We start from the raw sequence: 118,584 nt of genomic DNA, 5'->3' as shown, positions 1-118,584 counted from the left end.
AATTCCTATAAAGGGAGGTAATAAGATAAATCTATATATCTTAGAAGAGAAATAAAATATCATTGCTATCTATTGATTTACATGCATGCATTTGTAAGAATTGATTAAGATTACTATGGATACTGATATCTAGTGAAAACGGTACATGAATTGAATCTGTTCTTTCTCAAAATCTATCACATGGATTCACAAGAATTTCAGACTGGTAATTTTCAGAAAGTAATTTGAAATGTCAAGTGAGTTCCACATGTACTAAAAACTGTTCCTCTATTCTACCAATCAAACTGATAAATTTTATAACAAGAATTGGTAACAGCAAATATTGTATGTGGTCAGTCTGTATGAAGTTTTTCTTATGATAATGTGTTTGCCAAACAAATGATGATATAATACACCCCAACTGCTTCACATTCAGGGAGATCAAAACTCAGGAAGAGATCAAGCAATAAACACAGTATAAATGGTGATTAAATGAAATCATTACCATTCATCAACATCTTTTTCATGCAAGAATTGTATTCTCCTGAAATTTTATTTTCATGGGAAAATCTTCATTCACAGCTATTTGATCTACAATCTTTTGCAATTAAAGGTTATTTTTTGCTATAATTTCCAACCTCCAAGACAGTGTCACCTTCCTAAATTTTCTGAATAAAAATGTGCTTTCACTATTAATTTTTTATTTTTGGGGGTAATGAAAGGAATTTTTTCCTACAATAATACATACAGGGTCAGCTGAGGCTTACATAAACATATCCCCTAAATCACTGATCTTTTCATTTTTAACAAAATCTGTTGAAGGGTTTATATTTTATACATGTATCTTTATTTTGAAAATGGTAAAGTGTGACCTTTCACCCTAAAACCTTAACCAATGAAGTCGAAAATCTAGTCATGTAGAACCTCATGGTGTGATGCTATTGTAAATATATGGACTGCTTCTATATAAAAGTTCATGAGATATCTTGTAACAAGCTTTTATTTCAACAGTGGTGAAGTGAAGTGAATTTTGATACTGATTATAACTACCAAATCAGGTAGAGAAAATGATGGGTGTGATGCTAGGTGTGCATACAAGAAAGATCTGTTGTAGGGTTCAAAATATATCCAGGACACAAGCTTTACACAATTATAACAATAATATACCCCCTTAACAGAATGGAGGTATACAAATGTTATCATAAGCTTTCTTGTAATACTTATCTTTTGTTGGTTTGAATTTCTACAAGACAAAGTTTCACCGAATCCTTTGCTTCTATTTTATTTTTGGATGAACGAAGTGACCATAAAGCAAAACTACAAAACTGTGAGTAAAACAGGTATCCATTTAAGTTTCAGTCATTTCATTTAAAAACAAAAACCAGTCCTTAAATACGATTTACCTCCCTTTGATTTGAATGGGTGCCATAATTAATATATCCAGCAGTGATGAATGGAAGTGAAAGTGAAAGTATTAAGTAGACCTCAATTCGCCAACTTCATGGTTAAAGCCACAAACAGATGTCTTCCTGAGAAATGTTTACAAACAGAAAAAAAAAAAAAAAAATAAAAAAAATGGAGATTAAATAAATAAGTTTACATACCTAGGTATGGAAATGAAATATTTACCCATAAAACAATTAAATTATCAACTACATTTCTTAATAAATTCAAGCAAATATCTTCTTAAAAATCCTGAAATCATCAATTCAGGAAAGGTTATGTGAGTGGATTACAGGTTACAGTCTTGAGAAATCAATTTCCAGGTAAAAACGATATTAAATTTAGTAGTAAAGTCAGTGTCTCTGTTTTGGTAATATTATTTACATTTTTTTTACAATATCAAATCCAGGAACGATTAATGGCGTTATTATGTAATAAATGATAAATTTTGTCCTGAAATGATAAAAATAAAAGTTAACTTGCAAAGAATTTACACCGATAAAAAAAATGTACTTGTACTCTCCAACAAACCACAAAGGCATTCAGTACCAGTACAAAAATCAGTTCATGATGAAAAAATTAATTAGAAGAGTGGAATGCCCAGGCAAGCCTAAACATCAAAATCTTTTATTTTACTTAGCTTCATCATACCTCATATTACTAAAAATTTGTGTATGTAAAACCTTTCCTAATAAATCATTGTGCTACTCACATCAACCAGAATAACACATCCACACACACCAAAGGATACAACACTCTGTCGCTTATCTAACTACAGAAAGTTGTAGTTAGAGATAGATTACATAAAACTTATAACAAGAAATAATTATCACATTTTTCAAGATTTTTACAATGTCAGATAACAACATAATCCTAACCTAGACATTGATGCACCACAAGGAAACAATGTTATCCATGGCCTGCTAACCTTGTTATAACTCAGCGTACAAGGAAACACAAATGTCCAATGACAAGCTGTGCTGCTCATATGTCAAGGTCCTGTCACTCAGGTGTTGTTGCTATGCTGAACATCTTTATCACTTTTAAATAGTATTGGAACTACTGAATCCGCATCACTTTTCCAAGATACCCTTGATGTAGACATCACTGTTCAGAAATCTGTCCACATCCAATTTGGTTAAATCTATAGGCTTGTTGCTCTGAAAACCAAGAAAATAAGATTTTTTCTGATTTGTGGCAAATTAAAAAGCTTTATTAAATATCTATTCTATGAAAGAACAGGAAAAGACACATTCCTGCCAAGAGCCCTGACAGCAATGGAACCTTTGGCATGATAATCCACTGCTCTACCAAGTTAAATGCATGTTCCAACAGCTAGCTGACAGAAGCCATATTTCATTCAAACACAAATCTAACATGAACACAGCAAAATTTTATCAAACTGTTGACATATGGAAGGATGTAACTGGTATTTTATATGATGTCCATCAAAATTTGACAAGTATATAAAATCTCAAATGTTTCCACTCAAAATATTCAATCTTGATTACCCATTCTTGTGTTTGTTAGGCACTATTGAATATCAGAAATCTGGACTTACCTTTTTGGTACGTTTTGATTTGACCTGAAATTAAACCATTTGTGATTGATTTACAGGCATGCTTACATTTCAAATATAGTAGAGGTCAAATATAAAGCACATCATATTGATAACAAGTATTCTGAAGACTCAATAAATTCTAAAATTAAAAAGACAATTACTGTGACATTCTACCAACCCTTATCAATACTGATTACATAAGCTTGAGCTAGCTCACCATAATTCTTGTGTAAAGCACAGTTTCAAATGAAATGGTATCATTAATGTTATGTAATCATTCAGATTTTGTGTAAACTGACCATGCTATTTTAAGTATTCATCACTTGAACAAAATGAGTAAAACATAACAATTCTGTTTAAAAGTACATTATAAGGAGATTTTATGAAATGGCACTGTGAATGTATTAAAATTGATATAGCCATTAATATCTTCAAACAGTGCAGGATTCAAATAAACCCATAACTTAATTGCTGTCAGAGAACCTGTATGTCCCTTTTGAGAGACCATCAATATAACTTACCTCCCCGACTGGGCAGCTGCTCTCTCTACGTTTGTGACCTCGTTTTGGAGATGGTTGACTTTGGGTCATGTCTGTAGCAGGTGTCCTACAAAACGCTGATGAAGAATTAGATCGCTCTAGAGAGGAACTTGTGCGGTCTCTCTCCATACTTTTCTCATAATCTACACATTCATGAGCAGTCTTTTCTTTACTTTTCCCAAGTCTTTCTTTATCCACACTGGTTTCAAAAACTTTCCGTCTAATACCTGGACTAGCATTAACTCTCTCCAGATTTTGACTACTATATCTTGAAGGACTTTCTGTGCTCTTGATAAAATTAGTTCTATGGGGAGATGGACTTGGTGATGACCTTTCCTTTGTTTTGTGATGAGATGGGCTCTGTGACATCCTATCTGAAGTTTTATGACGAGAATGGCTTTGCGATGTCTTCTGTGAAGATTTTCTGTGAGAATGACTTTGTAATGTCTTCTCTGAAGATTTTCTATGAGGACTTTGCGATGTCCTTTCTGAAGTGTTGTGATTATAAGGAGCACGAGTCAGACTTTCATCTGGTCTATGAAGGCTAGTTGAAGTTTTGTGAATAACATCCAAGTCTTTTCTTGGGATCATAGTTGATTTTCTATTTCTTCGTGGACTTGGTTCTGAATGTGATGTCTTAGCACTAAAATTGTGACGGTCTTTCTCATGTGAATGTTTATCAGTTGATAGACTGCCTTGTGTTTCAGACACAAAGTATAGTCCATCTCCACTTTTAAGTGATGCTGTGAACCTCTTTTTGGGTGGTGTGACATAGTGTTGGTGTGACGACACATCTTTCTCCACAGAATGTTCACCACCTGAACCCATATCTTTTCCAACTAAATGTTTCACATGGCTACTAAGTTTGCTACTTGTATGTGATATTTTCCTTGGGGTAAATTCTTGAGGATGTTTGAATGGTCCTCGAGCACTCTGCAGAGCATTTTGAGAGTCTTTACTGCCCTTGGAGACTTCTTTACTTAAGGTTATTACTTGTACTCGTCGTGGAGCTTTCTCTTTTTGATTGCCAACTCCAGGCCTGTTCTCTGGCGACACAGTGACAGAGGTTTCAGAGTTTTTGGTTATTTTTTGAGTAGTAGTTTGTGTCTTTAAAGAAACTTTTTCTGCACATTCGGCACTTTTCTTTTCCAAATTCTGTCTTGTACTTTTCTGCTCTAGAATTTTCCTGATGAAAGCTGAAGTGGTTGAAGAAGGTTTTGTGGCAAAGCCAGCTTGCCAGGCTGACTTTTTAGATGGACTGTTAGAATCACTTGACAAAGGAGTACTTTCATGGCTGATCGTGTGTTCTGTAACCATAACTCTCTCTCCTGCTGACAAATCATGGTCCCAGTCCCCTAATATATCTATGTCTTCATCACTGTCACTCTGCTGGAAGTCTTTATTCACGGTAACAACTTTTGTAGAATCATCAGGATCATTCTGTAAATCTGCAGTGTTTGTACTACTTGGACAAGTATCTTCTGTAGAGGATGGATCACATACAGGAGTGTCATTACTATTGCTCAGTGCAGAAAAGTACCTCGGACTGTGTCTGTCTTTACTGTAGTGAGGTGATGTGTTCTCTGACTGTGTTACAACTTGGTTGTGTCCATCCATGGTATCAAAAAGGGAAGGAATCTTGGCAATATCGTGGGAGACCTCTGTGATGGTGGGCAGTTTTGATGGTCCTGGAGTAGGTTCAGCCACTTCATCATCAGTTGTCTCTGTAAAGATATCTTGGTCAGACTGACACTGCCCATGGGGCGATTGATCTACTTCTGGCCGTTGAATAACATCACCATTGTCTACAGCAGAACTAGTACCTGGACAAGGCATAAGGGAGGTGGTAGTGACAGCTCTCTCTTGCTGCACAACTAAACCTTTCTCACAAGACATCTGAGCCAGCACATTTGGTGTTACGTAGATTGTGCCAGATCGATCAGGAATGAAGTCTGCAGGCTCCATTTGAGGTGTGGGAGCTCTCGAGGGAACTTTGTGTTGAGCAGGAGAACACACACTTTTGTATGGGGCAGTAGACATCACTGCAGCAGGTGAGTGGACTATTTGTGGAGTAGCAGGGGAATGGACTATCAATGGTGTCGCTGGGGACTTCACCATCAAAGGAGTGACAGGTGAATTCAGAACAAATTGGGACTGACTGAGGATTGGTGCAGGTGAATTGACTATCACTGGATAAGTCGGAGATGTAACTATGAATGTTGCTGGTGTCATGACGGGAGCAGGTGATTTAACAAAGTGAGTTGACACTGAAGCTGCTGAGTGAACTATCGGAGTTGAGGCAACTATGGGCAACCTTGTTTGGACAGGAGCTGGAGAATAAACAATTAATGCATTCTGACTAACTGCAGGTGTTGTAGAACTGAGCACTTGGGGAGTTGGCCCTTTACAAGATGCAGGCTGTCTATTTGCAGGTGAGCTAATCACGAACTGTGTTCCTTGGGTACCAGGCACAACAGGTGCTGGACTGAAAACAGTCTGCTGTGAATCTGGAGTAGAAAACACCTGCTTCAAAGCATCTTCTAATATATTAGTTGAACTTCCTTTTGAATGTGAAACACTTTCAACATTTTGGTAGTCTTGTGATTGGTCAATGTCTTGTGATTGATTTATAACATGGCCATGTGATTGGTTGACATCCTGATGGTCTAGTTGGTTTGAAACATCTGCTGCTTGATGTGTGTTTATTGTATTGTATGTGTTGAGATTAGAATTAGTTACTTTCTGAATACTGATACCTGACTGGCGATCACAGATTGCGTCTTTTGAAACTGACTCCTCATTCTTGTCCTTGACCTCAGTTTGGGACTGTAATTGCTGATTATCAGTGTTAGATTGATGGTCAGTCTGTGACTGGGGTTGCTGATTATCAGTGTTAGATTGATGGTCAGTCTGTGACTGGGGTTGCTGATTATCAGTGTTAGAATGATGGTCAGTCAGCGAGTGTGATTGCTGATTATAAGCGTCAGATTGATGGTCAGTCAGCGACTGTGATCGTTGATTATAAGCGTCAGATTGATGGTCAATCTGGGTCTGTAATTGTCGATTATCATTGTTAGATTGATGGCCTCCAGAATCTTCTTCATGAGTGACTTGTGAAGGGGTGTACTCAGGGATTGATGAACTTGGTTTGATGACTGGGACTATCGTATCTCTATTTTCCATTGTGTTACTAATTTCTCTAGAAGTGACAGTATCTTGGATTGAAAACACAGCACTACTGATCTCTGATTCTGCTACTTCCTGTGCACTACCCAAGACTGATTGAGAATTTTGAATTTTCTCTTGAATTTCTTTAGCCACATTTTCACAATGGTCTTTAAGTTCCGAGATATTCTCATTTGACCCAGTTGGTGGATTATGGCTGTTTTGCTCAGAATTAAATAATAAAGGGACTTGGTGAGATGAAACACAGTCTTGATTTACCATATCATCATAATAAGACGGCGATTTTCCAACTTCCTGCAGACTTAACGCACCCACATTTCCTAGAGTTAAAATTTGTCGTTGAGATGACTCTCCCTGTGTTGCTGTTTCCTCTGAGCGAGTTGGGGTACAGATTGTTAGCTGACTGGGTGTACCTGCTGGACTATAGTCAATGTCTTGAAAGGGTGTGAATTCTGGCTCATTGCAAAGATCCCTGGCTCGACATGGTGTTACCGTCAGGGTATTTTTGGCTTGGCATGATGGAGTGTTGGAAGATTTTCCCTTTAATGTCTTACTCTGTAGCGGAGAGTCAAATTTTTGTTGTGATGAAGGATCTTCTGTCAACTCTGGGCAGGAGTCAAACTGATCGTTGGAAATACTTGTTTTAGTTGGAGTCATTACATTCTGTGGTGAAGGTGGTTTTATTTCTCTTGATGCTGTTGGAGAATTGTTGATGTTCTCACCAGTAGTTAACTTTCCACGTGTTGATCTTCTCTCTGGAGGCCTACCAATTACCTTCTTGCTTCTGGCTGGTGTTTTCTTACCGCGACCAAAAGATGGCTGTCTGATTGGAGGAGAAACCTCTGTCAGACTTACGTTAGGTATTGCTGAACCAAAGTCAAGTGGTCGAACATGTATATCTTTTTGTGTTAACTTGTCAATAGGAATTCCACAATAACGATTGAGATCCTCATTAAGTGACTTCATGCCTGTCTCCATTCCATGATCAGCAGACCCATCACCACTACAACCAGCAGCATCAGGGTTGGGGGACTCCAGAAAGTCACGATCTGCAGAGTACGCATCGTTGAGGACAGAAGCATGATCTAGTTGGGTGTCTTTAGAGTTGTCACAGGTATTAGCTGGTACAGGTAGAGAAGGCTGACCACCACATATGTCTGGCATACTAGGAAATTCTGTGTGAATGGTTGTAGTTGGGGGAGTCTGAGGGGCATCTGTCTGTACAAATGGTAAACATGATGATGTAACTATCACAGGGGATGAAGACATGTTACTCTGGGACGTCACTGAATTTTGTGTTATTGCCGTGGTTACATGTGATGAAGACAGCACAGGTAAATGAGTTGGAACAAGATCTCCCATGGGAACTAAATCCTTAGCATCAGGGACCTCACTGAGGGAGTTAACCTCCAGAACAGGTACATGGTGCACAGAGCTACCACTTGGTGACAAAACTGCCATCAATGTTTCATTTGCTTTCTTTGTTTTAGTTTTCCTGGGCCTTGTCTGTAGAACTGTCTGATCACTGTTCACATCTGTTGTCTTTATGCTACTTGACCTTGTAACACATGACCTTTTTATGATTGACCTCTGTGTGACCTGTGATGAGGATTTTTCAGGAGATGCAATCTTCACTAAAGCTGACAATTCTACAAGAGAAAACAAGTGCATGAGGTCAATTTTGATAAAGAATCTGAAACTTCACCCACATAATACTGTGTTAAGTGATATTCTTTCTGATTCTCCTGAAATGCTTTTAAATAAAAAATGTCATTTTAAAAGTCACACATCAATGTCACCAGGTCATTAGGTAACTACCAGTTCAGATGTTCACATAATGATTTAAAGTCAATATACTATCCATATGATACTTTTTACTTACCTGATGACCAACTGCCTCCACCTGAAGGACTTAACGGTTTAGGCTGGACACGTTTTGGGGAAGACTTTTTTGGCAGAGGATTTTTCTTCCTACCTCGACATTTGGTGCTTGGTTTAGGTGCTGGGTTAGGCTGTAGGTCTATCTCTACTATCTGTAATAAAGAGATAAGTGTACTTCAGTAAAATATATAGACAATCCTGTTCCTTGATTTCTTACATTTCTTTTATGTACAGCTTGTACTAATTCCCTCATTATGATGAGAGATTTTCTGTTATCAGTACATAAAACTGACCATCTTCAAAGGATATGAATTGTGGATTGTTTTTGTGTGACTACACATTTGCAGAAACATACCAATATACTGCCCTGATTGTACTATAAAAATTCTTTCAGAACATCAAATTTTGACTTGCATATTTTCATCTTCACAAATCAAAATGTTACCCTATCCAGAGATGAGAAAATTGAAAAATGTATATGTTTTGTACAAAGAATTAAAATCGTACAACCAATTAATGTTTAAAAATTATAACATGTCATGCAAATTTTGTTCTCTAAAGTAAAATAATTCTACATCTACAAATAAGAAATTATGTCTTGGTGACATACTGAGAACAGAAACTCATATCCACTACATACCTCTCCTTTGGCTTTAGCTTCCAGTTTGTCCATAAGGCTACGAATGTTGATGGTTGGCAAAGATCTTGGAGATATAGACTGAACAGAGGAATTGGGCCTGGAAAACACCATTTGGGAAGTAGTTTGAGCAATGGAAGAAAGTTTGGTGAAGTCTACACTAGTGGCAATGCTAGTCATACATGGCAGAGCAAGAGTATTGGACCTGACAGTGGTGGGAGTACTGCTGTGTTGTCCTCCATTCATGCCACTCACAAACAATGAGTAAGAGGCCGATGAAACACTACTTGTTCCTTCACTGGTGTGACACTGACTCGACACACATGGCTTGACTGGAGATTGTATAGTAAATGATGATAACGGATCAGGCAGGTCATCATCACAGACAGAGCTCCTGAGAGACAGCACAGGAAAACCGTGAGGGGAGGTTACTGTTGATTCAACTCTTCCTTCACTAATATCAGATGAGAAAGATGAGGTAATTGGCTTTACAGATGTCACTGCTGTTGTGAACGGCTGGGACGAAGGTCTAGATGTGATTGGTTGATGGGATGTGACAACACTTGCCAATGGCTGAGCTGTCACACACATAGTCACACTTTGTACAGCTGAGGTAGCAAATTGCTGAGAAGCAATGTCATTAGCAGTCACTTGGGCTGCAACACCAAGATCAGTCAGAGATTGCTGCTGTAAGGATGAGGAATTTATACTGCTTGTATCTGGAAACTGCACTGCATTAGTAGTACATTGAGTAAGGTTGTGAAAAGACTCCACATTACTTGTTGAAGTATTAGCAAAATTTGGTTCAGCAGGAAGTTTAAACAGGTTGCTTTCAGGGTCTTCTGATATTGGCATAAAACTTGGAGAGTGTGTAAATGGTATATTTTCTGATGTCACTCCACCAAAGGACATACCGGCTTCTGGAGCTGAATCTTCATTACAGCCTTAAATGTAAGAAAGCACATTTTCAATGACACTTAGGTAAATTTTACAAAAACAAATTAATTTTGCATATTATATTTGAATGTTTATTTTTAAAATTTGTTCTAATGACAACATGTCAAATTGTGGAAACTTGTCAACATCCTTGATGAAAGCTGATCAAACCAGCCAGATGTTGTCTTTGGCATCTTTACCTATCAAAAACACATGCAGTAACAGGAGATCCCCAGGGGATCTTGTAACCAATGTTTGTTTAATCTATACTGGTTATATGCAAGTGTGATCTCTTCTTTTCTTTCCATTTATTTGCTCTTTAATCATTTGGTGCAATGACAGAAGGCAACATCATTACACAAAGGAAATTGACAAATAAAATTGGAAAATGAGAGATGCCTTTTTACACTATCCCTAAAATCAGCAATGAACGGTGACAACTTCATGACTGAAGGGAATCTACATATGAAATTTAAAAGTAATCCATCCAGCACTTATCAAGAAACCACTGTAACAAAATATTGAATTGTCAACATCAAAGATGGCCAACTGTCAACCATTTCAGTTTTTTGATCTATCTAAAAAAATAGACATGTGACAATGGTGTGCTAAATAGGCATTTGATCTATAATGATTGCAACGTATCTCTACCTAGAAGATCAGTGTATATGATAATGCCCAGCACATGGTACATAAGATACAGTTCTCACAAGTTGTGATAATACAAACACACAAAAGTCTTAACAGGACATTCTACACAAGAGGGCAAATCACTATCTGTTTTGTACCTTTTGAGAATTCATAGGACTTTTTAAACTACTGTTGGCATTAAAATACCTTTCCTGAGGTCATTTTAGACATGCTAAAGTAGCAAAAATACCTCCTGCCAATATAGAATTAGATCGTCTAAATATAGCACATAGGCCGATCAGGAATTCAGTCACTGACCGGATCATAGATTTATGCCAGGTATTGGGTAAATACACATCATTTATGATTTCTGCTGGGATCAGAATTCTAAAGCTTTGTTTGGCCTATTTCTTGTCCATCTAAAAATACACAAAGACATTTCCCAGTGTTTGGCTAATAAACCTCAATCATGGTCAAGTTGATGTTTGTGAATCAGCTTAGCTAGATCTTCATAGAATTTTCATAAATCAAACATCTTAATTTGATTATATGTTAAAATGAGGCATAAAATTTGTTTGATTGCAAGTGAATTTTTTCATAAACACATTACATAAAATGGTAACTTGTGCTGAATATCCATCTGACAAAGTAGAAAAGTTACTATACCCGAGGAACCAGATTGTATTGGTTTTGTATTATTTCTGGTTGAAGTCTGAAGTGCATTACTACGATTCTTGTTGTCTGTAAAATCACGGTCATGAGTAGCCTCATCAACTGAAAAGAGAAACACAAAATTTATTAAAAGGAACAAAAAAAAAAAAAAAATCATTCTGAAAACATGTAACTCCTTACATATTATTATAACTTTTTGACATGGGTGATCAATCTCATCTGGTGGTATTGTACACGTAATTTAAACAATTTAACTATGACAAGACTGACTCTCCTGTATCAAAAAGGTGTTATGAGAAATCTATAGATCTATTTTTTTTCAAACATATATCTATAGACTGGAAAATATGATTTTGAATCATTTAGAAGCCCTACTCCCTCAATAGTCCGTAAAATAAACAGTTCCATGGTCAAAATCTTTTGATACACGATTCAAAGAAAGCGAGCGTGTTAAAACTGTTATTTTAGACATACTAAACTTAATCTGTCAAAAAAAATAATCACTTTATTTAAACGGAGTTTCTTTTGTAATTTCAACCCCACGAACAAATAATTCATTAATGGTTATTAGCAGTGGCAAATCACAGAAAGAACAGTTTACCATAGAGAGCGAAAGGCCTCCTCTTTAACTTTGATTTAGAACTTAGAAATGGCTGCAGTGTGAGTAATAAATATTGAACTATTATCAAGAAACAAACTTTAAAGGTTATTATAACTGTGTAGTATTTTATTTTGATTAAGCATTCCACTAGAATCTACATTATGTTATACATGTAGGTACACTGGGCACTAATACATTTGTACTTCATTTCGTTGTGATTTATATTTGCACTGAACAATGTCTGGATGAACATACAACACCCAATTATGTTATTTTCTAGTAACATACATTTGTGACGTGGCTGGCACTATAAATTTACTCTTGTCATAACTACTTGAATAAAGCAAGTCTATGATCTTCTACTAATTATGGTAATTGTAGGTAATTTTGTTGTATTGGACCTGTAAGGAAATGTGCCTTTTGACATATTGCTAGTGGTGGGCCAATGATGGAAAGTAAAAGAAAAAAAAAGGAATCATCAATGATTTTTTGAAAATGTCATTAATCGAAGTGTTTAATAAATTTTTGACTTTGCATCATCAAACTTTCGTACTTTGTAATTAAACCTACCCAAGAAGTAATCTTATTGATCCGTTGTTTGACCTACATATTAATAGTTAGTTTAAGATGGACTGAGGATATAAGATTGCTAATAACCAATTCATTCTTGTATGTGTTCAGTATGTGTTTGAAAATCCAGTCACAAATATACAAAATACAGACAACTCAAAATGGCAGATGGTAAACCTGACAATGCTACTCTCTATGTACTTTTATTTCCTACGAAAGAGCAAGGATGTACTAAATTCAGAAAATAGATTTTCATTACTAAATATAGTCACATCTTATCAATTATTTTCATAATGGAATGGAGAAATTAATCATGTATTTGAGCATAATTGTAAATCAAACGCTAAAGAGTGTAAAATCATTGACAATTGATTCATAAATAATCACAAAATGTGCAATTGAAAAATTTCTGTTGCAAAGTTTTTTTTATACAAGACTAGTTCAATAAAAGTAATTACATAAATGAAACTTGTTTCAGATAAGTTTAAAAATGTCTATTTCGATAATAGCATGTCTGAATGAAAGCTAAATTCACAAAATAGTGTTTCTTTCTCCCTGCAGATGACCCAAATATTTGCTTACGATAGCTGACGCCTGCAGAGAACAGCCACTCAAAATTGGGATCTTTTTCTGTCAGCTCAATAATTCCATTGATGGAAGATGCTGGCATTTGTGTTTCCTACAAAAAGAGAATAAAAATCAGGTGATATCTGATCCTTTAACCTTGACAAATGACAACCAATCTTTTTCAGACACTGTGGTATAAATTACTTTAAAAAAAGGCACTTCTTATAAGCATGTACAATTTGTTTCATCGCTTTACAACGGAAATCAGGTAAACAAGAAAGCTGATGTGATCTCATCTTGATCAGTTAAATCCATGGACTGAAAGCTCTCATTCTGTGCTACAATAAAAGTTCCATTGATCAGCTTTTCGAGGCTATCATACTGCTATTTGTTGGTATTGTTGGGTTTTTAACCACTTTGAATTTCCACATATAAAACCATAAAGCACTTACTATTAACTAGATCTGTTTGGAAGGTCACTAGATATTGTGTTAACATGCTTCTCATTTTGAAATGTTTGTCTATTTGATGGATATATCACCCTGTGAACCATTAACTTAACCATATATTACTTGAATTTTCGTTAGTATTCCAATACTGATAGACTAAGGGTAAAAATTAGTAAATTTGTTGTGGTGTTCATGAAATATCATATACATACGCTTTTAGCTTAAAATGAGGTCAAGTGTAACCTATAGCCCTTTAACTTTGACTGATAACTACCAAAGTCCTATCAGGTGTAGAAATAGATATTCTGGGATCAGGATATAACTACAAACTATTCTGATTAGGAGCTCATGACATCCAATGTATCTAGTATATAAACATTTTATTTCCAGAGTAGTCGAGAGTGACTGACCCTTTCACCTTGGCAGATGTCTACTTAAATCTAATCAAGTGTAAAATGTTCCAATACCACAACTTAAATATGTGCACGGGTTTATAAGACATTGCATGCAGTACAATAGGATGTTATACAGTTGAAAATGTTGATATTTTCTGACACGAAAACGACTCTTCAAGACAAATCGATATATAAAAGTCTGAAATCTATAGGTGTAACAGAAGCAGACATATGCTGCAGAAAACTGCTATCAGTTCTTCTTTATACCTAAGTGTATTTACCACTTTTTGTATTTCTTTCTGGAAGTATAATAATCTTTATATAGGACTAGAGAAAGCGAGTATGGCTCTAACTACAGTCCATCACGGCTGTGATACCTGTTGGTCCAGTATGTCCTCTAGGGAGCGACCCATGAAGGGACTCTCAGGAACCACGTCCACAGGAGGCAGGGCAGCTGGAGTACCAGGGTCTGGGATCACCTCTGGGTGTAAACTTTTGTTGATATTCTCTGCCAGTTTGTGAGGAAGCAATGGGTCATTCATGATGTGCTCTAGTATTTGCTGTGAAATAAAAGATCTGTATTACTAGTATTCACTTCAGCTAAGTTTTCAAATGTGCTCACATAATATCAGGTAATTCTATCTGTATGAAAAAAATCTGTCATTTTCATTCCTTTTCATTTTTGATAACATGAGCTAGCACATCTTCATTACAAGGAGCATGGAGAAGGTATTAATTACAACACACTATATATTTTATGTAATCCTTTCCTGCAAGGTTAAAAGGTAAAAGAGTTGTCACAATGACATGACACTTACAGAGAACCAGTTTTCAGTTAAATACGAAACATGTAAAAGCGGTTTTAGATGGACATAAAACTTACAGGGAAGGAGTTTTCCAGAGCTGACCCATCTGTGCTATTACTACTTTCATTTTGGCTACTAACACCTTGTGTAGCACTGGTGTCAGATTTATTTTGTCTACGGTGATCACCCTGTGGTTTCCTCTTAGGTGGTCTGATTAAAAAAGAAACAAAGGTTAATGCTGTTCATAACCTAGATCTTCAAATAAATCATTGGTAGGTATTACATTACTGACATGTACTTCAGTGGTCCTTCAGTTGTTTCTGATAAAAAAGTGGACGACAATTAATAAGATTGTAAGAATGCAGCACATTCCTGTATTAAACAGGGAATTATCTTTTTAGCAAGAACTGGAGAGATGAGCCTGATAATGATGTCAGTTCTATCTTACATATATCAAGGGTAACTGTTGTGCTGTATTATACATGTCTGATCTACCTCTTCCTTCTTGGTGACTTCTCCATCGCAGGCTCCAGAGTGGTATTATGTTTGACTGGGGTTTTAAGGGATGGCACAATGCCAATGGAAGCTGCTGGGGAGCCTGGAATATCAGTAATTTCCCTTCCTACACTTGCAGCTTCTGTTGTACATGCCATCATGGCTGGGGATGTTAATACCACAGGAGTATCTGTAGCAGTTGATTCTGTGGATCCAGAAGTCATGTAAAAATATCACACAAATCTGTATCCCCTATGTACTCAAAGTATCAATAGGTCTAGACAACCTTTGAATAACATTGCTTTTGAATAAAGACTTTCGTAACTGTTTAAAACATTCCACATCATCTATCATGTACTTAGAAATTAACCTGTTGCAAAGGAAGTGATCATGATACTTCCAGATTAATGAGCAGGAAATTTAAGTTTCTAACAGCACAGCATAGTTTTGGAAAAAAACTCACAAAAACAAAATATTGTAAAAAAAAACTATTGAAAACAATTCCTCCATTTTTTTCCTGTCACAAAGTTGTAATCAGTTTTTACATAACCTACTTTTTCAAAATCAGTTACAAACCTGTTATAGTATTGATTGTTGAGCATTCTGATGGATTGTTCTTATCAACTGAATTCTGATTAGCTGGTCTGGGACTTAGTAAAGCACTATTATGGTTGCAGTCACTTGGAATTCCTGTAGCTGATTGTGAGGTAGGTATTTCTGTTTTTTCAGTTCCACTAGTTTCATCCACTGACATTTCATACACATCAGAATCATTACCATCACCACCTTCTCCAACGTCTGATGGTGAAGCTGATTGTGACATGCTGTAATCTGATTCATCTTTGTCCACAGGGTTTTTCTGTGTAATCACCAATGGTGTGACAGTTGTTCTAGAGTTGTGGGGCTGAATAACATCAGGATCAACATTGATCACGGAGGTTTTGATCTGATTACGCCGTCTTTGTGCCATCTGCATTCTTGTCCTTGACCCTTGTTTCTCATTTCCTTTGTATGCCAAATTTGAATTAGAAGCCACACGCTTTTTTATATTGTCCACAACTGAATCAAACTGGCACCACAGAGAATTTAGAGCTGGGTTAGGAGTCAACTTTCTGGTAGATTCTGAAATATATAATTTTGAAATAATAGAGCTAGTTTTTCAGTGATGATAGTATACTGATTGAACAATGCTGTCAAGTAATAATCTCTATAAATTTTGTCTGACAAACACCATTAAATGATATTTGGCCAGATAAAAATTTCAAACTGGCAGACTCTGAAATGTCATTTGTAATTATATACATGAATAATAAACAATCAACAAACACACTCACATACACGAACAGACCTTTTAACATTAAATGTATAGTCTTCGCGAAAGGGATGAAAAATTGCCAGTCATCCAGACTGCCAGACCAGAAACAAATCTGCCAGACCGAAAAAGAAACACCAATACTCTCCAAAAAAACAAGCATATTTAACTTTATTCAAGCAACACAATCATACAAAGATACATTTCTGCTTGCATAGTGATATTGCATATTTCAGTAGATCCCCATTTCCTTAGACATGTCATAATAGTCTCAAAGTTCATTGTTTCATCTTGAAAGTCTAGACATTCAGAGTCATCATTATTATTATTAATTTAATGACAATATGTCAATACATTACATGACATTCAAAAGCTAAAATGTATTGAAAAAGTTTCCAATAATTGAAATTTTCTTCCTGTTTTCGTCCGGGAACTTTGCTAACAGCATTTACAAATCAGCTATGATACAAGCAAATCAATTGGATAGGCTGGTATTGCTTAACCAATCAAAAAAGTTGATACATTACGAATTTATTATACCAGAAACTCGACTCTTTCGTATGAAAAACGCCTGCGAAAATAGATACTTGTGCCCAGAAAACCGGAATGACGACTTGACAAAAGTGCCGGACCGAAGGGAATTTTGCCAGACATGACTGACAGTCCAGCGCCTTCTACGAAGACTGAATGTATGTTAATATGTAATTGGAAGGAGTACTAAGAAACACACTTCCCCTACTGGGGTTTGCACTAGCAACCTCCTGATCTCTAACCAGACATCCTACTGCTTGAATAAATGGAAATTTTCATTAGCTGGTCAGGCTCTAAAGGTGACCTGTACTCTAAAGTTTATATACAACTCCCTCATTCACAAGTCTTAATCCCCGAATACACCCACAACCAAATTGCAAGTTCTTAATAAATATCCAAAGAAGTATCTCAGTCTCCTAGAGCTTGTACCCTTGAAGTGACTGGTCAAAAGATAAAATTGATGACCTCTAAGTCTGAAAGCAGATGTACACTTTACTACTAGACTAAATGAAAACTGCCACCAACAGGTGCTAGTAAGGTGACCCGTACTTTCTACATCTACAAGTGGAAATGATATGGAAAAACAAAACAAAAAAACTATAATAGAATTTATTGATCTAATGACTTGTGAAAGGTCACTAAGGTTCCTGCACAGTTTGTTGAATGAAAAGTCCTACTTATATCATACAAAAAAATATATCTATATCTGTTAGCTGTATTTGTTATTATTAATTTTAAATTTGATGTAAATACTAGGGACCAAGGGGAGCCTTCATATGAAATTTGAGAGAGATCCATCCACTGCTTTTCAAGAAAATACTTATTACAGATTTTCACTGTAAAAACTTAAGACGGCTTCCTGTCAGCCATTTTGACTTTCTGATCAGCCTCCAAGTCAAACAGGCACAACAAGGTACCAAGGGGAACCAACATATAAAAAAATTGAGAAAGATCCATCCAGAAATTCTCAAGAAAAAGGGATAACAAAATTTTGTTTATGGACGGACCATCTGATGATAGTTGGCTAAAAACTGATACTAATCAAACTAATCGCACAAAAACAGAGTTTCCGTGATATAAGCTGTTAATAATGGATCTTTGTTTTGTTTCATGTCTTTCAAATTTTTAATAACTTAAATCAACATTTTTTAACATTGATATGTTAACATCATTTTTTTTATTTATTTCACTTATTTAACGGGTTTTACGTTTACTATTACGGCCATTTCGTCCAAAGTTTTTGCATGTACCTGCCACTCTTAGAGAACCGTATTCTTCCAGGATCTGTAGAAGAGCCAAGCCATTGATTGTCAATGGGTAATACTGGCCCTTTTTCATGAAACTGACGTATTCGCTTAGATGAGGACATTCTTTTATAAAGTTCTTGTACGTTTTGCTGTAGCCTTCCGCTTGTAGATATCCTGAAAACAAAACAAAAAAGATAAATATGAAAATCAACATGAAAGGAATCGTACATGCGACAATAGAAGACAACTTCAGTATGGACAACAAATTAGCATCCCCATCCACAGAATCGTATTGTCAACATCGAACTTCGGTGGATGGAAAAATGGTAATGTGCTTCATAAAAGGCAATAGTTCAACACAAACCTAAAACCAGACGGGCAATTTCAGAAGGCAGGAAGTATAAACTGTCACATGCCATATCATATGAGATCTTAAACTATGGCATGGAAGTCTTGTATATTTCACAACATCGTCTGAAGTAAACACGAATAATGGCGGGCACGATTCAGTATTTGCTTTCCGGTTGTCGTAAAGACAGAAAAAAAAATCACATCTAAATAACTCATTATTGTTTTTAAAATTAAATGAGAATGTGTGCCGTGGTTGCTATTTTTACTCCTTTACAAATAAATATGTAGCTATTACAAAATACTAATATCAATTATTAATTAATGACGTAATTAACACTGTTCCCATTTTTGACAGATAATGGGGGTTAAAGGTCAATTTGACATGAAAACGGGACGAAGCTGTCTGCTAGGCTTACTCGATATTGGGGCAACATGTGAATGTAACTCAAACTATGAAAGTATCTTTTCAAACAAAATCTCGACATGGCTACTCTGTTGAATTCTCACCTTATTACCCACAGCGTCTAGCATGTGCTACATCTCAATATTACGGTCTAGCAGGTAAAATGTTGTATAGAATGATACAAGTCCCAAGTTTGAAAACTAATGTTGTACTTGCAGACGTTTACATTTGCTTTTTATATTATCGATTGATTTTTGTGATCCAATGTCTGGTGGCATCTGCTGAATTAACTTATCTGTAAGTTATGATCTGTCATAAAAACAGGCCTTTGCAATTACCGCAAGACATTTTTTCCAAGTGCCCAATGGTCTTTCTGTATCTCCTCATATTAATACTGAGCCAGATAATTGATAACTGACCATTTCCCACCAACATTATGACCATAGCTTGAATTGACCCTTAGAGATGATAGTTCATCAATGTTAGCACATGATCCTTCACTATAAGCAAAAGGAGCAGGCCAGTGAGACCTGAGTCTCCACATGTATATGGGCACCAGTGTTGCAGAAGTCATTATCTATTCCAAAGCCATGCACTTCTTGACACTCAACTGATTGAACTAAAGAGAAATTTCCTCCATTCAGTCAATACATTGAGGCTTTACACTAATGTAGAATGAAATGACACGTATCATAATTATGCATATACTTCTTCTTTACATCATTCTATCTTTGATTTTCTGTTTTTCTATTCAAATTCAGGATGTGGGACACTGTTTGTTCTTGATACAACTCCAAATGGCCTTGTCCCTTTGCGGATATACCAGTGGAATGATGGTTTGTTTGAGGTTACCTGGTCAGAAGACAATGACAATGTGTTGGTGACAGCAGCTGGTGATGGCAGTGTCTTATTGTGGGATGTGTCCCATCCTCAGGTGATGATGGATATGAACACAGAGAGATAAAACTGAAAATTGACAATTAAGTTCTACCTGTCTTGTACCCCCCACCAAAGGAAAAAAAATATAAGAAAGAGTAATATTGTAAGCAAGTGAATTTCCCATACTATTTATATTGTAGTATTTTCAGTAAGTCTGTAGCATTGAAATGAAGTGTTGATGGAATTACATGAATTGTCTGTGTGGCAGTTAACATGTAGGCACAAATTTTATCCTGAAGTATATGAATTCTGGTGATGTATTTGTCAGATTGATAAGTATCATGATAACTGTTTTTATTTAGGGTCCTCTAAAGGCATTAAAAGAACACACCAAAGAGGTATGTAAAAATAGTTTTAGTGTAACTAATTGAAGGATTACTGTAGAAATGTTGCTATATAACAGTTGATGTTACTTCATGATGATAATGAAGTAAAGGGCCCATGTGTTTTGTTTCTTCTGCCCTACCATGAAATTCCAGTGGTATTTACAAATATGACCATATCCCTAGCTGTCAATTCTTCATTCTGTTATACAGTTCTGTTTAGGTTTTTGTTTTAGAAGGAGATACATGTATTTGTACTGAGATGGTGTTGAGTAATGAAGATACAGGGCATGATAATATTTTATTCCAATCAACAACTTATTTTTTTTAAAGTCATGGTCCATAGATTCAAGAAACTCTCAGTTTATCCTTAATTTCTGAGAGTTGGATGGGGATATGTAACTGATATTTGATATGTACAGTAGTTGTATTGTTTGCAGCAAGTGATCTGTTAATTATGTTCAGGTATCAGCCTAGGTCAATTGGTACTTCACACAAATTAGCCAGTACCATGAAAATAATCAATACTTCTCTGAAGAATATTCATGTTCCACAGACACATCTAGTTTTGTACTTTATATACTGCCAAAAACTGTAAAATTCCTCTTATTAAAAGTAGAAATATTTTCCATGCTGTTTTTTCCCAAAATGAAGCAGGCACAGGGTGCTCTATATTCTATACCAAGTGATTGTGTAGAGCTTATAAGTTTTTGATATGTTGTGAGCTATTGAGACTAAGAGACTATAACATGTATTCCAGGCCTATTCTGTGCATTGGAGTCAGACAAGGAGTGAGAAGTTTGTGATCAGTGGGTCCTGGGACAGTCTGATCAAACTGGTTTGTAATAAAGCTTCTTTTTTACACCACCAGCAATAAAAGTTATCAAACATGATGGCCATTCTTTTGGGATCATTGAACAGATTTTGTCTTCTATGAATTCAATTTCTAATGGAAATCAGTAGTATGAACACTTATTTTCAGAATATGCTATACTTTGAGATATTTCATGAGACTTCACATTTAAGCCATTTCTGTTGTTTAAACAAGGATTAATCTTATTGTGTTATGGTGACAAAGTAGATCTAGAATCTTTTGTTTCATCCAAATACATAACTCTTGGTAGTGTAGTTAACTTGTGTCTATATTTATTACAGTAAGATATTTCTTGGCAAATTTTATGCTTAAAAATTGATTGATATTAATAACAATAGGACAATTCTCAGTAAATGCACTGTTACAATTGGACATCTTGCAGCAAGTTCTTTCTTTTATATAAATAGGGAAGCATTTATTACAGTAGGACTTCTCTCAGCAAATTCTCTGTTTTATAGATAAATTAATATTTATTATGCTTCTCGAAGGGAGAGCATATAGTTGCTATCCATTCATCCATTCATTCGTCTGTTTGTCATAATTTTGTCTGGTGCATAGCACAAAAACTATAAGAGGCGTTAACATAAAACTTTACAGGTAGACAGATCTTGATGAGGAGAAGTGCAGTGTACAAGAACCATAACTCTATTATGTATAATATAGGAGTTTTGCCTTTTTTTATTTTTCATACTTACTATTTGTCTGTGGCATTTGGGGAGCCTAACCCATCTCTGACTGCCCTTGGTACAGTAGGATTTCTCTCAGAAAATTCTGTGTTTTGTAAATAGATCAGTATTTATTACAATAGGACATATTTCAATGGATTATGTGTTTTATATTTATTACAGTGGGACATCTCGCAGCCAAATTCTCTAACCACCTTCAGTGGTCATAGGTCAATGGTCTACTCTGTGAGATGGTCACCACACATCCCAGGGTGCTTTGTTTCAGCATCAGGTAAGTGAATATAAATACTAATTGTATACAATGGTTTTTTGTTTGGAGTCATGCTTTTTATTTTCCATTTTTGCATTACACATAATATATGTTGTTTTGAACAGTTCTCTGCCTCTTTCATTCTCACCACTTTTTTATCAGAACAATGGTAACGTTTGGAATGTTATCAAAGTCATCATTAAAGTATTTCCACTTCGAATCTTAACCAACATTTTGGAATTATATATCGTGTCATGTGACCAACTCTGAGGCTGTGATAGTTCAGTTTAAAGAGCATTACACAAACACAACCTCAGGCAAACCATTACACAGTCTTATAAAAGATTCATTAAGTACATTTACATTTTCAAAGCATAGGCAAATCAACTTCATCAACAGTTGAGATGTTAACAAATTTACCTGTTCTTAATAGAATGTTCTTACCATCTTACACACTATCTCTCTACTTAAAGAAATGCTTAAGGAGACAGGTCCTGGGATTTCATTATCATCTCTTACACTGTACCACAATGCAAATATACTTTACATCGTTCATTTGTCTGATGAAGGTGACAGTGTAGTCATTGAAACATCACTCAATTTCAATTGGTTGTGTTAAATTGATATGATAACATCTATTCTGTTAACATTACCAAACCCCAAAAAATGTTCCAAGATATCTTTACTGTTGAACAGAAAAATTATGCATTATTTAGTTAATTCACACTCCTAATGGAAGTTGTATCATTTTCTGAACAGAAAAATCAAGTGTTGATAAAACGATATTGACAATATCACAATAATGGTCACATGATCAAATGGTGTTACTGCCTCACAACATGTAATGCATTCTCTATATGTTCATTGATGAAGAACAAAATGGTAATGTTGTGTAATAGTTTGGTCTCTTGTATAGTAAGAGTTGTCTCCTCTATTCCAATTTTGAAAGGTGATCAGACACTGTGTGTATGGGATGTCAGGAAACCCCAGTTTGCTCAGACAGTCATTCCTGCTCATGAAGCAGAGGTACTCAGCTGTGATTGGTGTAAATATGATCAGGTATGTGAAAATATTAGAGACTATTTAAGGGTGAATATACATTGTATGTATACTGACTTACAGATCATTGAAGGTTATCATCATATAGCTGCAGCTTTTGTATTAATCTGCTAGTAACTGAAAGTGAGTGTTATATTTCAACAAAAGAGAAGATTAATGGAATTTTTCATTCACTTTAGGGTGAGATTGTGGGATAACCCGATAGGGAAGATAATTAAGCCTTGTGTTTGACAGCTTAATAATTTTCCCCAAAGGTTAAGATCCCCTTATCTTACCCTAAAGGGGGTGAATTGATTTTCATCTCTTTTTGTGTTTTCCTCGTCCAAATGCAAGACAAAGTGTTTTGTACGTTAACAAAATATGTGGATGGCCTATGCATAGTGACAGGGCCTGTGTCTCAAATGCTTCACACATTGATTTAATCTGACTCTTGATATTTCACATATATATTTTGATAATAACTTGTCGATTAAGATGATTTTTAATCTAATCTTGATGATAACACAGGATTTTCAGTTTTGAGGATAACACAAGATTTCAGAAGCAGACTAACTAGTGTATGTGTGTGAACTCATAAAGGTAGTTCCACTTCTGGGTCACATCAGTGACGCCACTTAAATTGTTTTCAGAACATGTAAAAAGCACATGTAGCTTGTTTTAACCCTAGGGCAAGACAAGGTAATCTTACTATGGGAAAAAGCACAGACTTTCCTGTTGTGGGTAAGACAGAATGGAAATCATACTTAGTTAAAAAGAACTAGAATATTCCAACCCAAAGTAGGAAGATTTTGGAAATATTTCACACGACCCCAGGCTGGCCACTAGCTCATTACTTTGACATAAGAATCATTCCATAAGATAGAGGCTGTCAGCTGACTCATAAGATAAATATATTGGGTAGCTAGATTTTTCTGGAACTGTGTGTAGAATTTTTATACTCATTTACTCATTTATATTACAGAATATGGTGTTCAGTGGAGCTGTGGATGGTACCATACGTGTGTGGGACATGAGAAATCCTCATACTCCAGTCAACCAACTCCAGGGACATCAGTTGGCTGTGAGGAGAGTCAAGGTATATTCATATGTGATAGGATCTATTTAAGTTAGAGGAAATCAGATTTGTAAGTTGTTCGTCAAGCAAATTGATTGAACAAGAGAATACCTTATAAAGCTGGAGCTTTTACATAAGTAAATCCTTTTGATGTTTTAACCGTTACCATAAAATGATTATACATACATTTGTAATTGTTTTCAGTATTGTCCAGGACTTTCATCGAAGGATTTAATATGTACTTCAAAATATCATTATTAACCTTTAAAATGTAGTTATGTCACAAGATACAGTTTTCGATTTTCTTACAGAATACAACTTTGCAGAATATTTGGGGTTTACAGTTTTGCAATATGATTTGCTTGCTGAGAAATATTACAAGGAATTATGTTTGTGATGCTGCACATGAAAAAGTTGTTGATAAATAGAAGGAATCAAATTATAACTTCTGATTTGATCGGTTTACATGATAAACAGTAAGTGATATCATTATGATTTACATTTGTAGGCTTCTCCTCATGCTGGAAACATCCTGGCTTCCTGCTCTTATGATTTCACAACCAGGTTAGTTTCTTGTGCTGCTGATAATAGAATTGAAACTTAGCAGTCAGCTGTAAGATTGGAAATTTTATAAAATCCTAAGTATACTATACCAGTAGACACATAATTGTAGTTGGGGTGCTTGTCAAAGTCACTGGATGATAAATATACTTTTGTTACTATACTAGAAGACTCACTTAGGAAAAGAATTCTAAACAATATCTTGACCAGATACATATCTGCTTACAGATGTTCACATTTCTTACCAAAAGCACCTATAATTTTGACTGTCAAAGTGAGAGAAGTGTAGGAGTATTGTTAATTTGCTTGTTTTTTTTCTAAATGAGGGTCTTACTTAATCTCTATACTGCACATCGTTTATTCAGGATTTGGGACATGACTGCCCCTACTGCCCTGGAGGTGATAGAACACCATACAGAATTTGTTTATGGCCTAGACTTCAATCTCCATATTCCTGGACAGATTGCTGACTGTGGCTGGGATGAGCTGGTGCATGTTTTCTCTCCTCGCATACTACAACCATAAGTCATCCACTACTTAACAAACTGGATCACAGATGAATGTTTTCTGATCCTCAGATTCAGCACTCAGTAGCCTTAACCTTCATATTCCTAATTACCGGTAGATATAACTGACCATGGATAAGCTGGTTCATGTCTTCCTATCCAAACCACGGTCAGTTTTAACCAGGCTCATCAAGCGACTAGGAACGAAGTCTTCACCTATCATTAAGTAATTTAAGTTTCTCTATCAGTGTGTTGCAGCCTGTAACCACAACATCTGTTAATTCACTGATTGTGTCTGGTGGGAGGTGGTGTACATCTTTCCACACAAGTTCACTCTTTCAGTTGTGATTGATTAAAAAACTAATTATGTTTTCAGAACTTGAAACATGGATTGAATATGTATATGTTTTGAATGGTGAATGAAATGGTTTAACAGTTTATATTAATTCAAGATTCAAGAGATGCATCATGTTTTCTCATCAAAAAGTTGCTTTTGCATAATGTTGATATGTTTTGTAAACCTTGCAGACAAATACTTAAGGAATTACCAGAATAATAATGGACTACATGTTTTCATCTTCATTTACACTGTATAATCACTGTCTCACCAAGATAACCTGTCATATTCACCTTTAATTATTATATTGATTACTAGCAAGTCAGTTTTAAAACTTGGAGCACAGGCAAACCACAATATACAACCCTTACAGATGTGATCGCCCAGTTTCAGGTAAAGTTCAAGTTGATATGTCATTTCAGTCAAGCTGTATCATAGACAGCACCAACATTTGTCACTTTACTATAAATTGAAATATATTTAAATCTCTGATGAATTTTCATTAGGTTTAAGTTTTCGTACCTAAATATTCATATAACTTATGAAGTATTGACAATTCTTTTATGTGGATGTCAGTTTCTTGAGAAATGTCATATCTTGAGAATACCTCAGAGTAATGTCACAAAGATCTACACCTGATCAGATGCAGGTTTGCCATTTTTACCTTACATATATTTTCTAATTTTTAACTGAGAATAAGAAATGACAAGAATTGATCTCTTTCTGATTTATAGTCATAATCAACAGTTAACCTTCTTTAAAGTGTAACCTGTTTGTGGGGGAGAAAGGTATAGTATGAGGCTGGTGATGAGGATGTGTTAATTCATAACACATGGTACAAAAGAGGATGTATGAAATACAAGCTAATATGTGACACTGATATGTATCATTTAATCAGGGTCTTGTTTCTTTGATTTAATGTGATTTATACATTTTTATATAAGTTTTTTATTGTATCATAATCATGATTACATATTAGATAAATATTTGATAACAAATGTTGTTTTCCTTGTTGTTGACAATATACATGTACAATAAAAAACAATAGTGATTAATCTCAGGTGAAGATACAATTTTGTATGTGTGAGCTGCAAAAATAGTGAGAGTTTGAAAATTCTTTGTGCAATATTCCAAGGAACTACGGAGATATCAAAAGGTACAGAAAGAGAAAAAAAGGAGCTGAAGAGACCCTGAAACTGTAGGATGTCAACAAGCATGACGTGAGAAGACATTAAATAAAAATGGAAGGTCAAACACAAGAACTAAGGAGTCCTCAGAAATGATAGAAAAACAGTATGAATTAAGTTGATACTAAGCCTAATAAAGTGAATGACAAGAACCAGGGAAACCAAAAAAACCGACAGGTGAGACATCAAGGGTATCCAAGATGGACAACTTCAAATGACAATCTGCAAATATGTATTTGTTTTATTGATGAGCAAGACTGAAGATCAAATGACGTTTTGATAGTCAGGTCAAATAGATGTAACTCCTAAAGTAACATAATTTTAGCTGTACACCCTAGATTGATTTCAGAAACCAAAAAAGGGTGAGAACACATGCAAGTTCAGATTTAGAAAATCAGTTTCCAGAACATGAACAGTTATATATAGAACCATATGCCATTAGGGCATAATGTCACGAGGTATGTATAACTCCTTATCAGCTATAACTTCCACAGGGTTTAAAGATGTTCTGCCCAGGAAATATGCTAATTACTTCAAAATGAGGGACATGTAATATGTATTTGGTTGAAAGAGTCGCCGACAATCTGAAAAACCCACCCAAATGACCTTACAGATCATAGAAGCCAGAGCTTAAAGATAAAAAAGAGTGTACGAAAGACACACAAGTGAATAGCACCTTTTGATAATTTAGAGTTAGGTACAGTAGAGCCAAGCAATGAATTAAACTGCATCTCACAGCTGTTTCGTCCTTCTAGGACTCGTCAGTGATGCTAAGGACCTAGATTTTGATGTCTAGGTGGCAACTAAAGCAATTCAAAGTGATCGAAAGAAAACTCGAAAGTTAGACGGGTAGGCGCAGCAGCCCCATACTTGAATAAATTCATAATTTTCACACATAGATACATTTAGAACAGCGACAAGTACTATTCTCATGAATTAATACGTTGCATGCAGGTAATGGCAAATCTTGAGGACTTATAAGTCTATCATTTTACCTTTCTCTTAAAATATTGCAAAGTTAGTGTTATAAAAATCGGTTAATGTGCAGAAGAAATCTACATGCACTTTGAAGATTTTTGTTACTTCCGAAAAAAAGCTATAATATCTGTGTGCTAAAGGTCAGCAATCAAGCAAGCAATTGAAGATTAAAAACCTACAAATTAATAGCTCATTATGATTTAGAATTCTATACAGGAGAGCCAGACAATAATGTCTTATCTGCAGGTACAATGACGTGTCTGTTCTATATAATCGTAAAATAAGGATTTCACACCAGGATCAAGGAATACAGACTTATGGTTTTGTCTTCAGGGCTAACCAAATCGCTCTTTGTCCATCGCCCGTCTGTTGATCGTCTGTCCTTAAACAATTCTTGTTATCGCTATTTCAAATTTCGTACGTTAGTTTTCCTTGTTCCCTAGTTGTGTATAGACAAATTTGGAACATATTGGAAAAGCAGGATGATCGACAGGCGGCCGTCTTTGCTTTTGGCAATAATAGATTGTTATCGCTATTTTTTGCTGAATTGATAATTCTCAAATTTCGTATTTACATGTATATTCCCCTTTGTCACTAGCTGTGCATTGCCTCATTTTGGGATTGATACGACAAAGAAAATGGTTGATAGGCGACCATCTTGAAGTTTTACTGTAAGAAGATCGTTATCGCTATTTCTGTAGAAGATTTATATTGGGTCTGATGCGAAAAGTAAAATGGTTGACAGGCGACCTTATTGGATTTTGACCGTCATAGCTTGTTATCAGTTTTTGTAAGGAAAGACGTGAAGGATAATTTTCGTCTGGCGGCCATGTTGGATGTTGGAGACTTTTGGCCCTTCGTGGAAAGGTCATATGCTAACTTACTTGTCTTTGAAGGTCATCTCAACATAATTTTATACGAACATTTTTATTTCTTCACTTGATGGTCAGTGGCTTGGTCTTTAACTTTATCGTTCAGGAACGGACAACCATTCCGACTTAAACTCTCATACAACATGACACGACAAGAAGTCTTACAACGGAGGCTGTCTATTAAACTCTCATACAACATGACATGACAAGAAGTCTTGCAATGGAGGCTGTCTATTTCACAAGATCACCTTACTTATTCTTGGCCTTTCAATCATTTTTGATGAAGATGTGAAAAATTGTTATACATAGAAAAGTTATCAGTCTCTCAGTCTCTCATAATTTTGTCCGGAGCGTAACACTAATAAAACTTCAGATGTAGATAAATATCTCAACAAGGGGAGGTGCAGTGTACCCGATCATTACTCTCGTTTGCATTATTTAGGAGTTGTTGCCTTTTGTTAGTTTTCATACTTTAATTTTGCCCGGACCATTTCACTAAAACTGTAAGAGATATGAACATGAAACTTCCTGGGTAGGTAGATCTTGACAAGTAGGAGAGCAGTGTACAAGATCTATAACTCCCTTATTGCCTTTGTTATTTTCCATACATTAATTTTGTCCTACTTGGAAAGCATAACCCGTTTCTGATAGCCCTAGTTTAATCATTCACTACGTAATGTTTATGTGTTGGATTCGAACAATTGGGTGTAAACAATAGTAGGCAAACCATTAGGTGTAAACAATAGTAGACAAACCATTAGGTGTAAGCAATATTAAACAAACCATTAGGTGTAAACAATAGTAGAAAAAAATAGGTGTTAACAATAGCAGATAAACCATTAGGTGTAAACAATAGTAGACAAATCATTAGGTGTAAACAATAGTAGACAAAGCATTAGGTGTAAACAATAGTAGGCAAACCATTAGGTGTAAACAATAGTAGACAAACCATTAGGTGAAAACAATAGTAGACAAACCATTAGGTGCAAACAATAGTAGACAAACCATTAGGTGTAAGCAATATTAAACATACCATTAGGTGTAAACAATAGTAGAAAAAATAGGTGTAAGCAATATTAAACAAAGCATTAGGTGTAAACAATAGTAGACAAACCATTTGGTGTAAACAATAGTAGATAAACCACTAGGTGTTAACAATAGCAGATAAACCATTAGGTGAAAACAATAGTAGACAAACCATTAGGTGTAAACAATAGTAGAAAAAAATAGGTGTAAGCAATATTAAACAAAGCATTAGGTGTAAACAATAGTAGACAAAGCATTAGGTGTAAACAATAGTAGATAAACCACTAGGTGTAAACAATAGAAGACAAACCATTAGGTGTAAACAATAGTAGATAATCATGAGGTGTAAACAATAGTAGATAAACCACTAGGTGTAAACAATAGAAGACAAACCATTAGGTGTAAACAATAGTAGATAAATCATTAGGTGTAAACACTAGTACACAAACCATTAGGTGTAAACAACAGTAGATAAACCACTAGGTGTAAACAATAGTAGACAAACCATTTGGTGTAAACAATAGTAGATAAACCACTAGGTGTTAACAATAGCAGATAAACCATTAGTTGTAAACAATAGTAGACAAACCATTAGTTGTAAACAATAGTAGACAAACCATTTGGTGTAAACAATAGCAGATAAACCATTATGTGTAAACAATAGTAGACAAACCATTAGTTGTAAACAATAGTAGACAAACCATTTGGTGTAAACAATAGTAGATAAACCACTAGGTGTTAACAATAGCAGATAAACCATTAGGTGTAAACAATAGTAGACAAATCATTAGGTGTAAACAACAGTAGACAAACCATTAGGTGTAAACAATAGTAGACAAACCATTAGGTGTAAACAACAGTAGATAAACCACTAGGTGTTAACAATAGCAGATAAACCATTAGGTGTAAACAATAGTAGACAAATCATTAGGTGTAAACAACAGTAGACAAACCATTAGGTGTAAACAATAGAAGACAAACCATTAGGTGTAAACAATAGAAGACAAACCATTAGGTGTAAACAATAGTAGACAAACCATTAGGTGTAAACAATAGTAGACAAACCATTAGGTGTAAACAATAGTAGACAAACCATTAGGTGTAAACAATAGTAGACAAACCATTAGGTGTAAACAATAGTAGACAAAAAATTAGAAAACCAATAGACAATATTGACAACTTGTTTTGAACAAGCACAGCTGGATAAGTAAGGTTTTAAATTTCATTTAAGCTTATTTAAAGTTGAATTTGTTTCGTTAAATGTGTAATAACTACACTCTGATTTACTATAACTAGATGTATTTCTTCAATGATTCCTTTGTTCATTCCAATCTTGTATCCTTGCTCCAGAGGGTTTAGTCTGGTTCATAATATTATTATTCATTTTTTTTCTAGTTCTGAATGTTACATAATAGACGACTGCGTTCTAAGTTGAAGCCGTGATATTATTACACATTTATCTCGTTTTGAATATTTCATAAACTATCAGAATAGACGACTGCGTTCTAAGTTGAAGCCGTTATATCATTTCATTTTTTCTAGTTTTGAATATTTTATATCCTGTCAGAATAGACGACTGCTTCTAAGTTTAAACCGTTATATCATTACATTTTTAGTTATACCGAACACTCTGTCAATTACTTATCAGAACCATCACGGATTTGTAACCTGTTCAGTGTCGAAATGTGAGTGTATTTTAACTCACTATTGGAAATGTATATACATGTGGTAGGTACATGTAGTTCAGGTTAATTTAACCAGCATTACACGGCAGTATAGCTTGAACGTCAATGATCAAAAGAACTTTATTCAATAAACTAGTTAACTGATTTCGATATTAGAAATCACAATCAAGTCAACTACTGAAATATATATTCACCATTGAAAACTAGCCAACATTGGGTTAGGGCGACAATCCATGGTAAGCTCCACTGCCTTCTCAGGTGGAGCTGGAGTGCGCATGTCGATAGAAACAAACACAGCTGATATATCACATTGGTATACCTACATTATAATAGGGACGTCTGGTGGACTGTCGGTACGACCGTACCTATTGTCCTCCTATAAACATGGATGGCTGGAAATACCTGTTGCTGATGCTGGCATTGGCAGCAATAGTTTCGATATCAACTGGACATAGGTATGTTTGTTTGTTTACTACATCTGTTATAATGTCAAGTATATGCACACAAGAAGCAGTGTGACATAAATTTCGAAAATTGTCACTAGATATTGATTGAACCTGCTGTAGCAGCATTACTTCTTACGAATTTTGTCACCAGGTATATATCTAGCAGTATTACTTTTGTCGAACTTTCACACTAGGTATATAGATAACAGTATTTCTTTTGTCAAACTTTGCCACCAGGTACATATCTAGTAGTTTTACTTTTATCGAACTTTGTCGCCAGGTATATATCTAACAGTATTACTTTTGTCGAACTTTGTCACCAGGTATATATATAACTGTATTATTTATGTCGAACTTTGTCACCAGGTACATATCTAGTAGTATTACTTATGTCGAACTTTGTCACCAGGTACATATCTAGTAGTATTACTTATGTCGAACTTTGTCACCAGGTATATATTTAGTAGTAGTACTTTTGTCGAACTTTGTCACCAGGTACATATATAACTGTATTACTTTTGTCGAACTTTGTCACCTGGTATATATATAGCAGTGTTACTTTTGTCGAACTTTGTCACCAGGTATATATCTAGCAGAATTACTTTTGTCGAACTTTGTCACCAGGCACATATATAACTGTATTACTTTTGTCGAACTTTGTCACCAGGTATATATATAGCAGTGTTACTTTTGTCGAACTTTGTCACCAGGTTTATAACTAGCAGAATTACTTTTGTCGAACTTTGTCACCAGGTATATATTTCGTAGAATTACTTTTGTCGAACTTTGTCACCAGGTATATATCTAGCAGAATTACTTTTGTCACCAGGTATATATCTAGCAGAATTACTTTTGTCGAACTTTGTCACCAGGCACATATATAACTGTATTACTTTTGTCGAACTTTGTCACCAGGTTTATAACTAGCAGAATTACTTTTGTCGAACTTTGTCACCAGGTATATATTTCGTAGAATTACTTTTGTCGAACTTTGTCACCAGGTATATATATAGCAGTGTTACTTTTGTCGAACTTTGTCACCAGGTATATATTTCGTAGAATAACTTTTGTCGAACTTTGTCACCAGGTATATATTTAGTAGTATTACTTTTGTCGAACTTTGTCACCAGGTATATATTTCGTAGTATTACTTATGTCGAACTTTGTCACCAGGTATATAACTAGCAAAATTATTTTTATCGAACTTTGTCACCAGGTATATATTTCGTAGAATAACCTTTGTCGAACTTTGTCACCAGGTATATATCTAGCAGAATTACTTTTGTCGAACTTTGTCACCAGGCACATATATAACTGTATTACTTTTGTCGAACTTTGCCACCAGGTACATATCTAGTAGTTTTACTTTTATCGAACTTTGTCACCAGGTATATATTTCGTAGAATTACTTTTGTCGAACTTTGTCACCAGGTATATATATAGCAGTGTTACTTATGTCGAACTTTGTCACCAGGTACATATCTAGTAGTATTACTTATGTCGAACTTTGTCACCAGGTACATATCTAGTAGTATTACTTATGTCGAACTTTGTCACCAGGTACATATCTAGTAGTATTACTTATGTCGAACTTTGTCACCAGGTATATATTTAGTAGTAGTACTTTTGTCGAACTTTGTCACCAGGTATATATCTAGCAGAATTACTTTTGTCACCAGGTATATATCTAGCAGAATTACTTTTGTCGAACTTTGTCACCAGGTATATATTTCGTAGAATTACTTTTGTCGAACTTTGTCACCTGGTATATATATAGCAGAATTACTTTTGTCGAACTTTGTCACCAGGTATATATTTCGTAGAATTACTTTTGTCGAACTTTGTCACCAGGTATATATATAGCAGTGTTACTTTTGTCGAACTTTGTCACCAGGTTTATAACTAGCAGAATTACTTTTGTCGAACTTTGTCACCAGGTATATATTTCGTAGAATTACTTTTATCGAACTTTGTCACCAGGTTTATAACTAGTAAAATTATTTTTATCGAACTTTGTCACCAGGTATATATTTCGTAGAATAACCTTTGTCGAACTTTGTCACCAGGTATATTTCTAGTAGTATTACTTTTATCGAACTTTGTCACCAGGTATATATCTAGTATTATTACTTATGTCGAAATTTGTCTCTAGGACACTATTTTTGTTGTTATGTACACCATAACTTCTGTAAACTATCCTGCACGTATTACACGGGATGTTTCTCATTTGTTGCATTATTCAAAATAAGACAAAGAACCGTCCTTCACTTCAATTTACTTTCAGGTTAAGTTAGAATACATTCCTTTAACTTGTATACTTTGAGTTACGGTATTACACCACGACCACCGTCATAGAAGTATAATTTAGATACGACCGATACTTTTAAGAAGGACATCACTCCATTAAACATAAAGGTTTTCCTGTCTTTTCATCTTTGTCTTTCCATCCTTTTGACACTCGAGAATCGAAGACAACATCTATACTTTCGACTCGCGTCTGACTTTGGGGATATTTCTCTCACTATTCCAGCGATGTTTAACAGGGGAAAGTAAAACATCATCTAGAAACTGGTGGATCAATCCATGTTTTCTCTTCTACAGTCAGAACTAGTGAAAAAATGAAGTGCAATATGAAATATTATAACATATGATAGTTCATGTAGTTATCACTCAAAACGAGCATGAAAATATTAGAACGGCTTGGTCTGGTTCACTATGTTGGTCCTGTTCTCTGTGTTAATGTAAAAGCTGTACGACACTGATCAGCAATCAGATCCCTTTAGGAAATACCGTGTATAATGATATACTGATTTCGGTTTTCGCTCACGTCGTTGTCACCCTACATTTATTTTCATTTCAGTAAAATTACTCGGGAAGTCGAGATTACCTGAGAAATAGCTGATTATATTAAGAGTTAGGGTTAATCTACTGTGCGGTGTTTTTGTTTATATTTTTTTTTTTTCGTTTAGTGAGATCGAAATGAAAACGTAAATAAAACAGTTTGAGCCGGATCAGTACAACAGAACAAGTTATTCCAAGTAGCAAAAGACGTATCACGAAACATAAAGTGTGTTTCAGAGTATAGAGCTGATGGATACCTTTAGAATTAGTATCTTATATTGTTACAGGTAAGATAAAGCTTTATACTGAGTAGCAGTAATATAATCTGTCCATTCATCAGCAGGTACTCGTTAAAATGTGGTGACAATACAGGATCGAGTGTATATGTCGTGGTCCGTAGACTTACTGCATTGTGTTCAAGCTCAAATCATGACGTTTAAATCTTAATATAGAAAAGACGTCAACCATCTTAGCAAAATGCCTGATTTCGTTATAAAGATATTGCGACCACAATGAGCCATGAATATTCAAATCAGATTATAATCTGAGAAGTGTTATATCTGAACACTCTAGCAGCCTAAGCCTTCAAACCTTTACGTTTATATTACATCGTTACATTACACGCGGGGATGTCTTGAGGTCGTACAATTCGAGTTAGTACAGCTGAAAGGGGGCGTGTTCCAGCATACGTTACTCTTTCCTTTTGGAATTGAGTTGACGTCATTAAAAGATTTAAATTATATTATAAGCGATTGCCTCTAGTGAGAGATGATACACAATGTACATGTGAAAATGTCTGTCAAGGCACAGGTATATGTTATTCATCAATTATTTATTAAGGTGAGAAAACCGGATCTGTATTGATTTATTGTCGTGTAACTGTCGGGATAGAGTCCGTAATCACAGGTTCTACTGTTGTAAAATATACAATACATACCCAGTGTTACTAATACATAGGTCAGTCATTGAACGGTACTACAACCAAAATCCACATAGCTATTGACGTTACCAAAATACATGCATGAATTTTATGACGGGGCGTTTGTATGTTCCTATTACTGGTAATTAGTTATTGACATTAGCAATTCGCGGCTTTTGACAATTATACTTACTTTCTGTTATTACACAAAAGCATCGAACACGAATCCATTTAACCGAAATACAGTGGTCAGTTCTGTCATAAAACGAAAGAACAACGATTATTTAAACATTGGTCAATCTTGATGAAGCCGCAGTGGCCAAGTGGTAAATCAATCTGTGTATTTAACGGGTTTTAAGTTCATCATTACGGCCTTTTGGTCTTTCAGCGGACGAGGAAAGTTAGGAAAATGAGTAGATAGGCAAAAAAAGGAAGCTATAGGGAGGGGCTGCCTTTACTATCTAACCTGTTCTTAAACTATAATTTTGAAGATGACCCCTTGACCTGTCAATAGCCCTAGCTATACACTAAGCACGTCGCAGCAAATGGTTAAGGCCTCTGAGGGTCTTTATCACAATAGCCCTCCATCTCTTGGTCGCGGGTTCGAGGCCTACATGGGGCATTCACCAGGTACTGGCCGCATGCACGCCCTTAAATTACCATGACTGTTAATTAGACGTTAATAACAATCAAACTAAAACCAAACCAACCCCTATATGCGTTTGTCAATGTGATACATGACAAGCAAACATTATATTGCGACATGATGTTTGTCTTCTTAGCTATGTCATTAATAAGCTTATGAATGCCATTACAAGGCAGTCCAATAATTACATTTAAATTTCCTTATGTTTAATATTTTTGGTATACATTCTGATAGTATCAAACTGATACAAGTTGTCGATTACCGACTTCAAGATTCTGTGGAAGGAACACTGTTTTTGACGCTGTTTCGTCTCTACGGCTATAAATATGACGTCATGATATGCTAGTAATGCTAGTGAGTAACGGTTTGACAAAATCCCCTTCTGTCTGGCAGGCAAATGTTAAAGAAATGTCACAAAAATGTAAAATGTTACATGAAAACTTCAAAACAAAGGTTTAGAAAATCTGTGTGTATTTCATTCCTATCATTTTTACATTGATGTTTCATTAAAAATTTTCGTTATTGTTATAAGTTCGGATGTCTTTGTTGTGTTAACCAGGTATGTCCGCTTCTGTAGCTGTATACTATCTCGTCTTTTAATCTACAAACAGCTTTGTATCTGTGATAACACAGCACTAGGACTGTCTAATCCTTTTATTTGTTTCTTTCATTATATTTAAAGTATTCAAGCACATCTATACTTATAACATTGTTTGATAAATAAGGCTTTCATCCTCAGTAGTGTACTATATAGAGGAAGTGTTGTCCGCCATGTTGATTTATTTCGTGTCTGAAATTCTGGATCAGTAAACATCCTGGTTACATATTACACTAACGAACTTCGAACTTCGGTTAAACCACAATAAGTGTCAGGATGATGACGTAAAGATTTACTTTGGCACTTTGTTATTAGATGGTGTAGTGGTGTAAACTGGTCCTTCAAGTCCGACTCGTGTTTTAGTGTTGTAACTAGAGTGTGACGAAGTTCTTGTATCACGATTTACCCCAGTGAGAGCATGAAGGTACAAATGACTTAACTAAACACAATATACCTAAGGGTACAATTTCTATAATTAGATAAGTATATAAAAATGGTATAATAGTATGTTCTGTTTTATATCCCTGAGATTAAGTCCTTTGTAGAGACCAATAAAATCGTTTTCAGTAGATGTTACTATAAATATCAGAGAGTATAGTGTAAATTATAGAAAAGTAAATGTTTGAATAGGTAATTGCTGTTTGCTTTGTGCTGACGACCTATGTCACGTTTTGTTTTAATATATTTACAACAGCTCTGCTTATCATAACAATAAAAATGTAAAAGTAATTTTATCCTACAATTGAATTATCTGTACACACTTTTTTTTCTGAAAACCCTTTTCTATCTTTATTTTAATCTGTTTTTTTCCTTGTTTAAAGCAACACTGTTTAAGCGTGATTCGTTGTGTTCTACAGCAGTCTGTTTTAGTACGAATGGCCGCTCAATGGTCTCCCACCATCCCTGGTATCTGTTTTAGCATGAACGGTCGTTCAATGGTCTCCCACCATCCTTGGTATCTGTTTTAGTATGAACGGTCGCTCAATGGTCTCCCACCATCCCTGGTATCTGTTTTAGTATGAAGGGTCGTTCAATGGTCTCCCACCATTCCTGGTATCTGTTTTAGTAAGAACGGTCGTTCAATGGTCTCCCACCATCCCTGGTATCTGGTTTAGTATGAAGGGTCGTTCAATGGTCTCCCACCATTCCTGGTATCTGGTTTAGTACGAATGGTCGCTCAATGGTCTCCCACCATTCCTGGTATCTGTTTTAGTACGAACGGTCGTTCAATGGTCTCCCACCATCCCTGGTATCTGGTTTAGTATGAAGGGTCGTTCAATGGTCTCCCACCATCCCTGGTATCTGTTTTAGTATGAACGGTCGTTCAATGGTCTCCCACCATTCCTGGTATCTGTTTTAGTACGAATGGTCGCTCAATGGTCTCCCACCATTCCTGGTATCTGGTTTAGTACGAATGGTCGCTCAATGGTCTCCCACCATCCTTGGTATCTGTTTTAGTATGAATGGTCGCTCAATGGTCTCCCACCATCCCTGGTATCTGTTTTAGTATGAAGGGTCGTTCAATGGTCTCCCACCATCCCTGGTATCTGTTTTAGTATGAACGGTCGTTCAATGGTCTCCCACCATTCCTGGTATCTGTTTTAGTACGAATGGTCGCTCAATGGTCTCCCACCATTCCTGGTATCTGGTTTAGTACGAATGGTCGCTCAATGGTCTCCCACCATTCCTGGTATCTGTTTTAGTATGAATGGTCGCTCAATGGTCTCCCACCATTCCTGGTATCTGTTTTAGTATGAATGGTCGCTCAATGGTCTCCCACCATCCCTGGTATCTGTTTTAGTATGAATGGTCGCTCAATGGTCTCCCACCATTCCTGGTATCTGTTTTAGTATGAATGGTCGTTCAATGGTCTCCCACCATCCCTGGTATCTGTTTTAGTATGAATGGTCGTTCAATGGTTTCCTTGTATCTGTTATTCTGATAAATCATCTTTTGTCATTAAATATTAAAAAAGTGTGCTTCCATTTTCTGGTTTCGTATATGCCGCTTCTATTGTATGATATAATAACTGATAATATGACATTATGGCTTCACAAAAACCTGATAATCAGGATAAAACTGTTGTAAATCGATCGTTACTCGGGGTACAGTGTACAGCTCTGAAATTAGTGTCATCTGTTCCTTTGATTCATGCGACATATTATTTCACATCAAACTTTCACGAACTTGTCGACGGTCGTGGATTGAGTCAGCTATGAAATAGAGTGTGTATGGAGCTTCCTGATTGATGCTTGTCATGCTCTTTTGGCAATAGTCCAATTTACACTATTTCGTAAGGTGTTTACAGCTGTAATTTCTTGTTGGTTTAAAGAAACGTGACAAACCTGTTCGGGTAGATAGACATTGAACTTGTGACCATTGCGTCAAGGTCTGCTTCACACGCAAACAACAATGAAACTAACGTGTTTTATATATCGTTCATGACTAAACTTATATAAGATGATTATAAAATAACTTAAACTATCTTAAAACTTGCTACTTGGATTTGTATATCAAAAAGCATATGTATAGATACAAAATACTGCTTAAACTGTAAATAAAGCTGACATTCTGGTTCAATAAGACGCAAAGCAAAAACAGTCGCGTTGTAACGCTGTTGTTAAAAGTAGCGTCAGATCAGGCAATACCACGAACAATCTTTACAACACCATGGCCACAAGCCTCTGACCAGGAAGTTTGTGCATTAAGGGTAACAACATCAAGGTATTTACAGATTCTCAGAAAATAAATCGGTTCACTTCTAAATTAAGGAGCACATGAATCATTTAAAGTGTATAATGGCATATTTGAATTTCCCTTATATAAATAGTGTTAAATAAATAAGAGTACCTACTCGATATTTGTGAGAATATGTCTACTGACATAAAAGAAATATCAGGTGCTAGAAGCGAAAACAAATCAAGTCTTTGTAATGATACACAACGAGACCAAAAGGTCCACCACTGCACACTAGACGCTGGTCTAGTTACGGTGTACCCAGCGGCCCATTATACACTCTTTTCTCACGGTGTACAACTAGACCAGCGGCCCATTATACACTCTTTTCTCACGGTGTACAACTAGACCAGCGGCCCATTATACACTCTTTTCTCACGGTGTACAACTAGACCAGCGGCCCATTATACACTCTTTTCTCACGGTGTACAACTAGACCAGCGGCCCATTATACACTCTTTTCTCACGGTGTACAACTAGACCAGCGGCCCATTATACACTCTTTTCTCACGGTGTACAACTAGACCAGCGGCCCATTATACACTCTTTTCTCACGGTGTACAACTAGACCAGCGGCCCATTATACACTCTTTTCTCACGGTGTACAACTAGACCAGCGGCCCATTATACACTCTTTTCTCACGGTGTACAACTAGACCAGCGGCCCATTATACACTCTTTGTACAACTAGACCAGCGGCCCATTATACACTCTTTTCTCACGGTGTACAACTAGACCAGCGGCCCATTATACACTCTTTTCTCACGGTGTACAACTAGACCAGCGGCCCATTATACACTCTTTTCTCACGGTGTACAACTCCAGCGGCCCATTATACACTCTTTTCTCACGGTGTACAACTAGACCAGCGGCCCATTATACACTCTTTATACACTCTTTTCTCACGGTGTACAACTAGACCAGCGGCACATTATACACTCTTTTCTCACGGTGTACAACTAGACCAGCGGCCCATTATACACTCTTTTCTCACGGTGTACAACTAGACCAGCGGCCCATTATACACTCTTTTCTCACGGTGTACAACTAGACCAGCGGCCCATTATACACTCTTTTCTCACGGTGTACAACTAGACCAGCGGCCCATTATACACTCTTTTCTCACGCGGTGTACAACTAGACCAGCGGCCCATTATCCACTCTTTTCTCACGGAGTACCACTAGACCAGCGGCCCATTATACACTCTTTTCTCACGGTGTACAACTAGACCAGCGGCCCATTATACACTCTTTTCTCACGGTGTACAACTAGACCAGCGGCCCATTATACACTCTTTTCTCACGGTGTACAACTAGACCAGCGGCCCATTATACACTCTTTTCTCACGGTGTACAACTAGACCAGCGGCCCATTATACACTCTTTTCTCACGGTGTACAACTAGACCAGCGGCCCATTATACACTCTTTTCTCACGGTGTACAACTAGACCAGCGGCCCATTATACAATCTTTTCTCACGGCGTACAACTAGACCAGCGGCCCATTATACACTCTTTTCTCACGGTGTACAACTAGACCAGCGGCCCATTATACACTCTTTTCTCACGGTGTACAACTAGACCAGCGGCCCATTATACACTCTTTTCTCACGGTGTACAACTAGACCAGCGGCCCATTATACACTCTTTTCTCACGGTGTACAACTAGACCAGCGGCCCATTATACACTCTTTTCTCACGGTGTACAACTAGACCAGCAACTAGGCGGCTCTTTTCTCACGGTGTACAACTAGACCAGCGGCCCATTATACACTCTTTTCTCACGGTGTACAACTAGACCAGCGGCCCATTATACACTCTTTTCTCACGGTGTACAACTAGACCAGCGGCCCTCTTTTCTCACGGTGTACAACTAGACCAGCGGCCCATTATACACTCTTTTCTCACGGTGTACAACTAGACCAGCGGCCCATTATACACTCTTTTCTCGCGGTGTACAACTAGACCAGCGGCCCATTATACACTCTTTTCTCGCGGTGTACAACTAGACCAGCGGTACATTATACACTCTTTTCTCACGGTGTACAACTAGACCAGCGGCCCATTATACACTCTTTTCTCACGGTGTACAACTAGACCAGCGGCCCATTATACACTCTTTTCTCACGGTGTACAACTAGACCAGCGGTACATTATAGACTCTTTTCTCACGGTGTACAACTAGACCAGCGGCCCATTATACAATCTTTTCTCACGGTGTACAACTAAACCAGCGGCCCTTTATTCACTCTTTTCTCACTGTGTACAACTAGACCTGCCTTCACAATACCAGTTTTTCTCACGGTGAACAACTAGACTAATTATACACAAGCACATTTGCTCCACTTCCTGATTATCATTAAACATTACCTTTTTTACTAACTGAAATTATTTTCATCCAGATACCATTGTAAATTACATACTATTCCTTTTAAAGACGGGGGTTAGGCGAAACGAACACCAGTGTGATATAAACACTGGACCAGGTATATAATTAAACAATGATTTTGATTGAAATGTGTGCATCTTGAATGGTTTAACCCACTACTTAAAGATTATAAAGTTTAAAAATTTACATTTTTTCATAAATGACAGGTGCAGATGGCGAAATATAATATATGTATATAGCAATGTCCACATTTTAAACACACTGTAAATATACACTAGACACAATATCGCCTTAAAGTTAATGTCAATAATGAAAACTTTCCGTATTTAGATAACGAGTCTATTTCCAACGGAGACACTAAATTAGATAATACCAGGTTAACAATAGCGTAATCTCCTACCTCGCTGGTTACATACATATTGGATTACACTGTTGATGTATTTTCTTTAACTCAATGTTTGTTTCCTTATTGGCTTCGATAAAGTTAATCTTTCCTTTAACTTAACGGTATATAACATTGTTTGTATGATCTACAGTACAGAGTGACAAAAATAGAAGAGGAGGTAGTGGACATACCATTGTATGGTTCAGAGGAAAGTGATACAGCGATACAATCGAACCGCGGACGTCTAGGGGAAAGGATAGTTCGTTACCAGTACGTCACCTGACCGGGTACATATGTTACGATGATAGCCTTTAACCTGACTAAGGGTACTTAAAGGTTTCTAGTATGGTATATCCTATGTATTGTTTTTTTTTTCTCTTACCAGTACAACACCGGAATAATTCTATCAAAAATAGCAGCACATTTTACACAGTAAATGGTAAATTCAAAGACAATTTTCCTGACTGGAAATTATATCACCTGCAGACAATTGAAACACAGGATATCAAAACTCAATATATGAAACAATTTAATAGATAACACATGTGTACAATTTTATTTCTACTCTAAACTTATGGAAGTCTGAGACCGTAGACTGAGATCACCTCACAAGATTATTCTTCACTCATTTTCTTTGTTTTCAAGTTTTACACGTGTCGTTAACAGAATATCACGTGGTTTCAGCTGATTTGTATTCGTTATGAAAGGCAGAACATTGACTTTTTCGATGATATGGTACACCGTTTAAATAGCACCTTAGTGCAACCAGGAAGTAGAAATGTTGTGTGGTGTACACTATGAGACGGCTCCTCTGTGACATCACTACTCTTCATAAAGCTATGACAGCTTTTATTACATTATATATGCATATTGAAACCGCAGGTGTAATAAGGTTTTGAAATAGTGTCATTAATACTGAAATTAACATCAAAAATATTTTTTGTATTTATAGGTAGATGGTGTAACTATTTTGCTGAAAAAGATAATTATAAAACACCAAAGGAGTCAATTGTTACTGATTGTCTTATTTATCTGGAAATTGGAGGTATATGGGATTATCGAAGGACCATAAATTTGGATCAATACATTCTACGACATATTTGATAATACTCGAGGCATTTACACCCTAGGAGAGATGGAAACGTAATACTAGATAACCTACCAGATATTTACATTCCTAGGACAGACAGTGACGTAATTCTAGATAACTTACCAGATATTTACATTCCTAGGACAGACAGTGACATAATTCTAGATAACTTACCAGATATTTACATTCCTAGGACAGACAGTGACGTAATTCTAGATAACCTACCAGATATTTACATTCCTAGGACAGACAGTGACATAATTCTAGATAACTTACCAGATATTTACATTCCTAGGACAGACATTGACGTAATTCTAGATAACCTACCAGATATTTACATTCCTAGGACAGACAGTGACGTAATTCTAGATAACCTACCAGATATTTACATTCCTAGGACAGGCAGTGACATAATTCTAGATAACTTACCAGACATTTACATTCCTAGGACAGACAGTGACATAATTCTAGATAACTTACCAGACATTTACATTCCTAGGACAGACAGTGACATAATTCTAGATTACTTACCAGATATTTACATTCCTAGGGCAGACAGTGACGTAATTCTAGATAACTTACCAGATATTTACATTCCTAGGACAGACAGTGACGTAATTCTAGATAACCTACCAGATATTTACATTCCTAGGACAGACAGTGACGTAATTCTAGATAACCTACCAGATATTTACATTCCTAGGACAGGCAGTGACGTAATTCTAGATAACCTACCAGATATTTACATTCCAGGGAATCACAGTGTTGTAATTCTAGATAAATTTTCAGATATCTACATTCCAGGACAGTTAGTGACGTCATATTAGCTAATACACTAGATATCTACATTCTGACGATGACGTAATACTTGGTAACACATCAGACACAAGTTGCTTAAAACTCAGTTATAGTTAATAGGGGTTGGTGAAAAAAAGCATTCCAACCAGTACAGAACAGATAGTGACGTAATACTTGTAAGCATACCAGATAATCTTACTGAAAAAAAAATGCCAGATAATGTTATTATATAACAGATGAATGACGGTACTAGCCTTTCCCTTGGGCAATAAATGTAAGATAATCGAGACAAGATATTTGTAAGATAGGAGACAAATGGATATGAATCATCAAAGTAATATGAATAATTGAATGGCGGTTTAATCTTCCATCATACGGTGCTAATTTATAATGTATAGGGAATGTATTACAGTATACGATAAACTGATGATATCGTGGTAAATCATGGTGTTGTGTAGGTCACACGGACATTGGCGTATAATGTGTAGGTCACACGGACATTGGCGTATAATGTGTAGGTCACACGGACATTGGCGTATAATGTGTAGGCTTCGTATATAGGATAGGGAAAATCATATCCATTTTCTCATAGAGATGCATGTACCCCCCCCCCCCTCCCCGCCCCAGCCCAACTAGAGAACACCGACTTTAGACAGAGGAAACATATATATCGAACTGAATATCAATAGAACATTTAAGGTATTAAGTTGCAAGCGATTTATTTGGTAATGGTAGGGATCGGTTATAAAACTCGCGAGACATTTTCTGTCACTAAAAAATTCAATTACTAGATCCTACTTTTCGTCCTACTTTTCGAAATACTTTCGAAGATGAACTATATTGAGGAAAAAGTCTCGTGAATGTTTAAATCTTTGATTGAAAAAAAAAACATTCGTTTAATTTGGTGGCATACTGTGAAGTAAAAGTGCCCTCTCTTGTCCGGCTTGCTTTTATTTCCTTACCAGACTCAACTTAAAGAAAAGCTCATCTTAACAAATAAGAACAAACTTGTCTTCCATTTGACTTTTCTGTATATTGATGATGTTTTTAGATAACTAATGATGTTGTCTATCACATATAACCCCCAGTCCTGGATCGCACTCGCTCATTTGCGTAGTTCACTTACCTTGATCTTGTCTTCAACACTACCAACAAGGACAGCTTTTCACTAAGCTGTATGATAAGAATTTCCATGTTGCTCTTTGTCTATCTGATAATTTGGCTGGATTATGTCGTAATTGTTTATACTTCCCAATAGTAAATTTCCTTCTTCCCAAACCAACAGAATTAATGGCGTTGCAGTTGTTCCCAATACAAGTAAACTATGTCGAAAACTCACAGGTAAATTAACAAATACGGAGTTTCGAGAGATGCAGATTGATGAAGATTATTGACAAAATATGGTCGTTACCATCATCTCATTTGGCAATGTTCTTTTCCCTTCTATGGTATGAAGTTAAATGTTTTCGGTGCCTGTTATTTGTATTTACCAAGGTTTACATGGTGTGTGTCGTCGAAAAAGCAGAAAATGCTTTGTTGGTCCAATTTTTCATTCAATTTGTTTTTCAATTTGCGTAGACTTGGCCTAAAGCTTGATGCATTTTGAAAAAAAAACGAACTAGTTCGAGCTTGTCCCAAAATTAATGCGATTTGATTTTTGTTTTTGCGTTTTTTCCAAATGCGAAAGACGTTTGTTTTATTCTCCTTATACATTTCACAGATCTTCATGGAAATCATTCATTTTATATTATGTCTAAGATTCAGAATTTTTACTGAGAATAAATATTTCATCAAATCTTGGAATTTTCTTGTCGTTTTCATTTAATTTTCAGGTGGCACCTTTAGTTGTGGCAGTATGAGAAATTCTGTCTTGTTTATTTAGTTCGGAAAAAGCTGTGGTTCGATGATGAAATAGCTGTGAAATAATGATAATATTTCTGTTGGTATTTGTGGTTTAGGGGAGGAAACCATGGTGCTGAACGCAGTGACGAAAGCGACAGAGACGATGACGATTGGGAAGATGACGATATAGATGATGACGACAGAGATGATGACGACAGATATGATGGCTGCCGAAATAATAATGTGTGCTGCAACTACGTGAACCACATGATCAACGTGACCCAATGGGTAGAACATCCCTGTAATGGATCCGAGGATGGCCGGACTGAAAGGAGCTATCGGGAAGAACCGATGTAAGAACACCATCACGATAACGTTGTATCAAGTAAAAAAAGAAGATTTAAGGTCCAAAGTTTTGATAACGCTAAAGAACAGCTGCGCCACTCTAAATTGCTAAAAGCGATATTCCAACATAGTTGAAAACAGCATTTCATTTATATGGGGCGCTTATGCAGAACAGAGACTCGAATTGTCTGTTGTTTAATTTCATTAGACAAGAAATATTGGCCATCACATTGTAGTGTTATCCGTGTGACTTTTCATAGTGATTTCTATCTTATTCAACAGATGTTACAAAAAGATGGAGTACATTGTGAATATCACAGTGTGTTATAAGGTCTGCTGTGAGGGGTGGGTGAGGGATGAATATGGCCTCTGTACAGTTCGTGAGTATTATTTCATATCTGTTATGCTTTGTTAGAGTTGATTTTGCAGGGAAATAACAACTGATAAAGCTGGACAGTTTCCATGTACTATGTTCTTATTTTGTTCATTTCTAAAAGTGTCAAACAATTAGGCCAATAAATCGTTTTTCAGCCTATGTTACTGATGAAGGCAGTGCATTGCTAGTTGGAAAGTATTGAATTCTATAAAATCGTGTCCTAAACCCTTTGACGTTACAATGTGAGGATTATTTTATCTATATGATTTTGCCCTTTAAACATATTTTGATCTTGACTGAATATCCTGTTGTCCTTTCGTAATTGCGTCGAGTTGTGATATAAACATTTTGCTATGTTATATATACGTTTGTCACTTAATCCGCCTGTTATCCAGGGAATTCCCCCATTCGATATTTTTTCATATGTTACAACTGTAATTTATCCTAAATCGTCTTTTATTGGTTGTGACAATCAGTAATCGATTGTGATGTCAGGATATGGTTAATGGCGTTATATAATAGATTGAATATGGCACAACAAAATGGCTGCCTCCGGATAACTTTGTCGTCCACATTTTGACTTAAAACCCCAAGGCTCTCAAAAGTAAAAACTTGAGACGCGTTTCATGAAATATTACTTAAAATGATAATTTATTCATACTATCGCTCGTGTTTGATTGATCCGTTGTTTTATCTACAATTCAGTATAATGTGTTTTTATATTCTGCTTTAAATATAACAGGTCTTTGTCCGTTTGAATAAGGAGAAATAGAAGTAATTAGATTAAACGTTGATTCATGCGTTATTTTGAAAACATCCACACGTGGAGATTGTGTGATATATTAAGTAAGCGTACAAGTAAACTCATATGTGCACGATCTGCGAGCACACAAGTGCCCTCCGTACAGATTTTCTCCATGGGATTCTTACCGAGTTTGGCCCTGATGTGCATAATTTTTGTAGACCAGAGAATAATATTACTATTACCCATACTTTGTTTAGTGAAATCTCGGGTTTCCATTTCCAGGATGGCTCCTTATTGAAACTTTGTTTAATGAAGGCAGTGCGGTACGTTGTCAGCCCCACGCGCTCTCTTTCTGATGTCCGTTTAGAGTACTGAAGCTCAATGCATGTACAGACCCTTCGCGTGCACGATATAAAACATTTGTAATGTCGTCTTAACTGTTTGTCGATTTCTTTTGTAATGTAATATCTCCTTTAAGAGGAAATAAAATTTGATGATGATGATGATAATGATGATGATGATGGTGTGATATATTAAGTAAACGTATAACAAAATAAGCTTCACCTATGCTATCAACGTATTAACATCAGACTATTTGAAGAGTTTACTACATACAGCTAAACATCTCTGGTTAGGACATGTTCTATGTTTTTTCAAAATTCTTTACTTTCAGCTTCACCTCCTGAGATACAGTGTGAAAATGGCGGTACCCCGGACCCTACAGGCAGTGCCCACTGTCTGTGTTCTAATGACTTCACGGGCAGACAGTGCGAAACAGGTACAGTCACATGAAAACAAACCTGATTTAACTATCAGGGTAGTAATATACCTACTGTGTTATATATTGGAGAATGTTTGAAATACGGATACTGTAATTTATGTTGAAATATTACACTTAAGTGTGATATTACTTCCCCGTTTGGTGTTTACCTATGTGTAGTCCCCATTTCTGTTTCAGCCGTGTGTAGTTCCCGTTTCTGTTTCAGCCGTGTGTAGTCCCCATTTCTGTTTCAGCCGTGTGTAGTTCCCGTTTCTGTTTCAGCCGTGTGTAGTCCCCATTTCTGTTTCAGCCGTGTGTAGTTCCCGTTTCTGTTTCAGCCGTGTGTAGTTCCCGTTTCTGTTTCAGCCGTGTGTAGTTCCCGTTTCTGTTTCAGCCGTGTGTAGTACCCGTTTCTGTTTCAGCCGTGTGTAGTTCCCGTTTCTGTTTCAGCCGTGTGTAGTACCCGTTTCTGTTTCAGCCGTGTGTAGTTCCCGTTTCTGTTTCAGCCGTGTGTAGTTCCCGTTTCTGTTTCAGCCGTGTGTAGTCCCCATTTCTGTTTCAGCCGTGTGTAGTTCCCGTTTCTGTTTCAGCCGTGTGTAGTTCCCGTTTCTGTTTCAGCCGTGTGTAGTACCCGTTTCTGTTTCAGCAGAAGGTCGTCCCATTTCTGTTTAAGCCGTATATAGTCCCCTTTTCTGTTTAAGCCATGTGTAGTCCTCGTTTCTGTTTAAGCCATGTGTAGTCCTAGTTTCTGTTTAAGCCGTATATAGTCCCCTTTTCTGTTTAAGCCGTGTGTAGTCCTCGTTTCTGTTTAAGCCGTATATAGTCCCCTTTTCTGTTTAAGCCATGTGTAGTCCTAGTTTCTGTTTAAGCCGTATATAGTCCCCTTTTCTGTTTAAGCCGTGTGTCGTTCGCGTTTCTATTTAAGCCGTGTGTAGTCCTCGTTTCTGTTTCAGCCGTGTGTAGTCCCCGTTTCTGTTTAAGCCGTGTGTAGTCTTCGTTTGTGTTTCAATCGTGTGTAATCCTCGTTTCTGTTTCAATCGTGTGTAATCCTCGTTTCTGTTTCAATCGTGTGTAGTCCCTCATAACTGTTCCAGCCGAACGTAGTCCCCGTTCCTGTTTCAGAAGTGTGTAGCCCCCTTTGGTTGTTTAACTACTTCCCATTTCTGTTTCAGCCGTGTGTCATCCCCCATGTGACAATGGCGGGGAGTGTATCCCAGAGAATGGACATTCTATTTGTCTCTGTTCAGAAGGATTCATTGGCACACAATGTGAACAGCGTGAGTACCGACCATCCGATATTATCCACTAACGCAGTCAGAAATGGCGTGTCCTTCCCTTGTTTACTGAGTTTGTCTAGTCGTGTCGGTAGGTTAACTTTGTCAATGGCTGTAAAAATAAAGCTAATGATGTCAAATATAAAATTTGTCTGAATTAGTTTGTCAGAAAAAGCAAAAGCCTTTTGTTGGTTACTTAACCTATGATGATGCTAGATTACGACCCAGGTTTGACAAAGTTAGGTATTGTGATTCAATTGCTTTTTTGCATGTCTTAATAACTTTCATTAACTTCCATCACATTGTTATTAATTAGCGTTTCTTTGCATTGTTAAATACTATTTTGACTTATCTGTTGTAGCTCTTTGTCCCGAGAGGTGTCAAAATGGAGGTTCCTGTGTATCCATGGGGTACTATGCTGCTTGTCAGTGTCCTCCGGGCTTCTCAGGCATGGCGTGTGAACACAGTAAGAAACATCTTATTGCTGTAGCTATTCATAACACAGCCCTATACGTTCTGGAAAATTGTCGTGTAATGGTATGGGTGTATAAAGAGACTGATATCAACTGTAGAGTGATCGGTTAGACACGGTACATACTGTAGAGTGATCGGTTAGACATGATACACACTGTATAGTGATCGGTTAGACACGGTACATACTGTATAGTGATCGGTTAGACACGGTACATACTGTATAGTGATCGGTTAGACATGATATACACTGTAGAGTGATCGGTTAGACATGATATACACTCTAGAGTGATCGGTTAGACATGATATACACTGTAGAGTGATCGGTTAGACATGATACACACTGTATAGTGATCGGTTAGACACGGTACATACTGTAGAGTGATCGGTTAGACACGGTACATACTGTATAGTGATCGGTTAGACACGGTACATACTGTATAGTGATCGGTTAGACACGGTACATACTGTAGAGTGATCGGTTAGACACGGTACATACTGTATAGTGATCGGTTAGACACGGTACATACTGTATAGTGATCGGTTTGACACGGTACATACTGTAGAGTGATCGGTTAGACATGATATACACTGTATAGTGATCGGTTAGACATGATATACACTGTAGAGTGATCGGTTAGACATGATATACACTGTAGAGTGATCGGTTAGAGTGATCGGTTAGACATGATATACACTGTAGAGTGATCGGTTAGACATGATATACACTGTAGAGTGATCGGTTAGACACGGTACATACTGTATAGTGATCGGTTAGACATGATATACACTGTAGAGTGATCGGTTAGACATGATATACACTGTAGAGTGACCGGTTAGACACGGTACATACTGTATAGTGATCGGTTAGACATGATATACACTGTAGAGTGATCGGTTAGACGTGATACACACTGTAGAGTGATCGGTTAGACATGATACACACTGTAGAGTGATCGGTTAGACATGATACACACTGTAGAGTGATCGGTTAGACATGATATACACTGTAGAGTGATCGGTTAGACATGATATACACTGTAGAGTGATCGGTTAGACATGATATACACTGTAGAGTGATCGGTTAGACATAATATACACTGTAGAGTGATCGGGTAGATATGGTGTACACTTTAGAGTGATCGGTTAGACATGATATACACTGTAGAGTGATCGGTTAGACATGATATACACTGTAGAGTGATCGGTTAGACATGATATACACTGTAGAGTGATCGGTTAGACATGATACACACTGTAGAGTGATCGGTTAGACATGATATACACTGTAGAGTGATCGGTTAGACATGATATACACTGTAGAGTGATCGGTTAGACATGATACACACTGTAGAGTGATCGGTTAGATATGATACACACTGTAGAGTGATCGGTTAGACATGATATACAATGTAGAGTGATCGGTTAGATATGATACACACTGTAGAGTGATCGGTACGATATGATAGACACTGTAGAGTGATCGGTTAGATATGATACACACTGTAGAGTGATCGGTTAGATATGATACACACTGTAGAGTGATCGGTTAGACATGATATACAATGTAGAGTGATCGGTTAGATATGATACACACTGTAGAATGATCGGTTAGATATGGTACACACTGTAGAGTGATCGGTTAGATATGATACACACTGTAGAGTGATCGGTTAGATATGATACACACTGTAGAGTGATCGGTTAGACATGATATACAATGTAGAGTGATCGGTTAGATATGATACACACTGTAGAGTGATCGGTTAGATATGATACACACTGTAGAGTGATCGGTTAGATATGATACACACTGTAGAGTGATCGGTTAGATATGATACACACTGTAGAGTGATCGGTTAGACATGATACACACTGTAGAGTGATCGGTTAGACATGATATACACTGTAGAGTGATCGGTTAGACATGATATACAATGTAGAGTGATCGGTTAGATATGATACACACTGTAGAGTGATCGGTTAGACATGATATACACTGTAGAGTGATCGGTTAGACATGATACACACTGTAGAGTGATCGGTTAGACATGATATACAATGTACAGTGATCGGTTAGATATGATACACACTGTAGAGTGATCGGTTAGACATGATATACACTGTAGAGTGATCGGTTAGACATGATACACACTGTAGAGTGATCGGTTAGACATGATATACAATGTAGAGTGATCGGTTAGACATGATATACAATGTAGAGTGATCGGTTAGACATGATATACAATGTAGAGTGATCGGTTAGACATGATATACACTGTAGAGTGATCGGTTAGACATGATACACACTGTAGAGTGATCGGTTAGACATGATATACACTGTAGAGTGATCGGTTAGATATGGTGTACACTTTAGAGTTAGACATTGTCCATAATTGGAGCTTAGTAGTACAGTACGGGTTAGTTTTGATATGAACACATTTCAAAAATCTGTAAATTGTAAATTTGTAAATCTTGAGTTCATTAATATTGTAAATTACCTATTATTCCTGTGATTCAGCCTTGCTCGGAATTTGTAGGTAAGCCTATTGGTTCGGTGTTTTTATCACGGTTCTCCTATTGAGGGGTTGCATTACTTGGATTGACTTAGAATTACATTGCGACTCTTGTTGATAAAGTAGAAGATGTTATACTAAAACAGCTGGTAAGAAAGAAGCCTAACTTGGTAAACTCCGCAAAACTTTGCTTCAGAGTGGGTTTCCCTTCTTTGAAGTTTCCCTGGTTCAATTATATTTGATAAACTAGGCCACTTTTTGTTAGCATGTAAGGGTTGAAACAATTGGCAAAAAAGTAATCAGCATTAATTTGCCAATTAAGGTTGATGTATAGATCCCAAATGCCTTTGTCTTTTTTCCAGTATCTTATTATTTTTTCCTTTATGGTCAACGGGTGCCACTAAAACACTCGCTATTGATCTCTTGCGATACCTCTAGACCTTAATTCGTACCCGTGTGTTTAAACCGAACAGGGGTGCGACCTGGAACGTGCCCGTCCATTCGGGACATGGGAGATCTCCGATCAACACATAGGGGCTGTACTTTTGATGACCATTGTCCAAACAGCGACAAATGTTGCCCTTCAAGATACGGCAAGTTTTGTGTGACCCCTGGCACACCGACTTGTCTTCATGACGGTCAGCACTACAAAGCGGGCGAGGAAGTCAGCAGAGGTGTTTGTGAGAAGTGTACGTGTATCCGACCGTCCATCCTCCACCAGAACGATGATGAATTTGCCTGCTACACTATTGACTGTCCACCTCTCAGCTGTACAGATTATATCTATCACAAAGACAAGTGCTGTCCCGTGTGTAATGGTAAGACATATCATACAAAGTATAGAAGTATTGTGTTTTATTACAATCTAACGCCTTCATCTTACAAATATTCATTGAAAACTTTAGGCTCTTTGAAATATACACATTAAACTCTATCTTTCAGTCCTATGGAGAATGAAATAGTCTTGCCTAGCAGATCAATCAATGTATGATAATTTTTATGCAATACTTAATTGTCCTTATTGATATTTCACTTTCAAAAAAGTTTTCCGTCAATAACCCTGTCAGAAGTTTCATGAACACTTATTTTTATGTATTATTTGTTCACAGTTAAACTCCCGCGTGGTAAGTATACTCACGTTGATTTACACCCGATACAACATCGATTATTTAGTTATAAAGTCGTTATATTCACTTTCTATCGATTTACTGATCTGTTTATGACTAGGAGCTCACGCCCCTTCACACTGCTACTTGTGTGAGGAGATTAAAAGTCTAAGACATCAAAGATAGTTGCACTCATACTTTAGTCAAATATCAATTATTTGACTTATCAACGTTATTGGAAAATCACTTTGATCATCCTTGAATGGTACTTGTTTCACAGAAATGGTATGATACGCCAGTTAGTATACATACCCTAATTTGTTGTCATTTAGCTTAAGAGAAGGATATTTGGTTAATCAAGAAAAAAACAGAATGCCGACATTTTAAAAGATTTGTATTTTTTCCACAGAACCACAAATTTCTGACTGTCCAACTAAAACTATAGAGTTAGCAGTTCAAGCAGATAAGAACATGATCAACGTCGCAGAGAGGTTTAAGAGTATCCACGCTCTTGACCACAAAATGAATGTTTTGAAGGTGACCTTCTCCCATGTTTACTTGAGATCATGTGCCTGTAACTACACCGAACTTGACATTCAACAGATATCCGTCGTATCAGAACCGGACACTTACGGCAGAGTGGCCTACTGCTCATTCACTGTCAAGGTCATTGGTGCGTAAGACATGCAAAGTACCTAAAGGGCCAAAATCATTATATGTTGCAATCAATTAAATCTATTCACTCTTTCGTTCCTTTTTCATTAGACCTCTTTTTTCTTTTCTCAATTCCGTCTGCCGTTTTCCCTTTTTGTTTTGATATGTTGATTTTCTTTTTGTTTCGAATCTTTTCGTTTTATGTCTTCTTTTCTTTTTTATTCAATCTTTTCCAGTTCCCTCTGTTTTATCTTTGTTTTATTTTTTATATTTCACTATGTCTCAGTGCTTTTTCAGCAGTTTTTGGTGTTACTTTGTCTTTGTTCTTGCCTGTATTGTTTACAGCAGTCTTTGGTGTTGCCTTGTCATTGTTTTTCGTTTTCGCAGTGTTTGATGTTGCTTAATTCTTGTTTTTTGTCTGTCGTTTGTATTTTCAGCAGTCTTTGGTGTTGCTTTGTCCTTGTTTTTGTCTGTCCTTTTTTCGCAGCCGGAGATGTTGCCTTGTCCTTGTTTTTCGTTTTCGCAGTGTTTGATGTTGCTTAATTCTTGTTTTTTGTCTGTCGTTTTTGTTTCCAGCAGTCTTTGATGTTGCTTTATACTTGTTTAGATGTTGCCTTGTCCTTGTTTTTTGTCTGTCGTTTTTGTTTCCAGCAGTCTTTGATGTTGCTTTATACTTGTTTTTTGTCTATCGTTTGTATTTTCAGCAGTCTTTGGTGTTGCTTTGTCCTTGTTTTTGTCTGCCTTTTTTTCGCAGCCATATATGTTGCCTTTCCTTGTTTTTTGTTTTCAGTCTATGGTGTAACTGTGTCCTGGTATTTCCTGTCCTTTTTGTTTTCGCTCTTTTAGCTGATCATGGCCTTGTTTTCGTCAGTCATTTTTGTTTTCGCAGTCTGGATTTTCTCTCCGGTGTAAATTTTATATTGATACAATAAGTCTTATCTCCATTACAGACGTGCACTCTCCCAGATTTAGTCACTGTCCTTCTATGATCAGCGCTTTCACTGACGAGAAAATAATATGGCGATCTCCTGCAGTCTCTGACAACGTCGGAGTCCGGGAGATGAATTTCAGGGCTAAATATGCCAACAACACCATGTTTCCGGAAGGAAAACATTATGTTGAGTACTACGCGAAGGACTTTCATAAGAACGTCGCTATCTGTCGTATCCCCGTCTCAGTCTATACCAGAGGTACGTTATATATGTCTTAAGTTTCCCTTGACTATGGAATCCGGTCCTAGACATCAACAGAAATGACTGATAAGTTGGACACCGACAGTTAAACCAGAGGCAGGTTATTTGTATGTTTACTGGTATGTGCCGATGATAAACTGTCGAAGCGATGAGTAGATCATTTGATGATCCATCATAAATATCAAAGTAATAGTATGAGTTCCTGTCTAGTTCTATAGAAGAGGTAGGGTAGATATTTAGAGACCGAAACGTTCGTCAAAACACATAGGTACAACCTTGTTGAAATATATACACGTTCAAGTTAACGTATAAACCTTTATTGAAGTATATGTACGTCCATGTCCATAGATAGGCCATTGTTGGATTATATTTACTCGCAAGCACATATAATATTCAAGTCCATAGATGGACCTTTGTTTTGTATTTTTAGAGATAGGCCTTAGTTTAAATACTTATACTTTCAAGTCAATAGAGAGACCTTCGCTTAAGTATGTATACTTCCAAGTCCATAGATGAACTTTTATTAAGTAAGTGTCCGTCCACGCCCATAGATATACCTTATATATATTTACATAGATATGTTCAAGTCCATATATATATATACCTTTGTTAAATTATACTCCATTTGACTAAATTGGACTATTTTTGTGATTTTATTTGACTTTTCCACGTTTGAGTTTAAGATGTCTGTGCAGACATACAATCAGTATTGTAAACGTTTAGCTTTGAAGTGGTCACTGTTACTAAACACACGTTTTTGTTTTGAATGTATCAGGTACTACCGATCCTTCACTACCGGTCGGCATGAGAATGTCGTCGACCGACAGGAGCAAGCACAACTTGTACATAGGTTTGTATGTCATGTCAAATTAGCTTCAGTTTTTTGGTTAATTATCTTTATGAAGAACATTTGATAACATTCACTATTTGATAGAGGATGTATTTCTTATCAACCTTTCTGTGTGGAATACAGGTTGATTAATCGTTTTGAAAGTATTCTTATTAGATTTTTTCAAGGCACCTTGTAATTCTTTCTTTCGTTCACATTTTGCTCTCATCTCGTCATTTTGGGTTTTAATTAAAATAAAATGTAAGTGTTTTTGTTATTGCATGTTAGCTTGTTCCTTTTTTCACTTTCTTGTTATCTCCCTTTTTAATCAAGGTGTAGGTGTAGGAGCTGCTGTACTGTTGTTACTGCTATTACTGGGGATGCTATACTGCAGAAGTCTCCGCAAATCTTCACCTCCTCAACAGGCTCCCGTCACAAAGGACAAAACGGCGAACGCTTTCGACAATGGAATCTACTCTGAGGGTGTGCGTCCACCACCTTATGACAACATCGCTTTCGAGGGAGAGAAGGGCGGACCTCCCTCGTATAAACCTGGAACTCCACCTCCCGTCTATCGGGCCAATAGCACGGCGCCAGACTACGAAAGTATCGCAGTGTCGTCTGTGACTAGCGGTGTTGAAAACCAGTTATACATGGATGAAAGTATGTACCATTCTATCCCAGCCGCTTCCGTCCTCTCAAACAAAGAGGGCGAGGGAGAAAACAGTCCTCCGCCTTCCTTCAGTGGCGTCCCCACCAGTCCCGACCACTATGAACAGTTAGACGTGCAATCTGTGGCCAGCAAAGTCGTCTACGATGAGCCGAATCAGGGGAAAACGACGTAGAAAATTATGTAGTTTGTTCATATAATCAATTACGGAGTAGTCATTTTTATTTACGTGTACAATTGTAACCATTTTCTTTTTTCAATCTATTTAACCAGTAAAGATTGTTTATATCATACACAGGGGATCGCTGTACTGACAAACGATTACATCCAGTTCAAATAAAATATTTAACACGTTGTTGATGCAGTCATTTAGACATTTGATATTTAATCTCTCTTTGTAAAATAATATGAACACACTGTTTCATCATAAGATACAAAATTCACATGCGAGTAAGCGGAAAACCATACATTGACACTTATCATGCTATTGATATGAAAGAACAGCCTGGCAATTCCATACCACTAATCAGAAAGACCTTGTTCTAGAAGGGACTGGCATAATTTGCCTCTGGCTGGTATGGATTAGCACCAGAAGGAGAGATTAACAATAAATTAACATTGATCAGCACGGAGCTGCGCTTGGAGGAGGCATTGACCATTTCCCGTACCAATCTCCAGCATATGGTAGAATTTGCAATCGAGAGTGGGAATGACCATACTTCGCAACCACTTGCCACATTTAAAAGAGGGACTAACTATACCCCGCTAACACTGACCAGCAGGGAATTCCATTAGAAATATGGACTGACCATATGTCTCCGGAACATTGATGACGTCCATCTAATACGCGAATTGACATATATTTGTTATCCCCTTTTCTCCTTTCGTTACCATGTTTATAGCAGTGTTTATGATTTATAATCAAGATGCAGTGACTTGATATTAAAATTACAAAATTATAAGTGACAAAATTTTGATTGTGATCTTTTTAGCTTAAAACGTAATTATTTTTGTAGCTGTGTGATGCTTGTAGTTTGTTACTTCATAGCATAACGTTAACTTTTTAATCAGTAGTAAAATAGAGTTGCATGGCTTAACCAAAAAGTGGAAAGAAACCTTAATAAGGAACAAAGATATCCTTCTTTGTGAAAGAAGATGAAATTTCAAATTGTGAAAATAAAAGATGTTTGCTTCCTTTACGATGTTCAGGTTCTTTTTATTTGTACAGCTGTCGTAATGCTTAAACTTAAACATTATTGACAGTACATCAAAGTTGAGTATACTTTGACTCATCGCTCATTGAAACCAGAAAATGTCTGTAAGACATGAATGCCCCCGCCCCCCCCCCCACCCCCCCTTCATGTGAAATAATAATGAAAGGTCTGAAAGAGATGATTTTGTTAATTTGTATGCAACTATGTACAACTTAAGTTTCATACTTAAATTGACAATTTGATTTAACGTACATGAATTTGGAATTTTGTTCTCTGGAAAAAATGAGGGAGTATATTAGTTCCTTATGCCTTAAATCCCACAAGTACCAAATTATGTAGAAATAAGATGATGTTCCTCTTTTTTGAGTTATCTCCCCCTGGTGGCCATCTTTTTTTAGAATGCCGAGAAATTCAACACTGCATGAGGTCTTTCCATACTTGATATTTGTAGGAAGTTTCATGAAAATTGCCTTCCGAATGAAGTTGTTAGGTGGTATATACTGATTTAGGACGCGACGCGACGGGACGGGACGCTACGGGACGGGACGCGACGGGACGCGACGGGACGAGACGGACGGACATGGGCAACGCTATATGCCCCCGGCCATAAATGGCGGGGGCATAAAAAGAGGCTTTAATGGTCATCTGACTAAAATACAGATATATGTCAGAGAGCGAATGACCCTGAATTACTTATGAAGAATATGAAGTCAATATCTGCACACTTGAAAAATATTATCTCTCATGCACAAATAAATGCCATGACACTGGACTTATCATTTGTCAACGTTAGAAATTTTAAGTTCTTAACGCATTTAACCCCAGTGATATTGAAACCATTTTATCCCTTCATCCAAGCGAGCTTAATTTCCAACATCGGCATCATTCGCCATTTGGTTATTGAAACAAAGTTGTTTAATTATTTTAAGACCTTTAAAATTGGTTAAGGTTTCTTCATATGAATAAATTTGGTTGCCCTTTTCCCCATCCTGCTACAGGCCTTATATCAGTACCTTGGGACATTTGGTTATTGAGAAAAAGTCGTTTGCGCAAATGGTAACGAACGAAACACGATAGCAATTATCATCCTAACCCTTCGAGTCAGATGACCTAAAGCTAGCGGAAAGAAAGATCAGTATGTCTACAGAATAATACTGAAACTAGATTTCTAACTAAAGATGACGGTTTATATCAATCTTGTGTAATGACAAGGTCGAATATGTTTTGCTATGTTACTTTTTTAATAACGAATTATTAACGATCGAATATGACAACATTGTCAAATACCGATAGAAACAAAGACACAAATAATTACAATGAACGAAAATAAATTATAATGATAAATTATTAATCTCCGAAAGAACAAGATAGTCATCATTGTTAACTATGCCATATTAGATATCCAAATATTACTATAATCATGTATACGTATCACTCAATACCAATTAAAGGGCACGCTTACATCGAAAACACACAATTGCCAATCTGTAGTAGACAACTTCACCAGCAAATTGTAGAACAATAGTTTGTATCGCCTGTGTCCGAATGTCGATAAAACGTTAGTGATTGTTAATGATTGTAAATTAGTTTGGATAATCGTAACGAAATATGTTTTACATTTCTCAGTAGATTCATACTTATTACTTCTGTGCAATTTTTGTTTTATATGTATCATCAAAACACTGCACACAATATACAAATTTACAATACAAGGTAGATCTTGCACCAATGGTCCATTCAAAAAGTAGTTGATCACACGACCGTTACACGTTTGCTTCCCGTACTTCTCATTTCACTGCGCATGCCTTCTGACGTACTAGCGATTTCTTCTGTTGAAGCGTATGATGGGTTATCGTAAGCTTCTTTGGTGACGTCATCATATGTAGGAGGATTGTCTGAAGCGCTGTATTCAGGGAGTTTGTGCTTGGCAGCAACTTCATATGGTGGAGGATCGTTAGTATAGATACTAAATATGTCGACAGGCTGGAGTTGTTGCTGTCGTCGCTGAACATCTTGAAGACGCTTTTTTCGAATATGCCAAACTCTTACCAAGGCGATCACGAGAGCAATCAGAGTAACACAAAGTACTCCAGCAACAGTGCCACCTTAAACAATCAAGGTACAATTACTCAAACCGACTGCAAGAAAAATACAATTAGATAAACCAACTACAACAATGACAGAATTGGTACAATTTGATTAACCAACAACAACAACAATCAAAGGAGAGAAAGAAACACAGTTAACAAGGCATTAAGGCGAATTATAGTCCCTCTACACACCGCCTCACTGGGATAATTCCATACATCAAGTATGAAATTTTCATGATAAGTAGTGCAAGAGATAGGGCTCAGACATTCTTTTTCTTTGATGAAGGTCAAATTTTAAATATAGGTTACAATGACCTACTTTTGACATACGACACAACGTTTCATCAAAGTGAGCCCAGAATATCCCAATTATTTACTTCCCATGATTCAAGGTCAAAATAGTGGAAGGTCGAATGGACAACAGTCAAAAATTTAGTTCAATTAAACAAACATCTACACCTATCACACTCGAGATATATCATGGCAATCAAATAAATCATCGACAATAAACACAACCAAGAAACCACGACTATTAAATAAAGCATTGGAAGCACCAAGATATATTACAATCAAACGTTACCATTTACAGCAATAACAATGAAATTACAAGGAAATTAACAATCAACAACAATAACAGTCAAAACATCAGAAAAAACAAACCAAATACAACAATGGCAGTCAAGAAATCGGTAAAATTTTGTAAATCATCTTAAGCAATTAAGAAAGAAATACAAGTTAATAAACTTTATTTACAATACTGAAATCATGTTGTGGTAAAAACAAAATCACTAAGAAAATAGCTTTATTGAACAATTTTAAGAGAACTCCTACTGTCAGTATGATAATATATTATATGATGATATACTGTTTGCGTATCTAAATGTAGAGAAGTGTCTGTCAGTAGGTGAATACACAGAAAGTGGACAATCATAGGATCTAGCGTAGTGTTTTGTCACCGTCAGTTATATATATCACTTTCTAATTTCTGATGCAGTACACACAAAACACATATCTACGACACCTATATATGATATATAATAGCTTACCTATGATCACAGGGGATACGGATGTCTTCCTTTCTTTAAGTTCAAGAGGGTATTTAGAATCATCTGAAACAGGATCCACAACAGAACAATTAATACAAAACACCAATAAAATCTATACGATATGAAGAAAGATTTACCAGTGTTGTAATTTTTTGTAAGATTTTTGGTAACATTCCGAAATATACAAGCTGTGCCCCTTCTAACGATGGCATGTTTTCAAATAAGGTGATAATTATTGGTCATGATCATCATATATCCTTTCCAGATTCTTATACATCAGCTTTATTCACATCGATCTTCATCATAATGTAATGCTCATACTGTTGAATTTCCATTTATTTCTTGAAACCTTTCCTCTTATCGACCCTATGAGATTGATCCAATTATTCAGAGTTCTAAGTAGTACAATTTTCATGGAAAGCTTACGAAAATTAAGGTAGTGCCTCAAGCAATGGATGCTAATCAGGCAAATATATTTCACCGTGAAACACACATATCATATCATGGCTTGGTTACGTAAGTCCATTCACATGGTCAGAACGGAAAATAATTTAGATCTAGACGTAGATTTACATATGGCATTATTTTTAAAACTATTGAGAACACATATTTTCCCAAGATAGTACCCTGTATTCACTTCGGAATTGAGACCTATTTCAAAAAGTCCTGAAGTCTAATTTTGAATTTCACCTGATTTATCAGAGTACGAACCATTTACAAAGTAACCTGGTGTGTATTGTAACGTTTAAAAGGTGTCGGATTTTGATGTCAAACTGGCTACTCGTATACTCGATTGCTGTATTTTTAATATTAAAAAAAGATAATTTGATGAATGTGTAATATAGATAAACGTGGCTATAAGGGACGTCTTGGGCGTTATTCAGACCAACCCACCATTATGGCGCTTTTTTCCATCCCAAAGGTGGTCGTAATTTATATTTATGAAGTATCCAATACAAACACTTACTGTATAGGTATTGTTGATACTGCATGATGCAATACGTACCGTTTTTGTAGACATTAACCTTAAAGCGACAGAAGGCCATATTATCTTGCCAGTCAATGGCTGTGTAATGGAGGAAATACACCCCTGGACCGACATCCATGCTGTTGTTTTTTATGTTAGAATTATAGAGATTCAACTGTTTAATCCCGACATTGTCCGCTGCTTTCGGTTTGTTCCAGCTCACCGTCTCCCCTTGGCGGATGTAGATATCAGCAGGACACGAAATGAAAATCGGGGGTGTAATATCTGAAAGGAAAACAACGTACAGAATCGAGTTGCTGGACTTCATTTTTAGATTTATAGTTAGTCCATGAAATGGTGCCACTGATTGTTTATGTGACATCAATCATCGTAACCCCTTTAGCACGTGCCTCCATTCATAAGTCTTCGTCAAAATCCAGCGGAGTTGCCTCCCTTCCATTTGTTCGCATAAATGGTAGACGAGCTAACGAGGAAACGGAATCGATGCGATGTTGGAAAACAAGGACACCCAAATACTATGAAAAGAGGCAGGGATTTCTTGCATCAGCTGGTAGACGTAACCGAACTGTAGGTAGAATCGAACCACGCTCCTTGGATCGCTACCTGAAGTTACGTAGGTCACTGTTCTAACCGACTGAGCTATCGCAGCCCTGGATAGCAGGACTCCGTCATAAACCAAATGTTAATCATGTTGTTTTTTATTAAACACTTATTTACTCATAGCGTTTGTTTGATTATAAATGGTTCTGGTAAAAGGAAAATATGAAGCTCCATTCGACATCAGATGTCATATTTGACTCGGGCTTTGCCCGCGAGTAATATGGCATTTCCGATCAATTCATGCGTGGAGTTAATAAATGCTCACATTTCCCAGAAACCAGTATCACATAAACATAATATCTATACATTCAAGATGAGACGAATCGCATGATTTATAGCCAACAACTTAATGTTTGATGCCGTATTTTTGTTTGAACATGAGTCCGAAAATCATTCTTTCATGTTACAATTGATTTATATAAACCAAGATTCATAAGAATCAAGAATATCATACCTTTAACAACAACTCGGAAGTCACAAGTCCCCTGTCTGTTGTTGAAGTCCCTCTCAGACGTTGCTGTTACAGTGTAAGTACTCGGGGTGCTACATTCACAAGCTGAAAAGTAGACTCTGTCCAGTTTGACATGTAAAAAGTCCCCCAGGCAATTATGTGCATCGAAATTGTTGACGAGAAGAGCATTGTTGTAGTGTGACGACACCACCACGGGTAGGATCTCATCTTTATCAGGACAACCTTTGATGACAGGTGCTGAAATACATTGTAAGTACATGACAGGAGTTATAAAGATGTAGCAATACATATGTCATTTAGATTTTACAAAGGCCATCATTGTCAAGATGAAGGCAAGAAACACCAGTGGAGGAGTGACAGACAAAAAATGCAAAAAGATGTACGTACCAAGCATCATATAGACAGTATATAGAACGGCTGTGAAAACAGTAGGGATGTCTAAATATAGAAATTGTACCATGCTTAATACAGCTTATACAATCAAATAAAGTAATATAGAACAAGTATATACCAACAAGTATTTCTGTATAGTTTTATGAAAATTATGAGTATCAATATTGTAATCACACACAGCTCTCCTCATTATATCGCTCATATCATACTCACGTGGGCAAGGCTTGTTGTCTGAAGAAGAAAAAATAAATGGTTAATTAGTATATTCATGGCATTTTTTTTATAGGGAAAAATCATTATTTTCTAACCCAATACCCAAAGAACACCCAAGAACAGACTTAAATATATATTTACGTAAACACCGTCGTTATTTCCAGTAGCTATAATTTCCGGTTGGCTTTCTACAAAATACAATACCAAGTTCTTAACTCGCTTGTACAACCGTTTGACATTGTTGTCATTTTCATAAATATTTATGGGGTCAAGGATCTGTATACTGAGCTAAATACATACACTCTCCTGATACTTTTGAACAATTTCAAATAGAAATCCCATTTCTTAATGATTTACATTGAGAAATGGAAAGCAATATCCTTAATATTTGCTACCATGGTATAACCCGGAACCTACCTGTTGTGTTTGGACAACATATAGAATTGGACAAGAAATCACCAGAACAGCCGCTGGATGTACATTGGATATCTCCATGTTCGGCTGAAGTGTTCACCGGGGCGCTGCATACACACACTTCGCAGTCGCGCACACTGTTATAGATGTCATTTTTGGCCACCACCGCTCCATCCGAGTGAATACATGTGATGTTGTTCTCGGGCATAGAGCAATGTCCGTAATATGACCTGGGGGACAAACTACAACAGTATCCCAGGCCACCACATTGCTCGTCGGTGAAACATATGGTGCTATTATCAACTTCGTCACTAGCAGCACATTCTTGCAGGTAGTCATTGTCTGGAATAAATCATTGCCTTATGTTGAGAGCAAAGTAAATCATGTAATGAAAATCATTTCAGATTTCGTATATTTTTCGAAATTTATGACAGTAATTTGACGTCGCCTTAGAGAAACTGATATAGAAGACTAAAATGCTTCTTATTTCCTCGAGAACAATAAGTTAGATATACATGCAAGGGCGTCACCAAACTACTCTACGATATAATGTTTGAGTATGAAGGAAGATTAGGCCTGACTTGGGATCAATAGTATTTCTGTTTGTTCCTGTTCTATCTGTAAATAAACAATTGCTATCAGCATGTCCAAAGTTCATCTGGCATCTGATATAACTCGCATAACGACAGGATTTATTGATAAACAATACAAATATCCCACACCTATCTCATCTACCTGTACGTCTCCAACCTTTATGATGTATCTGCACATCTCCAACCTTTATGATGTACGTGTACAACCACAACCTTTATAATGTATCTGTACATCTCCAACTTTGATGATGTATCTTTAAATCTCCAACCTTTGTGATGCATCTGTACATCCACCACCTGTATAATGTATCTGTACATCTCATAACCTTTATAATGTACCTGTACATTAACAATATTTATAATGTACCTGTACACTCTAACCTTTATGATGTATCTGTACTTCCTCAACCTTTATAATGTATCTGTACATCCACAACCTTTATAATATATCTGTATATATCACACCTTTATTGTGTACCTTTATATTTCCAAACTTTATAATGTACCTTGTACTTCCCTAACCTTTATAATGCATCTGTACATTTCCAACCTTTGTGATGTATCTGTACATCTCCAACCTTTATAATGCATCTGTACATTTCCAACCTTTGTGATGTATCTGTACATCTCCAACCTTTATAATGCATCTGTACATTTCCAACCTTTGTGATGTATCTGTACTTCCTCAACCTTTATAATGTATCTGTACATTTCCAACCTTTGTGATGTATCTGTACATCTCCAACCTTTATAATGCATCTGTACATTTCCAACCTTTGTGATGTACCTGTACTTCCTCAACCTTTATAATGTATCTGTACATCCACAACCTTTATAATATATCTGAACATATCACACCTTTATTGTGTACCTTTATATTTCCAAACTTTATAATGTACCTTGTACTTCCCCAACCTTTATAATGCATCTGTACATTTCCAACCTTTGTAATGTACCTGTACTTCCCCAAACTTTATAATGTATCCGTACTTCCCCAAACTTTATAATGTGCCTGTACTTCCCCAAACTTTATAATGTGCCTGTACTTCCCTAACCTTTAAAATGCATCTGTACATCTCCAACCTTTATAATGTACGCGTAAATCTCTAACCTTTATGATGTATCTGTACATCTCCAACCTTTATAATGTACGCGTAAATCTCTAACCTTTATGATGTATCTGTACATATCCAACCGTTATGCATATGTACACCTTTATGACGTACTTGCTTCCAAGCAATTAAACAGCATCACACATTGTTTTCGCCTTTCTAGGACTCGTCAGTGATGCAAGGGGGTCTACATTTTGAATCCTAGCAGGCGATTGAGGAAAATTTTAAAGAATCTTTAGAATAGCCAAACTTTAGAAGGCGAGATGCACAAGCCCTACCATTCAATTTTAGTAATTTAAATGTGACATGTAGGTGACGGCAAACCTACCACCTGCAATCTTGAAAATTGTACAAAAGACGCATAATTGAACAGCATATTTTAATAACATTTTAGAGGTAGCTACAGCACACACCAGGGCCTTACAGTGAATTAAGCTGTATCATACACATTTTTCGTAATAACAATACATGATATAAATAACAATTACTTTGTCCTGTTTCAGAATCTATCACCCGAATTGGTTTCAATAATCACCTTTCTAATTCTCAATATGTATTGAAAGATTATTTTCGCCTTCGTGTCTTTTGCGTAATCGTTAAGATTGCAGGTGCTAGACATTGCTGTTGGACTGATGTCCCCGAGGTTTGCCGTAATTATATAGTTCATTTGAATAGTATATTCAGCTATACATGAGCTCTATAGGAGCGTTTTTTTGAAAGTATTTGATACTGATAATCATGAAATTTATATTGATTTTAAGGTTAATCCACCTCCCCATCTAGATAATGACATTTCTTTCGAAGTTTTGACATTCTTTTGTCGTCCCCTTGGTTTCTGCACCACAGCATCACTGACAAGTCCTAGGAGGACATATATGCTGTATGTTCTGGTTTTATTCATTATTTTACTTCACTTTCATTTAGGTGTGTGTCTTTTTTACGATTATTTTAGCACTTTCGCCATTTAAATAAAGAATATTCCATGACGTCACCCAAAGACGTTATATTAAAGTATATGGCAAGCCAGCAATGAAATATCCAACAGTATCGTATTTTCTATTTGGCTTGCCATACCAGTATCCCTTTCAAGGTCTTTCCAGTACAGTACTTATTTACACCATTAGCCAGTGTAGCTCGGACGAGGAATGCATATTATTTGCTAGTACTTACAGCTTTCACAGCGATGCCCGGTGAAGTCGGGACGACAGACACATTGAGAGGTGATCCCTGTGAAGACACACTCTCCCCCATTCCGGCAGCCTGTGCCACACAAAGCTAGAAAGACAATGGGAAATATCACATGACAAGTCGATATATTGTGTAAATCATATCAAGTTTATATTAAGGAGTCTTAATCACGAAATTAAGAGATGTGTGTTTGAAAATATGCTAGATGTTAAATGCTTTGATTTCGACACTTATATTAAGCAATAATGACGTATTCTTCCATAACTGAGTCCATAAAAAAGTATCACCGAAGACTGTAGGATTTTGTAAACCTTTTCTGTTGTTTATTCACGTGAAAATGATAGTAATGGTTCTGGTGACAGGTGGACGTACGTATTTCACATCTGGTTCCGGTAAGGTAGTCTGGGCAGTGACACCTAGAATTTGGAGGCAGGGAACACACTCCTCCGTTCTTACAGCTTGGACTGCAGATTGCTATTAGGTAAAAGTATGAATTTGTCAAATAGAAAAATTTAATGTTAATTTCAAAATTGATGATGACCATCAGAAGAATGCTTACAGTAATGTCACATTGACCAAATACACACAATACTTCAAAAAATATCTCAGGAAAACCTTGTTATACTTACGGATATCACACTGGTCGCCAGTGAAGTTGGCAGGACAAACACATTTGGTCAAGTTAAGATTAAGTGATCCACCATTGAAACACGTCAGTGCGACTTCAAAAAAAAAGTACTAATGACAATCCCAGTATTTCTGTAATTTGATAGTCAGAAAACAATATGTTTATTTACAGCTAATAAAAGGAAGAAACTTTCTCTTGTATCTTACTTGAGGTTTGATCGTATTTTTGCCACCGAACGTTTAGATTTACATTAGTACAATTTTTGTACCTGGTAACATATCTGTAGAAATACTCCTGTAGACTACTAACCTGTGTATACACACTCGTTGACTTACCTGTATTGACACACTTGCCGTTAGAATCACGATGATATCCGTCCACACAGGACCGCTTACATTCGAAGTTAGAACATGTCGTGATATTACCAGAGCAATGTCCGTTGTAGCTGTGTACAAAATATACCAACACAAAATGTCTATCATAGAGAGTTTTTACTTTCACTTTGTTATTACTCAACACTTTCTAAGATTGTATGGAATGGTATTCATATTCGTTATATTTGGCTTTCATATTGAAGTCGAAACACATCGTCAGAACATTATAGCGATTAAATGTAACACTAATCATATCTTATAGAAAATTAATATTCCTAATAATTAAAGGTATTTCTCTATTGCTATAGACAATTCATTTGAAGTCTTATCCATATCAACATTGTAAGACTATGCGTCAAAAGTAAATTTAGTAAATTTTAAATGTGTATAATGCATGACTAATTCACACACTCTACCCCTCCCCATTTCATCACGTTTAGAAGCTGATGCAGCATAGTTGCTATTGAAAATATTAAACGTACATGGTAGACAGGTGAAATCCGCCTCTCCTGGTCTTGTGGTCTTGGTGATAATGATAGCAAATTCTTTGTACAGAAGACCTACAATGCATTTTGTGGGTCTGAACCATAGTATACTGTTCGTTTGAGCCTGGGTCCACAGAAGGGCAGACATGGGGTCTGAATGGTAGCCATTCGGTAAACAATCTTCAAAAGAATATAAATAAAATTATCACACATATAACTCTAAATGAAATCACTCGTTTAATTTAGAAATGTTGTTATATAGCCAGGAAATGAGTGTTCGAGAGAAATACCTACTTATTGGTAGCATTTGCATAAATTTGTTCTATTACATCAACAACGGTAAGCTCTTGCGGTCATTCTCTTGCCTTTTAGGAGTTTTAATGTTAAAGCTTATCCAAATATTCAGGTTTAATTAAAAATCCTAACGACTAGTTCTACTTCTGTTTAGTACTTTGTTCTGGTGTCATATCGTATTTATGTCCCCCATCATAAAAGTATCCCCCTTATAGTATCTGTATCCCCCTTAGCATTTTTTTCCAATTCATATTGTACAAGGTTAATTTGAGGAAGACGATTACAAAGATAACGTAACAGACAATTGTTCCTATATACTATTTTGATGTCCATAATAAATGTATCCACTCTCATATATCAGATAATTGTTCCCTAGATACTATTCTGATGACCATCATAAATGTATACCTTACATATATTAGACAATCGTTCCCTAGATACTATTTTGATGAGCATCATAAATGTAACCCCCGAATATATCAGATAATTGTCCCCTAGATACTATTCTGATGCCCATCATAAATGTAACCCCCTAATATATCAGATAGTTGTCCCCTAGATACTATTCTGATGCCCATCATAAATGTAACCCCCTAATATATCAGATAATTGTCCCCTAGATGCTATTCTGATGACCATCATACATGTACCCCCCTAATAGATCAGATAATTGTCCCCTAGATACTATTATGATAGCCATCATAAATGTATCCCTCTAATATTTCAGATAATTGTTCCCTAGATACTATTCTGATGACCATCATAAATGTATACCTTACATATATTAGACAATCGTCCCTTAGATACTATTCTCTTGGCCATCAACATGTATCACCTAATATATCAAACAATCGTCCCTTAATTACTTTTCTGATGGATATAATAAACGTATCCCTCATACACAAGATAATTGTTCCCTAGATACTACATTCTGATTTCTTAAATTTCTTAGAGGTATCAGAGTACTCTAATTCGATCACGTATCAGGTGAAAGACATGTTAATTTTTTTACTTAGAAAGGAAAATAATATACATCTTGAGTGAGACAAGTGGGCTTCAATGATGGTTAATATTGCTGACCTGGTACCAGTGCAAGTCACAGAAATCTCTACTATATTAATGTAACATATATATATTCAATGTATTTAAAAGGCATTCTGTATGTTAATTTATGCAAAGAGGAAATAAAGATTGTCTAGCTGTCGGTCCTGTACCCCTGGTATTTGTGACCAATTGACTGACCAACAACCCAATTTATATAGAGCAAATCTGTAAAACAGATGGAGTTACATGTATATTATTGATCTCAAGGGGTTATACAAATACTATAAGGGGGTATACTTTTATGATAGACATATTTTACTGATACGAGATACAAATATGATAAGACACCAGGTTTGTTTCGTAATGCCACATATACATATTAAATTGGAACAAGTCCAGTTAGAAGTCGTCAGCCCCTTCATCCAGTTAACTACCAACTGCCAATATTAGAGGTATTTAAACATCATTCCCCCTCTACAATTAGCTTGTTGAATAGACTCGACAATTCTGAAATACAAATCTTCATTTTCAGCATTTATTTAGTATGAAAATATCGCCATAACAGCCCATCTTACCTAAATGTCTCCGATTCTCTCAGTCATCAGACACAAGTGTATATGCCTATCACCTATTTACCATTGCACATGCAGTAATTGTAATGAAGATGCATATCATTTTTTAAAAAAATGAAGTCTTCTAAACGCTGGTATCCTGTCATCCGCCCCCTCTCTTTCTCCTTTTCCTCATTCTCTTTCATATCAGTATTTAAAATGAATAATGATCACGTGTTATCGTATGTATTGTTTAATGTTGTGTTGTAGGACTGTCAACTCATTTGTTCGAGTCCAATCCCTCAGCTGCACTGACAATATGTTAGAAAGGAATACGTTTTAGTCTATATGTTAACCTATCATTAAAAAACAGAAGATCACACACAGAATTTTAGGCAGAACAGATCAGGGATTAGAAGGATTGATAGCTTCCCTACAATGAATTAGGATAATACTACATATTGACCCTCAACTTACAGAGACTATCAACAAAATAACTCGATATATCATTATCAGTAAGCTATTAATATTATAACAATAATTTTTCCCTTTATAAATATATGACGACAAACCTGTACAGTTTTATGCAGAGATATACTAATATACTGTTCAACTGGTGCTGACCCGGAACTTCATTTATAATAGGCTGTTAACCAGTATATCCATAAATAGCCGTAACATGGTAAACATAAATTTCGGTACACTAATATTACTTTAAATAGTTTCTTATCAAGATAGTCGATGTACGATTTGTTAAAGGTATGCTAAATCGTCGTGTGGGAGCTGTTGTGTTGTGTCTGTTAGTAAAGATGGCGGAACATGTTTTCATTTAGGTAGGGGTGAACAGACGTCCGAAGAATATATCAATTTTGAAAACACTCTTTACTACTCCGTAGAATGTTATCAATCACAAAGAGACAAAGACAATTACCTAGAAATTGCCAACGAAGTGAACTGATTTTTCTTCTTATTATTATTTCCGTGATATGAATCATTTACTACTGTTTTTAACAAATGTACATATCAATTCCTGTGGAAACTTCCATCCTTTTTTTAAATCTGTAATTGATACATAAATTGTTTTTTTCATAGGACGGTCAAATTCATGACCAGCACAAAAAAACACCTTTGTACTTACTGCGACCAGTCATTCCCTTGACCTTTAGGTTAGAGTTAGATTGTTTACTGCCTACTACAGTACCTCCCTGCCCGTTAGACACAGAGTAAGAATTAGATTATTTACAGCCTACTATAGTGCCCCCCTGCCCGTTAGACACAGAGTAAGAGTTAGATTATTTACAGCCTACTATAGTGCCCCCCTGCCTGTTAGACACAGAGTAAGAGTTAGATTATTTACAGCCTACTATAGTGCCCCCCTGCCCGTTAGACACAGAGTAAGAATTAGATTATTTACAGCCTACTATAGTGCCCCCCTGCCCGTTAGACACAGAGTAAGAGTTAGATTATTTACAGCCTACTATAGTGCCCCCCTGCCCGTTAGACACAGAGTAAGAATTAGATTATTTACAGCCTACTATAGTGCCCCCCTGCCCGTTAGACACAGAGTAAGAAGAGTTAGATTATTTACAGCCTACTATAGTGCCCCCCTGCCCGTTAGACACAGAGTAAGAGTTAGATTATTTACAGCCTACTATAGTGCCCCCCTGCCCGTTAGACACAGAGTAAGAGTTAGATTATTTACAGCCTACTATAGTGCCCCCCTGCCCGTTAGACACAGAGTAAGAGTTAGATTATTTACAGCCTACTATAGTGCCCCCCTGCCCGTTAGACACAGAGTAAGAGTTAGATTATTTATTTACAGCCTACTATAGTGCCCCCCTGCCCGTTAGACACAGAGTAAGAGTTAGATTATTTACAGCCTACTATAGTGCCCCCCTGCCCGTTAGACACAGAGTAAGATTTAGATTATTTACAGCCTACTATAGTGCCCCCCAGCCTGTTAAAAAATGACACAATGAGTAGAAAACGAGATTACTAAGGTACAGCCTACTTTAAGTGTTGTATCTTTTTAGAAATCAAAAATCGAACACCGGAATAGAGGGTTCGTGAGGTGTTAGAAATGTACTGGGAACAGGTGAAAGTAAATAATTAGTTATCAAACTGTGACAACAGGGATAGAATTGTTTTTGTAAAAATAATCATATCAATAAAGCAACGAAACAATGACGACAAAGTAGAAAACAACACAAACACAACAAACACTAGAAAAGTGTCTGAAACACGTGTCTCTTGAACAATCTTACTAAAATTTTCATAATTTAAAACAAATAACAAAACCACATTTGTACATTTTTCACAATTTATTTGATATAGATTACGAAAATTAAATCACAAAAATAGTCATTTCTTATAATTGATGAAATTGCTACTAGAAAAAATGGCACCGTTTACCTGGCCACGTGATAACATGTTACCGCACACCTGGTCACGTTTTAGAACATTTTGCACACCTGGCGATGGGGTTTCATGTCGGCGTACACGTGACTACGTCTTATAATACTAACATCATAAAGCTGACCATAGGATTTCATGTAAACGAACAACCTGCAATGGGATTTCAAACATTTCTAAGCAAGCGATATTATCGAAACCAAACCCTAATTACGTTCTGTATATCACTTTACATATGGCTAGTGTCACCACATACAAATGTTTCGATTACTTTGCTATTGTTTGGTGTTAGAATCGACTTCCTAATCTGTACCTAGATATTGGCATGAACAACTGGTATTTGAATAGCAGTGTGATTAAGTGAAATATTAGAATAACATACACAAATTCAGTTTGCTTGAAACCAGTATTTTCTAACTGATCCTGCATGTAGTAATGACAACAACCATGTCCTGGCCGGCTGGTATAAAAGTAGTAACACATAGATTTAACATGTCTCACCTCGTGATATGATTGGATTTTTTTTACCTTATGATATGATTGGATGTTCCACCTATAGTGATACGACTGGATGTTTTTCACCTTGTGATATGATTGGATGTTCCACCTATAGCGATACGACTGGATGTTTTTCACCTTGTAATATGATTGGATGTTCCACCTATAGTGATACGACTGGATGTTTTTCACCTTGTGATATGATTGGATGTTCCACCTATAGTGATACGACTGGATGTTTTTATCTTTTGATCTGATTGGATGTTTCGCCTATAGTGATACGACTGGATGTTTTTCACCTTGTGATATGATTGGATGTTCCACCTATAGTGATACGACTGGATGTTTTTCACCTTGTGATATGATTGGATGTTCCACCTATAGTGATACGACTGGATGTTTTTCACCTTGTGATATGATTGGATGTTCCACCTATAGCGATACGACTGGATGTTTTTTCACCTTGTAATATGATTGGATGTTCCACATATAGTGATACGACTGGATGTTTTTCACCTTGTGATATGATTGGATGTTCCACCTACAGTGATACGACTGCATGTTTTTATCTTGTGATATGATTGGATGTTCCACCTATAGTGATACGACTGGATGTTTTTATCTTGTGATATGACTGGATGTTCCACCTATAGTTATACGACTGGATGTTTTTCACCTTGTGATATAATTGGATGTTTTTCACCTTGTGATATGATTGGATGTTTCGCCTATAGTGATACGACTGGATGTTTTTCACCTTGTGATATGATTGGATGTTCCACCTATAGTGATACGACTGGATGTTTTTCACCTTGTGATATGATTGGATATTCCACCTATAGTGATACGACTGGATATTTTTCACCTTGTGATATGATTGGATGTTCCACCTATAGTGATACGACTGGATATTTTTCACCTTGTGATATGATTGGATGTTCCACCTATTGTGATACGACTGGATGTTTTTATCTTGTGATATGATTGGATGTTCCACCTATAGTTATACGATTGGATGTTTTTCACCTTGTGAATTGGTTGGATGTCTCGTCTATAGTGATACGATTGGATATTTTTACCTTGTGATATGATTGGATGTTTTTCACCTTGTGATATGATTGGGTGTCTCGTCTATAGTGATGCGATCGGATATGTTTATCTTGTGATATGTTTGGATGTTTTTCACCTTGTGATATTATTGCACATGTGTTACCTAATGATATGATTGAATGTTATTTGTAACCTTGTGACATAATTAGACAGATATAAATATGATCGAATGTTTCTCACAAAACGGTATGACTCGATGTTTATGACCTAGTGATGTAACTAAAAGCTTATCTAGTGATACAAGTGGATTATCTCATCTAGTGACATCGTTTAACGTTTGTCTCATATCAACATAATGGGATGTTTTTACATAGTAAAATTACTGGATTTTTTCCTTGTGATATGCTTGGATGTCTGCCATACTATAATATTGTATGATTTACATCTCATTCATATGATCAGCTTTTTAAGTGCTAATCATTAAGAATGACTAATTATGTTCTCCATACTAGTGACAAATTACTAGTACTGGGATCTCTTAGTAGGGATCAACTGTAATGAAGGTTTAATCTGATTGATTAACAACTTCCAAATAAGAACGATTTTTTCTAATGCCAAATTCTGCAACTGTTTTATTTTAAAACTAAGCATGAATAATTGTACTTATTGATAGATGAAATAATTCTTTATCGATGTGACCATAATCAAAAACTTGTTTATTTTATGTTTAAGACCCCTTCAGAAATTCCCTCAGATTTAGTAAGAATTTATATTTACTCAAGGTCAAGCAAGGAATAAAATGATTTGTAACATCCCATTCGGCCATATGACTTAAACGAAAGTTGTTGTAGAAAGTATTTTGTAAGTTAGCTACCACTTAAAGGTAAGTTAATGAAATTTGACCGGCAATTCTAATGTTAAAGTACCTTGTGAATTGAAGACTGAATCAATTTGTATATCAACCTGACTACAATATGGCATAAATATATATATTCCTTTAAATTACGGGATATATTTGGATACCACACAAACAGTATTTGACATCATTTCAAAAGCATGTCTGTTGTGGTTGTTTTTGTTTCACAACGAATTAAAAAGAACACATAATATAAAAGAAACTACCATGTTGTTGTAACATGTAAAAAAAAATAACGTAAAATATTATAACATTTATCATATATACGTTTTGGTTCTCCAGCATAATGGATGTATTCATCAACTGATATATGAATGCTCTGTAAAATTATTTCATATTTAGGCCTATCTGTACGCCTGTGAAATGCATTAGACTTCATTCTGGATATAGGGAGGTTACAATTACCCAGGTACCATTCATATGTGGTTACAATAACCCAGGTACCATTCAGTATGTGGTTACAATAACCCAGTTACCATTCATATGTGGTTACAATAACCCAGGTACCATACAAATGTGGTTACAATAACCCAGGTACCATTCAGTATGTGGTTACAATAACCCAGTTACCATTCATATGTGGTTACAATAACCCAGGTACCATACAAATGTGGTTACAATAACCCCGGTACCATTCAGTATGTGGTTACAATAACCCAGGTACCATTCAGTATGTGGTTACAAAACCCTAGGTATCATTCAGTTTGCAATTACAATAACCAGGTACCATTCAGTATTTGGTTACAATGACCCAGGTACCATTCAGTATGTGGTTACAATAACCCAGATACTATTCAGTATGTGGTTACAAAACCCTAGGTATCATTCAGTTTGCAATTACAATAACCAGGTACCATTCAGTATGTGGTTACAATGACCCAGGTACCATTCAGTATGTGGTTACAATAACCCAGTTACCATTCAGTATGTGGTTACAATAGCCCAGGTATCATTCAGTATGTGGTTACAATTACCCAGGTACCATTCATATGTGGTTACAAAAACCCAGGTACCATTCAGTATGTGGTTACAATAACCCAGGTACCATTCAGTATGTGGTTACAATAACCCAGGTACCATTCAGTATGTGGTTACAAAAACCCAGGTATCATTCAGTTTGCAATTACAATAACCAGGTACCATTCAGTATTTGGTTACAATGACCCAGGTACCATTCAGTATGTGGTTACAATAACCCAGGTATCATTCAGTATGTGGTTACAATGACCCAGGTACCATTCAGTATTTGGTTACAATGACCCAGGTACCATACAGTATGTGGTTACAATGACCCAGGTACCATACAGTATGTGGTTACAATAACCAGGTACCATTCAGTATGTGGTTACAATAACCCTGGTATCATTCAGTATAAGGTTACAATGACCCAGGTACCATTCAGTATGTGGTTACAATAACCCAGGTATCATTCAGTATGTGGTTACAATAACCCAGGTATCATTCAGTATGTGGTTACAATAACCCAGGTATCATTCATTATGTGGTTACAATAACCCTGGTATCATTCAGTATGTGGTTACAATGACCCAGGTACCATTCAGTATGTGGTTACAATAACCCTGGTATCATTCAGTATGTGGTTACAATGACCCAGGTACCATTCAGTATGTGGTTACAATAATGCTGGTATCATTCAGTATGTGGTTACAATAATTCAGGTACGATTCAGTATGTGGTTACAATAACCCAGGTACCATTCAGTATGTGGTTACAATAACCCTGGTATCATTCAGTATGTGGTTACAATGACCCAGGTACCATTCAGTATGTGGTTACAATAACGCAGGTATCATTCAGTATGTGGTTACAATGACCCAGGTACCATTCAGTATGTGGTTACAATAACCCTGGTATCATTCAGTATGTGGTTACAATGACCCAGGTACCATTCAGTATGTGGTTACAATAACGCAGGTATCATTCAGTATGTGGTTACAATAATTCAGGTACGATTCAGTATGTGGTAAAAATGACCCAGGTACCATTCAGTATGTGGTTAAATGACCCAGGTACCATTCAGTATGTGGTTACAATGACCCACGCACCATTAAGTATGTGGTTACAATAACCCAGGTACCATTCAGTATGTGACTAACCTTGCTTAATGAAACAGCTCATCACCAAGGAAGCAAGTGAATTATAGACTTTCGACTTATTGTTTTAAATGCCATGTGCATCTTACATTCCAGTTACATGAGAACTAATTCATCTTTATGACTTTCTAATATTTATCACAACTGGTAACATCAAAACCAATGCAGTCTATCCACTCTAGATAAAATCCAAGGTTTTTGAAATACTTGTACTTTCAACCCAGCAGTTTAACAAATGGTGTAAAAAAGACATTAAATACAAACATATTTATGAAATGTATCTTGGACACATGATTATGGTACGTATACGTATATGTATATATACAAATGTATATATTGTAGATTACAGCTCTCAAAATTTTTCAATTAACACGCAAAAAGAAACCTTATACTCTAATTTACTAGCCCAACATGTTATAACACTGATAAACCATTTCTAAATATGAACAACTTTACAGGAGAGGTTGATATCATAACAAACAATTAAACTGACAATATAATTTACCAATTGTATATTTACAAAATCTCTTACAGTCTCTAGTCCCACACATATCATTTCTCACATCACAAGTAAATCAAGACTACACTGTAATGGTAAATAGTCCATCATCAATGTACAGGAAGAGTGACAGGAATGAAATAATCGATAAAGCCAAGTGGATTTTAATATCAAATTTCAATATCAACTAAAAACATTTAAAAAATTAATATAATATTTTCAATACCAAGTCCCGTTTGTATCAGAATTTAGTGCAGTAAAGAGATGAACAATTGTAAATATATGAGAAATCAGCAAAATCTTTCAAATAAAGTGTATTACAATGTAACAATATCAGGTTAACAAGATCAATTGATCCTCCTCCGACTAGATATTGGTTTTGATGTGGAGGGAGAATTTCAATTTAAATAGCGTTTGTGAAATATTGAACACTATGGTTTATTTCAAACCTTTTAACAGGAAATCAGGTTATCCAAAACATCCATACCGACGATGCTCCATGGGAAATATTGAATTACAATCCAGCTTAGAATTTTAAGTATAATAAGAGATCCCAGAAAGATCTTAGTGACCACATTTGTTTCATATTTTTTGTTCTTAAATAATAGGATCTTCTCCCTTCTTGTTTGCTTTTTACTCTGTTTTTGTTTTTACTGATATGACATTTAAAATTTCCACTTTAGAAATATAAAAATTATTATCTTTTTCTATCAAATCCATGATAGCTGTGTATCAACCATGCTGTTTAAAGATCAAGGGGACCCTACAAATGCAATTTCAGAAAGAAACATCCACTACTAAGAAAACCAATCACAATATTTCATCAGGGAAATCTAATAAATAATAGCTATCAATACTTAAATGACCTTAATGTCCCAAAATACAATAATGCTTAAAAGACTCTATTCTCCAACACACACAGATGCTGTTTAAAGGACCTTATTCTCCAACACATACTGATGCAGTGTAAAGGACCTTTTTCTCCAACACACAATAGTGCTGTGTAAAGGACCTTATTCTCCAACACACACAGATGCTGTTTAAAGGACCTTATTCTCCAACATACACTGATGCTGTTTAAAGGACCTTATTCTCCAACACACAATAGTGCTGTGTAAAGGACCTTATTCTCCAACACACACAGATGCTGTTTAAAGGACCTTATTCTCCAACATACACTGATGCTGGTTAATGGACCTTATTCTCCAACACACAATAGTGCTGTGTAAAGGACCTTATTTTCCAACATACACTGATGCTGGTTAATGGACCTTATTCTCCAACACACAATAGTGCTGTGTAAAGGACCTTATTCTCCAACATACACTGATGCTGGTTAATGGACCTTATTCTCCAACATACACTGATGCTGGTTAATGGACCTTATTCTCCAACACACAATAGTGCTGTGTAAAGGACCTTATTCTCCAACATACACTGATGCTGGTTAATGGACCTTATTCTCCAACATACACTGATGCTGGTTAATGGACCTTATTCTCCAACACACAATAGTGCTGTGTAAAGGACCTTATTCTCCAACATACACTGATGCTGGTTAATGGACCTTATTCTCCAACACACAATAGTGCTGTGTAAAGGATCTTATTCTCCAACACACACAGATGCTGTTTAAAGGACCTTATTCTCCAACATACACTGATGCTGGTTAATGGACCTTATTCAAAGACATACATAGTCATTGTTTAAATGACCTAATTTGCCAACATACATAGACACTTTTAAAATGAACTTATTCTCAAAAATACATTGCCTTTGTTGAAAGGACATTATTCTCCAACACACACCAGCATTGTTTAAAGGACCTTATTCTTCAACATACACAGCAATTGTTTAAATGAACTTATTCTCTAACATACAGAGGCATTGTTTAAAAGTCCTCATTCTCTAACATTCGATGCTGCTGTTTAAAGGACCTTGTTCTTCAACATACACAGCAATTGTTTAAATGAACTTATTTTCAAACATAAACTGTCGTTGTGGAAAGGACCTTGTTCTCCAAAATACATTGCAGTTGTTTAAAGGACCTTATTCTTAAACAATGTTTAAATATAGTTGATTTCACATGATCTTATGACAGAACTGGAAAGAACATCCACAAGTTCTACCAAGACAAGATATTCTGAAGAAATTAAAAGGAAAAACATAGTAAAAATTATCTTTCATATTCATAATTATTATGCATTATATAAGATGGTCAGACACACAAATGAATATTGTTCACAATAATAGAATTCTAATATCACAGTACCCAAACTTTGGATAAATAAAGGAAAGATTAGAAACCTAAAATTAAAATATGAGATCCCAGAGAGATCTTGGTGCCCACCATCGTTTCAACTTTATATGTTCTTTAAAAGAATCATGCATTTTCTTTCATTTTCCTCACTCTTTTTTTGTACTTAATTCTAAGAAATTGAAAATTCCTTACAAGAAATAGAATAGCAATTATAATCTTCAACTGCCAAATCCAATATGGTCCCCTGTTGACCAATTCTTTTCTGATTATTATCAAAATCAAAAGCTCACCATCTGCTGCTGATGAGCAATAAAGTGGATAACAGACTAAAATATTCATACACAACAATTTTTGTTTTATACAAATAATCATTCTTCTCTGGAATGTTTAATAAACAGGTCAAAATTGCTAATAGCTGTATCTTAAAAAAGTAGTTAAAACATGTTAAACACAACATGGCAATAACACACCTGAATACCTGTATTTCATGGATTGCCGGAAAGACTACAGCAGTTCAGGGACAAGTATCCCTCCTATTACCTCAATCTTCACTGTAGTATAGGGAAAAGTGTGCCTCTGATACCTCAATACCCACCACAGTACAGGGACAAGTGTGCCTCTGACTACCTCAATACCCACTACAGTACAGGGACAAGTGTGCCTCTGACTACCTCAATACCCACTACAGTACAGGGACAAGTGTGCCTCTGACTACCGCAATACCCACCACAGTACAGGGACAAGTGTGCCTCTGACTACCTCAATACCCACTACAGTACAGGGACAAGTGTGGCTCCGTCTACCTCTATCATCACTACACTATAGGGACAAGTGCCCCACCGAATACCCAATTTCCACTACAGTACAAGGACAAGTGTCCCTCTGACTACCTAAATATCCACTAAAGTATGAGGGAAACTGTTTCTCTTAACTACCTCCATCTCCATTCCAGTACAAGGATAAGTGTCCCTTTGACTACCTAACTCTCCACATAAGTAAATGGGAAAGTGTCACCCTGACCTCCTCAATCATTACTACCCTACAGGGATGCCTGTCCCTCCAGCTTACTCAGTCTCAATTATGATATAGGGACAACTGTCCCTTGGACTACCTAAATCTCTACTACAGTACAGGGACAAGTGTCCCTCTGTCTACCTCAATCTCCCCTACAGTCTAGGAGCATATGCCCTGCAGACTACCATAATATCTGCTTCAGTACAAGGACATCTACACCTACTATGGTGCGTGGTAGTGCTGATACCTGAAGAGGTTATCATACTAATCAGGTTTCAATAAAACACAATCAGTTACTAATCAAATCCTTCCACAAAACCACATCTTACTGATTTTGTTCAATTATAATGGAAGTAATGTCATTTTCAACTGTTTGTATAATCATCTAAATGAAATAAAGTCTGATGTCAATACAAGGACACCTATATATAGAAAATATGACATGAAATAATGACATATATGGTATAGGTTTAAATAAATCAAACACTTAAGTGACATTGATCCCAATGTATTTTTGTCAAAACTTCTAGGAGCTGACAACAGGGGTGACATCTGACTGGCTGATGTTGGAAGATATGGATGGTAGGGGAGGTGTAGGTTGGATAAAGGCCACTGTACTCAAACCATCCATTGTTGTTGGTCTTGGTGAAAATATAGTCTCTGGGTTAGTGTTATCTGTCCCTGGTTTGGCCAGTTCCAGTGGTTTCAGTTGAGTGTGTTTTTTCTTAGGTGTTTCGTGAAGTACAACTATGTCTCCATTTGTGCTGGTTCCTTGATTTCCCTCCTCACTCACTATCACTGATTTATTCACAGCATTTGGTTGATTAGATGTTACAATTTCTTCTACTGGTCTCCCTACAGAATTATTGTCACTACGGTTATCTGCCCCTGAACCTGGTTGCCTTGGATAGTTTGCTCCCTGAACTGTGGGGTTAGTTACTGGGGGCACAGTAAGTGGAGGTGGTTGTCTAGGATAATTACCATTCTGTTAAAAAGAACAATACAAACAATAATATATACATTCATTCTAGTGACTTCTCAGAGAAAAAAGTAAATGTTATATGTAACTTCGCTCAGTCTGATAAAAAAAAAAAAAAAAAATAGAAGTCTAATGCCAGCGATATGTTTGGAAACAAATATTCCTCAAGGTATGTTTAAACTTCTGATAAATACTATATTCTGTTAGAAAAAGAGAATAACTATGATAAATGTTTACAAAACATTCAAAATGAAAAAAAAGGATTTCTGATATCAACATACATGTTAGTCAATGGTTGATATGTGCCCTGAATGTTAATTAACTTATTTCAGTCCATTCCATAATGAACTCAGGATGTAACAAACAGTTTTTAAAATAAATAAGATAACAATAACAAGCTTATCAGAATATTTAGATAATGACCTTAATTTCAAACATTATGCATTATTCAAAAGGATAGCATCCATCCCAAATGTGTTTGTCATTTTTTTCTTTGTTTTAGATTTGATTTTCTTACAAATTTCCTATCTGTTGCGAAAAGCCACAAGAAAGCTATTGTGATCGGAAGAGTTAGATTGTAACTAATTTTCATATGAAATCATTGTCAAGAACTCATCAAAACAAAATTGTCTGAATATTTTTTCTCACTAACCTCAACAGGCCCTGAAGGTCTTCTTCGTCTTGACCTATACTCCTTAAATTCTCCCACACACACAACTGTCATTATCGAGAAGAAGAATATTGAGGTGGCACCAAATATTATGATAAATATCACGCCTCCACTTAGCACCACAGCTGAAAAAAACTTACATGTATTAATTGAGATATTTAAACAGAACACAATAAGGCAATATATTTATTGCAAGCACGGCATTTATATGATGAGATATTGATCTTTTTTATGTTTTTGCAAAACATTTCACCAAGAATTACTTTTGAGACATCAAAACAATCTGTCAAAAAACTTCTTACCATCAGATTCAGCTGCTGGTGTTGTGCCGTTTGTACTCATCTCAATAGCTGTGACTCACCATAGAGACAGCCCTCTTCCTTCCCTTCTCTACTCCATCTAAACAAAAAGACAAAGCAAAATTGATATTTCATTTGATAAGTCTAATGATGAAGCATTTCCGTTTTGAGAAAACAACTGTCAAATTCAATAAAAAAAACAATCCCAAAGTTTTCATATTATTTTCCGTCTTTCCCATGTCAGAGAATCTACAGGATCAATTTGGCCTTTATTTTGTAATTTGGTTTTAGGTTATCAATTAATAGTTTTGGATGAATGTGATTATTTGATGTTTCACATTTAAAAAATAACTTTGTTAAAATATTTGTCATACAAAGACATCGTTGAAGTCTGAAAGTTCCTTGTTTTAATTCTTCTGTGAAAAGACAGGGAAAAAATATTCCTATCAAATTCCCAGCAGGAATCCTCAGCACTGCCAACTGAGGTAAATCAGCATGCTCTCTCAGGTGAGTGACATATATCTTATTTATCACTGTATAAATCACACTGACCTGTTTCTTTTATACTACTCCCCCTGTTTTTCTTGAGATTATCTAAATCTCAACCAGAGATTCAAAATACCACCACCTGTAGGATTTTGTTGGTGTCGATGTGACACAACAGGGAAAAACATTCCTTCAAACTGCCCCAGTCAAAATTGAACGAAGATGTCTGATGTTATAATTCACAGCACTTCCAACTAAGCAAAAAAACATGTTCTGTCAGTTGAGAGTCACAATTACTCACTCTTTATACACCTCCCGTTTGTGTTTTTAAAAAGAGATTGTCTAAATCTCAATCCAAGGCTCTCAGCAACACAACCTGTGGGATTTCAATGGGTACTAATGTGAAAAAGCAGGGAAAAACATATTCCTGCTAAGTGCATTTGAACCTGGGTCTCCGGGATGATAATCCATGACACTGTCAACAGAACCAGGTGAGTGATGGAGACTGCATTTATGTACAAGCTACAATGAACTGCTGCTGTAACACTTATTAAGCTGTAATAAAAAACTTAATGTTGATATAGATCACAATGTAGGACCTTACATCAAGCTGCATACATACAGGAGTTCTTTTTTATATAGACCCACTGTATGAGTAGACATAAGTCGATTTTTGGTCATGATCTGTGACAGGACGGGTAAGATAGATATTTGTCGTTCCAAACTGGAACCAAGCATGGTCTATAATGATAATCTGTGATCCCTGCCAACAGAGTCAAAGACGTCGAAGCCTGATCCGTTAACTGGTTACAATGTATTGACATCACGAAACTTCCACACATAGTATTAAGTAATCTATGACGCATATTTGGCATTACGTAACTGAGAGAAGACAAAGACCTCTAATTTACATTATTTTATAAGTAACATTTCTAACTAGATAAGTTACATTCATCAGATATAGATTTATCGTTTGATAAAACACATTAGAATTAGAATACGTTGACTTGACAAGGCAGCGGGTTTTAGTGCATCACGTATATTTCACCTTTTTAAGACCGCACATGTGATCATAATACTGTTAACATCAAATCATATTCAATTGTCATGCTAATGACCTTACCCTGGTTTTCATTAGTGCAAAGAAAACAATATCCTTATCATGTGATAAACCTTAAGAGCTGACACATTGTTGACGGTTGTTATCAAGGCATCCATGTAAACTTCGTAGTGCGAGTCAAACACGGAAGTGACACCGATTTTTTTTATATTGCTTATAATATTTGTACAGGAAACGGTGAACGGTGTCCGGAATATTACGAGGGGGAAAAATAATGGCATCATCAAAGAATCTTAATCATGCCGTAACATGATTGTTTACGCAACATTATGTAAAAATGATCAAATATAAAACTTTATATAGATATTGACAGATAATTTACAAGCAACATCACGGACTTAAAATAGTTTAAGTCCTAGGAATACACGTAAAATTTTGCGCAAAAGGCGAAGAATGAGTTGGTTAAAAATTTGATATATAGTTCTCAGAAGACAATATGGACAGAGTTTTCCACGTACAACTGACTTTTCACAGAAAAACCGCATACATTAGAAGATAAAAACTTTCATTGGATAATAGAAGGAGGACCAACGGTTTTGTTGTGTTTATTTGTTTTGGGGTCCGTAAAGAATGCCTCTGCACCTGACCACCACTCTATGAACTATATCCACTGGCTATGTATTTTATTCAGGCTGGGACTTAGATATCTACGCCCCTGATTAGGTATGTGTATGAAAAGTTCATCATCTGCACGTTATTTAAATCAAGTCAAAACTTTCCGGAATTCTTCCAATGAGCTTGAATGCCACTCTTTTCAACGGCATGATTTCTGTAAAAAATGTCGTATTTGGAGAAGAACTGACAAAACATTTCATATGAATATGAAGTCTGTGATATGATTTTTTTTCTTTCTTTTGTTTATGTGCGTGTGTGTAGTGGTAATGGTGTTGGCGGTAGTGGTGGTGGTGGTGGTGTGTGTAGTGGTAATGGTGTTGGCGGTAGTGGTGGTGGCGTGTGTGTGCTGCTTATCGTCAGATATCACATAACAATGGTAATTTTTTCTTGTATATCCCATGTAAAATGTTGTCGTACATGCAGACGTATTTTCAAAGTCAACATGACACTTTTTCACAATCAAACTTTTTAAAATCTTACAATTTGGTTAAAAGTCGCTATGTAGGCTGTCATTATTTACGCAGCTTTTCCATCGACACCCCATTTCTTCGTTTATGGCTGATTTAACAACATTAAAAAGCGAGGACCAGGGATTTCGGATTACACGACTCACATATTTTCGTTAACTAATAAATAACCCTCTTTGTATTTTGTACAGTCTCCATTCCATTTGCTTTTTTTGTTTTGTTTTTGTATTCCAAATTTATATACATATACATTTGATAATCGTACTAGCTTCGAATTAAACAAATAATCACCGATTGCATTGTACACAGTGGTGGAGGACAATATCCAGAACTTTAAAAAATACAAGGTAGAGTAATTTTGATACGGTAAGTTTACCAATAAATTCAAGAACTAAACGGACTGTGATGCATATACGTTACGATACGGTTGATTAAGATTTGTCAGCGAAATAACTCAAGGGTAATGCTAATTACAATTTACTTTCCAACGTCTATTTTCTCATAGACAATGTTTTCACTTTTATGTGATTTAAAGTGCCATAGGTCTCTGCATTTGAAATGGAATTAAAGCTTACTGTTCTTGCAAATGATGATCGCTTACAAGTTTTAGAAGGTGCCCCTCTCCTCCTTTATGGACTCGCCTATGATTACACCAAAATACAAAGGTAATAGTCTAAATGGTGCACATTGTACTTATTGTACGTTTTTGTAGTACACCAAACTGGTTAGGGAAGAACCTGAGCGTCTACATTTCATACTGAAACCGAATCCTGCAGGATTCAGAAGTTAAAGACAACAATAACATCATGTCCGTAACAAATCTACAAAACTCTCATAAAAACATATGCCATTATTTATTGCAATTCGATTTACATGTTAAAGATTTCCAAAGCAAAGAAAACAAGATTATAATTGTCAACAATAATTTTATATTAGAATAAGATAATTGAGTGTAAAATAACCAAAACAAAGTCAATGACACTCACAAAACGAGGGATTCATGCAGGACTTTTAAATTTGAATGTTAATCAATATATCCGTAAAGAGTTGATAAAGAATTGGTCAGTCCATCCGGTATGGTGTCATATTCTCCAAAGACATGATCGCTCACAGCTTACACCTACATCCAGCACCACACCTGCATGTTTTAGGTCCAGTACAGCCCGTACCACACGCACATGCCCCTGTAAGGTATGATTGATTGATAAATAATGATATCAAAAACTGATGAGCAATTTTTACACGTTATTCAAATTTATCTGTGTAAAGATATAACTATAAACACTTTTGAATATATAAAATTTATTTTTTGTATTTAACTGTAACTTCTATAGATATACAACTTTAAACAACGGAATAATATATTCAGATATATTACATGACTCTTGGATCATTGTACCAACTGAAGTTCCCAAGAATTTGTACTCTTCATGCTATTTGCCTTAAATAAATAGGGTATTATGTAACAGCCACTGACAGGTCCTGTTCCTAAGAACTCCGGTACTTACCAGATGCGCAGTTGCACTTGCACTTTGGGCATGCGCACTTGCCGCTACACTGACATGCGCTGGTACCGCAACACATCCCAGACTGGCAGTCCGCGGTACACACGAAGTTGGCACCTGACAAACAAGAAATAGTACCACCAAGTAAAAGTTGGAACATTTCTCTGTTTGCGAAATATAGGCAATATGTTTATTACTATTTGTACATGTATAATGTTCCTCATTTATTTGTGAAATAAATTGAAATAAAAATTAAGTTGTCAGTAAAATATACAAAAATAAACTTCACTTTTATAACCAAATGTTTTCCACACTAACCAGATAAAATCTGATAGATTCTTTCCAATCCATTAGGGCATATCGGAATATAACTGACAATAAAAAGCGAGGAAGGTAACTCTGACAACTGTAATTATGATTATATGCCAAGAGAGTTAAAATTACCTGCACATTTGCATCCGGCCTTGCAGTAAGGACACTGGCATGCGCTGTTGCACTTGCAGCCACATCCACAATCAACTCCCATCTGACAGATTCCGTCGGGACAAACTGAGGCCTTTGCCGCTAAAATTAGAAATATAAAGTATGGTAAATCAGTTTAAGTCCTCTTCAGTATTAACGTGATATATGTATCCTTCAGCTTGTTCCCAGCGCCTTGGACAGTGACAGATACTTTTTTGTCACCATGATATCACTAAGTGATCTAACTGAACAGTATCCATAGTACAGATCTATATCGCCCCAACGTTGTTACAAATACAACAAGCAAACATAGAAAAGCACAATTAGAATTTTAAATGTTTTGTAGGATTGCAGTTCCTGTTATTCTTAGCGTCGGTATTTCATGAAACCTCCACTGTCCTATTATAAAAGACTATTCACTTTTAACTTACAGAAACATCCACAGTTTACTTTACATCCGGGGCATCTACAGCTTGTATTACAGCATCCCGCACCTGTGCAGCCGCACTGTCCACCAGGACACTTGGCACAGAACGCAGCTGTTGGGTAGAAAATTTTTTTTTTCTTCAATAGACTATTGAACACAAATCCCCTTGTCGTCAGATACTACTAATATAACTACCCTTACTGAATATTAGATAAATCTTCGCCGCACCTTGTTGTTATATCGATCGTTTTGTACTCTTCGATGGTACTATTAAGACACAAAAGAACAATCGACGTCTAATTGTTCGCAAGCATTTAAAAAAAATCACCGAAAGTAGAGGAATGCTGAAAACGAAAATATAACTTTAGGTGAAAGTTAGGGTTTATTTCTGAGACGGATGGCCCATGAGCAATCAACTACCTGTTTATCTAAAATAACAATTTCAGACATGCCAACCGAAATAGCCGCTACCATGCGATCATCCATGTCAAAAATGTGTGAAGACGTCAAACGGGAGAAGTGCTTACAGAAATCAGGTATCAAAAATGTTCAACTCATAGCCTTAAGCGAACAACAGATTGATTTCACCTACAAGTTTTGTTCTTACTACTAGCAAACACGCTCTGGCGTGAAGTGACTTTTGGAAATTATGTTATCAAACGTACGTATATTCTAATGTTTTGTACTTTCCAAGCAATGGTATGAGCTACCAAATCAATAAGTTATTTACTTTAATACTGACATGAAGCCGTTCGTAATCATGACATAAACACTCTACTTACCTTCAGACATTTCGGTTTCGATAGAGTACCTTCAGACCTTCTATAGAGTACCTTCAGAACCAGAAAATCTTCTCAGCACTACTGGATAGATCAATTGTCAGGGTATTGTCCAATTGCAAAATGTGACAATACTTATAGGAAATAGGACGATACGTGTGCAAACTAAGTATCGTGTGAATCGACATGAATGGGTAGACCCACGCGCAAAATATTTATGTGAAGATAGCCCTTAGCAAAACCAGGGTGGTGTGCAACGATGACAAGGAAATTATAAGAACTGCACTCGGAGTGTTATGCTTACGTTAATTACATGCATTGCCAAGTAAAATATGTGATTACTACATTTTAGAGCTCGATCATAGATATATACAAAGTAGTCATCATCAAGTCAACCACTTACAATAGAATATAAAAAATAAAGTAGATTTTAAATGAATCAGGAATGTTACAGATTATTAAATTATTAAGCGGCGGCGTGAACTACAATAGATGTATAAGGAAGTATCATATTGACTTTTCTCGGGATGATCATTTAGAGATTTGTACGTTTGCCTGTAACACCACAGACTTAATGTTACAACGTGTTTATTGTCAACTTTGTTGGAGTGACTGATATGTAACTCGACATGATTAGACTGAATGCAGCATTTCATTATATCGGTATAAATGACGTGATCTAAGACGCATATTTTTTCCGAATATGTAAACACACCCAAAAGATAAAACCCTGTCATGTTAATACTTCCTGATGGAGGAAAATTATACCATCTTTGTCTGTAACAACATACTTTAGAGATAGAAACAATAGGATATAGCACGATTGTTTTTGTTAAAAAATAGATATGTACTTTGTTAATACGTAATACAAAATCAACCGTGTGCAGTGATGCTTGTGTATCATCGTGTGCACTCATTACATGTTCGTGTGCAACATATATGTACTGTTAAACTATAGTGTGTGTATAATCCCGATAAAGACATTCTACATAAATGTCATTTGCTTTTTTCATCATTAGTTTCAAGGCTTATACAATCTTGCCGAAACAACTGCCATATATCAATAAATGTATGTTTTTGTCTTCAACTACCGACAGTGAATTTTTAAAATTAATGTTCACCTTTTATCATACAACAAAGCGGGTCTGACGATCTCTATTTTCGTATTATCTAGTATATGTTGTGGTATGAAGTTATAATTTCCTTATATTGTGTGTTTTAGAAATGTTATACTATGTTTCAATATTACTGTTGCTTGTTACAACTATTAACCATTACTATTATATCTAAGAATAAGGACAGAGAGAGTGAAATGACTTCTCTTTCCATGCAGATGATGTTTTGATAATCTATTGATACATTCTCTTACTGTTGAGATGTCCATCAATAATGTGTTCTTGAAAGTGATCGTTATTTTTGGAGGACTTATCACATGATACCGTAATGTTCACAACCTGTTGACATTTATAAGTATTTTTAATTTATTTTATCCAAGTGTCATATGGTAATACAACATTAAAATAGGTACCTGAGAAATTAAGGACTCGATTAGCAGATTTTGACAGTTTTTTTCACAGCCAAATTCATATGAGCATAGTCACCGAACCAGAGACCTAAATACAGTAATATTGGCACGCAATGTTTTGATCACTAGCACATCAGTTGCCAAGAGCATTAATCACTTCCCTTGATTATTGCAAACGAGCATCCTTTAATATGGTTAAAGGTACATAATTGCAATGTCATTGTATTGTTATGGGGATTCATGTTGGCAAGACTGTTATATCACGAACACGGGAGGATTATACAGTGAATTAGTAATTATATAAAGTATATTCTATATACACACTTAAGAACAGAAATCACCCATCATTCCATGCTTTGAACTGTGCTTTGTGTATTTTATTTCGTCTTGTTAACAGTTATTTATTGATGCAATTTCAGCTGTTGGTGAAACAAGAAAAATGGATTGTGGTAGATCTGTATTTGAAATATAAGATAGATGATAACAGGACAACACTCACAATATAGTGTAATGTTCTGACACTTTAAAACGCTCTGTTTTATTTCCATAGTACATGCTTTGTTCTTTTTTATTCATATACGTATTTATTTCACATCCACTCCGCCTTCGGCCTTCAACAGATAAGACATCTCAAGCTCTCAGTATAGGTTAAGTAGTTATATAAGGTGGTTCCAAATTTTTGAGACTTCATGTCGGAGACTCTCCTAGTGGTTCCCCAGGTTTGAGGAGTATCTCTGAAAGCCAGCATTTGGAATTTCCCTACAGGGCAATTAGTTTTGACAGGGATTATAATCTTTTCCCTTAATTAGTTTCCATTCCAGCAGTTAAGTTTACCTTTAAAACTTAAAATTAAATTTTGACTTCGTAAATATTATTTGATTGATTGATTTTATCAGATTTCAAATAATTGTTTATAAATAAATTTCCAATGCTGATTTCCATCATAATAATTGTTCAATAACCTTACCTAAATATCTCGGATATATGTAAAAAAAAAATTGTTCTCTTTCACCATGAAAAATATAGAGGAACCTAATGCATCATTTCACATCCCATGTTCTATCATATCATACGTTGCTGAATTATTTTAAGGTTCTATTATGACTGAGATTCCTGAGTTTTATCAACTTAATTGCATTTGGAGATATTTAATGGTATTTTGATAATTTTCTTATGTTCAGCTGATAACTGACATTAGCTTTCAGCTTGATATATTTGGGACATCTATGGCATTATAATAAAAATGAGGACAATTTTATTTTGGTATCCTGCATCATTCCGTTTGCCAGTTTCCACTATGAATTAATGGTTACTAAGTACACAATAAGTTTTTTGTGTGATCATTTAATAGTACTTTTAAGAAATTATAATAGGTTTTAATATAGAATATAGCAAAGTGATATAGAAAAATATCGCTATTCTATATTTGTAAAACTGAAATCTGCTTAGCAAGTTCTATTCGCCGAAGTACGATATTTTCTCAAAATTGAGAATCCTACATACATCAGACCAAATTCACTTATTATTTAAAAAAATATTTAATATATCTTTTTAAAAACTATTTAATATATATTTTTATAAAGTATTTTGTATGAAACCAAAATATGGGACTACTAAATTTTATTTAATGATATATATAAATAATTAATTATGCATTATAACTGTGCGGCGTCTTTCTTTAGAATCTTCACCAATTATTCAATTTTCCTGTTTTTTGTTTTTGTATCATTTAAAAGTGGAATTGCTTATGTCGTGTTCTCGATAAACCATGGAGCGTGGTATATTATTTTAAAACCTAACAGTAACTCCTAAATTTTGAATTATAATTAGATATATAAGTCATCCTCTTTTTGTTGGATATAATTACAATACGTACAAGTCTTGACGTTCAGTATTATTACCGGTATGCGTGCTTGTAACCAACAACATTATTATGCGCTTTTTTTTGTTTCAATTACTTTTGTTCCCTTATTCTAGAGAAAAAACATCAGTTTATAGTCTTTCTTTGTGTTGCATATTACTGTATCATCCAATTTAATAGTAAATTGTTTTTCGAATATAATTTAGTGCTGAACTGTCAAAGTTCTTTATTCCAATTTTTATAATAACATTTTTCATACATCTAAATTACTTTAATAACAACATTTCAATGTTTTTTAAAAATTGTCATACATCAAATATAAAAAAATGTTTTGTGAGGAACGGGTAAATATCAGGTAACAATCCAGGTGAATTGACTTGCCATTGTATCATAAAACAACACATTCTTCTTTTATTGACATTCAGAGAACACCCAACTGTAACTTGTATGACATGTTTTGATATGAAGAGTAGTACGGTCAGAATATGCACGCGTGTTTGACATTCCTATCAAACCATGCGAGATATGAATATTATCAAAGTTATTGAATTATGGAGTTAGTGCACCTCGCCATCTAAATCTAAACATTTCTTTCGACCAATCTATTAGTCCTGCAGGATTCAGAGGTTAAAGACAAAAATAACATCATGTCCATAAATAAATCTACAAAACTCTCATTGAAGCAGATACCAATATTTATTGTTATTAGATTTACATTTCAAAGATTTCCAAAGGATAGAGAACAAGATGACAATTGTCAACAATCATTTTATATTAGAATAAGATAATTGTGTGTAAAATAACCAAAATAAAGTCATTGACAATCACAAAACGAGGGATTCAAGCAGGAGTTTCAAATTTAAATGTTAATCAATATATCCGTAAAGAGTTGATAAAGAATTGGTCAGTCCATCCGGTATGGTGTCATATTCTCCAAAGATGTGATTTTTCACAGCTTACACCTACATCCAGCACCACACCTGCATGTTTTAGGTCCGGTACAGCCCACACCGCACGCACATGCCCCTGTAAGGTATGATTGATTGATAAATAACGATATCAAAAACTGACGAGAAAATTTCACATGTTTTTCAAATTTATCCTGTAAAGATATAACTTAAGCACTTTTGAATACTGAAATTTTTTTTTTGTGTTTAACTGTAACTTCTATAGATATACAACTTTAAACAACGGAGTAATATATCCAGATATATTACATGACTCTTGGATCATTGTACCAACTGAAGTTCTCAGGAATTTGTACTCTTCATGCTATTTGCCTTAAATAAATAGGGTATTATGTAACAGCCAATGACAGGTCCTGTTCCTAAGAACTCCGGTACTTACCAGAGGCACAGTTGCACTTGCATTTTGGACATGCGCACTTGCCGCTACACTGACAGGCCCTGGTACCGCAACACATCCCAGACTGGCAGTCCGCGGTACACACGAAGTTGGCACCTGACAAACAAGAAATAGTACCACCAAGTAAAAGTTGAGACATTATAGGCAATACATTTATTACTATTTGTACATGTATAATGTTCCTTATTTATTTGTGAAATGAATTGAAATGAAATCAAGTTGTCAGTAAAATATACAAAAATAAACTCTACACATAAAAGCTTCACTTTTATAACAAAATGTTTTCCAGACTAACCAGATAAAATCTGATGGATTCCTTCCAATCCTTTATGGTATAACGGAGTATAACTGACAATATAAAGCGAGAAAGGTAACTCTGACAACTATGATTATGATTATATGCGAAGGAAGTTAAATGTACTTACCTGCACATTTGCATCCGGCCTTGCAGTTGGGACACGTACATGCGCTGCTGCACTTGCAGCCACATTCACAATCAACTCCCATCTGACAGATTCCGTCGGGACAAACTGAGGCCTTTGCCGCTAAATTAGAAACATAAAGTATTGTAAATCAGTTTAAGTCCTCTTCAGTATTAACGTGATATATGTATCCTTCAGCTTGTTCCCAGCGCCTTGGACAGTGACAGATACTTTTTTGTCACCATGATATCACAAAGTGATCTAACTGAACAGTATCCATAGTACAGATCTATATCGCCCCAACGTTGTTACAAATACAACAAGCAAGTAACACAGAAAAGCACAATTAGAATTTTAAATGTTTTGTAGGATTGCAGTTCCTGTTATTCTTAGCGTCGGTATTTCATGAAACCTCCACTGTCCTATTATATAAGACTATTCACTTTTAACTTACAGAAACATCCACAGTTTACTTTACATCCGGGGCATCTACAGCTTGTAGTACAGCATCCCGCACCTGTGCAGCCGCACTGTCCACCAGGACACTTGGCACAGAACGCAGCTGTTGGGTAGAAAAATGTTTTTTTTTCAATAGACTATTGAACACAAATCCCCTTGTCGTCAGATACTACTAATATAACTACCCTTACTGAATATTAGATAAATCTTCGCCGCACCTTGTTGTTATATCGATCGTTTTGTACTCTTCGATGGTACTATTAAGACACAAAAGAACAATCGACGTCTAATTGTTCGAAAGCATTTAAAAAATCACCGAAAGTAGAGGAATGCTGAAAACGAAAATATAACTTTAGGTGAAAGTTAGGGTTTATTTCTGAGACGGATGGCCCATGAGCAATCAACTACCTGTTTATCTAAAATAACAATTTCAGACATGCCAACCGAAATAGCCGCTACCATGCGTTCATCCATGTCAAAAATGTGTGAAGACGTCAAACGGGAGAAGTGCTTACAGAAATCAGGTATCAAAAATGTTCAGCTCATAGCCTTAAGCGAACAACAGATTGATTTCACCTACAAGTTTTGTTCTTACTACTAGCAAACACGCTCTGGCGTGAAGTGACTTTTGGAAATTATATTATCAAACGTACGTATATTCTAATGTTTTGTACTTTCCAAGCAATGGTATGAGCTACCAAATCAATAAGTTATTTACTTTAATACTGACATGAAGCCGTTCGTAATCATGACATAAACACTCTACTTACCTTCAGACATTTCGGCTTCGATAGAGTACCTTCAGACCTTCTATAGAGTACCTTCAGAACCAGAAAATCTTCTCAGCACTACTGGATAGATCAATTGTCAGGGTATTGTCCAATTGCAAAATGTGACAATACTTATAGGAAATAGGACGATACGTGTGCAAACTAAGTATCGTGTGAATCGACATGAATGGGTAGACCCACGCGCAAAATATTTATGTGAAGATAGCCCATAGCAAAACCAGGGTGGTGTGCAACGATGACAAGGAAATTATAGGAACTGCACTCGGAGTGATATGCTTACGTTAATTACATGCATTGCCAAGTAAAATATGTGATTACTACATTTTAGAGCTCGATCATAGATATATACAAGGTAGTCATTATCAAGTCAACCACTTACAATAGAATATAGAAAATAAAGTAGATTTTAAATGAATCAGGAATATTACAGATTATCAAATTATTAAGCGGCGGCGTGAACTACAATAGATGTATAAGGAAGTATCATATTGACTTTTCTCGGGATGATCATTTAGAGATTTGTACGTTTGCCTGTAACACCACAGACTTAATGTTACAACGTGTTTATTGTCAACTTTGTTGGAGTGACTGATATGTAACTCGACATGATTAGACTGAATGCAGCATTTCATTATATCGGTATAAATGACGTGATCTAAGACGCATATTTTTTCCGAATATGTAAACACACCCAAAAGATAAAACCCTGTCATGTTAATACTTCCTGATGGAGGAAAATTATACCATCTTTGTCTGTAACAACATACTTTAGAGATAGAAACAATAGGATATAGCACGATTGTTTTTGTTAAAAAATAGATATGTACTTTGTTAATACGTAATACAAAATCAACCGTGTGCAGTGATGCTTGTGTATCATCGTGTGCACTCATTACATGTTCGTGTGCAACATATATGTACTGTTAAACTATAGTGTGTGTATAATCCCGATAAAGACATTCTACATAAATGTCATTTGCTTTTTTCATCATTAGTTTCAAGGCTTATACAATCTTGCCGAAACAACTGCCATATATCAATAAATGTATGTTTTTGTCTTCAACTACCGACAGTGAATTTTTAAAATTAATGTTCACCGTTTATCATACAACAAAGCGGGTCTGACGATCTCTATTTTCGTATTATCTAGTATATGTTGTGGTATGAAGTTATAATTTCCTTATATTGTGTGTTTTAGAAATGTTATACTATGTTTCAATATTACTGTTGCTTGTTACAACTATTAACCATTACTATTATATCTAAGAATAAGGACAGAGAGAGTGAAATGACTTCTCTTTCCATGCAGATGATATTTTGATAATCTATTGATACATTCTCTTACTGTTGAGATGTCCATCAATAATGTGTTCTTGAAAGTGATCGTTATTTTTGGAGGACTTATCACATGATACCGTAATGTTCACAACCTGTTGACATTTATAGGTATTTTAAATTTATTTTATCCAAGTGTCATATGGTAATACAACATTAAAATAGGTACCTGAGAAATTAAGGACTCGATTAGCAGATTTTGACAGTTTTTTTCACAGCCAAATTCATATGAGCATAGTCACCGAACCAGAGACCTAAGTACAGTAATATTGGCACGCAATGTTTTGATCACTAGCACATCAGTTGCCAAGAGCATTAATCACTTCCCTTGATTATTGCAAACGAGCATCCTTTAATATGGTTAAAGGTACATAATTGCAATGTCATTGTATTGTTATGGGGATTCATGTTGGCAAGACTGTTATATCACGAACACGGGATGATTATACAGTGAATTAGTAATTATATAAAGTATATTCTATATACACACTTAAGAACAGAAATCACCCATCATTCCATGCTTTGAACTGTGCTTTGTGTATTTTATTTCGTCTTGTTAACAGTTATTTATTGATGCAATTTCAGCTATTGGTGAAACAAGAAAAATGGATTGTTGTAGATCTGTATTTGAAATATAAGATAGATGATAACAGGACAACACTCGCAATATAGTGTAATGTTCTGACACTTTAAAACGCTCTGTTTTATTTCCATAGGACATGCTTTGTTCTTTTTTATTCATATACGTATTTATTTCACATCCACTCCGCCTTCGGCCTTCAACAGATAAGACATCTCAAGCTCTCAGTATAGGTTAAGTAGTTATATAAGGTGGTTCCAAATTTTTGAGACTTCATGTCGGAGACTCTCCTAGTGGTTCCCCAGGTTTGAGGAGTATCTCTGAAAGCCAGCATTTGGAATTTCCCTACAGGGCAATTAGTTTTGACAGGGATTATAATCTTTTCCCTTAATTAGTTTCCATTCCAGCAGTTAAGTTTACCTTTAAAACTTAAAATCAAATTTTGACTTCGTAAATATTATTTGATTGATTGATTTTATCAGATTTCAAATAATTGTTTATAAATAAATTTCCAATGCTGATTTCCATTATAATAATTGTTCAATAACCTTACCTAAATATCTCGGATATATGTAAAAAAAAATTGTTCTCTTTCACCATGAAAAATATAGAGGAACCTAATGCATCATTTCACATCCCATGTTCTATCATATCATACGTTGCTGAATTATTTTAAGGTTCTATTATGACTGAGATTCCTGAGTTTTATCAACTTAATTGCATTTGGAGATATTTAATGGTATTTTGATAATTTTCTTATGTTCAGCTGATAACTGACATTAGCTTTCAGCTTGATATATTTGGGACATCTATGGCATTATAATAAAAATGAGGACAATTTTATTTTGGTATCCTGCATCATTCCGTTTGCCAGTTTCCACTATGAATTAATGGTTACTAAGTACAAAATAAGTTTTTTGTGTGATCATTTAATAGTAATTTTAAGAAATTATAATAGGTTTTAATATAGAATATAGCAAAGTGATATAGAAAAATATCGCTATTCTATATTTGTAAAACTGAAATCTGCTTAGCAAGTTCTAATCACCGAAGTACGATATTTTCTCAAAATTGAGAATCCTACATACATCAGACCAAATTCACTTATTATTTAAAAAAATATTTAATATATCTTTTTAAAAACTATTTAATATATATTTTTATAAAGTATTTTGTATGAAACCAAAATATGGGACTACTAAATTTTATTTAATGATATATATAAATAATTAATTATGCATTATAACTGTGCGGCGTCTTTCTTTAGAATCTTCACCAATTATTCAATTTTCCTGTTTTTTGTTTTTGTATCATTTAAAAGTGGAATTGCTTATGTCGTGTTCTCGATAAACCATGGAGCGTGGTATATTATTTTAAAACCTAACAGTAACTCCTAAATTTTGAATTATAATTAGATATATAAGTCATCCTCTTTTTGTTGGATATAATTACAATACGTACAAGTCTTGACGTTCAGTATTATTACCGGTATGCGTGCTTGTAACCAACAACATTATTATGCGCTTTTTTTTGTTTCAATTACTTTTGTTCCCTTATTCTAGAGAAAAAACATCAGTTTATAGTCTTTCTTTGTGTTGCATATTACTGTATCATCCAATTTAATAGTAAATTGTTTTTCGAATATAATTTAGTGCTGAACTGTCAAAGTTCTTTATTCCAATTTTTATAATAACATTTTTCATACATCTAAATTACTTTAATAACAACATTTCAATGTTTTTTAAAAATTGTCATACATCAAATATAAAAAAATGTTTTGTGAGGAACGGGTAAATATCAGGTAACAATCCAGGTGAATTGACTTGCCATTGTATCATAAAACAACACATTCTTCTTTTATTGACATTCAGAGAACACCCAACTGTAACTTGTATGACATGTTTTGATATGAAGAGTAGTACGGTCAGAATATGCACGCGTGTTTGACATTCCTATCAAACCATGCGAGATATGAATATTATCAAAGTTATTGAATTATGGAGTTAGTGCACCTCGCCATCTAAATCTAAACATTTCTTTCGACCAATCTATTAGTCCTGCAGGATTCAGAGGTTAAAGACAAAAATAACATCATGTCCATAAATAAATCTACAAAACTCTCATTGAAGCAGATACCAATATTTATTGTTATTAGATTTACATTTCAAAGATTTCCAAAGGATAGAGAACAAGATGACAATTGTCAACAATCATTTTATATTAGAATAAGATAATTGTGTGTAAAATAACCAAAATAAAGTCATTGACAATCACAAAACGAGGGATTCAAGCAGGAGTTTCAAATTTAAATGTTAATCAATATATCCGTAAAGAGTTGATAAAGAATTGGTCAGTCCATCCGGTATGGTGTCATATTCTCCAAAGATGTGATTTTTCACAGCTTACACCTACATCCAGCACCACACCTGCATGTTTTAGGTCCGGTACAGCCCACACCGCACGCACATGCCCCTGTAAGGTATGATTGATTGATAAATAACGATATCAAAAACTGACGAGAAAATTTCACATGTTTTTCAAATTTATCCTGTAAAGATATAACTTAAGCACTTTTGAATACTGAAATTTTTTTTTGTGTTTAACTGTAACTTCTATAGATATACAACTTTAAACAACGGAGTAATATATCCAGATATATTACATGACTCTTGGATCATTGTACCAACTGAAGTTCTCAGGAATTTGTACTCTTCATGCTATTTGCCTTAAATAAATAGGGTATTATGTAACAGCCAATGACAGGTCCTGTTCCTAAGAACTCCGGTACTTACCAGAGGCACAGTTGCACTTGCATTTTGGACATGCGCACTTGCCGCTACACTGACAGGCCCTGGTACCGCAACACATCCCAGACTGGCAGTCCGCGGTACACACGAAGTTGGCACCTGACAAACAAGAAATAGTACCACCAAGTAAAAGTTGAGACATTATAGGCAATACATTTATTACTATTTGTACATGTATAATGTTCCTTATTTATTTGTGAAATGAATTGAAATGAAATCAAGTTGTCAGTAAAATATACAAAAATAAACTCTACACATAAAAGCTTCACTTTTATAACAAAATGTTTTCTAGACTAACCAGATAAAATCTGATGGATTCCTTCCAATCCTTTATGGTATAACGGAGTATAACTGACAATATAAAGCGAGAAAGGTAACTCTGACAACTATGATTATGATTATATGCGAAGGAAGTTAAATGTACTTACCTGCACATTTGCATCCGGCCTTGCAGTTGGGACACGTACATGCGCTGCTGCACTTGCAGCCACATTCACAATCAACTCCCATCTGACAGATTCCGTCGGGACAAACTGAGGCCTTTGCCGCTAAATTAGAAACATAAAGTATTGTAAATCAGTTTAAGTCCTCTTCAGTATTAACGTGATATATGTATCCTTCAGCTTGTTCCCAGCGCCTTGGACAGTGACAGATACTTTTTTGTCACCATGATATCACAAAGTGATCTAACTGAACAGTATCCATAGTACAGATCTATATCGCCCCAACGTTGTTACAAATACAACAAGCAAGTAACACAGAAAAGCACAATTAGAATTTTAAATGTTTTGTAGGATTGCAGTTCCTGTTATTCTTAGCGTCGGTATTTCATGAAACCTCCACTGTCCTATTATAAAAGACTATTCACTTTTAACTTACAGAAACATCCACAGTTTACTTTACATCCGGGGCATCTACAGCTCGTAGTACAGCATCCAGCACCTGTGCAGCCGCACTGTCCACCAGGACACTTGGCACAGAACGCAACTGTTGGGTAGGAAAATGTTTCTTTTTCAATAGACTATTGAACAGAAATCCCCATGTCGTCAGATACTACTAATATGTTTAACTACCCTTACTGAATATTTTATACTCCACATTTCATTAAGATGTAGAAACATCTTCACCGCACCGTATGATCATATCGATCGTTCAGTACTCTTCGAGGGTTCTTATAAGACGTAAAAGAAAAGTCGATGTCTTATTGTTCGAAAGCATTCTGAAAAAAGATCACCAAATATAGTGGAATGCTGAAAACGGAAATAAAATCAGTTTTCGGTGAAAATTGGGGTTTATATCTGAGACGGATGGCCCATCAGCAATCAACTACCTGTTTATCTACAATGATAATTGCAGACAGGCAAAGTAAAAATAGCTACCTACCACTACCATGCGGTTATCAATGTCAAAAATGTGTGAAAAAATCAAACGGGAGAAGTACTTACAAAAATTAGGTATCACAAAATTTCAACTCCTAGATTTAAGCGAACAACCGATGAATTTCAACTACAAGTTTTGGTCTCAATACGAGGAAATACGATTTTTGGAAATTATATTATCAAACGTACTTATATTCTTACGTTTTGTACTTTCCAAAACAATGGTAAGAGCTACCAATTTAATATGTTATTTACTTTAACACTAACATGAAACCGTTCGTAATCATGACATAAACACTCTACTTACCTTCAGACATTTCGGCTTCGATAGAGTACCTTCAGATCTTCTATAGAGTACCTTCAGAACCGGAAAATCTTCTCAGCGCTACTGGATAGATCAATTGTCAGGGTATTGTCCAATTGCAAAATGTGACAATACTTATAGGAAATGGGACGATGCGTGTGCAAAAATGGGACGATGCGTGTGCAAACTAAGTATCGTGTGAATTGACATGAATAGGTAGAACCACGCGCAAAATATTTATGTGAAGATAGCCCTTAGCAAAACCAGGGTGGTGTGCAGCGATGACAAGGAAATTATTATAACTGCAATAGGAGTGTTATACTTACGTTAATTACATTCGTTGCCAAGTAAAATATGTGATTACTAATTTTAGAGCTCGATCATAGATATATAAAAGGTAGTCATTATCAAGTCAACCACTTACAATAGAATATAAAAAAAATATAGTAGATATTAAATGAACCAGGAGTGTTACAGATTATCAAATTATTAAGCGACGACGTGAACTACAGTAGATATATAAGGAAGTATCATACTGACTTTTTTCGGGATGATCATTTAGAGATTTGTACGTTTGCCTGTAACACCACATACTTAATGTTACAACGTGTTTATTGTCAACTTTGTTGGAGTGACTGATATGTAACTCGACATGATTAGACTGAATGCAACATTTCATTATGTCGGTATAAATGACGTAAGCTAAGACGCATATGTTTTCCGAATATGTAAACACACCCAAAAGATGTAATCCCCTGTCATGTCAATACTTCCTGATGGATAATTATACAATCTTTGTCTGTTACAACCTATTTCAGAGATAGAAACAATAGGAGATAGCACGATTGTTTTTTTTTAAAAATAGATATGTATTTTGTTTATACGTAATACAAAATCAACCGTGTGCAGTGATGCTTGTGTATCATCGTGTGCACTCATTACATGTTCGTGTGCAACATATATGTACTGTTAAAATATAGTGTGTGTATATTCCCGGTAATGACATTCTACATAAATGTCATATACTTTTTCATCATCAGCTGTAACTTTGTAAGGCTTATGCAATCTCGCCAGATATCAATAAAGATATTTTTTTTGTCTTCAACTACCGACTCTGATGTTTTAAAATTAATGTTCAACTTTAATCATACAACAAAGCGGATCTCTATTTTCGTATTATCTAGTATATGTTGTGATATAAAGTTATAATTTCCTTATATTGTGTATTTTGGAAATGTAATACTATGTTTCAATATTACTGTTGCTTGTTACAACTATGAACCGTTACTATTATATCTAAGAATAAGGACAGAGAGAGTGAAATGACTTCTCTTTCCATGCAGATGATGTTTTGATAATCTATTGATACATTCTCTTACTGTTGAGATGTCCATCAATAATGTGTTCTTGAAAGTGATAATTATTTTTGGAGGACTAATCACATAATACCGTAACGTTCACAACCTGAGATACTTTTTTATTGGTGTTACCTAAATATCTCGGATATATGTTAAAAAATGAATACTTTTGTTCTTTTTCGCCATATGAAATAAAGAGAAATCAAATGCATCATTTCACATCTCATGTTCTATCATTATTTTAAGGTTTTGTTATGGTTGAAATTCCTGAGTTTTATCAACTTAATTGCATTTGGACATATCTAGTGGTATTTTCATAATTTTCTTATGTTCAGCTGATAACTGACATTAGCTTTCAACTTGATATATTTGGACATATATGTCATTTGATTAAAAATGAAGACAATTTTATTTTGGTATCCTGCATCATTCCGTTTGCCAGTTTCCACTATGAATTAATGGTTACTTGCTCTAAATACAAAGTAAGTTTCTTGTGTGATTATTTAATAGTATCAAAGTATCTTTTTAAAATCACAATGCGTTTTCATGTAATCTAAAGCAAACTGATATCGAAAAATTAAAAAAAATCGCTATTCAATTTATGTAAAATCGAAATGTAATATCTGCTTACCAAGTTTTATCTATTGTACTTTCTCAAAATTGAAAATCCTGCATATACCAGACAATTTTATTTAAAAATATTTCTATGGAACCGAAATTTTTTGAACACTAAAATTTTATTTAATCATATATAAATACTTCATTATAAATTATAACAGTATGCCGTCTTTCTTTAGAATCTTAATCAATTATTCAATTTTCCTGTTTTTTGTATCATTTAAAAGTGGAATTGCTTATGTCAAGTTCTCGATCAACCATGTAGCATGGTAAATTATTTAAAAACCTAACAGTAACTCCTAAATTTTGAATTATGATTAAATATGTAAGTCATCCTCTTTTTGTTGGATATAATTACAATACGTACAAGTCTTGACGTTCAGTATTATTACCGGTATGCGTGCTTGTAGCCTACAACATTATTATGCGCTTTTTTCTTTGATTCAATGACTTATTTTAAATAATAATAATAATAAAAAAAACAATTAAATTTATAGTGTGTTGTATATAACGGTATCATCCAATATAATAGTTCGATGTTTTCAAATATAATTTAGTGCTGAATTGTCAAATTTAATTATTCACATTTTTATATCAACATTTTTCATACATCTAAATTGCTTTGATAACAACATTTCAATGTTTTTTTAAAATTGTAATACATCAAATATGAAGAAATGTTTTGTGAGGAACCGGTAAATATCAGGTAACAATCCAGGTGAAGAAATACATCCTATATGAAACAGTATATAATTGACTTGCCATTGTATCATAAAGCAACACATTCTTGTATAAAAATGTTTACATTCAGAGAACACCCCACTGTAACTTGTATGACATGTTTTGATATGAAGAGTAATACGGTCAGAATATGCACGCGTGCTTGACGTTCCTATCAAATCATTCGAGATGAGAATATTATCAAAGTTATTGAATTATGGAGTTAGTGCACCTCTCCATCTAAATCTTAAGATTTCTTTCGACAAATTTTGATTTTCTTCAGTACCTACTTCGATGTAGCTGATATGTAACTACGGATTATTTTAACAGCATAATTACAAGTATCCACATGTACAGTATATTGTATCGTTTCGCTTTGATGTACTGTATTGCAGTAGATGGTTAATCAAATTGAAACCCGGCTTGCCAATAAGGCAATTTGATGAAAATCAAATTAATATTGTGGTTCAATTAGAATCTTTACACTAACTGAATATTGGAACGTCCTACGTTTGAGGTTTTACAGACCATATGCAACTCTACAGCATCTAACTCTAAATTTTATTAAAATGTGCCATTAATTTTTGTGTCTTTGGTACAATCTTCGAGATTGCATGTGGTAGACATTGCTAGAGGACTATTAGTCCTCAACTGTATGCCCAGTTTTAATTCAATCGATTTGTGGCACTGTTCAGAATATACACATGTATTTGATGTTCTTCTAAAATTAGATAAATGAGAATTACGAAATATATTGTCTTATGAGGCTAGAGTACCTCCCCGTCGACATTTTGACTACTTTAGGTCACTTTGGATTTTTCTCAGTCGCCATCTAGACTTCCAAACTTGGACCCTTAGCATAACTCAAAAGTCAAAGAAGCATGAAACAACCCTATAATGCTGTTTTGTTCATTATTTGGATCCACTGTATCTAACTCTGAATTTCATTAAAATGTGGGATTCATTTGTTTGTCCTTTTAATGATATTTGAACATAGAATGGTTCCTTTTATAGCGTCTTCGTGTATTTTTGTTGTTGTTCTTATTTTTACCCTGTCCATCGATATGTGCTTTGAATTAAAATTCTGTTCTCTTGTTTCTGTTTTACATATGTAAGTGTATTTATAATTTATATCAATCATGCTGAGAGATACTACATTGAAAAGGATAATTTGGTTATTATTTTCTACGTAATTTATTCGATGAAAATAAATGATCATGGATGCTTTGGAATCAATTTGCATCACATGCAAAGGTCTTTTATTACTAATGTCACAGTGCAAACAAAGGTTGTAATATCTTCATGAGTAATAAACACTTTTTGGCAGCGGGTCGAACATTGGGGACACACAATTAATGTGTATCAATTGCTAGAACTATGTTTTACCGAAACTGAATATGTTTGTACCACAAAGTTTTGTAAACTATTGAACATGGAAAAAAACCACTATACTATCAAAGTTCAACTATCAATTGTCTTGATCGTAAAAAGTATAATTTCCAAGATTTAAGATCTTATTGCACTCCATTGTGTCCTTCTCGCACCTCGAAAAAAACGCTTTCTGTAATTTTTATTGACTTCTAAGCCTTCATTCCACCTAATATTAATGGAGGTTTGGTATATGATATGATTGACACATATCTTTTGCAAAGCCCTAGCTTGGCACTCAATGCCAGATATTGCATGTTTTTGATTATGATTCGGTATTGAGATTGAGCTATTCGTTAACAAACATCATTAGTCTTTGCCCCGCTAAAAGTTCACTTCTTCGATCTGCGTGTAAATCTTTCTTTTGGTCATATTTTGTCATAATTTCACGACTTAAGGCTCTGTTGAAATGTGCGTATTTTCTTTGTTGTTTTAGCATACTATTTGTTATCAAATCCATGGTTCATAAGTATACAGCAAAACTCAAAATTTTATGCTTTTTTTCATATTTATTACTTTTACATCCTGAAAATATGTTAGGAATAAGAGAACAGAAATTATTTATAATATAAATGTAGATCTAGTTGTTAATAAAATAAAGTTAATAAAGTTTTAAGACAGCTTGAAAAATATATAAAGCTCTTTGAATCAACAAAATAATTTAATTGTATCTATCAATTTGTCAACAGGCAGTTAGAGAGCAGTGTAGGACATTCCATCCAAGATCGGAATTGGATTTTCGATTACGTAGCCGCTTACTACTTACACGAACAGCTGCAGAACACCTACAAGTTCTAGCTGCCTATGCACGTTGGACATCCACACCAACCACTGCAATGGCAGGCGTTAGTACCGCAACACCTCCCAGACTGGCAGTCCGCGGAACACACTAAGTTAGCCCCTGACAAAGAAAACATGAGAAGTAGCTTTTATATTGGTAAATTTAGTCAATACTCGAACAAGATTAGTTATTTTTATATGGGTTTTCATTTTGAAATATATCTTTTTCTTTGATACACAACGATTTTAATCAGCGATGTACTAAAGACGTGAAGAAATGTACATTATTATCAAAAGTACACCATCATTATACTTCTACCTGTTCGTTAAAATAAAATGAACATTTAAAATATTTTTGATCTATTGGTATCGATATATAACAGGTTAAATAATGGTGTATCGACAAGGTTTGTCACTAACTCAAAAGCGGATTATTGATACTAATATACAAGCAACTCCCATATGACAGATTCCGTCAGGACAGGTAGCAGCCCTCGCGACTTAACCAAAGATACAATTTATACTATAAATATACATGTGCTACATAGTAATTTATTTAATTGGTTTCAATATAATTTGTTGTCCAGTGTTATTGACATGATGGTGTAATGCTTTCATCTTCAGAATCAAGTAAGATCACAGCCATCAACGTCTTGTCATTAAAGTTTAAGTATACTTTCCAAAGTATCAGACTGGTTCTTTAGCAAATACAAGAGAAAATTTGTTTTTAATTTTGAATTTTTGAATTTTGTTTCCAACTTACAGAAACATCCACAGTCGACCTTACAACCGGGACATCTACAGTTGTTGGTGCAGCAGCCCGCACCAGTACAGTCACACCTTCCAGCGGGACACTTGGCAAAGAACACGACTGAATACGAAATAAAAACCTAAATTTGTAAATATTTTCTCCTCTAAATTCTGTTTCCGTACCTGATATAATTTGTGTAATGGATCCATATTTATAATTACCACCCACTCAAGAAAAAAGTAATTTTAGAACAAATTAATTAAACGGATTGCTCTGTCATTTTAAGTGAAGTGAAGTGCAGGATAACGGAAAAAATAGCCGTTTTAAACAAATTAATTTTATAAATATCCATTAATGTACATTTTGGAACAGAAGGAGTACATACTTCTGGAAGCTAAATTAAAATATGATAGAGGAATAAGACCAATAATCAAAAGGAAGAGGCAGATTAATACATAATGCTAGACTTTGATTATGATAATTATGATTATTAAGATAATAATAATAAAATATTACATACGTTTATGATATAAGGAAAGAACCCAGGTCTTTATTTAATTCATTTCTGTAATGGCCAATCGGGTACTCTTAACACGGTAATACCGACTACATTTAACTAAAAATATTAGTTATTTGCAATGGTCATTTTACCAAAAATCCAGTTCAGTTTATTGATCTAAACTGTTTGCAACCAAAGTGTTCATTACTTGTATGATGTCTCTGATGCAGACAGGCAGTTTAGAAGTCACTGAAATTTAAGGAAAATTCTACACCAAATCCAAGGCCATATGTGAACATAGAAATACTAATCACCGATAATTGTCTAATTTATTTAAATAAATAATAAAAAAATTAAACAAAAATAGATAAAAAGATAAATGAAATGATATATTTATTTAACTGATTTATAATAAACGAATAATATATGCCTTCGGACATCTCATGAGGAAAGTTTTCAACGCTCTGAAAACGACTGAATGTGTCTCTTCAGCTCATTATTGATAAAAAAATATGACGCTAGTTATAGGGACATTGCGTGAGCAAACCAAAATCGTGTGCATTAAAGGAGGTATACGTGAATCGTACAAAATACATGTGAAGGCAGCCGTATGCAAAACCGTATCGTGTGCAAATCAAAAGAATGTAAGAAGGGAATTTTGCACACGATGCTTAGTTGATTATGTATGTATCATATCTTTATTTCTAAGTGACGTATATATTCAGCCTCCAATTACTAGGCGTGACTTACATATATATATATATATATATATATATATATATATATATATATTACATCAATCCTATGGTCTGGATGTTATCACTTGAGATACGAAATCTCAAAGAAAATAACATGACGACTCTCCTGTTGGTATTCTACCTAATTTAGACCAAAACCGTCATTTCAGAGGTCGTTCAAACAAAGTATTACTATGTGAAGGTCAATCAAAGGTATGCCATATTTTTCTGTTTATCTTTCTGATAATTGACACAATACTATTTACGTCTACAATGTAAAATACATCCACATTGTCTACACAATTTATGCACATACATGATAATAATTTTTTCGAGGGTAGCAACTATACTAATCTTTCAAATGGTCCCCTTAAAGGATAAGTTATACACAGATATACTACCACGCAAGCACGTTTATTGTTGATAGTACATGTATATTGAATTGATTGTGTATTTTGTTTTTATCACTGCCGAGGTAAGTAACCTTAATAATTAGGCATCGGTGGAAATGCGTCACGGGCAGGCGTGCACTTGGTGAGCTGTTGTTATTTGCCTCGTGCATCCAATAAGAATTTATCGCTATTTTACAGCATGTGAAACAGGCACAAAAGACAGACTGTGGTAAGTTAACTTTCTATTTTAGTTGATATTGCATTGTACAGTGTTACCATCGGGTCAAACAACCTAGATCATTGTGTATTACTTAGGTGAAATGAGTTCTATTCATGTCGTTTTTATGCTAATTTTTATGCATAAAGTATGTATGTTCTACTATTGTATAAGGGCGATAAATGCATACTTGATTGTTCAATATGCAATTATGTAGTCTATATCGTGCGTTTAACGTCTCTTTTGTCATAGTGTTGAACACAGTGGGTACGCGCGCGGGTGGAAAATGTATTGAAACCATGAGGTGTGAAATTCAATGTAATCTCCTAATTAAACTCGAGCCATACATTATTAATACCTATTTAAAACATATTTGAGTGGAGTGTTTACATCCTTGTTAATGAGTTAAGGTGTATTAGAATATTATTCAGGATCTATGCTTAGCTACATTAACATTCGTATTTCTTGATATAGGAGTGAGTGATTATGTGTTTGCGAGCGAGTCTTGTATATACATATATAACCCATGTTTGGCATTGTAAATAAACAACATTATCATCGTTTTTTAATCATATTTCAGTTGCTTGCACCACGTTGATACATACTAACAATCAGTCAGCTTCCTTTAGATACAATGTTGGCAATTTATATATCTCAGCTGGATATCATGGTTAACACATACATATGCACACACACCTTCTCTGTTAGGAGTATAATACCTAACCCATTTATATGATATGAATAGTTCGCTATGACATTACCCTTAAATTAAATAAATCAATGTTAATAAAAACCATATACTAATAAAATAATTAAACTTAAGAATACATAAAATCTAATTACAAGATTTTGAAACTAATAAATGTGTATACGTTTCAGGAAACATTTAGTTGCATTTCATGCACTCTGTAAAATACACACAGACAAACCTGATAAAATGAGTACAAATATTGACTACGAGGCGTTTTCCATACCTAAAGCAAAATATATGCTTGTAATTCTTTCTTGAACAACAAAAAGGTTACAACATTTAGTTTATTTGGAAGGCCATTCTTCCATATTTCTACTTCAGAGTAACTAAGTTTAAAAAAAATCTGAGCTTTCGTGCACACATGGAAAAACCGTGTCGTAAAGAGTTACTTCCCTTGAGGTATAAATTATTCAGAAAACGTGTAGTTCCTAGAACGCGTCATATTCATTTATAATCTTGTAATACTCATCAAAGTGCCTTTGCTTACAGCCAGAAAGCAGAAAATAAGACAACTGACTGAAATAACTGATGTGTTTGCCTGCATTTAAAATAAAAAGACAAGTAACTTTCAAACTCAACATCAATTATGTTGTTTACACTGTACTCCGACGTAACCAAGTGCTTTTTCTTTTTAGATGCCAATATATTTATGATCAGAATATTACTATAAAAAATGACCTGCCCCAAGGTAACCAGTTATACATGTATGTCAAGAGAGGAATGCATCAGTTTCAATATAGAATAAACTATTTTTTTCTAAAGTCAAGCGACATTAAGAAGTGCTGCATCAAATAAATAATAATGCTAAAAGCAAAGAAAATACAGACATGTTAACATCATTTTAACTCAATCTCAAATTCGATGACACTAAGGCAAAACTTGAACAAAAACAAGCTTTGCACGGAAACCATGGAGAATAAGAGCAGGTGTTCCCGAAAAACAAAATATGTCACATTTCAAAAAGAGAACAAAGTTAGCAAAAACGGAATTGCAATCCTTGTAATGACCGCGAGACTTACTATCTTCAACAGCCTGCACCTGTTGAAACCGGTGTTGTGTATTTGTCAGTTGTCGACATCTTACACAAATATCGTGATATTTTGAACACGACATTGAATATTCATTCAGCTATGACATGTACCCTAGGTGAACAAAGGATATTAATATCAGTAAATAGAAAATTCACAAGAGTGAAAATTCAATCATTGTTCATTGATTTATAAATATGATGGGTATATACGATTGTGAATGTATTTTTTATTATGTCACCAGTTCATGTATGTGATTTGAAATAGGAAACACTGTATCAATAGCGTCTCTCTTCATATTGCTACAGTTCAAATATTCCAATAAACATGTGAAAAATGCTTTGGATAATCGGGTGGTGCAAAGGCAACACACGCTCATTTTACCTAAACGTCTAGGGTTCGATTCTACGACATAACATGGAAAGTGTGGGGACCACGTAAATTTTCCTTCTAATACTTCGGTTTTTCTCAGACAATAAAACTCCATGCGGACAAGAAAAATCAGATGAATATCAGGTAGAATAATCAGTTAACAATTATTGTAAAGCATTTCTCATTGCTATTGACCAGTTATAACATATATAGTAGATCAGTTCAGATGTTCATATTGAGGTCAGTCAAGTAAATATTGAATAAATATTGAGTCGTTTTAATATTTCCGTTATACCCAACAAGTGTTGTGAAAGTAGATTAGGTAACTTAATTTCTGTATACACCTTACGTTATCATATATATGGAAATGATGAACTAGATGTCATTATTGGGCTAGTCACCTCCCCATTTAGACTTTGATCTTTCTCTCAGTCAAATTAGATTTTCAGCAGTCACCTCCTAATTTTCAAATAGAAATTTCCTTGGGTATCAACCCTGGTACTGCAAGTAACTAGTCTAGTAAATAGCCTGGTACTACAGGTAACCAGTCAATGTGTCCATTGAGAAGATAACCTGGTACTACAGGTTACTAGTCAATGTGTCCATTGAGAAGATAACTTGGTACTATAGGTTGCCAGTCAATATGTCCATTGAGAAGATAACCAGGTACTACAGGTTTCCAGTCAATGTCTCAGTTTCTTGATGTTGGTATGGCTGATTATAAAGTCTTTACTTAAAACGTCGTCGGTTTGTACGTAGACAATGGAAATAAAAGGAAGGCGCCTATTTTCAATCGTTTCTAAACATGTAAAGACTATAGATCTTACTGTAAAAAGGATTAGGAGATAATCAGGGTATAGAACATACACATAAATTATCAACACCGGAAAAAGTAGAAGCCATATTTTATTTAAATTCGTCTGTAATAACACAACTTCGAGATATGACAATGATTGGGAATACAATTGATTGTTAAGCGAACGATTACATTGAAATCACCAGGTAATATACTTTCCGTTTAAATACAAATAAAACTCTGAATAACACGTTGAATACGTAAATGTCAATAATGATGTCCGCAGAAACTGAGAAAAAGTGGGACTATCCATCCAATGACGTCACCACTTACTGCTTACATGTGCAGTCTGCAGCACATCTACAAGTGCAGGGTCCAGTACATCCCCTATCGCAAGTGCAGTTCCCTAAAATGAAAGAATATGGTTAAAGTATTATGTCTAAGTGATTAATTTACAACTTATGATAAAAGCAAATACCGAGGATCATAATTTACAGTTCAGTGTATCTTCAGGCGATATAAGTCGTGGAAACTACTGCGATCTTTCTATTAAATTTAAATGTATGTCTATAATTAAAAAGAAGGGGAGAAACAAAAAACAGACAAACAAAACATAAACCGTTCGTTTGGGAAAAACTGACATGATGAGCCAAATAGTTTAGTTTTAGTAGTAGTGTAGCTGTTAAAATCATATTGTACACAACATCTTCAGCAAAAAAAGTACAACTCCTATCCAGTTTTAACACCATCAAATCTGTTTGTCTTCATGGACATGCAATAATTAAAATGCTTACCAGATGCGCAGTTGCATCTGCACTTGTTGCATGCGCACTTGCCGTTGCATTTACATGCACTTGTTCCACAACACAGCCTAGATCCACACTCTACAACACATCTACATGTGCAGGGTCCAGTACATCCCCTATCGCAAGTGCAGTTCCCTAAAATAAGAGATATGGTTAAAGTATTATGTCTAAGTGATTAATTTACAGCTTAGTAAAAAGCAAATACCGAGGATCATCATTTACAGTTCAGTGTATCTTCAGGCGATATAAGTCTTGGAAACTACTGAGATCTTTTAATTAAATTTAAACGTATATCTGTAATTAAAAAGAAGGGGGAAAACAAAACAAAACAAAAAAAAAAACAGACAAAACATAAACCGTTTATTTGGAAAAAACTGACATGATGAGGCAAATAGTTTAGTTAAAGTAGTAGTGTAGCTGTTAAAATCATATTGTACACAACATCTTCAGCAAAAAAGTACAACTCCTATCCAGTTTTAACACCATCAAATCTGTTTGTCTTCATGGACATGCAATAATTGAAATGCTTACCAGATGCGCAGTTGCTTCTGCACTTGTTGCATGCGCACTTGCCGTTGCATGTACTTGCACTTGTTTCACAACACTGCCTGGATCCACACTCTGCAACACATCTACAAGTGCAGGGTCCAGTACATCCCCTATCGCAAGTGCAGTTCCCTAGAATGAGAGATATGGTTTAAGTATTATGTCTAAGTGATTAATTTACAGCTTAGTAAAAAAGCAAATACCGAGGATCATCATTTACAGTTCAGTGTATCTTCAGGCGATATAAGTCGTGGAAACTACTGCGATCTTTCTATTAAATTTAGATGTATATCTATAATTAAAAAGAAGGGGGAAAACAATAAACAAACAAAACACAAACCGTTTTTGTGGAAAAAACTGACATGATGAGCCAAATAGTTTAGTTAAAGTAGTAGTGCCGCTGTTAAAATCATATTGTACACAAAATCTTCAGCAAAAAAAAGTACAACTCTTATCCAGTTTTAACACCACAAAATCTGTTTGTCTTTATTGACATGCAATATTTGAAATGCTTACCAGATGCGCAGTTGCATCTGCACTTCTGGCATGCGCACGTGCCGTTGCATTTACATGCACTTGTTCCACAACACTGCCTAGATCCACACTCTGCAACACATTTACAAGTGCAGGGTCCAGTACATCCTCTATTACAAGTGCAATTCCCTAAAATGAGACATATGGTTTAAGTATTAAGTCTAAGTGATTAATTTACAGCTTAGTAAAAAAGCAAATACCGAGGATCATCCTTTACAGTTCAGTGTATCTTCAGGCTATAGAAGTCGTGGAAACTACTGCGATCTTTCTATTAAATTTAGATGTATATCTATAATTAAAAAGAGGGGGGAAAACAATAAACAAACAAAGCACACACCGTTTTTGTGGAAAAAACTGACATGATGAGCCAAATAGTTTAGTTAAAGTAGTTGTGCAGCTGTTAAAATCATATTGTACACAACATCTTCAGGAAAGCTTAAAAATACAACTCTTATCCAGTTTTAACAGCACAAACTCTGTTTGTTTTTATTGACATGCACTATTTGAAATTCTTACCAGATGCGCAGGTGCATCTGCACTTCTGGCATGCGCATTTGCCGTTGCATTTACATGCACTTGTTCCACAACACTGCCTAGATCCACACTCTGCAGAACACACGAAATTGCAGTCTGAAAGAGTGGATATTAAAACACATTAACATGGGGCACATTTTATAGGTATGTCGAACACTTTGTTGTTGATAACGATTTATATGTGTTTCATCAAAACTACGTATATTTTCATAGAACAGAAAGGAACAAATAGCGATTTTAAATCACCTAAATGAATATATAACAATGTTACCTGCACATTTGCACCCAGCTTTGCCGGATGGACACTGGAATGCGCTACTGCATTTGCAGCCACACCTACATGCACGCCCTTTGTGGCAAGCTCCATCCTGGCAAGTAGCTCGCTTAGCCGCTGAATTAGAATAATATTATTTAATATTTATTATTACACTGTAATCAGTTAAAATTACAATAATAAAAGATCATACGTCTGATAAAATATCCAGTGATATTAAGGCGTAGTTGCAGAAAAATATCATGGACTTATCAAAAAAGGAGGGTATGAAGAGTCTTTTCACCAAAATGATTATTGAAATTAAGTGGTGTCACAACTTACAGAAACATCTACAGTTGACTTTACATCCGAGGCATCTACACTTGCTCGTACAACAATCCACACCAGTACAACCACACCTCCTCCCGGGACATTTGGCACAGAACACAGCTGTGAAAGAAGTAAATATTAACAAAATTCTGGTAATCGACAGCAATTTCGTTACTCGTAGCGTAACCATTCTTAGTCATATTGTCTTTGTTTAACATGATATAATCAATATAATATGTTAGAAGGAAATAAGATGTTGGCAGAACGTTGAATGGAATCTTAATGATCGAATATACTTCGATAAATCATGGCATTGAAATAGAAATATACTCGTTGTTTTCAAATTGTGGCGTCTAATATAATAAGAGTACTTACCTGTAGCCGACTTGCACCTGCCCTGACAAGCACTAGTTTCACAGCATTGTCCTGATTGACAGTTCGTAGAACATACAACATTGGCACCTGGGATGTAAGAATAATAGAATCAGCGAATGGATATGTTGGTAAGATTTATCGCCCATTAAAATATCAACCTGAGGACATGTGCAAAGGAGTACCTCTATATCTTATCTGTAGAACAACCAAGCTTACCAACCGACTTAGAGAAATTTTAATTTGCAAACCACTTTGGTCGACTTTATGTATTTTTATAATGAATACAGTTGGGAGAGATCCAAACTATCACTACTGACAACTAAGTCTTTGTATATATCTACCCGAAATCCTTATATGCAACAAGTGACAAACCCCTCAATTTTTCAATGTTACTACTCGCAGTATCAAATGATATGCAACACAGCCAAGGAGTATGCTATAAAATGTCCCATCCCTTTCGTTCCTACTGCTACTTAGTCGTGTAACGGATACGGAAACCTCTAATGTGAAGATAGCATTAACATTTAATACAAGTGTACACTACCATTAAACAACATTACCTCCACACTTGCAGCAAGCCTTGCAGACAGAGCATTCACAAGTGTCACTGCACGTGCAGAAATCTCCACACTCACACGCACGTCCGACCTGACACTGTCCACCAGGACAGAAGCCACCTTTCTTCGCTATATGAAAAGAAGATTATCAAAAATTTAGTTGATAAATAGTGATTGATAACATGACTGAATTTCCATTTTACAAAATCTATACAAAGCGGTATATATGTGATAAAACATCCTCGCATTATCCTGACATGGAAAAAACACTAGAGAAATTTGAACACTGTCGTAATATCTATATTAAGGATAAGATATTTATTGTTATTGAATTAACTTCAGACACTATTATCAAATATAAACCATGCTACCGATAATTATCTTTTAAAATGAAGAAATTGTATATATTAATGTCATATAGCAACTCACGGAAGCATCCACATCCGCTCTTACATCCGGGGCATCTACAGTTTTTGGTACAACAGTCTGCACCAGTACAACCACACTTCCCTCCAGGACACTTGGCGCAGTACACGGCTACAGGAGAAATAAGTTAATATGCAGGAACGTTAGTTAATGTAGTCTGTTTATCAAATTGCTTCATCATTGATAAGAGTAAATTCTTATGTACAAATACAGCATTGATAAAATTGTTTACCATCATAACGCAGAATACAGTAGCAAATGCAGAATTGAACTATCCGGTCTCTGATCAATAAAATCTTCAGAATGATAACAATGATTGAATTAGAAGGGAGAAAACAAGGAGACAGAGTAAAGTAAAATGGAGGTGAACAAATAAAGCTTGTGTCTGACACAGCTATTACGCAGATATAGAAAATAATTAATGGACGAAAAGGTCGATAAATACCTTATTTGACCAAATTATAAATATTATGTTATTATATAGATAGTTATTGTCGAACAAATCAGACAACAGGCAAGTACGTTAAAGGTCACCAATCAAACTATAACATCCGTATAACAGCATGATCCTGTTACACCTTTGAATACTATATTAGAAATGGGGCAGATGTTTTGATTACCCGGTAGTAAATTGATTGAAATAAATGCATAAAAGGGAAATAATTGTCTTATTTGTGAAAAAAAAATCATTATTTCATTTACAAATATTTAGAAATTTCTTATCCTCATATGCACTCGATCTTTATGATACTCTAACATATTTGCAAGATAATAACTGTATAAATAAGTCTATTTAAAAAAAAAAAAACAAAAAAATCATACATTTACCGGATGCGCAGTTACAAGTAACTAATTCTCACCAATCGAAGAATTTCCGTCTCTAGTAATTAAAGACTACCTGGTGTGAGTTTCTTTTTATTGTCCTGATTAAAGCTAACTGTGCATAACAAATGAGACACTCTACCTGCACTTTTGCATCCGGCTTTACATTGAGGACACTGACATCCCGTCACTGCACTGACAAGAGTCGCCACACTCACACTCGCGTCCAAGTTGGCATATTCCATCAGGACAGGTAGTACCTTTAGCCGCTGAAATGTAAATACACCATACCTCAAGTTAAACAATTTGTATATTATATTGTAAGAAACTGCCGTCAACGTTTCTATGTAATTACAATAATACATTAGTAAGAATCCAATTCATAACATGATATGTAGACATGTTCTTTTTATATAAGCTAAGGCTATTAAATCTCATCAAATAATTTGTTTTCAAACGTGAGACACATCGATAGCAATAAAGCTCATGATTGATAATATAAAGGATTAATCTGGTTTGGAACCGTCATATTTATGTTTTCAAAATAAGATCATCTGCCTTTGCAAACTATACCGAGCTAAGGGATGTTGTTAAATTTGAAACATACCTAAGTTATTATTATCAGAAGAATATCGAAGACAAATAATTAAATGCTGAATTCGTTTTTACAAATAAGTAATAAAGTTCTATCTCGACAT

At 35.4% G+C, this 118,584-nt stretch overlaps 8 protein-coding genes across 8 annotated transcripts; 2 read left to right on the top strand and 6 right to left on the bottom strand.

Moving 5' to 3' along the window:
- Nucleotides 1-2,318: 2,318 nt before the first annotated feature.
- On the bottom strand, nucleotides 2,319-18,856 carry LOC132547920 (mucin-17-like). The gene is made up of 14 exons (XM_060211728.1): nucleotides 18,802-18,856; nucleotides 18,441-18,611; nucleotides 15,924-16,469; nucleotides 15,348-15,552; nucleotides 14,930-15,062; nucleotides 14,424-14,606; nucleotides 13,218-13,314; nucleotides 11,459-11,566; nucleotides 9,230-10,170; nucleotides 8,591-8,741; nucleotides 6,550-8,357; nucleotides 3,505-6,393; nucleotides 2,984-3,007; nucleotides 2,319-2,582 (listed from the first exon to the last, which is right to left on the bottom strand). The coding sequence occupies exons 1-14, from the start codon at nucleotides 18,854-18,856 to the stop codon at nucleotides 2,496-2,498; spliced, it is 7,398 nt and encodes a 2,465-aa protein (XP_060067711.1). The 3' UTR covers nucleotides 2,319-2,495.
- A 326-nt stretch (nucleotides 18,857-19,182) lies between these two features.
- LOC132547903 (peroxisomal targeting signal 2 receptor-like) lies at nucleotides 19,183-26,835 on the top strand. Its single transcript, XM_060211707.1, has 9 exons — nucleotides 19,183-19,349; nucleotides 19,953-20,125; nucleotides 20,433-20,468; nucleotides 21,214-21,291; nucleotides 22,176-22,284; nucleotides 23,213-23,322; nucleotides 24,284-24,397; nucleotides 24,885-24,940; nucleotides 25,303-26,835. Exons 1-9 carry the CDS (start codon nucleotides 19,241-19,243, stop codon nucleotides 25,460-25,462), a joined length of 945 nt encoding a protein of 314 aa, XP_060067690.1. The 5' UTR covers nucleotides 19,183-19,240; the 3' UTR covers nucleotides 25,463-26,835.
- Nucleotides 26,836-31,892: 5,057 nt separating this feature from the next.
- On the top strand, nucleotides 31,893-58,166 carry LOC132547902 (protein jagged-1b-like). The gene is made up of 12 exons (XM_060211706.1): nucleotides 31,893-31,983; nucleotides 46,335-46,571; nucleotides 46,846-46,943; nucleotides 48,358-48,462; nucleotides 49,617-49,721; nucleotides 50,080-50,184; nucleotides 53,179-53,523; nucleotides 53,815-53,829; nucleotides 54,221-54,484; nucleotides 55,416-55,655; nucleotides 56,434-56,508; nucleotides 56,821-58,166. The coding sequence occupies exons 1-12, from the start codon at nucleotides 31,913-31,915 to the stop codon at nucleotides 57,330-57,332; spliced, it is 2,172 nt and encodes a 723-aa protein (XP_060067689.1). The 5' UTR covers nucleotides 31,893-31,912; the 3' UTR covers nucleotides 57,333-58,166.
- Nucleotides 58,167-60,123: 1,957 nt separating this feature from the next.
- On the bottom strand, nucleotides 60,124-76,111 carry LOC132547885 (uncharacterized). Its single transcript, XM_060211690.1, has 13 exons — nucleotides 76,000-76,111; nucleotides 71,995-72,016; nucleotides 68,965-69,147; nucleotides 68,444-68,553; nucleotides 68,110-68,202; nucleotides 67,853-67,954; nucleotides 67,463-67,567; nucleotides 64,591-64,929; nucleotides 64,174-64,191; nucleotides 63,550-63,804; nucleotides 62,514-62,759; nucleotides 61,508-61,570; nucleotides 60,124-60,476 (listed from the first exon to the last, which is right to left on the bottom strand). Exons 1-13 carry the CDS (start codon nucleotides 76,109-76,111, stop codon nucleotides 60,124-60,126), a joined length of 2,001 nt encoding a protein of 666 aa, XP_060067673.1.
- A 6,016-nt stretch (nucleotides 76,112-82,127) lies between these two features.
- On the bottom strand, nucleotides 82,128-83,622 carry LOC132547900 (uncharacterized). Its single transcript, XM_060211704.1, has 3 exons — nucleotides 83,571-83,622; nucleotides 83,251-83,393; nucleotides 82,128-82,604 (listed from the first exon to the last, which is right to left on the bottom strand). The coding sequence occupies exons 1-3, from the start codon at nucleotides 83,608-83,610 to the stop codon at nucleotides 82,146-82,148; spliced, it is 642 nt and encodes a 213-aa protein (XP_060067687.1). The 5' UTR covers nucleotides 83,611-83,622; the 3' UTR covers nucleotides 82,128-82,145.
- Nucleotides 83,623-87,254: 3,632 nt separating this feature from the next.
- On the bottom strand, nucleotides 87,255-89,441 carry LOC132547883 (keratin-associated protein 5-4-like). The gene is made up of 5 exons (XM_060211689.1): nucleotides 89,432-89,441; nucleotides 88,654-88,761; nucleotides 88,205-88,324; nucleotides 87,764-87,877; nucleotides 87,255-87,439 (listed from the first exon to the last, which is right to left on the bottom strand). Exons 1-5 carry the CDS (start codon nucleotides 89,439-89,441, stop codon nucleotides 87,363-87,365), a joined length of 429 nt encoding a protein of 142 aa, XP_060067672.1. The 3' UTR covers nucleotides 87,255-87,362.
- A 4,112-nt stretch (nucleotides 89,442-93,553) lies between these two features.
- LOC132547907 (uncharacterized) lies at nucleotides 93,554-102,310 on the bottom strand. Its single transcript, XM_060211711.1, has 8 exons — nucleotides 102,260-102,310; nucleotides 101,453-101,560; nucleotides 101,002-101,121; nucleotides 100,559-100,672; nucleotides 95,056-95,163; nucleotides 94,605-94,724; nucleotides 94,162-94,275; nucleotides 93,554-93,840 (listed from the first exon to the last, which is right to left on the bottom strand). Exons 1-8 carry the CDS (start codon nucleotides 102,267-102,269, stop codon nucleotides 93,764-93,766), a joined length of 771 nt encoding a protein of 256 aa, XP_060067694.1. The 5' UTR covers nucleotides 102,270-102,310; the 3' UTR covers nucleotides 93,554-93,763.
- Nucleotides 102,311-113,025: 10,715 nt separating this feature from the next.
- LOC132547917 (keratin-associated protein 5-4-like) lies at nucleotides 113,026-118,155 on the bottom strand (the record flags this gene model as incomplete). The annotated part of the gene is given in 13 exon segments (XM_060211724.1): nucleotides 113,026-113,109; nucleotides 114,041-114,187; nucleotides 114,396-114,412; nucleotides 114,572-114,718; nucleotides 115,106-115,219; nucleotides 115,395-115,514; nucleotides 115,719-115,826; nucleotides 116,082-116,168; nucleotides 116,642-116,767; nucleotides 117,068-117,175; nucleotides 117,893-117,913; nucleotides 117,960-118,071; nucleotides 118,073-118,155. Coding segments are annotated over 13 exon segments (1,274 nt in total), but the record flags the coding sequence as incomplete, so codon positions are not given.
- Nucleotides 118,156-118,584: the final 429 nt, after the last annotated feature.

The sequence above is a fragment of the Ylistrum balloti genome, unplaced genomic scaffold (genome assembly GCF_031769215.1).
Source record: "Ylistrum balloti isolate Yb309-2 unplaced genomic scaffold, AGI_CSIRO_Ybal_v1 Utg369988, whole genome shotgun sequence".
Lineage (NCBI taxonomy): Eukaryota > Metazoa > Mollusca > Bivalvia > Pectinida > Pectinidae > Ylistrum > Ylistrum balloti.
Note: the sequence above shows the minus strand (reverse complement) of the source record. Positions and strands in the feature narration are given on the sequence as shown.

Coding starts and splice junctions, on each gene's coding strand:
- LOC132547902 (XM_060211706.1), top strand. CDS start 31,913: ATGGATGGCTGGAAATACCTGTTGCTGATGCTGGCATTGGCAGCAATA. Junction 50,185..53,178: donor AGGCATGGCGTGTGAACACA/GTAAGAAACATC, acceptor TAAACCGAACAG/GGGTGCGACCTGGAACGTGC. Junction 55,656..56,433: donor CGTCTCAGTCTATACCAGAG/GTACGTTATATA, acceptor TGAATGTATCAG/GTACTACCGATCCTTCACTA.
- LOC132547885 (XM_060211690.1), bottom strand. CDS start 76,111: ATGAAGTCTAATGCATTTCACAGGCGTACAGATAGGCCTAAATATGAA. Junction 68,203..68,443: donor CGGCAAGTGTGTCAATACAG/GTAAGTCAACGA, acceptor TTTTTTTTGAAG/TCGCACTGACGTGTTTCAAT. Junction 64,930..67,462: donor CGGGCATCGCTGTGAAAGCT/GTAAGTACTAGC, acceptor GATTTATTCCAG/ACAATGACTACCTGCAAGAA.
- LOC132547903 (XM_060211707.1), top strand. CDS start 19,241: ATGAAAGTATCTTTTCAAACAAAATCTCGACATGGCTACTCTGTTGAA. Junction 21,292..22,175: donor GGGACAGTCTGATCAAACTG/GTTTGTAATAAA, acceptor TATTTATTACAG/TGGGACATCTCGCAGCCAAA. Junction 23,323..24,283: donor ATTGGTGTAAATATGATCAG/GTATGTGAAAAT, acceptor TTTATATTACAG/AATATGGTGTTCAGTGGAGC.
- LOC132547900 (XM_060211704.1), bottom strand. CDS start 83,610: ATGAGTACAAACGGCACAACACCAGCAGCTGAATCTGATG. Junction 83,394..83,570: donor ACCAGCAGCTGAATCTGATG/GTAAGAAGTTTT, acceptor AGTTTTTTTCAG/CTGTGGTGCTAAGTGGAGGC. Junction 82,605..83,250: donor GACCTTCAGGGCCTGTTGAG/GTTAGTGAGAAA, acceptor TCTTTTTAACAG/AATGGTAATTATCCTAGACA.
- LOC132547907 (XM_060211711.1), bottom strand. Junction 100,673..101,001: donor GGCCGGATGCAAATGTGCAG/GTAAGTACATTT, acceptor CTTGTTTGTCAG/GTGCCAACTTCGTGTGTACC. Junction 95,164..100,558: donor CAAGTGCAACTGTGCCTCTG/GTAAGTACCGGA, acceptor TCTACCCAACAG/CTGCGTTCTGTGCCAAGTGT.
- LOC132547920 (XM_060211728.1), bottom strand. CDS start 18,856: ATGGCATGTGACAGTTTATACTTCCTGCCTTCTGAAATTGCCCGTCTG. Junction 18,612..18,801: donor AATTGCCCGTCTGGTTTTAG/GTTTGTGTTGAA, acceptor TTTTGTTTTCAG/GATATCTACAAGCGGAAGGC. Junction 6,394..6,549: donor AGATTGACCATCAATCTGAC/GCTTATAATCAA, acceptor CAGCAACCCCAG/TCACAGACTGACCATCAATC.
- LOC132547883 (XM_060211689.1), bottom strand. Junction 88,325..88,653: donor AGTAAACTGTGGATGTTTCT/GTAAGTTAAAAG, acceptor TTCTAATTTTAG/CGGCAAAGGCCTCAGTTTGT. Junction 87,440..87,763: donor CAAGTGCAACTGCGCATCTG/GTAAGTACCGGA, acceptor CATACCTTACAG/GGGCATGTGCGTGTGGTACG.